Source organism: Glycine max, chromosome 4 (assembly GCF_000004515.6).
Source record: "Glycine max cultivar Williams 82 chromosome 4, Glycine_max_v4.0, whole genome shotgun sequence".
Lineage (NCBI taxonomy): Eukaryota > Viridiplantae > Streptophyta > Magnoliopsida > Fabales > Fabaceae > Glycine > Glycine max.
This window is the reverse complement of record NC_016091.4, coordinates 44,720,055-44,864,233: the sequence shown is the minus strand read 5'-3', so window position 1 is coordinate 44,864,233 and position 144,179 is coordinate 44,720,055. Positions and strand designations below refer to the sequence as shown.

Below are 144,179 nucleotides of genomic sequence, written 5' to 3'. Positions count from 1 at the left end.
ACTGCTACCACCACCACCACCAATTCTATCATCACACTTCCGTCCATGAACACATCTAGATACAATGTTGTTCGAAGCCGCAATCAGCATCTCAGTCAGATTCACACATGGTCTTTCTCTTTCACTACCACATGCTTCACGTACACCTTCAACCAGCTCCGCAACAACCTCTTCTTGGATGGAGCGAAAAGACCGCACCTTTTTCTGGCTCAGAGGCTCAACCACACATGTGTTCTTCTTTTGTCTCCACTCTTCGTCGTAGTTTGAAAAATCCACATCATTGGAATTTTTAGTTCCTTTATTCCCCGATTGTTTTTCTGTTCCAGTTTCTATGGAAAGTGGGTTTCTGCACGTGGTTCATTTTCTTTTCCCACATTCAATCCTTATCTTCTATAAACAGCAACCCACATTATGATCCATAGAGGTTGAACTTTGTGATGAACAAAGTTTTTTAAATAAAATGGAGTGCTCTCAATCTTGATTACTAAGTCTATTCCTCCCTTTACATAAAACACACCAATCAAATTTGAGCTAGTGGAAATAATAAGAGAAAGATACCTGTGAAAATTATTTTTTTTCTCTTCCCTGTTTGATCTGAGTGTATTACTTATGGTTTTCAACATGTTCAATATTTTTGTTTTTTATATCATTGCATCATCCACAAAGTAATATTTTAGCAGCTGTAGATTGTGGGCGGTTGGAAAAGGCAATATCATGTTTTTTGATTATTTCTCTTGCCACTTCAGCTGATGAGACCACTAGGGTTGGAATTTGGCCCAATTGCAGCAACATGAGAGGGCCATATTTGCGTGAGAGTGCATGGAAGGAGCGATGTGGTAGTGTTCCTAGCTGATGAAGATTGCCAATTATGGGTAGCTTTGGTGGTGATGGAGGCAAATTGAACTTGTTTCTTTTTGCAAGCTTTAGCAGAAACAGGAGGCTTAGGAAGCAGAAGAAAACTGATAGGAATTAATTGGTTGAACTTAGCTCGTGCGACAATAGCTTTAGAACTGATGGTGGAGGGGCCATTTTTCCTTTCAACGGTTAGCATTCACGTGAAGTGTATTGGTCACAAGATAGATATTACAGAACAGAAGACGCAAAAGAGAGCTACAATATAATAATGGAAAGTTTACACGTGTTGTAGTGTCATGAAACCACAACTACACTGTCCAGTGCTTTCTGTATTTGCCACCAAATATGCTTTAACGGATAAACATGTACAACGATTAGTTTCATTTCTAAATTCACGAAAAATATCAAATATGATCCCAGAGCTTGTGAGGAGAATGGGAGCTCCAATTGTTAGGACACCTTACGTTAGGATTCTTGAGGTCATACAGGAGCAGAAAATAAAGCAATTTTGGAAGAAAGTGTGTGTTTGGTTTCACGTATAATGTTTTGCTTAACAAAATTGATGAAAAGCTGACTACATTAACTTTGGTGTTAATGACCTTGATTGATATGTTAATTACACATTAAGGTTAATAGTAAATTTAGAAAGAGAAATATTAAGTTAAGGATGGATATTTTTCTTGCTCCACGAAAGCTTCTTGGTTGCACATATATATTCGACATTGGATTAAAATATCACTATTTTAATTTAATCAATGGTGTGAGAATATATTCAAATTTTCATAGAAACATAATTACAATTAATAATGACTAAATATAATGAATTGTTTGACTATTTGCCAAAAAACGAGGAAAGTTCTAAGTGTCGTTTAAATATTAAGGCTTCAAAATTGAACTAGATTGGCTTAAAAATATTTTGAAACCTAAAAATATAATTAAGGTTTTCAAAAAAAGTTAAAATTTCTTTTAGATAATCTTTATTCGTCAAATTCCTCTATGGAACACTTTTATCAAGCCAATAATTGAATATGAGAGTAAGCCTTATGTGATTATATCAATTCAAACTTGTCTTTGAAACAATAATTGATTATTACAAGCTTATAATCGATTATATTACAATAATTGATTATTACAAGCCTATAATCGATTGTATTGATCCAAACAATAATTGATTATTACAAGCTTATAATCGATTATATTACAATAATTGATTATTAAAAGCCTATAATCGATTATATTGATCCAAACTTGCTTCTAGGTTTCAATGAACCAAAAATCAATTATGAACGTATCATTGTCAAAGTAACCAATTATTTACAAAGTTATAATTAATTAAAAGTGAAAGAATGATTTTTCGAATAAGTATAATTGATTATCACAAGATAATAGATTCTCATGAAGGTTTTAGGCTGATTTCAAGATTCTTTTTCAATTGCTCACTCACCTTATTTAAATTCTAACTTACAATTTTTTTTAACAACCGGCATGAGAAGCAGTTGCAAATTTTGACATTAATACTTGAACTTGTATCTCAATTTCACTAATAATAAGTTTGATTCTTAATTTTCTTTTATTTATCATTTTTTATGGAAAAAAAGGTGTGGTATATATCCCTTTAGATTTCCAGGGTGAGGTAACCCTAGTGCTAAGGGTGATTTAGGGTGAGGCAACCCTGCTTATAAGGAATTGTTCTACTATAACAACTCTGATTTAGTTGAAGAAACTCTTAAGCTAAGCTTTTGGGTTTGGGAATTGGACGAATATCAATAATGATTAGTGACTGAACTAGTATATATAAAATTTTTTTGCGCACACATACCCTAAATACTTAGTCATATCATTACAAATCAAACAATGAAAAAAAAAAGTAAGCCATCAAATTTAAATACAATTTGAAACCACATTAATCCTAAAAAAGAATTACTCTCAAACACAACTACACCAATTAATTTATATAAAAAAAACTACATCACAATTTTATATTTTTTATTTTGGTTATCATCCAGTTACTTTTTTTTTAAGAATAATTAATTTCTCAAAATACTTTCGCATAATTTCATGTTTGAAAGGAGATTGTATTTTAAAATCTCAAAATAGACAAATGTTTTTACCGACATATAATAATCTATTGGTAATGATTCATGAAAAAATTCATGGGAAGTTACCCATGGAATAATTCGTCAATAATTTCTCATGAAATAGTTTGTTTGTAATTATTGGTAAAGTTATACCTAGATACAGACATATTATCGAAGGATTTTCTTTCGTGAGAAATCCATCAATAAAATTGAATTACCTATGAATTTTTTTGGTTACCCAATAATTTTGTCTATTGGTAATAACAAAATTTCTTCTAATTTCAATGCTTTATTTGCAAATTTTTATACTTGTCAAAACTAACAGTAAGGATTGGTATATGATTTGGTTACAGAAATCGAATCTAACACCTCTTGTACTCTTATTAAAGTATTGATTATAGTCAAATTGAGGTCTTAACATGTATCGTACCTTCAAGTTGAAAACACGTTAATTTGAATGAAAAAAAAATCACAAGTGACATTTAATTTTGTCTCACAAATATAAAATATATTTGTTGGTTAGAGTCATGGTGAAGAGTCATTTATCATTCAAGAATCAAGATACTTTAATTTTTTAAATAAATTTTCACCATCAACACCAACCAATGGAAGTTGATTAGAACATTCTACTCACCCCATCTAAAGGTGGGTTGACAAGTTAACCTTCCGAAAAAATAAAATCATGTTGGTAGGTTATGAAATGATGAGTTGACCCGTCAAAATTCAAACAAAATAATATAGAAAATAAAATGTTAAAAAAAAATACTATACTCGTTTATTTTTAACATGTCATTCTTCAATTTCAATAACACCATGTATTTTTCTAGGATTTAAGAAGATATCATAAAATTTTATTAATATCTTCCACAACAACACAATAATTCATATGAAAATGAATGATGAACAAATTGCAAGAAAATGAAAATAACAATGTTCAAGAGGCGAATAATGAGCTTGTTTGTAACCTCACTCATTACTCCATAAACCCTCATCCTAGCTTGTTAACACTCCTTATTGTATAGCTTTTACATCCAATACTTAATTGAAGTACTTCTATATATACTCCATAAGGGTGTTTCCAAACATGCATATAATGTGATGTGGTAATGTTTTATATGGTTATGGTACAAGATGAAGTTGTATTTTCTTGTTGACAGTGAGTCCATTCGTCTCACTCATGTCAGCGTCGTGCATCAATAATATACCAAACTTGGGCATTTTTCAATTGAACCAATACAAAAGATTAGAAAGAACATACTGAGCGGAAGCAAGCCCAAATGACATTGTAGGACATCCCTTTCTCCCAATACTGAACGAGATTAATTGAAAATCTTGTCCATTAAAATCAACTTGGTTAGTTTCAAATCTTTTAGGAATGAACTCTCCAGGATCGTCCCATAATTTAGTATCCCTTTGGATTGTTGATGCATTAATAAATACCATTATTTTGGTAGTAGTATGGTACCCTCTTAGTTTGACACTAGATGATGTTTCTCAAGCAACCAAAAGAGGAACAGGTGGATGTAATCTCAAAGTTTCTCTAACAACACATTTCAAGTAATTCATTTGATTCACACAATTTTCATCTAGTACTACTCTAGAATTGGTTCCCACCACTCTTCTTGAGCTTTCTTCATAGTATTTGGATTTCTAAGGAGCTACGCAAAAGTCCATTCTAGAGTTGTTGAAGTTGTGTCACTCCCACCTATTATCATTCCTGAAATTAATATACAAGTTGAAGTTGGGTATTCATGCATCTTTTTCTTATGAATCGTGATTGATTATGCAATGAATATATTATCCATATCGTATAATAGATTAATTAATTAATATATTTTACTATCACATAATACACTGTGTATAATATATACAGATAGATAAGATAAATAAATACATAGATAGATGGATAGAGAAAGAGGAAAACCATAAGGATTGTTTTGAGGTTATCTCGGACGTGCTGAAAGTCAAGCCTTCCACACTCTTGAAGTTGAAGGAGTATCCCCAAGAAGTCATCATTCTTCTTATTATTGCTCTCGTGTTCTACAATTATCTCGTCAAGGAAAGCATCTACTGCAAGGAACGTGGTTTTCATTTCTAGAATTAAGTCAGTCAGATAGTCAACCCAATCCAATGAAGGGAAGAAATCACCAAACGTGGTTTTATCTCTCTTTTTTTTGACATATTTGGTTTAATAGTTTCCATTTCTTTACTTCTATTTTTTCTTTGTTTTATGTTGTTTGAATTTTTCCTTCTTGCAACAGAAAAAGAATAACTCCTTCATTCATTAAATATGCTTTTCATCTTTTTAAAATTTGTAAAGTTTGAATTTCATCCCTATAAAAAAATTATTAATTTTTCATCCTCGTAAAATTACGTATTATTATTATTTTTTCTTGGAACAAGATTCAAATATTCAAATCTAGATATAATTTTTTTATATCGGTTATATACATAATTGATGTATAAAATATTATTATGCTTATATATAACTGATATAAATATCATATTGAATACAACCGAACCTTGCTTTACTTTGAGCCAAAAAAAGATATTATAATTTATGAAGAAAAAAACAAACAAACAAAATATTCAGCAAGAACAAAATCTGAACTTTATCAATTTTACAATGAAAAAAAGAACATATTTTAACATTTATTTTATATGTATTATTTTGTGTTGTTTTTCAATGAAAGCATGTACACGGTTATATTCTCATTGAAAAATATTAGCAAAAGTATCTATAAAAATATAAAATAAAATTACATTGTTAATTAATTAAAAATCACTTTTAGGTATAAGTTTTACAATAATTATTATAAAAAATAAGTTTTAATAAAAAGGATGTTGGCAACCAAATTTTTAAACTGAATCGAGTTTATCAAAATTAAATGGAGCTAAAATTTAATCCATGTTTCTTACAAGCTAAATAAGTTGGCCCCTTCAAATTAACTCAATTTAACAACCTCCTTTCTAAATCACTTGATTGGACAAAAGAAGAATTAAAAAAAAAGAACTTATTATATCCACTCTCCTTTTTTATTTATTCATTATTCTTTTCAATTTGTTTTTCAAAAAATACACCTTCCTATTTACTTATTCCTATTTACTTAGAAAAAGGAAGTGGATAAATAAAGGAGAATGGATATAACAGCTACCAAGAAATACGTAAATAAGTCCAAGTTGCAAGCTAAAGTCAAATTTTCAACCTTCAGTGTTGTTGTTTTTTTAATTTTATTTCTTTTTTCTATTATAAAACAAATTTCAACTAGGACATTTTTACTAGTCATTCATTGACTCCTCATTGTGGAAAGACTAATCGTCTTCTCTCCACCACCAAATCTCTTCGTCTCCACTGCATTGTTGTCAGCGTATAGAATATCAAACCACTTTCCAATTCTATTATTCATTTTCATGCAATTCTCTTTCTCCATTGGAACTCGTTGAGCACGAGCAATGTACTCAGAACCAACACTACTTGAGAAAGAATGTGGAGAAGTGCCTATATGTATATTGAATAGAGTCTTGCCAATGTTTTAAACACATTAGTTAAGAAATTAAAATAAGAAAACTTTTAATGTATAAATTATAAGATAACACACACAAAAATAATTATGGAGAACACAATTTTGTCTTTTAATAAAAAAATTATACTCTTAACTTTTTTAACTATTCCTAGGACACTTGTTGGCATTTACAAGTTGAATACATCACAATTTTAATATCTTATGACGTTACGTTAGTATTTGAAATTGAGAAAATTTCAAATAAGTCTGTTTTTTTTTAATTATTTCATTTTTTTTATTCATAAGAATAAAATTCGAGTAGCATAAAATTTACAACTCATGCAACGATCCTCTTCGTATTATTTTATGAATTTAATTGAAATATATGCAAATATTTTATATTATTATTTAATTACATAGATGATTGATTTTTATAATAATTATCATGAAATTTGTATTTAAAATGATTTTTAATTATTTTATCTAAGTTTCTAAACTCATCCATTTACTAAGTCTCTATCATCAAAAAAATTATTTAAGTCTCTAAATATTCTTAATATTATCACTTAACTTTTTATTTTAATTTTAGATTAATACGATTGACAAATTGCCTTTTAGAGATTTATTTAGATTTCTTTAGTTCCATAACTAATGTGACAACATTATCAAGTTATTTAAATGATAGTTTACTCATATTTTTGTTACTAGTTCACATATTAAATTTCAAAAACTGTCAAAAATATGTTATTGTTTTTATTGAAAGGAGAAGAGACGTGATTGCAATTCTTCGCAATTATGCAGGCCTATAACATTCTATTATTATTCAGTAATAATCAAATTATATATTGCTGTCAAAATTGGAAGGGGAAACCATCTATAGGTTTACCTTCAAGTTATAAACCAAAAGTTGTTCCCGTATGTGCCAGGCACCGATGATAATTCAGGAGTCTAAGTGTTCCTGAATTATCACCCTGTGGTCTTTCAAAAGATGTTTTTTCGGGATTCGGGAACGAGAGGAGGAATCCTTGGGTAAACAGGTTATATCAAGTCAAGAAAGCAGTATTTTGTCCTTCCAAACTAATCTTCATGAAAATGATGTTTTCTCTTTTTGCAACGATTAACATACCATGTGGCATGCTTCTGTAGTCCCATGCCAATGAGAACCTTGAGGCTTGTGAGCATGACATAGGTCATTGCTGAAAAAAGCAGAATCCAGAAAAGCCTCCATGGAAGGGGATTGGGAGGAAGGTTTGCAGTATATACTGGAGTGAGAACTCGAATAACCTAAGAACGAGTTATAAAAGGAAAAGGTGCACATCTGTTCAATCGGCAACCAAAAAACCAGAAAAACCCAATGGACATTTAAAATTTATAATCTTATATGCTTACCACGCATGCTGGAGCAAGGGGGACAAAAGTCAGGTTTTTCTTTGCACTCTCAGTTTGCATATTTAGAGTCTACAGAATGGAACAGTCAAATGTCAGGCGTATATTTTTGGAATGTTCCATCAAAGAAAAGGAACAAAATGTTAATGCAATTGATTGTCATAATATTAAGATTCAGAATTATAAATTATTATTATCAAAGTAATAATAAGCTTTCTCAAGTATCAGTCAAATACCATATGCTTTCGGACACAAATTACACTTTCATGCTCAAATGGAGAAGAAACTGATTCATACTTAAATGAATTCACTATGGAATCAAACAAATAACATTAAAAAATGAAATCAATTAATGACTTGAAGAGAAAAATGACCAAACTTGTTTAAGAAAAATTGAACTATATTGCTGTAACAAAATAGCATATAAACCTTTTCCCATTAAAGCATATTCCAGGAAAGGATTTCCAAAGGTATTTGTGGTTGAATCATGAAGACTTTCAATATAAGGGATCCCTATGTCCACGGATCCACCATCGTCATTTTACTTGTTTGAGCTAGCACCACATTGATCCATCGGTTTTGATACCAATTATTGGGAAATCCGAGGGGAAAAACACTAGAGAGATTTTCACTAATGGACCACAAACAAATCACATAAGTGAACTTAACACCACACTTTAACCTAAAACTTTAAGGTTTAAGTTTATGGATCTTATCTTCTTTTATATGGTGCTCAATTATCTCATTCCTACCTAATGTGGGATTTCACCTCATACTTGTTCTCCAACAAGTGTGTAGCTCAAAAATTCACTCGGGTTTTCAAATTTTAAGTTGAGATTTGAATGAAAATACAACAAATTCTTGTTAAAATGGTTCCAGTTGTCTACACCTTTTTAACCATCATACTGTATAAATAAAATCCACAAACATGAAATCAGATGAAAATACCTGTTTACATAGATCTTCAAGAAACTCGGAGTATGCAATAGGCTTAATGTCATTGAATTTAGCAATGAATGAATGCTTGATAATATCAATAATCATTTCACATACATAAACCAAGAGGATATTCTGCACCATCCAAAATATGTGTCAAGAACAGGATAAACAATTTTTTCTTTCAGTAATATTAGGAGCTAAAATATTTCCAAATCTTACTATGAGAAAACTTTCAAACCAGGGACCCTCTGCCTCCAGAATATTTTGAGCCAAAACGAATAAGATAAAAGATGAAATGTGGAATCTCTCTACAGAATCTGCTTGTCACCAAAAGTAAAAGGGGGGGGGGGGGGGGGGGGAATAAAATAAATTATAAGGTTAGAAGAACCAATGAGAAAAAAGATAGGTATACATGCATTGTATAGAAGTTTACACCAAAAACAATTTACAAAATTATTTTACTAATGAGCAATTTGGTTCATATGTGGAAGGAGAGAGGGATTTTCCCTTTCATTTTCATTTCCCTTCCCGCCAAACTTCGGAACCAAAGTACCAAACACAGGCTTTTATCAAAATCCCTCTCCTCTCCTCTCCAAGTCCAACAATAAAACAAATTGCAAAACCTACATACAAATAATATGAATATGGGATCAAGAAAATGATTTTACTTTTACAATAGACTTAGCATATCCCCAGAAAATAACAAAAAAAAAAAATCCCTAGAAGAAAAACGTGACCAGAAATAACAATTAAGGAGGTTGATGTGTGGCAATTACAGGGACACGATTTTTTGTAACTATTGCCTAGAATTTTAAGTAACTACTAAGATGCCTTGTAGCTATAACTATAACTTAGAATTAAGTAACCACAAGGCATATAACCCTTGTTGGAAAGCTTCTTTAATTGGTTCACTCCTAGCCTGCCTTAATTGCCACCTCTTGGGTGGCTACCTTAATTGCAGCATCAAGGGTGGCGGTTTAGTCCCACATCAACTAGAGATATAACTTAAATAGAGCTTATAAAGCTCGGACAGTCTCACATTACAACCAGGTTTTGTGGGATTGAGTTAAGCTCTAAGCCCAAATGCTAAGATGGTACCAAAACCTATCTTAGATCCATTGTTTGGCCACCTACATTTGTCATGCTCCAGATTGGTAACCCTAGACATGAGGGGGAGTGTGGAAAGACACCTTTAATGCAATCACCCCTAGCCCGCCTTAGTTGTAGCCTCTTTGGGGGTTGTCTTAATTGCAGCCTCAAGGATGGTGGTTTAGTCCTACATTGACTAGAGATGTGGCTTAAATAAAGATTATAAAGCTTAAGCAATCCTTACCTTATAAGTTGGTTTGATGGGCTTGAGTTAGGCCCTAACCTAAATGCTAAGTTTTTTTTTTGTTGAATCCACCATTGTCCTTCTGCTTGTTCTTTCCATTGGGATTGAACATGAAGGGCCAACAAAAGTGACAAGCAAAATTTTGTGAGATAAAATTGTATGATTACCGTGAAAGTGATAAGTTTTTTTACCTTCTCCAACATTCTCCTTACTAATAATATTGCTAAAAGTTGTGCTGTGAATTGGATCAGTTAACATAATAGCAATGGTGGATTCAGCCAACAATCAATCTTAACATTTGGACTTAGGGAACCGGCTAATAAGGTGAGGACTGCCCAAGTGCAATAAGGCAGTATTGTGGAGTTGAGATAGGCCTTAAGCCTAAATGCTAGGGTAGATGCAAGGGATGCTGAAACTGTGTGTTTGAATGACAGTTTGATTTATATATGCTTATTACAATAAATACACATAATTAGAGGAGATTTTGTTCCTCTAAATCAAATATGACTTGCCTATAAATCAAATATATAATAAATACAAAATATTTGAATCTGATTTTCAACAACCCTAAACAAATTAACTATTGACAGAACTAGCTCAAATAATATTCTTAAAATGTGGACATAAAATATTATAGAGTAAATTACACGGACCCCCTCCACCCCTAAGGTTTGCCCTTATTACATCCGATACCCCTCTGTTTTTTAATCCTACAGAAAACCTTTAATTTTTGGGCTTTCGTTACACCGACACTCCCCCTCTTGGGCGTAAAAAGCATTACAGAAACCCCCCCTTAGGGGGGCTCAAAGTAATGTGAAAAAATGGAGGGGTATCTGGTGTAATGGAGGGTCTGCCTAATTTACTCAAAATTATATTAGATCCATGTAATGTTTGAAGGGAGAAGTACAGAACATTGTACCAAATAAGCCGAATTCAAGGAAAGAAACCATTGTAGGCAAGATAACTTACCAAAGTAAACTAAACTGTGAACATTATCCTTGCTGTATCGCTTAAACACATTGCTTTTGATCTCAGCAAAATTATTTGACACCAGTAAAGCAAACAATGCGTTGTTGTGAGCAACTATACAGGTTGATAAAGTGATTGCCTGAGCTAATAAGATAAAAGAATGAACAAGTAAAACTAGTCAAGGAACCAAACCAATGATTGTTGTTTCTTAAGTTGCCCTCACAAAAGAAAATAGTTAACCAAAGAACCGGAAGAAAAACAAAGATGAAGGATATTTGAAGCAGCCACCGCTAAAGCTTGGTCTGAAATAAATCTCCAAATCCAGAATCTCATGCTTTCTGGGGGACAATTTGCAAGTCCTTCAGCAGAAAGAAATAATGTTTGCAACACATCCCCATTAAAACTTTGACATAATTTATCAAATATCTGCAAGAAGTTGAAAGATCAGTTACAAACTTACAGGGTAAGTTACATTTTGGAGCATTATGATTCACACACCTATGCAATCAAGAGGCAACTAAAGAGTAAAAGATATAGCCACTTGGATTACAATTCTCAGTACTTATGAACTGAACCATTTAAATACCAGAAGGCCACTGAATACCCCATATGATGTTTCAAACAACTATTACAAAATCATTTACACACCAACATCCATCTTGCTCCTTCTTTCATATTTTCATTTTGGGCTCTCCCAAATCTCACCCAGGCCAATACCACTCTGCTATTTAAGGAGATAGCATATTGATTATTTCCAAATACAGCAATATTTTATCTCATCTGATGTCAGAGTTTCATGGTTTACAAATTAATTACAAAGCAAAACTTTATTATTCCATATTCTGTGAAATTCCCTTACTTTGTCACCACAAGATCTTGCTTGCATAAACCCAATATAATATATATTATAAATAGAATTTAATTAGAATGCACTGAGATTTTTACACTTTCCTCCAATGAAGGATTGCCATACTTGGTAAGATTCTTGATTTTAGTAATAATTACTTTAAAAGTCATATCGAGGATGATTTTTAATTAGTTGATAGTGTAAAAATCTTTATCCTAACAATGTATCTAAGTTGAACTCATAAATATTCACTTTGATTGATATTTGGCAGTGTGGAGAGCTAATTATTCGCCATAATTCAGACTAATAAATTTATGCTCACCTCTAAAACATTGTAGACCACATATAGTTTTATTGTTCCTTGACCGCGGATCATATGATATATTAAGCTGATATCTGTCGCAGCACATTTGAGAGGATAAATAAAACAAAATTAGCAAAATATTAAACTTGAACAATACAAGAAAGAAATTATATAACATATACTCATGGAAGCAGAGAACTACTTTACCTGTTTGTTGCAAAAGAACAACACCACTACTCAAAATAAGAAAACAGCCAAAATCAGAAACTTCCATTGTAGACAACCTCTTGAACTGCCTGTCATGAGAATAATTAGGCCATATTATAATACTGGAAACCATGACAGACTAGCACAAATTTAAAGCAGAACATGAGTTGAACAAAAAAAGAGGATACAAAGTCAAAGCACCAAAACATGCATATTCTGTATTAGGGAGAGATTGGTCTAAGTTATTTAGCTAACCAAGAATCAAGGACTAATAGAATCCAGATAGAAAAACTAAGACCTATATCATATGATAGAATGTCTAATTGAACATACTGCTAATTTGGAATGATGTGGTTCATGAAAAAACACTTTCTTCTGTCATTCTCATTCAAATATTTATGACAATATCCAACGAACTTTAAGATTGTAGTACTAGATGGACACCGCTTATGTCACAAATTGAAATTAAGGAAACAGGTGTTGTAGGCTTAATCTGTCACCTTATTCCTCACATGCATGCCCAACTAACACTTTTTTACAAGGGGGAGGGGGATTAAGGAAAAGTGGAAAACCTTGTCTTTAGAAGCCTCCAAATGGTCATCATGATCCTCGCTGGCATAACAGTTAACAACGAAAGAAATGAATCGAAGCAGACAAAGAAGCCAACATCTATAAGCTGCAATTGCATTTCACGTTTAAGATATAACATAAAATGTAGAATGCCTTAACATCACAAAACTATAACTAGAGTTCTTTTCTATTTCTTTTTCCTTTTAAATCAAGAAAAGGAAGTATACCAATTCACATCTCCATGGCAGGCGGAAGATAGTGTCATAAACTCTCTCTCGTTCTTTTTCATTCCCAAGAGTTGTTGTGCTGCGTAAAGAATTTCCATTGTGCATTTCCTCCAAAAAGTATGATACAGGAGACTTCTCCACTGAAAACACAACTGACATCAAAACACACTGCCACAAGGTTAATTCGGCAGAAAAGAAGAATACATACCCCAGGTAAAATAAATATAACAGGGTAAGAAAATCAGGCAACCAATCACTTCAGGCAAAGAGGACCACACACACGGACCATTTGACTAGTTTTTATTCATAAATGAGCAACTGAAACTTTTATTCCTGTCTACACTGCCCATATTTTTCACTATCATGCAAGGTTTTAAGAAACAGTCCATAACTGCAATTTCAGCTGTTACGTTAATGATTTTAGGATCTCCGCAACTGTATTGCAGCCGGCATTTATCCACAATATCAAGTATTACAATTAAACCGTAATTCAAAACCTTGATGCCATGTATTATTCAGTCAATGTTTGTAGCAGCCCATTAACCATGCCACCAATCACATTACACGAGGGGACACAGAACCAACCCAAGGTCCATTTTTCCAGCCATTTCCCCTTAGAAGCCAATGCGTAATTTTGTTGTAAAATATTTAGTTGCAGTTTGATCATCTATTTAATTATAAATTTTTTTGGCATACAATAGCAGTAATGGGAATTGAACCTAGAACAGCATGCAAGTCATTCAAACCCTGCCACTATACAGAGTGGTATCCATTGAACTATAATCGTTTCTGAATAATTATCATTATGATTACAAAAGATAACTATGAGATGCAATATGATGGATGCATGCAAAGCAAGGAAAGGATCATTGTAGCACTCACAATTCGGATCTTCCGCCATGATACGCTTCCAGTCCAACGATTCCACCGTCTCCAATTTCTTAACCACATTCCTATCAGGCTCGTTCGTTGCTTTCTCCACCGGACTTGCATTCACACCGCCATCCTCCTTCTCATCTCGCACCACCACCGAAGCCGCTAAATCCTCCGAACTCCCACAATTCACGTTCCTCTGCCTCAATTCCCCGAAATTAAACCCCTCGATGCCACCGCGCACGGCGGTTGCTTCCTCACTCTCCGCCCCACGCGCCTCCGCAACCGCGCACACACTCTCCGCCTCGCGAACCTCCTCGCACACGACAACGCTTCCTCCTCCTCCGCCGCCGCCGCCGCAGTACCTGCTAGCGTCGAGCTCGAATCCGTTACAGGCTCCTCCATTCTCCAACGGCGCCGAACGCGGATCCGCGGAATCGGAATCGGCCCGATCGAGAAGCTTCTTCTTCTTTTTCGAAGCGCGGTGCCTGCGCTTCTTGCGGTTGCGTTCCGTTGGATCCGATTCGTCCTCGACGCTAAGGACCTCGAAGGAGATTTTTCTGCCGCCGTTTCGCAGGGCCATGGCCGGACGCCACGGAACTCTGAAATCGAATACGGCGAACGACGAAAGTGGTGTTGTCGTTTTGTTACATGTCGTGAATAATTGGATAGGTGAAATTGTGGCTTTGGCGTGGCGTAATTGATTCGCTTTTGCGGAAAGTGAGAACCACTGTCTCTGTTATTGTTGTTCGTTTATTGCACAAGTCCAGCTTTCATTCGCGCTCTCTCGTATCCCACTGCGTCACTGCTTCTTCTTTTATTTATTCATCGCCTTATAACATTTTTTTTCATTTAATTATTTTTTACCGTGTTAAATTTTGTATTCCATTCTTATAAGAGAGATATGATGTATTTATCTTTTTAATACATAACATCGTAAAGTAACTAAAAGTATTTTGGTCAAAAAATAATTAAAATAAAAAACAATTTAAAAAGTGTCTTATGAAAAAAGGGATAAATAAATTTTTTTTTAAAAAAAGTCTTAAATTTGAAACTGAGAGATAGTATTTTATATAGTAAGCCAAAATTGTATTTCACTCATTTGTCTTAAACAGCCACTTAAAATTAAGCTGGTCTTAAGTATTAATGATAAACAGTTGGTTGGCAAAACAAATGATAGAGGTCTTATAAAATGTTTTAACTTTTTAAGTGATAAGTATAAAGGATACAGTTTCAATCATTGATGAAAAAAATTAGAATATATATATATATATATATATATATATATATATATATATATATATATATATATATATATATATATATATATATATATATATGAATGAATGAGTTAGAATAGTTAATTATAATTTTTTTTTATCAATAATTAAGAATATTAACTTTTATACTCATGTATAGAGGAGATAATTTCGAACGGAGCCTTTTTCTCAATTCTGATTTTCAAGTAATATTTTTAGGTCAAGCATATTCACATTATTAACACCCACCCACCCCGAAAAAAAAGTTATGTTCCACATTTTATTATAACTATAAAAGTTAAAAGACTTTAACCATATGTTTGGAATGAGGGAAAGCCAAAGGAAAGAAAAAAAATTGAAATTGAAATTGAAAGGAAAGTGAAAAGAAAGAAAATAAAATTTGTTTTTATAAATTATTTTTTTTCTTTTTCTCCTCATCCAAACAAAAAAATATACTTTTATCCGTTTCTTTTTCTTTTTTTTTCTTTTCTTCCTATAAAACATACCATAAAACAATAACGTACGGTTAAGGGTAGCGTTCCAGAAGCTACAAGTTATGAATTTATTTGATTTTACATTCGTGGTGTAGCAATTACTTTTAGTAAATGTATGGGTGAATGAAGAATTTATTTGATTTTACATTCGTAAGTGTAGCAATTACTTTTAATAAATGTATGGGTGAATGACGAATTCAAAGATTTAAAGTATGAGAGAAATTAATATATATATATATATATATATATATATATATATATATATATATGTTAGTATTTTATTTTTTTATATAATTAAAATTTGAGTAATAAATAAATATTTTTAATATATAAATTATATAATAATTAAAATTATAATAAATAAATATATTTAAACATATACTTTAAGTATAATTTTGGTTCCCTATTTTGGGAATATCATAATTTTTGTCCCTTCAATTTTCCTATTTTATTTCTTGCATTTTAATTAATTAAATCATTTATTGGTAGTATGTTAACGGGATATGTTAGATCTATGATTCAATTAGATCAAAATAAAACATAAGAAAATTGAAGATTCAACAAAAATTATGAATTTGTTTAAAATATAGACCATTTGTCTCTATTTTAAAATGGAGAGACAAAAATTATGAATTGAATAAAATAAATGAACCAAAATAGTATTTAAGTCTTAAATATATAAATTAGGTTTTAGATATATAATAAAAAGTTTAAATAATGATATAAGATTATATTTACTATTGATATTTTAAAAATAATTAAACTCAATTTAACCATTCAAATCAAAATAGTAGTAGATAAAAAGGAATAGACATTTAAGAAGAGCCTATCTAAAAAAAGGACATTTAAGAAGTGCAAATGCACGTATAAAGAGAAAAAAAATGTAATTTAAGATGGTTGGAAGAATTTTTTTTGACTAATTATGAAAATATCATGTAGAATGCATGTCCAAATCTCCCATTTCATTATATTTGTAGTACTAGATTGTTTTATACAAACAAAAAAAATCAATAAATAGATAAAATAATTATTATTATTTTACAAAATTAACATTATTATTATTATAAAAAAAAATGTCCAATGCTAGTAGAATGCATGTCCAAATTAACATTATTTTAAACAAATTTAAACATTTTTTTTTCTCTTTCACTTTTATTTTTATTATAAAAAAAACCGTGCTTTGCCGGGTTCCAATGCTAGTAAGTATAAAAAATCTAGTGGAAGCATGTAAACATGTAAATGACGACAACTACGCCTTAACTTAACGGCTCAATTTCATAGGCTAACACACTTTCATTTTACCGCTTCTCTGTTTTCAACAAACGACAATAACATATATAGCCGTTTCAAATTACTACTTAATACCGGTACGATTGCTTCTTTCTTTGTTCGCAAAATTCATCTTTTCTCTTTCGGCATAGCAAGGTCACTCATTGGGTCTCTGATTTCAAATTACTTCTTATATAATATACCTTTGAGATGTTTTCAAGTTTCAGCAAGAATGCCACATTAATCCGAATTTTCATAATATAATTCAAGGTTCTATCCAATTTGAGCCTTTTGGAAATCTGAATTTGCAATGTGATGCCCAATAAACTGAGATTCTAATTAAGATCGATATTGTCCTTTGGCAACATTCATAAAACTTACCCACCTTGAATTTCTAATAATCTGTCTCGGGTGGAGCATAACCCAGACATTCCGTTTTCAAGAGTTCAAGTTGTCGCATAAACATACTGCTAATGAGCTTGAATGGAAAGCACAAAAATGTAAATTGTGCTTAACATATACTACTAATTTAAATTGCTTTCAAGAGTTACGAAGCTGCAAAGAATGCAAAATTTTGATTGTGACTGGTGATGCTAGATTCTATATGGTGTTTTAATACATTGCTATTACATGTTTAGAATGGTGTGGTTATGATCTTTAGATGTAGAGAATTTAGAAATTTTAGTAAGAGGATAAAAATAATACGTACTACTATTATTCAAATTAACCGAGTTACTCTAATTCATTAACATGTCTAAATTTCAGGTAGTTATTATCTATAACTATTAATATTTATAATCACTATTGAAATTCTAAACTCATGAAACTATATTATCGTATTTAGACATCAATGATTCTTAGAACAAAATGGTGATGAAACAGAAGAGGCAGAATCCAAGTTAATGTCTTTCTACTGCACTTTCTCATGAATTATGTGATGATGAAGCCTAATTTTTTGAATTGAAAAGCATATCTATGTTTTCTTCATAGTATTCTTTAGCCATTAACCTTCTTTCATCTTCCCTAAACGCAGAGTAAATTCTGAAACTCCTATTAACCTCAACTTTGCATCCATGCAAACAATGCAATTTTCCAAATTGAAAAGAAAATAGAGGTTGCTCATCTCAAATACCTGCTGCTTTGGCCTTCATTCATCAGAGTCTTTTCTTTAAATATCTCTAAGCTCCAGTATGCAATGGGGAGGGGGGTGATACTATTTTTTTTATAAGATATTGTTTATGCTTTGAATCAGATAATTTGAAACAGGCCAAGTTAGCAACCCAACAATATGCTTGTTTTTTGTTTGTGCTGTGTATTTTCCCCCTTCTAATTCTCTGAATAATTGCTGAGCTTGAGAATGAGATAGCTGGTTCCTGTATGTGTTATTTCAGACAAGATTGTTCTTGGAATGTACTACTTGGATATCTTTATAGATGTTAAATGTATTATAGGGTCACGCAGAGAGAGACATCATGGTTTCTTCTAATGGACTAGCTACTATACAGCCTCTTTTTTTCTTTTGGATTGATTTCTGATGTCCAATATGCCGACATTCCTGATGGCCGCTCATTCCTTGGTGTTCCATGGTATTATAGGCATAGTATTTTTGTGTTGCGGAGAGCGGTTAAAGAATGGAACACTCATCAGAAGCATAAGTTTGCTATTAATTTTGGAGATATTGTTGATGGATTTTGCCCCAAAGATCAGTCTCTTGGTACTATTAAGAAAGTAGTGGACGAATTTGAGATGTTCAGGGGAGGACTTGTGTATCATATGATTGGCAATCATTGCCTATACAATCTTCCTCTGCTGTGAGTTACTTCCATTATTGAAGATCAAAAACACTTGATGGCCGTGCTTACTATGATTTCTCACCAGTGCCTGAATATAGATTTGTAGTTCTGGATGGCTATGACATCAGTGCCATTGGTTGGCCAAAAGATCATCCTAAAAGATTGGAGGCCTTGAAAATCTTAAGGGAGAAGAATCCAAATGAAGATAAGAACAATCCAGTAAATATGGAGGGGCTTGAAAGAAGGTTTCTCATGTTTAATGGAGCAATTGGAAAGGAACATATGGAATGGTTGGATGGTGTTCTCCTTCAGGCAACAAAATTTAAACAGAAAGTGGTTATCTGTTGCCATCTATCTGCCTCTTGATCCTGGCGCGGCAAGTGAGAAGGGACTTGTGTGGAATTATGATGAAATAATGAATTTGATACACAAATACAATTGTGTTAAGGTATGTCTTGCTGGACATCATCATAGAGGTGGATGCTCCATTGATTCTCGTGGGATACACCATAGAGTTCTTGAAGCTGCTTTGGAATGTCCTCCAGGTACGGATGCATTTGGACACATTGATGTCTATGATAACTGACTGAATGGAAAGTACAGACATGCATTTTAATCCCCCAAGTTAATTTGTATGACTGGATGATGTTTGGGAGAAGAATAATTCTAAATGCTTATCCAATATCCTTGTACTCATCTTCCTAATTTTTTATATGGTAAGTATTGAATGCATATTATATTTCCAAGACATCAAATTCATTTATTTTTTCATTTAATACTTTTTTTTTTATAAAGTAGTAGTAAGATTTGTAGGAAAATAAACATTACTATTATAAGAATACCTACTAGTACTATTTTTTAGTTAATCATTGATCGAGTACCTATGATATTGTTCTAGTCTACCAACTGGGAAGCTTCTATCTAAAGTTGGAATAACTTGAGCTGGTACTGATAATTTGCAGGAACCAACCAGTATGTGCTCAACATGCTCCTTCCTTTTGAGAGAGGGAAGGATGCAACACGCAGCATTGCTTAAACATGCTTTGCATGTGGATAGTGATTGATCTTGTAAAACTGTTACGTAGTGTTGCTTTCGTTATTTGACAAATATTCATTTGAAATTTTTTTCATGCTCTTTCATCAAGGTTATCAAATTCGAAAGTTTATATAAACTCGACAGAATTTTATTTTGGTAAAGAAACTGCATGTTTGACTGCTTCTACTTCAACTTTCAACTTAATTCATCTCAGGTGGCTCAGCTCTTTACAAGAAATTGGAGGTTTTTATGTTCTTGAATTCATCCCATAGATATAATTGGCCTTGAAATAGTTTAAACAAAAAGTATAAAAAGAAATGGTATAAAACATGCATATCTATAAGTTGGACTATCAAGCACAACGGAATGCAAATTAAATATTATAATTAATAATTATCAATAGTCAAATTACAGATCTGTGGTTAAATAAATTTCCCACACATTATTTAATATTCTTGGATGGGAAATATTTCTTGAACACGCTAATCTCTAACAGGAGAGATAAGGAAATAATAGGAAGTGATAGATGTAAAATAGGTATTTGATGTATGAAGAGGATGATAAAGCCAAATAATATTTAGATTAAACGAAATGGATTTTAACCTGTATAAATTATTTGATGTATATAAAAAAATCTTGGTTGAAGTAAAAAAAAAAAAAACTAGATGTAATTTTGGTTGATTAGACAAACTAGGATAAACACTCTGTAATTTTCTTTGATCCTTCTATCTCTTTTTCATTGTGTTTATACTAACCTTCAAAGAAATAAGAGTTGATATTGTAATAAAAAAGTTTTATGTTTTGCTCAACGAGACTCCATGAAACTAAGTTTTCTCAAAAGCTTTTGGTGCCAAATGTTCAGCATTAAAATAGAGGGACTACAAGACATTAAAACAGTATGTGTGGAAATTAAAATTGATGTTATTTTAATTATAGGGATTAAGAGATAAAATTTATACGATCACGAGTAATTAAATTTTTATTGATTTTTTAAATCTTTAAATGAGTGTAGGGTCATCGATCTCTGATGCTGAATTTTTTTGGGATTCTTGCCCTTTTCAAATTACTTGATTTACTTTCCTTGTTTTTGTTGATGGAATGGGAAGAATAGCTTTGTCAACGGATTCTTGCCCTTTTCAAATTACTTGATTTTCTTTTTTTTCCTTTCTTACTGATAAAAAGACTGCGGATCATCAAATTTTTATTTATTTTTAATTATGTTGTTGATAAAAAAAACCTGTTTAATTACTTTTTAATAAGATTTTTTTTTCAATTATATTTTTGTTTTTTTTTAAATATTAAAACCTCAAGGAATATAAATAAAAAATAGGTCAATGGGTATGAGGTGGAGGGAGTACTTTCTTCCCAAGTCCAAATCCATTCCATTCATTTTGCTGTCTCTCTGTTTTCAACAAACGTCCACAACAACACATTTCGCCGTTTCAAATTACTACTTGACACCGGTACGTCCTTCTAATCTCTCTCCCCCTTTATTCAAGATGATTCTCTTTATGCTATTCTGAACTGAAACCAATTGTTTCTTCACGTATCTATTCTCTTTCCTTTTCGCCATTGCAAGGTCACTGGGTTTCTGATTTTCCCATAGTATTTTAATACCTATGCATACCTTTGAGATGATTTCACGTTTCAGCAAGAAAGCCACAATTTTTTTAAAAATATATATATAATTCAGGGTTCTATCCTATGGGTTTTTTTTTTTTTTTGGAAAACTGAATTTGTGATGTGATGCATGACCCATTTCCACTGAAGTCTGAAGTCCTAATTCACTAGGACGTTAGACCAGAGATAGAAGAAGGGAGAGTGGAAAATTTCGGAGGCAAGAGGGACGGCGCGGACGCTTTCTAGCGATAGTTTTAAGTGTCGCTTCGCAAATCGCCACAAAAAAACACGCGTGACGGGAGAGGTGCTCATATTTAGTGTCCATCGTGTCTTGAAAAGGATTGCTTCCAAAGGAAGAGAGTCTTGCGGTGTAGCGGCGCTATTGACTACATAGCTTATAGTAAGATGTCTATTTTAGCGCATGAAACCATTTCATTTAGCACTCACCTCTCTTAACTAACTCTAGTTTATGTTTTTATTTGGGGATTGACAAATTATCCTAATAGCTCTTTCATCTCTTTGATAAAAATCAGATATGCAAAGTTAACCCTCCAAATTACGTCCACAATTGGACACAATAAATAGACTGATTCTTCCTTTGATTTATGTTGATTTTCAGCAAATTTGATTTATTTTTGTTTTACTCAATGCTTTCAAGTAAACTAATATAATTTATTTGATGGTTGTTTTAGCAAGTGTACAAAATTGCTCATGTTTGTAAATTGTGAGTTGGCCAAGCAAATGACAGAGCTTTTTCTGTGCATTCTGGTGATTGTTTGGGGAAACTTGAAAATCTTTTCCACCTTTTTATTGCAAGAAATTTTCCTATCATTTGCCATTACCTTTTTGATTGACTTGGTTTTGACACATCTGTTTACTCATTTTGTGAGTCCAAATGGCACCAAGATGGAAAGGAAAAGATGCAAAAGCTAAAAAGGATGCACAAGCTGAAGCACTCAAGGAACCCATGTCAAAGATTGTATCTCAAATTCAGTCTTCTCTAGTTCAATCAGATACTCGTGGATTTCTCTCTGGTAGTAGTGTACACTTAGTAGTGGAAGCAGAACAACTTCATTTGCTCGATAAAGCATGTTTTGGCTCACCTGTGAGAACAGTTGAAAAGGACAAACCCCGGTTTCAATTAAGCTTTGAGGAGGCATTCTACCTATGCTATTCCTTGAAATGCCTTAAGATTAATAATGACAGTGATGATACTAGTTCCCAAACCGATGAAGAGCTGTGGCATTACATGAAGTCAAAGAAAGAAACATTCCCCTGTTTCTACAAGGCTTATTCCCACCTGAGAATGAAAAACTGGGTAGTGAGGTCAGGAGCTCAGTATGGTGCAGATTTCGTTGTCTATCGTCACCATCCAGCTCGGGTCCATTCGGAGTATGGTGTGCTTGTTTTATCAGATGAGGAAGATAAAGATCTAAATGGAAGGTTGAGAGTATGGTCTGATGTTCATTGCACAACTCGACTTCTTGGAGGCGTTGCAAAAATCTTATTGGTTTTGTATGTCAATAGAAATGGTGGCAGCAATGAGTCTCCATTATGTTTGGCAAACTACACCGTTGAAGAGCGCACAATCACCAGATGGAATCCAGAACAATGCCGCGAAAAGATGGTAGTTCATGCTAATTCTGATAACGGAACTGGGTAATACTTCATCATATGGACACAACAAAATATATCAAACATGAAAAGAAAGGTATTTTTTTATTGTCTTTGTCCAAAGATATTAGTTATTCAAGCATAACAATATTCTTAAAGATTTATGCATTTATAATATTCTTAAGATTTCATTCCTTTTTTATTTAAAGTTATTGTCGTTTTACTTTTTATTTTTGAAGGTTCTATATGCTACTCAGTGGAAACTACACAACTAGTTTTTTTTTTTTTTCCTGTACCAAGAAAAAAGAAACTAAACGACTAGTCTTCTTTTGTTCTTGTTGTTTTTTGTGTTTTGGTTTGAACCTAATGTTTAGTCACTGGTGAAACCACTTCGGTTTATAATTTAGGTTTAATTGTATTTTTAGTTCTTATGTTATGTGTGATTTTGTTTCTTGGTTTTAATTGCTCATGTTCACATTTGAGTAAAATCCTTCTTTTAGTTTTATACTTTTCCCTTCTTTCCCCTCCTCTGAAGTCTGAACCATGATTCTAACATGGAATCGAAGCGATACCACCCACCTTGATTTTTTCTTCCCGCTGTTTTGTTCATTTGGTTTTTTTTTTTTCTCTTCTCTGTTTTCTTTCTATTTTCATTTTCCTGAGAAAATTCCTAACAGATTGACCATCATTGTTTCCTCTTATTCGTTTCTCTGTTTTTCGATTTGTTTTCTCCCTGTTCTTTTTCTCAAGAAAACCTTTGCTCTGTTATTCACTTTTTCTTTGAATTGGATTTGGTGAATAAATTCTTGCCAGTCTTGAACATGTCCTAAAAGCGTTTCTTTGTTTTCTTGAGAGCGGTGTTTTCAATTTTCGATTCTGAGAGCGGGGTTTTCAGTGGGGGGTGATTGCAGGCTGCTGTTTCTGGCAGCGAGATAGTGTTTAAAGACGAGTAGTGTTCTCTGATTATTGTTTGACTAGATTAGGGAGCACAGGTTAATTGTGATGATGATTTTGTTTCAAGAACGACGATAATTGTGATTTTTGAGTAGTAAGTATGATAAGTCTTACATTTAGAATTTATAAATTTTACATCTTTTAAGACCAATTTTAATGATCATAAGTAATCTTGACAATAAAAAAATTCAAATAGTCGTCATTATTTGGGCAATCAAATTTTTTGGGCAACCAACTAGGTTTTAAGAATATGTTTTTGAGTAAGTAAAGAACAATATATATTTTAGACAAATGTAATACTTTATTTTTAATGAACATACATTTGCATGTTGATTTTTGTAAATAACTTGAATCCATTCTTTATTAATAGGACTAATATAAACTTTAGCACAAGAAAGTGGTTTTTTTTTTCCGCTGTACACTCTCTCATCAAAATTCTCAAAGTATACTACTTTGAGAATTATTTCTCTAAGTGTACTACTTTTGCTTCTTTTACGGGAGTCGGGTTTGGTTACCTCGCCTTTCCAATTAAATTAATTTTTTTATTAACAAAAATATACATATAAAAGAAATATAAAAATTGGATAAAATTAGAGTATGATTTTTTATTTATGTTATATGTAATTGTGTAGTTAAATTTATGTTTTTTAATTTTTTTATGTTCTTATAATTAAAAAATAATAAAATTAATTAGTAGTATTAAAATAAAGTACAAAAATACCGCGAAAAAATATATGACACATCAGTCTTATAAAGTAGATAAAATATTCAAATTATAGTAAAATGATACTTGATAATAATAAAACATATTAAAAATTACAATTATAACGCAAACATAACAAAATTAATGATGATTTGAAATATGTTGTGCTATTCTTCTATTTGGATTATTGGTTTGTTAAAAATAGTCCAAATTTCTATTGTTGGATTGTGTCAACACCTTTAGTACGTTTTCAATTCTGTTATTTCGTATTCAATCAAATTTTTTGAATACTTAGAATGATGTTGTCGTAAGAACAATCGTCTAACTAATTGTGATTCATGAATTCCATTGGGGAGAACCTATACCTCTATAGGTGCAACTTGTTTAATTAAATCTGAGTTTCTCCATGTCACATTCCAAAGGAATGCCAACCTGTTATGTTTCATTTCTAGTTGTAATACATAATTGCATAATGAGGATGAGTGATGATTGATTGAAGCAGGTTGAGGTATAACCTCCGAGGTCAATGGTACATAATAATTCTATGTTAACAATGTATAAACATCATTATTATTTTTCAATTGTAGAGATTGAAAAAAATATTGTTGACTTGTATCTATGAATGATTGTCGGTAGTAGATTCTACTTAATAATTGAGAACAATAGGTAGAAACTCACATTAGTGTTGGAGTGAGACTTTGAAAATACCAAAATGAAATATGAACAAGGCCATTTATACTTTTTTTAATATCTCATTGGTGCTAGCTATAATAAGCCTAGAAGTGTTTTTAGAAGAAAACCTTACACCCGTGCTTTTATTAAATCATATACTTCCTCTATATTTACATATAAATAAAAAAGTGATTATAGGATTTGGTGTTGACGTGTGGTGTGGTCCCATTCAACCCACCCATTTTCATTAACCCTTCCAAATTATTGAAATGAGCCCCATGGTTTTTTCACTCTTCTTTTTATATATATCTTTTTCTATTATTATTTAAAAGAGTAAATAGATTTCTAATTTGTATAGAAATAAATTTAATTATACTTATAAAAATTAAAATACATGTTAATTTATTGAAATACTTACATATTTTTAATTTTTTAATATTTGATCCTTTATCAAGATAATAGTTAATGTTGAAGAATTATTTGATATAATTTAAAATTTTATAGTTGAAGACACCTTTTTCTATTTTAAAATATGAGAGAAAATTATGGTAAAAAAAATCATTAGCAGATTTTAGACTTTACAATAAACATAAACATTCACACAAAATGACAAAATCCTTGGATTTTATTTTATTTTATTTATTTATTGTCTTATTGATTTCTACTTACTGATTTTCCATCTCTTGAGAACCTGGCTTTCTACTTCTTTGTTCATATAATACGTTCTACTTCTTTGTTCATATAATACGATTACGCTATACCTACCAATCCCATAAAACATTATATACCTACCATTCTTATGACAAATCATATTATACGGGTGTAATTTGTAACAACTGTTTCTTTATTCAATAATTTTATTTTAAAACTTATTATTAAGTTGAAATTTTATTTCACATAAATTATATACACAAAATTTCATATTAATTTAAAATTATTTAATATTTCATTTATATATCTTAAAATTAAATTAATATACATGCTTTTAAAATATATATAAATATAATATTTTGAACATATTTATATTATTGTTCATTTTCTTGCAAAATATATATATATATATATATATATATATATATATATAATTATATTCAACATCGACTCAATAAAAATCATATTGTATATTAATATCAAAGAATTGATGTAAGTTATATAAGTAGATACACAAATTTTATAAAATTTAAAATCATTATACATGTCATTTAAGATACACAATTATTAATTAATTTATTTTTATTATGGAGAGAATATCAACTTCTTTAAAAACATAATTAGATTGTATTATTGATCTAAAGATTTTTCTTACAACTTTATCCACTCGAAGATTATCGTATATAGGAAATTTGTTATCTTCTATAATAATATTTTTGTTTTAATAATATATAATATATAAAATTTTACAAAGACCCATGCGATAAGCATTAGTGAAATTAATAATTAAAGGAAAAAATAAAGTGAAGGAATATCAAATTAAAAAATTGGAAAATGGATTGGGGAAAAAACAAGAAAGAGAGTTTGAGCGGAATTTTTTTTTTTTTTGTAAAATTTTAATTTATCCACAATTATTTTTCTTTGCTAAAATTTGACACTGTTCTAGTTTGAAAAGTAAAATTCCATTAGTTATATAAGGGATGGAACCATGAGAAATGATTAGGGGAACGAAAATTTGACACATTCTAAAAAAATAACAATGACTAATTTTTACTTTTAATAATTATTTATAATTTAGTTTCACAAAAATAAATAAATATCATATATTTTATGAAAATAAATATAACAATAAATAAAAAATAATTGACTTCTTTATTCCTTAAAAAAGAATAAAGAATTCTTTAAATTGTCATGTTTCAACTAATTTATTATAGTTCATGTTAATTTGTCTACCAAATTTTAAATGTTCAGATCTGGTTTAGATCTAGAATGGGTCTTGTGTGTTAGCATCTACAACCTTTTGATTTGGACAAAAAAAACCCCACTATTCTCCTACCTAAGTCAACATCAATTAAAGGGCAATTACATAAATTTCTTTTCATTTTATTTTTTAAAAATGGATATAATTGAAAATCTTCTTTTTCCTCTTACCCACTAACACATCCTGGTTCTTCTTGTTGCGCTGTACGTACATGGATAACTTGATTTCAGCAAGGTGGCTGGTGGCAACAATGGTGTATCGCGGTAGTCCCTTCAGCGGATCTTGGTAGCTTTTGTTTGTTGTGAATTTTCAAGACCTCCATGGATGAGATCTTTGAGTGGAGAAATACCCAAGTCTCACAACAGCTTATATATCTAACATGGTATCAGAGCATGTTCTGACCTAGGACCTCATCATCGCTTCCGCTACAACGAGCACCCACCATTTGATTTTAAGATGAAAGACAACATGAGAGAAAGAGAAAAAAAAAGTTAATAAAATTAAATAAGATAATTAAAATAAAATAAATTTACATGAATACCCTTATTCAGGTAAAAAGATGCTGCTATATAATCTTATTTAAAACATATATCAATAATGTATATTTCAACATAAATAAACAAACTAGCAAAATTTTAATCTTTATGAAAGACTAAAAAATGCCAATATTATTTGGATAAACTAAAACTCAATTTGAAATTTGACGGGAACTAAACACTTATTTTGTCCTAAAATTTATAAAATAAAAATAACTAAATTATAATATAATAAAAATAATATAATACAATATTTGAAAAAATAAGAAGACTTATTGTAAACACCAACTGGAAATAGAAAAAGAAAATACATTGCTTAACGTGTTTTGCGTTAGCCTTGTATTCTTCTAATGCCTTTAAAAACAGAAAAATGAAATGACTCAAAACTAAAGTTGATGAATAATAATGAAGGAATGCATACTTGATATGTAAAAATCATGAAACTGTAAAAGTCTAGCTAGGGGGATGGGATGTTAGTATGTAAGTTTAGAATTGGGGAAGGGAGTAACAGGGACGGATTTAGAAGTATATTAAAGAGGGTGTTAATTTTTTTTTTACATAATTATTTAATAATTTTTTTGAAAAAATATTATTAATTTTATGTGTAAAAATAGAGATATAATTTACTACTAAAAAAAATTAACTATAAACTCAAATACTTATTTTTCTCATACATTTTCTTTTATTAGTATCCTCGTGCATTTGCTGTCCTGGGGAGGGGTCATGATAGTAGAACACAAGATACAGAGCTAAGTATAAAGAAGAATGTAGGGGTGTAGATAGAAAGAAGGGACAAGAGGACAATCACAAAATCAACTTACCGGAGGGACTACATATGAGATTGTGGATGAGCTGAGCTGGCAAAGTATGGAATATTGTTGAGTATTATTGGTCGGTTGCTAGGGGACAAACATAACTGAATTATGTTATTTTTGTAATATTCCCTAGCACAATTGCAATTTTGTCAGCAAGTATTGCAGTATAAATAACTATGTAATAATCAGCAATAGCATGAATGAAAATATACTTACCTTCCTTCTTTAATTTCTGTTGGAGGTTCTGGCCCTCGAAGTCCAGCTTGTAGTTGTCCCTAACATTTGGTGCTCTCGTTGTCATGACTAACTCTTCCAAGGCCAAGGCCCCTCCGATAAACTGGAGGATGCTATCCTCAAGCTCACAAATCATCAGTTGTCTCTCGGTGAGTCCATGCATTTGATGACCCTCCAATTTGAGGAGCTTCTTCAGCACATGTCTCCCCTCCCCTCTGCTTCCCCTTCATTGCCCCCTTTAGCACTAGCTCTGTCGCCTACACCTGCCACCAATCACAGAATGAAATTAGATGTACCAAGGTTCAATGGTATTGACCCTCTTGGTTGGATCTTTAAGATCAACCAATTTTTTGAGTATCATGGTACCCTAGAGCATGATCACCTCACAATTGCTTCATTTTATATAGAGGGCAGAGCTCTTGCCTGGTTTCAGTGGATGACCAGTAATGGTCAATTCACCTCATGGCCAGTTTTTCTCCAAGCTCTCTATACAAGATTTGCGCCCTCTCAATATGAAGACCCCACTAGGGCTCTTTTCAAACTCACATAGAAGGGTTCAGTTGCACAATACTTGTCCAATTTTGAAGATTTGGTGAACAAAATTATCGGGCTTCCTCCGCCGTTCCTCCTGAGTTGTTTTATTTCTGGGCTCACCTTGGAAATCCGGTGTGAGGTCCAGGCGTTGCAGCCCCTGACCTTGGTTCAAGCGGCTAGCCTTACACGCCTTCAAGAGGAGAAGCTTCTTGATGGATGGGTGCTACCTCAAGGGAGGCCCCCACCCACCGCTCCTGTGGTTCCCTCATGTTCAGTTTCGACCCCCACACCACTTCTCCCTTCGCCACCACATTTGCTGCCACCAGTTCTCAAATGTTTGTCCTTGCAGGAGATTGCTTCACGCTATGAACACGGTCTATGCTTCAATTGCAACGAGAAATACCATAGAGGCCATTGTTGTGCCTCTAGGGTTTTCCTCTTAGTCGCAAATGAAGAGGACTTTTCTTTAATTAATATAGAAAGTCTTGACCCGCCCCAGACCCGCTCGACAATCCTGACCCGTTCCAGGCCCAAATTAGCTTCAACTCTTTGGCGGATCATTTGTCCCCAGAAACACTCCGTTTATTGGGCACCATCTCCAACCACCAAGTTGTGGTCCTCATGGATGGTGGAAACACCCATAATTTCATTCAGGAGGAGCTAGTGACCAAGCTCAGGTTTTCTTCGCGTGAAACAAGCCCATTGTGGGTCATGGTTGGTAATAGGCAACATTTGGAGTGCACACGCCGGTGTGAAGCAGTCACCATTGAAATTCAGACAACTAAGTTCATCATTGACCTCTACGTGTTACCCATTTCGAGAGCAAATATTGTGTTGGGGGTTCAATGACTAAAATCTCTTGGGCCTGTTCTTACTGACTATAACACCCTGTGTATGAAATTCTTCCATGATGGTCGTTTGGTGGAGCTTAAGGGTGATCGCAAATCTACCCTGAGCTCGTTGTCGCCACCGCAATTTTGCAAAATGCTCAGAAAGTAGAGCACGAGGTTCTATTATCGCATTGCGGTGCTCGCCAATGATTCATTTGGAGAAGACATTTCATTATTGTCTTCTTCGACGACATACTTATTTACAACGATTCCTTCAATGATCACTTGATTCATTTGGAGAAGACATTTCAGGTACTTTTTGACAATCAATTCGTCCTTAAATTATCTAAATGCTCTTTTGCTCAATCACAGGTCGAATATCTTAGGCACATTGTTTCTCAAGGGGGGGTGGAACTAATGGCTGCCAAGGTGGGTACCATTCGTCAATGGCCCACTCCTCGGTCCACCAAAGCTCTCTGCAGCTTCCTGGGCCTTGCAGGTTTCTATAGACAATTTATTCGGGGGTACGCTATAATCGTGGCTCCTCTAGTCAAGGCAACTACAACAGAGCCTTTCCAGTGGACGGACCTAGCGCAGTTTGCTTTTGAGCAACTTAAGCGAGCTCTCTTAGATGCTCTCGTGTTGGCCCTACTGGACTTCCAATTATCCTTCACTGTGGAAACATATACTTCTGGTGTGGGAATGGGTGCGATCCTGTCTTAGCACGACCACCTTATTGCCTTCTTTAGTAAGCCTTTTAGCCCACAGCTTTTGTGTGCGTCGACGTATGTCAAAGAGCTATTTGCGATTATGGCGGCTGTTAAGAAGTGACGACAATATTTACTCAGCCACCGCTTTACCATCCTCACTAATCACAGAAGCCTCAAAGAATTACTGATGCAGGTTATCCAAACTCCAAAGCAACACATGTATCTCGCGCACTTAATGGGATATGATTATCAAATCCAGTATCGGTCTGGTGCAAACAATCAAGTGACTGATGCTTTATCCAGACTTCCTGAGCAGAATGCTTCCACACTATTGATTCTTTCAATACCTTGTCTAACTTTCATGGGGGACCTTCACCAGCAATTAGCAAATCTCCCTAAGTATCTCAGATAGCTTCAAGAAATTCTGAATTGTCCTAACACGTACCCTGAATTTAAAATTTCCCATAACCTCGTTCTGAAGAAAAGACGTATTTGGCTTCCTCGTGGATTACCAATAATTCCTACACTGCTTACGGAATACCACTCCACGCCGACAGGGGGTCATATGGGAGTCACGAAGACACTAGCTCATCTGTCAGAAAATTTTTGTTGGCCTGCAATGCGAACAAATGTAACTCAGTTTGTGGCAAGTTGTCTTGATTGCCAGCACACGAAGTATGAGACTAAAAGACTTGCTGGCCTATTATGCCCACTTCCAGTACCTCACCGCCCTTGGGAGGACCTCTCGCTGGACTTCATTATTGGTCTTCCACCATACCACAGGCACACTGTTATCTTGGTTGTTGTGGACTGTTTTTCTAAAGGAACCCATCTGGGAATGCTTTCTTCTTCGCATATGACTCATGCAGTTGCTTGTTTATTCATAGATATCATGGCAAAGCTCCATGGTCTTCCTCGAAGCTTAGTTTCCGATCGTGACCCATTTTTCGTCAGTCATTTCTGGCAAGAGCTATTTCGTTTAAGTGGTACCCAGTTGTGCATGAGTTCAGCTTACCATCCGCAAAGTGATGGCCAAACCGAAGTCTTGAATCACGTTGTGGAACAGTATCTCCGAGCTTTTGTTCATCAACGACCAAGGACATGGGGGAAGTTGCTTCCTTGGGTCGAGTGGTCTCATAATACTTCGTGGAATGTCGGAACTAGTACTACGCCATGTGAGATAACTTTTGGCCGCAAGTCATTTAATTTTCCAGAATATATAATAGGGACTTCAAACATTGATGTCGTTGATGACTTATTGGTCAACAGGGAAGAAACCTTCCACTTCATTCGAAAGAAGCTGCTCAAGGCTCAGGCTTTAATGAAGCAACATGCTGATACTAGACGCAAAGAAGTTAATTATCAACCAGGGGATTGGGTCACGCTCAAACTCTGACCCCATAGGCAAATTTCAGCCATAGATCCTCAGGACAAATTCGGCAAGCTCGCTAAACGTTTCTATGGACCCTTCCAAGTTATAGAGCGCATTGGCCAGGTTGCATATTGATTACAGCTTCCAGAGGGAGCGTATATACATTCAATATTTCATTGTTCCTTGTTGAAGCCATTTAAGGGCACTCTGACGATAGCAGATACTATGGAATTGCCGAAGAAGTTCATCAACGCGCAACCCATCATCACCCCTCTCACAATTTTGGACCATCGACATAGTTCTTCTACAGGAAAGCCACGCTGGGAAGTATTAGTGTAGTGGTAGGGACTTTCCCCAGATGAAACTTCGTGGGAAGATTGGTCTCAGTTATGCCAGGATTATCACCTTGAGGACAAGGTGATCTTGCAAGGGCCGAGGGATGATAGTAGAACACAAGGTACAAAGATAAGTACAAAGAAGAATGCAGGGGTGCAGATAGAAGGAAGGGGTAAGAGGGCAATCACAAAACCAGCTTACCTAAGGGACTACGTATGAGATTGTGGATGAGCTAAGCTAACAGAGTATGTAATATTGTTGAGTAGTGTTGGTCTCCTGCTAAGGGATAAGCAGAATTGAATTCTATTATTTTTGTAATATTCCCTAGCACAATTGCAATTCTATTAGCAAGTATTGCAATATAAATAACTATGTAATAATCAGCAATAACATGAATGAAAATATACTTACCTTCATTCTCTAATTTCTATTGGAGGTTCTGGCCCTCGAAGTGCAGCTTGTAGTTGTCCCTAATAGGTAAGATGAAAGAAAACATATATTATATTAATATATTAATATGTATATATAGTTCATAACTTATTATAAATAGGGGAGTAAGGCGATTATCCCCCTTTTAAAAGTCATGGTTACGTCCCTTGTTATATCAAATTTGTCATATTCTATTTTTGTTTTAGCTTTTTTTACATAATTATCTTTTCTTTAACTAGCCAATGTGCCTATATTACATATTTACATATTAAATGTACAAGCATAGGTAGGAGATAGGAACTGGTGGATCTAGTGGAAGGCTAAACCCTTGACGCCATTATTGCACCTAATTGTTAAAGACTTGGGTCAATTTCAATTCAATTACAAGTTCATTAAGTGTTCACAAATTTCAATTTACCTATAAAGTTCTAGACAATTCATGGTAATACATTTAAATGCCTATATCAAGTTTGTTAAATACCTAGGAGATGATATAATAAGTACGAAATTAAGGTTGTAACGTTCCAAAGTATATTTTCATAAGCATATAATCTTGCAAAACATTTTTTTGGGGGGAAAGGGGGGGGGGGGTCAATGAGTAAATGAGATATGACAACGAGATAAGAATAGATATATGATTTCTTGTTCCTGTTCTCACTCTCCAAAACCTATTCTTGTTCTCGATCGATATGAAGTTTTTTTTTTCCATCCTATTCCTTGATCTCTTATTTTTATATATATATATATATATATATATATATATATATATATATATATATATATATTGTAAAAAATTGAACAAAGCCAAATATGTACTACTTATTCAAGGAAGTACAATAGATGTAAACGCCTTCACTATTCAAAAAGAATAGACATAAAGCATGTGTAAAAGCTTAAGAGTAATCAAGTAACATAAATAATATAAAATAAAGGTAATTTAGTCATTATATGTGTCAGGTACGAGTATAGGACGGGTGTACATACTCATCCCCATCCCCATTTAAAAAAATTGAGTATTACCCATTCCCATCCCCAATCAAAGTGAGGTGGGTCTAAGGCGGTACCCACACCATAGATATAAGTTTGTTTGTCATGTCTAGAGTAAACTCAATAAGTGATCATAGATTTAGTGAATTGTTTAAGGATTGCCATTATGATGTGTGGGCTTAAGTTGACTCTTCCCGAATTTGAAAAAAAAAAGCCCCCTATGACTTTGGGCTTTTTGGGTTGGGTTGGTATTTTGGCCCAATTTGAAAATAAGAAAAGGCCATATGCGCTCTAGGGTTCCAAAAGCGAAACAGAACTATTAAAGACCTCTTTCTGTTGCGCCGAACGAAATCCTCTTGCTCTGTTGTACTTGATGTTGACACCGACAAGTGCGTCTTTTCTTTTGTTGCTCGCTTCAAACCAAAATCTCTCTTCCTCTTTGTAGGTTAGTGTTGTTTGGTGATTTTTATCCCTTTTTTCGATCCTTGAGTTTGAAATTGTTGTATGAAATGGTCATGTAGGTCTATCATAGTGATCAAGTGCATCTTTTCTTTTGTTGCCCGCTTCAAACAAAAATCTCTCTTCCTCTTTGTAGGTTGGTGTTGTTTGGTGATTTTTATCCCTTTTTTCGATCCTTGAGTTTGAAATTGTAGTATGAAATGGTCATGTAGGTCTATCATAGTGGTCAAGCATTTGATTATTCTCTTATTTTTGTGCAAAATTAATAAATTGACTCTATAATCTTGACTCGTTTATTTTAAACCTAATTAGGTATTAGTGCCCTATCTTTAATACTAGATTCACCCAAATGAAAGTTGGCTAAATCATTTTGTTTTCACATATGTTGTTATCTTATAAAAAAAAGTATTTTTGTTTTATCAGTTGTTTTACACGTGTGATTGAGGTTAATGTTGAGATATTGTGTTTGTGTTGTTGTATAGGTTTTTTTACTTGAAGTTTAAGTTATAATATATGCAGCTATGGATGGTAAACGAGAAAATTTGTTACCATCATCCTTGCCTAGCCAGTTGTTATCAATTGATGAGGAACTATGGCAAATGGCTGAAGACAGGGTGCAAGAAATACTATGGACAATTCAACCAAATGTATTATCTGAGGTGAACAGAAAGGATGTTATTGACTATGTTCAGAGGCTGATTAGAGATTACTATGGAGCAGAGGTTAGAATATTTTGATCCAATCATCATATTTGTAAATTTTTATTGCTGGAATTGGTTTTCTACATTTGGTCTTTTCTTTGTTAAATGAATTTGCTTTCTTGCCCTCATAATTAGTTGGATGTTCTTGTACCATTTTTTTATTTATACATAATTATATCAATTTTGATGTATGCCAAGAATGTGTTTTTTTAGAAATAATTGGTGGAAATATCTTTTCCTTTTTCCTTATCATACTTTCTTTTTAAGAGGAGTTAGATTCAAATGTAATTTTATTATATATTCAATTCTCTTAACATGATTTTATAACCATGTTGTTGGCTCTTGTATACTTCTACCTTAGATGTGCATATTGGCACCTTCCCCCTATCGATTCTATCTTTTTCCCTTTTATATTTAGATATCTAAAAAACCCATAAAAAATTAAGCTATGAAAAATATTGGGATTTTGACAAGAGTACCAAATCGCTCAAGTAACACAATGATAAGTAATTATTGTCTCCATAAGGACTTGTTTAATAATTGGGTAATTAATAGTAAATTAAATGGACTATGAAGATTAAGTAACCAAACTTAAAGACAATTGCATTAAAATAAAAGAGAAAATTAGTTGTGGAATTTCATCAAACACTTGATATGCATAGAAAATTGGGATGAAATCAATGAGAGAAATCATTGACGATTGACTTCATTAGATTTCCTAACTTGTAATCACTATGTATCCCTATTCAATTAAGCTTATGTTATCATCAACCCACACTTTTATGCCAACCTCAATTTCTTAAGCAACACAACCTAAATCCCTTGATTATATTAGTAATCCCTTGAATTAGCTTAACAAATAATTTGCATTAAGAAAAAGGATTTATTAATGACTAATCGTCTTTACTTTATTCCTAGGCACAAAGAAAATTAGTTGTCTTTTTCAGTTTGCAAACCAAAGGAATTTTCCAATTACAATTGGAATCATAACATCATGTAAATAGGTAGATCAAGCCAAAAACAAGCAATAAGAATGAAAGAACAATAACAATGTTTTATTAAATAGAAACAATGTAGCAATTACATAAAAGTAGGATCAATTACTTTAAATCCCGACCAAAGCAAAGTTAGTTGCTCAAAGCCATGGGGGAAGAAGCTCTTGATGGAGAAACAATGGAAGATGAGTTCCTATGCATTCAAAGGTGTCACAAGAGAGTTCAGTTTAGAATACCTTTCCTTTCCTCAAGAGGTCTATTTATTAAAAACCTAAAACAAAGTAAAAGGTTCAAGCCCAATTGAAAATAAAATTAAAAATTTGCAAACAGGATTCTGACGCTCTCCACGTTGGTGTGGTTATGCCCACATAGGTGTGGGGGGCATGCTGAAAGATAAAATGCATGTCAAGTTCGCCTATAGCGATGTGGCTACACCCATAGAGGTGTGAGAGGCATGCTTAATGAGAAATTGATAGTCAGGAACACCCAAACTGTTGTGGGTGTTTGTCACACCCATGTGACATCTACTTCCTTCACTTTTTTCTAGAATCTCATGGTTTCCATACTAAGATAACTTTCCAAGCCCTTCATTCTTCTCCCAATGTCAGTGAAAGTGCTCCAAGCTCCTCTCCAAATTGGTCCTTCAACAAATTCCTTCAAAACTAACAAAAATAAACAAGATCAAGTGTGGAAGGAAATAAAATTGAAATTTAAACTATGAAAAACTTTTCTTCAAAACTTAACTAAATAAACACAACAAAGTTCAAAGAAAACATTATTAGAAAACTAGGTTATCATTTATAAGTTTTATGATCAATATAATCCTACTTCTGTAGGTTGGCTTAGATTTTCCATGAAGTGTTTTGTTTTCTTTCCACGTAGTCAACTCTGTAGGATAAAATTTTGTTGTTGTTGTGTTGTATCCTTTACATTGTGAACTTCCTCTCACTTTGACAACTAGAAAATAAAACATTTTTTCCAAATCATATGAACTGATCTTCATAGAATCAAAAGTATGAGTATACAAATTTTTCCCCACCCATTTGATAAATTTCATCTCTCCATACCATGAGAAGATGTATAGTTTTAAAAACATTGAAATTCCTGATTTGAATGATATTGAGAAAATTTTGCAAGTATTGATTGCTCTAGTGAACATTGTTGACGTAAAAAATTACAGACTGTTTCTAGAAGGAACAGGCTTCAATTTTAAATTTAAGGATTTTTTAAACCTTGATTTTCAGTTTAAATTTTTTATATTGCCAATAAATAGTTTAATGGTAAAAGTGTGATTCTTTCCATGGACCCCTAAATAGTTAAGAGAACCCCATTTGATTCATATCCCGATCAAAAACTTTATTTCTTACTTATAAAATAATAATAATAACTAATAAAAAAATAAAATAATAATTAATAAAAGAAAAAATTGTAAATAAAATAGAAATTTTTCAAAAATTAAATACAATATTAAAAAGACAAAAATGTAAAAAAAAATTCATTATTTTTTACCCCATTTTTAAAGAACTAAAAAAACTAAACAATTTTAATTTTTCACTTTTTGGGGCTCTTTGACGGTAGAAAAAGAAAAAAAGGAAACTAAAAAAAAATAAAAGAATATAGAATATAATAATGAATAGAAATCAAATAGAAAAAAGAGATAAGATAAAAAAATAAGATATTACTATTATATTTATATTTTAAATTTTCTATTTTATCATTTTTATTTTATTCGTTTGTTTTCTCGATTGTAGTTTTTTTTTTCATTGTATTTATTCCATTACAGTGGTGATCATAAATGAATGTTTTACCTCTTTGTGATTCACCTACAGGTCTTGCCATTCGGTTCTGTTCCACTAAAAACCTATCTTCCTGATGGAGATGTTGACTTGACAACTCTCATTCATGAAGATGCAGAGGATGATTTGGCACAAGCAATCTGCAATGTACTTAAAAGTGGAGATGACTCTGAATACCAAGTAAAAGACATACAATATATACGTGCACAGGTTTAGAAGCAAATTTTCTATTTAAACTACTATAATTACTTCCTGATTTTTTATATTCAACATCAATCATTTCTGTGTTTGACCTTATTAGAAAATAGTGTTTTATGTTCTTTTTATCAAAAGATGTCTTAGCTTTATTCGAGTCACTTTTTATGTTTGGATGATGAGCTGTAGGTCCGGCTTGTGAAATGCACAGTGAAAAATATAGCAGTTGATATCTCTTTCAATCAGATGGCCGGAATCTATACTCTACGCTTTTTGGAGCAGGTATTTATATTAATTAATATTTACACCTAATTGATGTTATTTGATTTCTACATGCCATGTGCTTAATATCTATAAGCTTAAATCTCACTCTTCTACAAGTTATGTATGCTTAAACTTGGTAGTTATGTAGACCTTACCTATAGTTTTAATCGTGATTGTGAATATATGAAGTGTTAGAACCGTCATATGTATATATATCAAAATTATATATTTATATATACATATTGTTCTATTTTTGTGTTTCATATGCCATGCTGACATTTTGGACTCATTTTCCTGTTATGTTTTTACATGTCTATTTTGCTTTCCCTTCTTTTTCTACATTTCGTTGTATACATTCTTTAGCTATCTTTCCTGCAGAGCAAAAAATAGTGTGACTAATTATGTAAAGAACAGCACAAAGAAATTTTGTTTCTCCATTCAGTCAACTTACTCTTTAGTGGCCTCTATATGGAGTTAATTTTTTACTTAACCCCTTTCCATTCTCAGGCTACATGCATTTTCTTGATAAATGATTGTTATCAACTCTCTCTCTGCCCCCATAATGTATCTATATTATGTTGATTTTTTTCTTTTCAAAAACTTGTTGATCTTTGTCCTTCTTACCCAATCCAAATTCATAATTCCATTTTCAAATGAAATTATATAATTACTTCATTTTTATCACAAATAGAAACTTTTTTCGTATTTCTGATTAAATTCAATTTTTCTTTTTCAATTTATATTCAAGCTTTGCTAATTTTGTAAATTGGAATTTGGAAATAAATTTTTAGGTTGATCAACTTGTTGGAAAGAATCATATTTTCAAACGCAGTATTATCTTAATCAAAGGTTGGTGCTACTATGATAGTCGACTTCTTGGTGGACACCATGGTCTGTTATCAACATATGCAGTAGAAATATTAGTCTTGTATATCATCAATCGTTTTCATTCATCAGTGCGTGGTCCTCTAGAGGTGAGTCACATATTCCATCAATAATATTTTTAGCAACTTTTTTGCATATGTATTTTGAATCTACTTGAAGAATAAAATCACTGGACCGCTACTACTAACAGGTGCTATACATATTTTTGGACTACTATGGCTCATTTGATTGGGACCATAATTATATTAGTATATGGGGTCCAAAATCCTTATCCTCTCTTCCAGAAATTGCTGGTAAGTCTTGCAATATGTAAGCAATTGGAGTATTTTTAATCCCCAGTCTTTGACATATTCCAACTCCCTTGCTTGTTGCAGAGGCACCAGAATGTGATCAGGGAGAATTCTTGCTCCAAAAAGAGTTTCTCGGAAATTACAAGAATATGTGCTCTTATCCAGCAGGGGCATCTGAAACTTTGACCCATGAATTTCCTGTTAAGTTCATGAACATCTTGGATCCTTTAAGAAATGACAACAACTTGGGTCGTAGTGTAAGCATAGGTAAATTTTCTCACTAAAGTAGATTGATATTTCGTACTTGATAACAAAGAAAAAAGCACCAATTGATTGTGTTGAATATATATGGTACTTTAATTGCTTGAGCTCTCACTCTTCATAATGATTATAGGATTTGTGAAATTTATGCCGATCATACTCTGACCCTATGAAAAGTTTTTATAGTGTATATATTTATGTGTTGTTTAAGAACATCTACAAGTTAACTACAACTCAACATGTTGGTGAAAAATGCATCAAGGCTTACTCAAATATTGTTATAGATATTGATATTTCATATACTCCCATGATGACTTCTAAGTTTTATATATGATGCTTACATAATTAGAGATTGTGTTGTTTCATGACATTATTTCAAATTTGTAATGGTTACTTTTTAAAATGCATAGTTCTATTACACTTATCTGCCTATATTTTTACTTACCTACAGCTAGTCTACATCGATTAAGATTTGCTTTTTCCTACGGCGTTCAAAAGCTTAAGCAAATCTTCACACTTCCCGGAGAAAACATGGGTGCAGCACTTGAGAAGTTTTTCTCCAGCACTTTGAACAGGAATGGGAAAGGAGAAAGGGCTGATGTTAGCGTTCCGGTTGCTCCATTTGGCACTGGAAGATTCGAAGAGCCTGTCCTCTATGGAGATTGTGAAAATTACTGTGGTGGCTTACAATATGTTCAGTTGTATCATAATTATGCCATGCCTGTAATTGTAGATTCAAATTCTCCAGCATCACCTGATGATATCCTTGCACCAACGCAGCAAAACTGGAGTCTGTTTTATCAAGGTGCTACCGATGTATATATCCCGGCCCAGAAACTCTATCATCCAACTTACAGCCTTGAAGGAGGAGGCAAATCACGTGGAACAGGCACATACATTCCTGACTTGGTATATTTTCTTTCTTCTCAAACTTTATCTATTTAGGCCATGTTTGGGTAAATTTCTCATAAACACTTATAGGAAAAGAAAATAGGAAGGTAAAACGGATGGAATCTCTCACATAAACTCAAATTAACTTATGTACTCTATAGAATTTTTCTTCATTTAACTTCTCTAAAAACTAGGGTGCATAAGTTGATTATAACTTATGGAGAAGCTCAATGCATTTTACTCTATCTCCTTCTCCTATAAGTGTTTGTGGAGAAGTTTATTCAAATAGGATCTTGCATTGTGATAACACACTATATATCATCCCCAAAATGGTTGAATCTTTCAGAACTATAATTCCTACTGGGATATGCGCACCAAGGCATCTAGGCCAAGGAGATTTGCTTCATCAAAGTACAATGCATTTCCCAGATCACCTCTGAAAAAGCAACAAGTGGAAGAGGTTCACTCTGAGATAGACATAATTAATGCTAATTCAGATTCAAGGTTGTTTGAGTTCTCAAGTGAAGATTTCCCCGTTCGTCCATGCAATTCCAATGCTATACCGCCAACACAAGCCCAAGAGTCTACACCATTAGAAAAGTTTCATTTTGAGACAGACATGGATGGTACTTCCCGATCTTTGGAGTTCTCAAATGAAGATTTCCCCCTTCTTCCAAAGGTTTGTTCTGAGACACACATGGAGGGTAATTCAAGGTCATTTGGGCTCTCAAAGAAAGAGTTCCCTCTTCTTCAAAGCGCTTGCAAGACCGTCTTGTCTGGGTCTGCTAAGTTAACTAAGCAAGCAAAGAGTTTCCCATCCTTTAAAGAGTCTAAACTGAAAAATATTGAGTTTGGAACTTTCAAGAAATCACAATCACTGACAGAACCAGGTTTGTCAACAAAGGATGAGAGAGAAGATTCCGATATTTCACTAACTCAAAAAACTGTGTTGGTATTTCCTAAGGTGGCGATAGAGAGGAAAGATGAATCTCCTGAAAGCAATGAGAAGATGGATCAACAGTGTTAACGTAAATATTTTGAAGGATATTAAGTGTGTAAATTTAAGTGATAGTCTCAAACTTCATAGGAACAAATAAATAATTGGTGGTGGATCTTAACTTGTTTTGTGCTTCCTTAGTGGGAATAGTTTATCATATATAACTCTAGGAACATAATGATATCTCCCTTCTGACATCCGAATGGACTTGTATTTGTTTAAGTTAAGTCTTTTAATCATATATGGATCAGTTCTTATGGATATATTTGGATTGGCAATAGAAAATAGAACAAAATGGATCAAATATAATGAGATAGAGAATGTGTTTTGTTAGAATGAAATAAAAATGTCTTCAATAGTTTGATTTTTTTTAAAGTCATTTAGAAAAAGAAAATAACAGAATGCGTCATATAATATTTTGTTTTTATATAATTGTTACTTAAAAAATATTCTATTTTATTTATTATTCATCCTTACTTTTAAAAAAGAACTTTTGAAGGAAATAAAATTTTGTAAGAAAATTATTTTTAATAAAAATGTTTTACAACTGAAAAAATGTTTACAACACAACTAGAGAAATGTTAGTAAAACATTCTAAAATACTTCTAAGATACATTTTATTGTTGGATAAAATTTATTAAAAATTATAAAATTGAAAGGGTTATTAGATGAGAAGTGTGATCCACTAAGATTTGTAAATTTTAATAAATTAATTTGATGGTGTGTTTAAAAGAGTGTGTTATTAACATTTTAAAAAAATTAACAATGTTGTAAGAAAATAACTCTTTTATTAACTTTCTTTGAAATGTTTTGTATGATAATACTTTACTTTCATTTTATTTGTAATTAAAATAGTTTAAAAAAATATATAACAAAGGCATTTAAATCAAATTATTTTTTAAAGTACGTCGAAGAGTTAGAATTTAAGTTCAAATTTGAAATTGAATATTAACACTGACAAGTATTTGACAACATATCTTATTGAGTTTTAAAATCAAATTATAAAATAATACTCACTCTGACTACTTTCTTTTGATATTTCTAATGATTTTAAGGTAATATATGGGACAATAATAATCATCAATACACACAAGTAGATTTATACATTCAACATATGTCCTTCAAAAGTCTAATTCGGTTGGTTAAAAAAATATGAGTTATTATATATTCTCTAATATATTTTTTTAATTTCTATGAAAAAAATAAAAATAAAATTGTGTTGGCAATACTTATATTATAAAGTGACTTTCATAATTTTAAATTATGTAAGCAATATGTATGTATTATGCGGCGTGTTAAGGAGGAGTGTTTAAGACCACATTTCTAAATGAGAAAGAAAGTATGGGATGTTGATTTTAATATTCTATAAAATATGGAATAGTTCACTGTTTATTTAACTGTTTGAGTAGCTTTCTGATATCAACTATCAAACGCCAATAGAAAACCATTTTTTTAAATAATAATAATAATAATAATAAGCATGCAGTTTCAAAGGTAAAAATAGGAATTTTGGGTGATGTTCACTATGTCAAAATATTAAATTGTATACATCTCACCTTAAATGAATAAAGACTAAATTACTCCTAAAAAGAATAAAGACTGAAATGCTATGAAATTAATGAATTCAATAACTAAGTTAATATTGGAGGACTAATTTAACATGAAATTAAAAAATTAAATTATATATGCATGTAACCTTTTAAGAATAAAATTAACAATGACTTTCGAAAACTATATATTTAATCTTGTTAATTTTCACATTTAGTTATTAAACATAAACAAAATTTATATTAAATTTCTTATATTTCTATATAAATTTTCTTTCTAATTTTGTGATTTGTTTTTGAAAACATTTATTACTACAATACATTTAATGTAATTATTAATTTCAAAATATTATACTACATGCATCCCTAATTATAAGACTCCTTTAATTAATTCATGTTATTTAAAAAAATTGGTTAATATATTTATAATAAAGAAGAGAAATTTGGATATATTAAATATTATGGAGGTGCAGGAAGCAAACAATTGGGTGCAGAAAGCAATTACCCTTTTAAAAAATTGGAGCAAAACTGCCGGACCTTTGGGTCTAGTATTACTATTTAGCTTATTCTATTTGCATTTCCCTATTTATTAAATACACTCTACATTTTTCTACTTTTATGTAAAATGACCTAAATAATCTTTTTTCTCTTTTAATGAATATCCGTCCTCAAACTTCCTCGCCCTCTGGTATCACCGAACCAACGTACTTGCCCACCTAGTTGTGGTTTCATCACACTGTTTTTGTATCCATTTTTTGGGCTATTCTTTGGCGAGGTATGGCTTGAGCTTTATCTCCTTTTTTTCCCTTTTATGCACACGTTGTTTTGTAAGTTTTACTAATCTAAAATAATGAACAAAAAGAACAACCAACAGATGCTTAATTCAACATATAAAAACCTTGAAAATGAAAGTTTCAGTGTACATGCACCGAATGCCATACAGAGCCATTGCCATTTTGCTTCTCTTTGAATTCAAAGACCTAAAGTTCACACATGATTAATTAATTTTAATCTTTATATATTAATTAATTAGATATTCTAGAAAGTGCTATGGCATAGGTTTTCTCTAGGATTTGATGCGATCTATCAAAGCATTCAAGGGTATTATCTGCCGTTTTCTCTAGGTCAAGCATATGCTTTAATTTATACTGATTTTCTGAGGTGATATACGATTTGATCATATTTCCTTGATTCTCAAATAAGATGTCATATAATCATATATCATGATCTTTTAGAGATAATTAATATGGTAGTTAGAATACCTAGATATGTTTCCAATAAGGGATAGATTTGCATGAGCTTGTTCAATCGATTCTAACAACATGGGTCGGGGCAGTTGCTCGACCTAACGACGAACAGAGGGTACGTAAAAAAGAAATCATTTTAATGCTTTGATCTCTTTTAAATAATATAGTGTCATATGGATGACTTGACAAGTATTAAACTATTAATGTTATTAAAATATTGATGAGTTTATGATCTTCATTAAAAAAAAGTCGGTTATAATTACCAACAATTGTTAGTGCATCCAATGTCCCATTCCCAATCCGGCACTTCCTTCGTGAGCATAATTAATCATCTTTGATAGAGTATGCCTTAACTATGTAGCTAGTTTATGGCTCTCTTGCTCTTTCACGTATTCTCTTATTTTTCTCCACAAATATCTTCATTTGAAGGTAATTATATGATAGGCACTACTAGTATTATTGTACATTAAGTATAAGAATTTTTTTCAACAATAATTTAAATCTTGGTTTGCGTTGTGGGTAATTAGTCCTTTTCATCTATTGCTCCACTCTTATTGCTCCACTCTTTTATGTATTGTATTCTGATACACTACGTCTTTTTTCATCTCTATTTGTCTTCTTCTTTTTTCATATTATTTTAAATTATTTCAATCTGAATTTCAGTTTTTTTGTCTCTATCTCCCTTATTCAACTCTTTTTTCTAATTATCAGTAGCATTTTCATCTTTATTTTCCATTTTTATTTTTATTTCAATTTTATGTCCTTATTTATCTTATCGTTCTTTATTTCTTTTATTAATTATTGTCTCAATTATTATGTTTAAATTTTGTGTAACTTAATTTTGTTTCAGTCTCTTCCTTCTATCCTGTTTTAATCAACTGTCCTTTTGTCATTACGTTAATATAATTGTTTTTTTATTTTATATTGTGTAATACAAGTTGCAGTGTAAAACATGATTTTTTTTATTAAAAAAATTACAATTAAATTTTTTCCCTGTTGTTGTTTGGACAATTGAATTTATATTTTATTTTTACTCATTTTGAAAAATAATTTGTTTCCCATTTAGGTTTTTTCATAGTTATTATTTGAACGTGTATTTTATGTTTACTTATAAGAATAATCAAATATCAAGAGAAACGAATCATCTTCAAACGTTTAAAGAGTAGGCGACTCCGTGACTCGGTGTTAGGATTAATCCTAAGAGGAAACATTGCGTCTAGCCCGTAAGAATGACATCAAATGTTGTATTTATAATATTTATGATAAAGTCACATAATGGTATGATTTTTCGTAATCATCAAATAATAGTATTATAAATAATACTGTACCAATGGTACCGAAAAGTACAATCCATAAAGGAATACAAAAGCAAATCCCCACGGTTAGGATATATTTATACCCTGTACTAGTGTATAAATACTAACTAAGCTGGCCCCAAAACCTCCAAAGTTGACTAAAAAGTAACCCAATATAAGCGTCTAATACCCCATCATGTAACCATACACGAGACAATATTAACTGTACATCGAGGCATATAAGACAGCCCATAAATAATTTCCAAACCTGAAACAAAGCAATCAACGCCCAAAGAATAACAATGTAGACCTGATCCTTAAGACTACCACTAAGAAACTTCATGCTGGAGAATACATTGTCCCTGTGCCATAGACCATTGCCAGAACGAATAAGGAAAGTTAGGCGCATATTTTGATTTGATCCATAAATGAAATTTTGTGCATTAGTGTATCCAAATCAAAAGTGCCTCCTCTAAAGATACAATCATTCCTTGCATTCCATGTGCACCACACAGCAGCGGTCCAATCAACCCACCAACACTCTTTCTCTTTCTTTGATCTTAAAAAATAAAAAGTAAACTAAAATATATTTTTATCTCTTATAAATAATTAATTTTTGTATTTATTTTTTAATAAATTTTTTTTTACGTTGAGTCTCTAATAAAATAATAATTTTATTTTTAGTCCCTAATAAATTTTACTCATTTGTGATTAGCCTATTAAATTTTGTTATTAGATTCCTACTACTATAGGAACTAATAACAAATGAACAAAATTTATTAGGGATCAAAAATAAAATTTATTAATTTTCGGTGATTAAAAAAACATCAAAGATTGAAAATAAAATTATTATTTTATTAGGGACTCGATGTAAAAAAAAATATTTATTAATGAACAAATGCAAAATTTGCTAAACTATTAGATACCACAAACATATTTTAGCCTAAAATGTAAGAGTGCTGCCAAAGTGGGCATTGGTTCTTGTGGTAAAATTTTTGTCACATTTAACCACATGTAACACTTTTCCAAATGCCCATCACATTGCCACACGAAAGAAAAAAATAATGAAAAATAGACTTTTGTTTTTCACCAAAGTAGCAAATACCATGATGAGGATCAAGAATAATGTTCCCAAGGATAAGATTGTCATTTATTGGTAGTTTATTGAGTAAAATTTATCATATTAAGAATTATGCTTTTGGTTGGGCTTTGAGACTCTACACTTGTTGCATAATATTCATCTGTTGAAATCCTATCATGTCCGTATGCAAACATGAATACACTGCCTTGACAGAAAACTCACCATTTGCCCCCTCCCCTTAACACCAAACATCTCTACTCCCTCTACGCAACTCAACACCCATTAAAGATTGTTGAAGCTCCCTCAATTGTCCTACTTTCCACTCAAATAAAAATTTTCTCCAACCAAGACGCCATTCTCACCTATCCTCCCTCCATAAACCCATATTCTTAACAATATTATATTGTTGCAAAGAAATGAGAAAAAATCTTGGATACTTTTCAACAAAACTTCCTCCACCTTCCTAGTTGTCAATCCAAAACCTCACTTGATCTCCCTCACCAACTCTCCCTCTTAACCTCTTGACAAACCATTTTGGCTCAATACCACCATCACACACTAACAACAAATCTCTCCACCATAAAGACTCATTTTGATCACTCATCTTTCTCACATAACCCTTCCAACCATCATATTTTGATTCTAGCACCTCTACACCAAAAACACCCCTTTAATTAAATGAATGTCACCTTCATTTTGACAACAAGGTGTCATTAAACAAAATAATTTGTTTAATTCCAAGCCCATCATGGTTCTTTGGATAACAAAAATTTTCCATCTCACCTTTTTCCCCCATCCTCACTCCCCCACAAGAAGTTTCTTTGAATAGAAATAATCTCCTTAGCCAACTCTTTAGTCACATTAGAAAAGGATAAAAGAAAGATAGGTAGACAAGATAAAACAAATTTGATCAAGCACACGCTACCGGCCATAGATAAAGATTTATGTTTTCACGAAGCAAGCTTCTTTTTTAATTTGCCAATGATAGGCTTCCATGTTTTCGTCCTTCTTGGTTTAGCACCAATTGGGATGCCCAACTATGTGAAAGGAAAGGATAAAAGATTGCAATTATGCGACTTTTCAAACCTCACTACTATATTATTCTCCACATCCATAACCCCAAAGCAACTTATGAAAAAGTTTTCCTTTAGACCAAATGCCAACTCAAAACACATTATAATGTTCTTGACTATCGCAACATTTGGAAGATAAGTTTCTCCCAAAATTATAGTATCATCCACATATTGTAACAAATTAACCTCAACCTCTCTTTTCCTAACTCGAAAACTAGAAAAAAAATCTTCTTAAAGCTGCTTCCCTCATCAACCCACTTAAGCCCTCTATCACAATGATAAAGACAAATGGTATCAAAGGATTCCCTTGCCTAAGCCTCTTATTTAATTTGAATTCATAAAATAGGCTTCCATTTATAAGGACCAAAACCATGTTAGTAGACAATTAACTCTTGATCCATATAATCCACCACTCCTTGAACCCTAATCTTTAAAGCGTGTAAAACACAAAATCCCAACATCCAGAATCACACGCCTTTTCAAAATCAACCTTAAAGATAAGGCAATTCTCCTTTTTTTTTTCCTTTTAGCTTCATCTATCACCTCATATGAAACCACAACACCATTAAAAAAATTTCTCCCACCTAAGAAAACACTTTGTTTTTTATCAATAACCCATTGAGCACCTTTTCTTAATCTATTTGCCAAGATCTTATACATATACCCCACAAGATAAGTAGGCATAAACTCCTAAAAGTTTTGGGGATCCTCCACCTTTGGTATAAAAGTAACAAAAAAGGCATTACAACCTCTCAAGAGACTACCATTTTGGTGAAAGTCATCAATGAACCTTCTCACATCATCCTTCATCAAGTGCCAAAATTTTATAATAAATTTGAAATTAATATCATCCAATCTCGAGCACTTCAAGCTTTCACACTCCCACATTGCCTCTTTAATCTCGAACTCAACAAACATCCTTGAAAGCATATAATTGTCTTGTTCATGAACTTGATTAAAAAGACACCATCAAGCTTTGTTCTCCTCCCGCCATCATCAAAGAACCTTCTTGCCTCTCTTTTTATTCGCCTTGGATCATCTACCTAACAACCATCTATAGATAGTCCTCTAATCAAGCTTTTCTTTCTCCTCCAACTTACATCATTATGGAAATTTTTTGAATAACAATAACCTTCCATATTCCATTTCAATCTTTCCTTTTGTCGAATAATTGACTCACTATAATTCCTTACTTTCCAAAATTGTTCTTGCAACTCCATGTTCCTTTTTGTGTCCTCATCACTCAACATAACATTTTCCCTTTTTGCTTCAATAACATTCAACTCACTTTGAATCTACTTGTACCTTAGCTCCAAATTTCCAAACACATCTTTCTTCCATACTTTTAATTCTTTCTTTATCCCTTTAAATTTCTCTTTGAGAACATATGCACCCCACCCTTGCACATCCAACCTCTTCCAAGCATCATTTACAAATTGCACAAATCTTTTGTCTTGGAACCAATATTCCATCACACTAAAAAGATTTTGACCAATCCACTATGGTATTCTTCAACATCAAAGGACAATGATATGAAATATTTCTCTCTAGGATATGTTGTGTGGACCCCGACCATTTGCTAAGTCATTCCCTATTCACCAAGAATTTATTGATTCTACTCATAGCTTTTCCGTTCGATCTAAACAAAGTAAACTTTCTCCCCTCCAATGGAATATTTCTAATCTCATATCTATAATGAATTGATCAAACTCTTTTCTCTCCCTCCATTCCAAGATTATCCACCACTTTGTCGTTCCTCTCACTTGCATTTCTTATACAATTGAAATCTCCCACCAAACACCAAATTTCAGAACTACTACTTTCTTTTTTTTATCTCCTCCCACACGCTCCTCTTACTAGGCAAATCATACAGCGAGTAGGCATTAACAATGGTAATGCCACATGAACCTTCCTTACATACCCCTTCTACTAATAGGAAACAAAAACCCATATATAGATTTGTGATTTCCAAGCTTTCTTTTTGCCACACACACAATATCCCTCCTACTAAATTAACAGCAAATCTATGAAACCATTCAATCCCCCTATCACCCTTACAATGCCCCAAAAATGTCAAGATTTATTTCTCTTCTTTTGGTTTCTTGAACACATAACAATTGAGCTTATTCTTTGACCACTAGCTTCCTAATAAACTTTCCTTTTATTTTCCCTAAAACCCCACACATTATATGATATTATCTTCATTGATGAGCTTGCTTACCCCTTTGTTTTGTCCATCTACCTTCATCTCTATTTTCCTTCTTATCCCTTTCTTCCATGGACACAAATTTTGAAACAATATCCTCTTCATAGCCTTCAAATGTTACTCCCAAAGCTCTCCCTGATTCCCATAGTTTTGTGCTTCAATTGGATCACTCCTTAACAAAAATATTTTGTTGTAGTTCCAAATATTTACATATGATACAATGTTACTCAATGAGATATTTTCAAACTTGCAAGGTGACCTTGTACCCACAATTGAATCACTGGTTGGACTCAGTGTTTTTTTATACACTATCAGGGGGACTTTAGTGAATCTTTGTCTCATATTTTGCTTTTTATACTTCTTCATAACCCACAAAGTGACTCTCTAATGTAGCGTCACCCTTTTCTTTCTCCAATTCATCACATGATTTAGATGGAGTCACACTTAAACTTTGTTATTGCTCCACTTTTCTAATTGTTTGTTGTTTTTTTTATCAATCCAATTATCTTAGTTTCATTTTGTGCTGGCCCAGTAACAAAATAACTTTAAACTCACCCAAGCTTATGGCTACATGACCAGATGAGGAGGACATTTGTGTTGACCCACCACTTCATTGTAGCTATCTGTGTTATGTTGTTATAGGCCCACTTATTATTTTTATCTCCATGGTTTAACTCTATTTTCAAATGGGCCTTGTGCTCTTCATCATTTCATTCAAGCCCAATCTTATTTTTTCTTTTACTTATGTGACTAATCTGCCCAACTTCCTCTTCAACATTCAAAATTCTCTGAACCTTACCTACTTTTGAGTTCCCACCAAGGTACGATGTGGTGTTATCATCGAGCCTAGATCTACTTCCTTCTCTACTGGAAAAACACTTTGCTAAATCTTCACTTGTAGTTCCATTTGGATGAAAGTCTTTTTGTGCAGCTGATTCACACATATTCCTACCTAATCCCTTTTTTCCTTAGAAATCTTTTTTCGTCTAACACAACTCTATATCCTTTGTCTTGTCCATCCAGATCTACTTTTTCTTGGATATTATCCATCAGGTACTCAATAGTCGATTCATGTGTGTATTGTCTTCGACTTGCATCTTCAACCCCACCTTTGGTGGCGTCTCCCTCAACAAGATCTTTGAAATGTACAAAACATTCAGAAGCAAAGGATTCGTGATCATTGCCACATCACTCTCTAGGGATGATCTTGCCCCACTCGAGTTTCCTATTTCCAAAGTCTACAACCAAATCTATTCTCCTTGTCATGGTTTCTTCTATTATTCTGACTTGGTGTATCCTTCTAGTAAATATGATTCTTTTAGACAAAAATGGGATGTGGAGATGCAACTTTTATAAGTATCCTAATTGTATAGATCCTTTGTTTGGTTTTGTTTTCTAGATCATTTTAATGTACTCTTCAAAAGGTATGACTACTTGTCTAAAACATTCATTTCCCCACAAGTACAATGGTATCCTCCAATATCTAAGTCATGTAAGTTTGTTTCTAGGTGTAATAATTGGCTCTCATCTTTTCACATAGTGAAATAATGTTAGGAATCCCTCATCCTTCACATTCATCCTCTACCACTAAAGTGAGAAAATAAGTTGTACTAGTAAAAAAGAAAGACAATGTTGTAACTTGTCTTAAGGCTAACTCTAACGGAGAGTGGTATTTGAAAAACAACAATAAGGCTTATTATTTCCTTGGTGGCATAGGACAAGAAGAACTAGACATGACAGTTACTCAAGTCACATGGCAACTTTTTATGTTGTTTATTGTTTGATGAAACATATACAACACAAATATAATAATGTCAAATTTATAGGAATACCCTTTTAAATATATCATAATTTGTTCAATAGAATGATTTGTAACATTGTGCTTCTGCGCCATTTGTATTCGAGTGCGATTTGTGACTGAGACCAAAATGTGAAAGCAGGATGTTGATCACGACATCGTAGAGTAGATTTCACACATTTTGGGTGTGAACACAAAAGAACAAGCTTTCTCCCTCTGATTGGTTCCTTCTCATCATCTATGCAAACACCAATTCCAACAATTGTATCTTTCATTATGCATTTTAGGTTCATATCTTCTTATTCTTCTTTTAGGTTAGGATTTTCTTCTTTTCTTCCATATTTTCCTTCAATTAAAATTTTGCCACCACTCTTCCATATTCCCCCTATCAAAATAATATATTAACACTTTTTTTTGTTTTATTTTATCAATCAATGTTTTTTCTTTTCTCAAAAACATAGGTTTCTCATGTGGGCACTTTTTTTGGAGAGGATGAGAGAGCTATAAAAATTAAATTTGTATCTAAAATTTCTATGGTAGATTATGTTGCATTTGTTAAATGTGTATTTCGCTTTTGAAATTTGATGTCAAACATGGCTTTGGATTTTGGGCAGTGAAATTGACTTGTTGAGTCTTTGCAATGAAAAGGTCATAATGCTAAATGCAAGAACATATTTCATTGTTTATTATTATCTACCTTGATAACATTGACCAAGAGCTAATCATTGAGCTATAACATATTGATATCAATCATGATTTCCAAGCTAATAATATGCCAGCATCGATGCAACATGACTTAAGAATCCTTTCTAAATTCTGGGGTGATATGGAAGACAATCCTGAGGAAGTCCTAACTTCGGATCAAAATTGTCTTCAAAATGCATATGATCCAAAGGTAGCTTTCTCCTTAGTGATGTCTAAGTCTCAAAAGAGAAAGTCAAAGATGGGTAAAAGTTAGATTTCCAAGTCTAAAAAGATTAAAACCTGTCCTAGGGAGGTTCATCGATTCAAGCTAAATATTGCATGTAATTTCTTGCTACATGGAGGTTCATTTCTAGTGTAAAATATATATTTTTTGGATCTTTTGAGATGTAAATATTCATGCATTTATACTTATTTTGTGTTGATTGGTTAATTTTGGTGATCTTTCACTTTTGGAAATCACTTCAATGTTGCCTGCAAGTGATTGCAAAGAACAATGGAGGCAAACAGGAAGAAAAAAAAAATACATATTGATGATCCAATGAAGAATTTTCTACACTAAGCTTCAAAACGATAAAAAGGCATATACATTTTTTTCATTGCAAAGAACAAAATCTTGAAGAGGAGGATTTCTACATTCAGTTCTTCATCTATAGGAGATTTCTTATGAGAACTTCTTTATTTTAAATATGTAATTTAAATCCCAAGTTGTATAGCACATATTGTACCTTGTTAAGTCATAATTGGTTCTTTCTACCATATTGCACCTTGTTTAGTCAAAAGTTTATGACAAATATAAAGCAGCCAAAGCCTTTGTAAGATGATTTTTTTTAAACTTGTTAATAAATAAATTGATAGGTGTTATACATTATTGAATGCTTTGTACTTAAAGTCCCATGTTATTCTTATTTCGAAGACTCATTGGAACTCGAGGACAAAGAAGAATATAATATATACATATATAAGAGTATATAAGAAACAATAGAAAGTCATATGTCTAGACACCAACAAGAAATATAAAAAGAAAAGAGAAATAAATGTTAATGATGTGAAGCAACAAGAGAGACAGTAAGTGTTGCAAGATGTGTCAATCACCTAATCCAAAAACAATAGCATGTTTGTTGTGTCAAAGCCCCTCAAAATACTAATGAAAAAATATCTCCTTGCATAAATGTCATTGGCCAAAGTTGATACATATAACAAAATCAAAAGATCAAACAACTTTCCAACTAAGGTGAAATATTCAGCATAGATATATATCATATTCTTCTTTGTCCTTGAGCATACTACATGACACATACAACAAAACCAAAAGAAGGAAACAACTTTCAAACTAAAAAAAAAAATTAAAGAACTAATTTATTTGCACAAGTTCACTATAGAATGTGAAATACTCTATATACTGCAAGACAACTAACACTAAGGTGAAGCAAAATTAAGAACTCAAACTAATATGCAATGTTAGAAATAAATTTATTATTCAATAATTAACTAAAAATGAAGTCACCCATTAATATAGGTATTGTGAATACACATACAATTTATTCATACCTGACATACTTTATTCAAGAAAATCTAGTACTAATAATATTAAAACTAGAGAGACAGTTGAAATAAATATTTTATTTTTCTTGCCATATAAGTCATTCTTCGTTGGCCTTGGAACTCCCAAAAAACGTGACATATTCTAGATTTTCAGAAAACTTTAAAGCCAAGTCAATTTCCTATTCTTCAGGTAATCCTAATTTGTTAACCTTTTCAACCAAATCTCTTTTTGAAGGATCCACCTGTGAATAGTCTAGCATTTTGTCTGCAATCTTTTCAAAATCAATCATCACTGCATCTATTTTTTCATTAAAACTTTTAATAAATATGGTAGTTAATTGAGCAATGTGTTGGTGTTTAGGAGGTGGCCCAGTAGAAACATGTTCACCCCTTGATAAAGTATTTCCACTAGATGGAGGTGAATTATAATGTTGTAGTCAATCCTCATCATCAACTTGATTCTCATCAATTTCATTTTTCATTGCATCTACTACACTTTCAGTCCCACAACCATTTGCATGATCTTTGTCAAATATACCTTGCAATCTTTCAAACTCTATTGACACGATTGCCAACTTGGGGATGCTTCTGCAAGTCATAAAAAAACATAAAACAAATACCATATAAATAAATAAAAAATATTGATAACAAAACAATGAACTTGAACTAGAAAGTTAAATACCTCCAAATACTCAATAAGACTTGATTGTTGTCACAAGTGACACTTTCTTGCATCATCCCCCATCCAAACCCTCTAGTATTCATCATGTCAACAACATCATTAAGTTATGTTGACTACCTTTACATCTTGTTAATGACTTGTTTGGAATTTATAATAATTTCAGGAATCTTATCTTTCATCTTTTTACAAACTACTTCATGAGTGTCAAACTTGAATGTCTCATTCTCTCCTTTTTCTGCCAGCCACCACCATCTCCTCTAGTATAGTGAGCAAGATTTCCTTTTCAAGTTCAGTCCAATTACGTCTAACTCTTGTGTTACCTATTGGTTGTTGACTAGTATTTCCGCCTTCATTTTCCATCACTAAAGACAACAACATTGAAAGATTTTAATAATGAACATTTTATAGAAGTATAATAAGATTAAATAGCACATGTCACCAAAATAATAGACATAAACGGGCATACTTCATTATACTATAAATAAAATAAAATCCAAACAACTACAACTAAACCTTTTATTTCATATAGAAATTATAACTAAAACTACTTGCTTATTAATTTCTATCTATTTCTCCACTCCACTAGCATTTCTTTTGCAAGTGTATTTCTCATTTGAGTCCTTTCATTGTTGGGCTCAAGAGTTCCAACTACATTGATTGGCTCCTTATTGACAAGTACCTCATCTTATGCAAATGGAGTAAATTCTTCTCCATCCAATTCCATGTTCATATGGATAAAGCTATGCAATAAACAACAAGCAAGGATCATTTGGCATTGAGTTTTAATGGGATAAAATGAAGGGCTTCTTAATATAGCTCATTGTTTCTTCAAGAGGCTAAAAGATCTTTATCTCTTCGCAATTTTGAGGTGAACGTCGACCACTACCATGTTCGTGCAAATAATATTGTTTTACCTCTATATGGGGCAAGAAAACCTTCTACATTAGTATAACCACTATCAACAAGATAGTATGAACCTAAATTTCTGATAAAATTATTGTAAAATATGGAATTTTACAATTTCCAGAAAGACATTAACATTAATAAAAAAATTAAACTTTTATACCAACTGGAACAACCAATCCATTTTGTCTATTTATCGCATCACGCAATATTCTAGAGTCTGAAGTCGATCATTCTCATCCATCTAGTACATATATAAATTTCATATCTCTAGTACAAACACCCAAGACATTTGTTGCAAGTCCGCCTTTCCTTGTTCAATATCTAGGCTTTTCAGAAGCACTTGGTGTAACTACTATGTAAGTCCCATCTAAAGCCCCTAAGCATCCCTAAAAGTTCAACATAAGATTGAATCATAATTAAATAAGTTGTATAAAGTATATTGGTTATCCTAATTATATGTTTTATTGAAAAATGTATTACCTTAAACCATTTCAATCTCTCATCAGTACAATCTTAAGGAATTAGTTCTGGTTTAGCAAGCAAGTAATTTTGCAACCTCGAAATTGTTGTCAACACTCTATAACAATACCTACTAATTTTTGTCCTGTTCTAGATAATATAACTTGGATACTCTTATTTTTGGTGTGATGTGTAAGTATATTTTAAAAAGTTGTAACTTGCTCATTGGCCGTCACTTGTTTAAGTTACACTAATCCTCATCGTACTCTTAAAATCTCATAAGATGTGCAAATGAGTTTTTGCACATTCTTAGTTCTCATATACAATATGAGTCACCTCTATTAGTGATAGAGTGCAAAACATCCCTTTATGACTCATACCTAGATAAAGCTCTTTCATTCAACGCTCTTCTTTCATAATTGTCCCTTCAGATGAAATTTAAGAAAAAAAATCTAGTGACATACATAGCTAAGATGTGCACATACATCCTCCACACAATAAGGTAATAAAATATGGGTATATCATCCATTACAACTATATAAAAAAAAAAACAATTTAAAAATAAGGTTAAGTAAAATGTGTTCAATATATATCGCAGCTAGCAAAGTACAAAGCATATTAACGAGTTGACTTTTATGTCAATTAACCAATAACCAGATTCAGAAACTCTTCAATGAAATACAAAGTAATATTTTTAATTGTATAAGAACATAAAGCATTTAGAACAAGCTCCTAAACCAGGCAAGGAAAACCAATCCCATGTTTAAAAAGCATACATCTCGTGATATTTTTTTCTTCTTATCATAACAATAGCTAATCAATGTTGTAATTGATTTAGACTTGGGAATGGATAAGCCTTATTATTTGTATCTTGGATCGATAATATATAAGGTCCCACGTATCGGGACATAGGAAAAAGACACTGCGAAAATTTAAAAAAATAAAATAAAATTATACTCTTTGTTAGAGTCTTTGTTAGAGAAAGTCAATAAAAAAAATAGATTTTCTTCAAGAATTGAAGGTTTCAATAATAAATATAAAAAAAAATAGATTTTCTTCAAGAACTACAGTTTTTGTGTATGGATATTGTCCCCCTTATCTTGTGTTATATCTATATAGCTAGTTGACTCAACACAAACACAACGTTCAATTCCAATATTAATAACACTCTGCCCTTCAAAATACATGTCTGACTCATAACACTACCATCACCATGAGAGACCAAAACCGCTAGCAAATTAAAGAAATTCATGATAAATACTATGTCACAATTTACACACACAATCACCATCAGTCTAGGAACAATAAGGTCAAAGTAATCAAGTCATAAAATGAAGGATGATGGTAAAATTAATAGAAAAAAGAAGCACACAAATTAGTTGAAAAAATTTACCAAAATATGAACGGGGGGAAGAAGAAAGAATAGAACACAACAGTGTTATCAATTGTGGATCATGGAAAAAACGACATAAAATGAATCTGATATATCGTATAGCAGATAGTAAAGTTGCATAGCAATTGATATATATATATGATGGAACCCTAACAAACACAAAATAAAACCCAGAGAGTTAAAGATGGTTTTCCAGTATTCAACAACTGAAAATTTTACATACCTCTAGAATACTCTGAGAACGCGTCTTTCCAACTTTTCCACTAATTGAACCCTCGACAAAAGACGTAGTTCTTGAAGAACAAAAGATCAACCCACGATTCTGGAGAGGAAACCACGTTTATGGATTGAAGAACCACCGTCACATAAATAGGAGAAAAGGACATCCAACATTAAGGAAAGGTTGGAGTGTGAAAACAATAAAAAGCGGGAGACGTGCAAAAATTAAAAGGGAGAATTTTTTCATTTGAAAATTTGGACCTTTTGTCCTGTCCTATGAATCTATTCTATCTTATGTCGTAATGATTTTACGATCAAACAGAGAACAAATTAATTTGTTATGTTTGTCTTCTAAAATTAAGCGAATCAAATGGAACTAAATAAGTTCTAAAATCAAGTTAAAATGATTGGAGAGCAATATCCGAGCATCAGAAAAAGAGCACGATGAGCATTAATTAGTTGCGAAAAGGAGCTTTGGCGTACTTCAAATTTTTGTAGTTCCTATAACAATTGTTAAATAAAAAAGTAATTGTATCTAGCTTTTTAGTAATAAAATATAAAAATGGAATAGATGCTGAAATTGTCTAAAAAAAAACTTTTCAAAGTTCAGCTAAAAATAAAAACCAATTGAATTGCTTTAAAGGTAAAGGTGACGAAATATTTGGAAAAAATGTGAAAAAAAATTATAAAACACTTACGAAAAATATTTGCATAATATTTCTCAAAAGGATAGTAAAACATCAAAAGCCGTGTCATGATTTTATCGATGCATAAAAATATGTAAACTTTTTACAATCTTTTTAGTTAGATAAAATTTATGTGCAATTTCTTGAAAAAATGTGAAAAAAAATTATAAAACACTTATGAAAAATATTTGCATAATATTTCTCAAAAGGATAGTAAAATATCAAAAGACTTGTCATAATTTTATCGATGCAAAAAAATATGTAAACTTTTTACAATTGCAATTTCTTGAATGTTTTTATTTAAATTTAAAGTTTTATTTCAACGATTAATACAATAAAACTTAACATTTTCTACCCAAAAAAAGAGTAAAACACAACATTTGAAATCAATGTCAACTATTAAATTAAAATCTAATTTTAATTGAAACAGACCTTTTCCTTGCTTATCAACCTTTTACTAGTTACTATCGTACCCTATGGGATTTTGCCTTCTTGCGTTTTTAAATTTCTATATCACCACCACCAAACACCCGTTCTTCACGGGAATTGAGTCACATGCAAGAGCCTTTCATGTGCAAATTCAGACATTCGGTTCAATAATCTAATGTCTATATATTTATGTTATATATGCTTTAAATAACATACACCTTTGGTTGATAAATTTTAAAAGAAAGAAACATATATTACATATCATAGTTCGATTCTCAAGATCAGATCGAGAGAGAGAAAGAGATAAAGAATTTCCAAAGCAGTAGATGACAGATGTAGATTGACGTGGACGCATGGAGAATTATTGGGCATGTGTGTACGATTCAATCCGTTTTGTCCATTTATGCGCGCAATTGTTCAACTCCAGCTGTAACTAACTCCCTGGGCTCCACCACCCTTCTCAATCCAAATCTCTCTTCTTCTCTTTCTTTCTTTCATGCCCCAAAACCAATCTCAACAACAACATCATCATCACCATTTTGCATTCTTTTCCATAACTTGAAGAGCCCCCAAGTCATTTTCCAACGTTATTTTCCCCGTTGATGATACAATAATAAGAATACCGTTACCCTGACACCGTGACATGATTGGAATACAAACCTGATGAATGTGAAAAAGACTCACATTTGAGTAAAAAAAAAAATCTCAATTTTCACTATTCAACCTTCCAAGCATATAGAAACAAGCAAAACGCTGAAGCCTCGCTGACACTACACCCCTCCAGCGACCCAGAACGACCCGTTTGAGTGGATAAAGGTGTCGATGATGATGATAATGATAACGATAATGGTGATGATGATGATGAAATTGAATGTGACGATGACATAGAAATATTGGATGATGATAAAACGGGCTTAAAAATAAACAAAGCATGTTTCAAACCAGGGCTGAAGAGCCAATCGTGAACGTCCCAATACACCTCCACTCTCATCTTGTTGAGATGAATCGACTCGTTCCCTCTAAACTTCCATTGCAAGCGCTTCACGTGGATCACCACGTGCCCATCGAGTCTTATCTCCATCTCTGGCTGAATCTTATCTCCATCTCCTCCAATATTGTTGCTCTTGCACTCAATTGAGATCTCATGGCACCTACCCTTCTCGTGAAACTTGGCTCTTGTAGAGAACTTTCTCTTCCCAAAAATGTGTTCTTTTTTCGAAACCAGAATTGGGTCAATGAGTGCTGGTCTGCACCCAGTTCTTCTATAAGCTTCTTTTTTTAAATCACCGATCAGAAGCACGACCTCTTGGTCGCACACCACGGCAACGTAGTACTCCGAGGTTGGTTCTGTCTCGCCGTTGAATTTTGCACCTTTAAGGTCCCAGAAAACGTCAACGGGTTTGTTACCGTGTACGATGAAGCGCTTGGAACCTTGTTTTCTCCAAAAATACCATGGCTTCAGCTCCACCTTGCAGCAGTATTGGGCCTTTCCTTCTGGGCCTTCCACTGACACCGAAAGCCCATGGAGTATCATGTTTTTGCACCATGTGATGGTGATCAAGCGGCACTGGTCAGCAATCTTTGTTCTGTACACGGACATGTGCACGCTCTGGCCTGAACGGGTCACGGTTGTGTGATCATCACTCGATTTCAATGCAGAAGAGAAGCATGCTGGAATCCCAATTGCGTCTTGCATTGTTATTAGCTCACAGAGAAGAAAATTGTGTTCGAATTAGATAGAGTTGTTGATGACGACGATGAGTCAATTAATTATCATGAGGAGAGGGATGAGAGTGGATTGGGAGGAGTGGGAGATGAGTGAATGAGAGAGATCTCACTTCAGAGTGACAAGCTGTGTGAAAGCAAGGTGGTGCCCGAAGTGTTTTAATGGGGTTTGGAAAAGAAAAATTATATATTTCCAAACTGGCTGGCATATGGACTGGCACTGAGTGAGAGTTAATGAGGAAACAACCCTTTTAATATTATGCACAACTGTCAATAATCTCTTACCCGTCGCTTCTTTAAATTTTATTTTACATCCAACCTCCATAATCGCTAGTTTCAGAAAGAAAGAAAAAAATTAATGGCTGACATACTAGTTTTCAATTAATTAAAAAAATTTATTTTGATCATGAACACTCAAAGGTAGATTAGGTTTTTAAAGAAATTAATGTGTATAGTACCTAAGTATTAATATAGCTGATATTTGTAGTTTTAAGATTGCAGTAAAAATTATACATTAAAAAAATTGTTAATAGGTTCAATTATTCATTTATATTTTGTAGTTGTAATAATTTTCTTTTTTAGTTTCTATAGTTTGTGACATTTAATTTTTTTGACCCCTGTACTTATCATTTTTCTCTTTTGAGCCTTGTCATTAAGTGTCAACAAACATTTTTTGAAATAAATATGAATTTCAATTAATGAGCCCTGCTACGTACGTTTGTTTCAAACGGTGATTAGTGGACAACGATAACTAAAAGAAGGGTAAAAAAAATAGTAATTATTTGAATCAATATGATGTTTTAGACTATTGTGATTGAAAAGAAAAGTTGTTGTAATTATAGGGATCACATTGTTAATTAAACCTTATTGATATTAATATATCCACCGTCAAATTTATCTTTTTATTTTCCTTTTACAAATCACATGTATCATTAATGATAAACAATTTTATTTGAATCATAAAATTATCATGTGAGACAAAACTATCCCTTTTAGTGTGTGTTTAGATCCATGTTAAGAAAAATTATTTGAGTAAACTTGTTTTTATAAAATTGAGTTTGAAATGATATAATTTATATTTAAATTTTTTATTATAAAATCAAGTTTACAATAAAATTTTAGTATAATTTGTTATATAAAACAAAAACTACTTAACATCAGTTTAACTCATAACTAATTCTAACATAAAATCAATTTTTTAACATAGAATGAAACATATGAAAATTCAATTAAATGAAATTTCAACGTGACTCTAAGAATATAATATGAAACCAAATTTTCGCATGTTAATTGATCCATGTGTCTAATTATATTTTGTTATTTATTTCATTTTGATTGAATTTACCTTTTAAAAATATTAAAGCCTTTTTATTTTTATATTTTTCTGAAACCTAGGTGATTTTTTTTTGAAGGAGAAACCTAGGTGACTTTGATTGGGTATATTTAAAAGTGCGTACTTCTAGACAGAGTTAGAGGTAGGGATGCCATTTTTCACTAGATTTGGTGTATGGATGTTTACAAACTCGGGACAGGAATCATTTATCGTTTATTCATGACAGCACATGAAACAGACCAGTTATAACAAGGTCAAAACTAGAAGGGGAAGAGAAAATTTTGATACTGTGACCCTGTGTTTGCTTCCGTAAAACTGTAGTGGAGAATGGGAAGCTGAATGAAGAAAAGTGGGCTAAAAAGTAAGACTATAAAGTGCCCACTTTCACCAATTATAACTAATTGTAAATTTTGTTATAAATATATACTTAATTTTATCACAAATTTTAATTGTTAATTTTCTAATTAAAAATTGTAGATACATTTTGTTTTTTAAAAGTGCAGTTCATTATTTTAGATAAGACAAATTTGTGTTTTTATATTTAAATATAATTTTTATATTAAAAAATTACATGGATAGAAATTTTAAATTTTTTATCTTAATTTAGCAATTACAAATTAGGTCAACACAATTTCATTTTAGCAAGTTGGGTTGAATCATCATGTTGAGTTGGATTTTAAATTAGTTTATCCAATTATAAAGAGTTTTCAAGTTAATGAATCCAACTCAAATGGACCTACATTAATAATATTATAATTTCATTACAGTATCACACATTTACACTATTAGATTTAGTGTTGGATTGTAATTTATACTGGTTCATATACTTTAAACTAGTTTTATATAAATATTTTTGTCAGTAATTATTCCTTATATTAATTATTTATTATCAAAATATTCTTAATTATTTTTGTCCATAAATTGCTAAACGCTATGAAATGTCTCTTTCTCTCTCATTCGAGAATTAATTAAAGAATTTAATTTTAAAAATTAAAACTACATTATTATTCTCTCTTTCTACATTAAGTATCTAGGGGAGAAGTAGTTAAGTGAAAAAGTAAAAGAAAAATAGTCCTAATAATTTTAAAAATTAAAATTATAAAAGTATTTAATTAGGAGTATAAATGATTCGAATTAATTGAATTTGAAATAATTTAAGATGCAATCCAATCAGACATAGTTCGATTTTTTTTGTTAAGTAACCGAATCTGACTGACCTTAATTGGGTTGGCTTTAGTTGTATAGTTTACTTAACTAATAAAAATAAAAATATAAAAATAAATAAGAAAATGAGAAAATTTTCAATCTCTATTAATGATCCAAAAGACCTCAAAGCTAACATCATCAATCTCTAGGGTGACAAGTTTCAGTGTTATACGCAGTAGAATGGTTTAACTTTGTTAGTGACCTACAATATATAGATTAATGGTTTAAAGCCTGTTTTATGAAATTATTAAACAAACAAGCACTTAATATATGAGACATTAAGCTTTTCTATTTATTTTATTGAATACGAGACATTAAGCTCTAGTTTACTATAAAAAAATCTCTTCCCACCTCCTTAAATTCATTTGAAAATTAAAGATATGATAACTTTATTATGTACAATTTCACATCCCATCTAATAATATTCACCACGGTTGAAGTTTTTGTTAGAATTTTTTTTTTAAGTGTTGATCTAATAACATCAGATAAATAGTGTCTTAACTTATTTTAGAATATTTATTTTGTGATCGATAATGAAAATCAATGATGATAAACATACTCAAATAATGTAATTAGTTGAATAAGTTCAAGATGGTTTCAATCATGCAACCCTTCACGAGGACAACCAATGATAAATAGGTTTTTTCTCTATACTTTGTAATGAATGTCTTGAAATATATGGCTAATAATTCTTTTACAATTCTCTATTATCCTATCTAATTTTTTTTTTTAAAAAAAAAGGAAGAGAAAAAGGTTCTGTTGTTACTTAAAGTTCAAAACCTTCTAAAAAGAAGAGAGAAAGGTTTCATTGTTACTTGAAGTTCAAACAATATAAAAAGAAGGGAATACGTTGTGTCTTCGAGAGATATTATTTTTGTTGTTCGTCCTATTAGTTAATTCGGTGTCTTGATTATGAATATATATTGTATGATCAAATGTTGAAATTTCATTCATAATTAAAATATTATAGAATAGAAGAAAAAAACTAGGTTCAATTCTCATATAATATACTATTGAAAAGGAAATAACAATGAACTTTAAGCGTGATTAAATCATAAATCGAGAATAATTTTCATAGTTGGTTTAAATATCTCTGAAGCTTGTGGCCTGCGAAGAACTAGAAAATACTTGGAGTTTCACGTGGAAATCAAATGCTATAATTAGGGTGGTAAAAAAAATATAGAATAGAATGAATGCACTAAATATTCTGTCATCTTTGTGCTGCCCTAATGCTTGTAAGTTGTAACCAAACAAATTTTTTAAAAAGTTTTATCCCGAACATTAAAACCTTTACTTCAATGAAGAGTGGTAAGATTAAGGAATCAAAGAAAACCTATTGATATCGTTGCAATTGCTGATCTGATCTCAAATTGAGTAGTGGTCTAATTCAGCTTTTTACGTCAAGACAAAAGAGTCTTTGTTTCAGGTCATCAATTAGCCCTCAAATTAAAATAGGGGGAAGAGGGTTATCTTTATGTATTCTAGTGACTAGTGATTGAATTTGACCTTAGCCTTAGTTTATGATCACTGTCCACATGCAATTGGATAACATTCCAACTTTTTCAAACATTATAGCCGCAACCAGTTTCGCCCACAAAAGAAGTTTGAAAAACAAAAGAAGATTTCACATAATAAGTATGGAGGCATGTGTAAGTGTAACATCAGAATAATATTTTTAGCATGAATTTTATTTAAGAAACCCTGGTTAAATGTGTTTATTCTTATAATGTATTTTTTTTCTTATAAAATTATTTTTTTAAATATTTATTTTAAAATTTATTTTTTCATTTTTTATTCTTATTATTTGATTTTATTTTTATAATATTTTTTATATTTTAGTCCCTATAATATTTTTTTATTTTGATTTACTCCCTTTGAAAAAAGGGACTAACAGCAAATTATTCAAATATTATAATGAAAATTAAGTTTACTATAGGGGCTAAAATAAAATAATTAAGACTAAAATTAAAAGGAAATTTTTACGAGGAATATTATATTTTAAAAAATAATAATTTTATAAAAACAGAAAAAAATAGTATATTAGATAGAACTAAAATATTAAGCTTTCAATATATTATAGTATTGCCATCATGTAAGCTTTACTAGTTTACAATATATGTAGGGTTTTTACGGTACATATGTAAGCTTGCAATGTATGTAAATTTCTGCCAAACACATATGTACAATTGGGTCACATCCGTAATTATTATGTTAGCATGATATCATATCGGTATAGTAACTAATTTGGTATGCTTACTTATCCTTAGTTGACATGTGTGATTTTTTTTTTGGAAGCCTAACATGTACAATTTTAAGCTCTTAAATTTCATAATTTTAATTTGCAATTTAAGTTTTTCAAATATTAAATTTATAATTTTTTTTCTTTCATTTATGTTTACAACATAAGATGACATATAATGAAATAAAGTCACGTCAAGAAAGTATGATTGATAAAGAAACTAAAATTATACATTTGTGATATCTAAAAGACTTATTTAACACAATTGAAATTCAAAAAAATTAAAAACGTATAATTACAATATTTAAGAAATTAAAAGTGTAATTAAACCTTAAATAAATATATAAGACGGAATAATAAGAAAAAAATGAAATGTAAACTAAAATATGAAAATTATAATATATTCTTTATATATAATTTAGAATAATTATATTGAATGAAAGTGTTTTTAGAAACTATTTTTTATAAAATTTCTTCACCGAGAAAGTTTATAATTTTTTTAATATTTTATCTCTTTCAATCTATTATTTTTAAATTGGATTTCAATATTTATTTATAAATTTATCAACAATGAAAATAACTGTATTATCATCACAATATAATTTTTTTCATCATATATAAATCTAAAATATATTTTATATGGTTAAAATTATTTATTTATTATAAATTTATGACTTATATATTAAAAACATTTATTTATTATAAGTTTTAATTATATAAATAAAACATTTTTTTTGTTCATTACACAAACTAAAATACTAGTGCTGATAAGGAAAGGAAAAAAAGAACTAAAATGCTAGTGTAACTCCCTTAAACAAGATAAGACATGACTATGCCTTGGAATGGATCTTAGAACGGCACATATATGTGCAGATAAATTAGCATTGAAAGACATCAGGTCTATGTCAACCAAAACTTTTCAATGATTTCCCATGGCCTATTCTTTCTCGTCGTTACACCAATGCTTACCTAATATCGTCCAAGTATGATTTACGCACTAGTATGTTTACCAATATGGCCTTTACAGTTTTCATTCTTCTTTTTAATTACAACTTAATATAATATCAGCAAATGAAAATATGACATCTGAATTTTCATACTAGCAAAACTTATTAATAATTTTACATAACTTAAGTTTAATATTATAAATTTAGATACTCACGGCCAAATGATTTTTTAAAAAAATTATTATTTTTTATTTAATCACACAATTTCAGTTGTATTAAGCATAGTTTAAAAACTCGGTTCGACCCTGCTGGTTAGACCAGTCCAACTGAGATTCAGTGACATAATCGGATCGGTTTGGTTATTAGACCGATCATATATCTAGTTCGGGATGATCTGGTCAGACCCAACCTATTTGGGGTAAACTCGGCAACCCGGTCCGATCTTTAAAATTTGTTTCGCATATAAAAAATAAAACAAAAAAACACTCTAAAATACTAAAAAAAATTTGAGACTTGTGTAATTGTATTATTGAATTATTATTTGTGAACTTGTGTTATCAACTTTAATACTTCAATTGTTATTTTAAATTTTAGAGTATGAATGAATTTTTTTTAATCAAATAATGATAGTTATATACTTGTATATAATACATATATAATTGTAAATTTTTTTTAATATATATCGGATTGGATTTCATAAATTTGGTATGAAGTATACCTATTCAAGGATTCAGGATACTTTTTCCCGTTATTGCCGCGATATCTTCTCTTCCTTATTTGTTGTATTTGACCTTCTTCCTTCTCAAGATAGGTAACAAAATTTCTATAAAAACACTTTGATAGTCAAGTAAGTAGAATGTTATAATGAATAAAAAAGAATAATATGAATGAAGTGTCTCGGTAGAATTAATTCTTTTTATACATAAATTTTTTTAATCTTAAAGTTGATGGACCTTACCCTTAATTAAAGAATAATTACCTAAGATTATCTGATGATAAATATAATTGATAGTGAGATTAAATAAGATAAACAACCTTCTTTACATTCAACTAGAGTGGGTGACCCGAATCATGCACAGATAAATATTGTTTTATGAATTTTTTATAAAATATTTTAAATATATTAATATTTTAAAAAATTTATATTAAGAATTATTTACAATTAAAGTATTTTTTTTAAATTATTATTGTACATTGTAGATATATAGTTGTTTAAATATATATTAGACTGTGATCTTTTAAAATACAATAAACGAGAGAAATAAAACATTTATATATTTTTTTCAATTTAATTTCCCTTGTCAATGTTTGGGTCGAGATATATTTGGCATAGGGAGGTCGTAAGCCGAAGACTTTTTCGACATAGGAGGTTGACCAAGGAGTCTTTGGCTATTTCAGTACATTAAGTATTTTATTTTATTTAATTAAACTAAAAAATATTCATACAGTGCCCACATAACTTGTTACTTATGTTAAACAAATGTAACTCTTCTAAAATATTTTAGGGAGTTAAATAAGAAATTATAATTATTGAATGAAAAATTAACATGTGAGATTATAGTTAAATGTATGCAAATATATAATAAAAGTCTAATGATTACGTAAGACACACTGTAAAATAATTTTAGATTGTTAGTATATGACCTATGTTTTATATAATAAATTATGTGGTTATTTGAATTTAACAATTAATTTTTATTTTTATTCAATTGTTATAACATCTTTAGTTTAGAGAATTCAAGTCTTAATACATATGTACATTTCCTAAATGAATTTGTCTCTGAATAATCATTGAAAACACAAAGATTTGTTATTATTTATTGTTTGAAGGCTCTGATTTTTTAAGTATATTATGGGTGTGAAGTATAATATCTATCAATTTGTATTGATGATAAACTTTTGTTATGAAATTTGACAGACAATTTTTAAGTTTCTTCTTTCAATTTTTTTTTTCTATTTATAAGATTCAAATTTAAAATTTTATTTAAGAGATTTAAATTCAATTTTAATCAAGTTAACATAATGATGATATTCTCCTAAAAAATACATAATGATGATATTTGAAAGGGTCTTTAACTATTATCATAAATTTGTTAAAAAAACAATTATCAGAAATAGAAAAATACAATTCCAGTTGATGTTTATTTGATTTGTTTTTTTCTTTTTTGGTCCGTGGATGTCTATTTTAATTCAATTCAATTCGCAAAGAAAAGCTCATGCAGGTAGATATGAAATATGTCAGTAGCAACAGCCCACTAATTCAGAAATAGAATATGGCTTCCAGCCATACTTGGTATCTGACCAAAAATAAAAGGCCACCATTCATTGGGACCACTGATGTTATGGGCCACATCATAATTTTGCACTTTTAGCCAGGTCTGCTCAGGGCACATGCCTCTCCACGACACATGCATTATAGGTCACACAATGTCTCAGTGATTCGTTTGGCCTTCATCAAGTGTTGAACTTAGGTTACTTGACTAATGCATGTCTTTTCACTAAGGGACAAGTGCTGGACAATCAAGGTTTCATAATATATATAGTACCTAAACAAACTTCTCCTTTGGGGTAATTTTGGTTACATTTTTACTGAGGGAACAATAAAAAAGCTAGGCAATAAAGGGAGTCCATGTTTATGTGTTATAGTATGTTGTCTTTTTACCCCTAAAGATTGATTAGTCACTGATTTTCCATTCCCATTATATGATCAAGATCCAACTTATAGTTGACTTGGAATTTTTTATTTATTTATTTGTTAACAGGAGCGCCTAAAGCCCCAAATTAAAGAAATAACTAATGTCAACCAAGAATAAGAAAGAAAGGCACGCACTTCAGGGCTTAGAGTTCATGTTTGAGCTGAATATGAGTATTATGAATTACCAATTGGGCTTACAGTTCAACCCATATAACTAGCCAGATCTGTCTAAAATACCTAAGCAATCTAAAGTATTCATCTTAATATTACAAAACATTACCACCTTACATATTTTATCAGTTTCCAATAAATGATGTAGATTGTCTATGTAAAAAGTTTGTTTTGCATTAATGTTATAAAATATTAATTACAGTTTTGTGGTTTAATGACTTAGCAGGTTCTTATATTTTTACAAAATTTTCAATTAGGTTCTTGAATCTTTGTTTTCTTTTAATTGGGTCCTTCAACATTTATTTATTTTTCAATTGGATCCTTAAACTTTTATTTATTTTTCAATTGGGTTCTTCCATCTTATCGTCGTTATGAAAATTAACCACAAATACTTAATTAGAAGTGCAAATAGTGAATTAATGTTTTTTGAATGTGTTACACGTACAACTGAGTTAATTGTTAGAATTTTTTTTTTTGTAAAATTTTAACTTTTTACCGTGCAAAATAACTATAAAAGAATACCTAGGTTGAATTGATCAGAAAAGAAAAAAACTTTATATAAAACTCTCATTGAATTAGTCGTGCATACAACACACTCAAAAAATATTGGTTTCCTATCTACAACTCTAATTAGGTCTCTGATTAATTTTTCATAGCATTAGTTAAACAAGCCACCCAATTGAAATATAAATAAAATTTCACACTCAATTAAAAGAAAAAAAAAAGTTTAGGGACCTAACTGAAAATTTAGTACAAATATTGGGATTCACAAATTAATTTAACCTAATTTTGTCAAAAAATAATTAGAATATGTGTCGTAGTTTTGTGTGATAATTTTAAATAAATATCATAAATTATTATATGAGAAAGTCAATATAATATTATAATATAGTGAATAATTTTAAAAAATCCAAGTATTATTTTATAATTGAATGAATATGTAATGATGTAAAATAGTTTTATGTGATTTTTTTACTTTTATAATAATTATTTTAAAAGTTTCACCAATAGTGATCTTTAAGTGAATGTTAATGTAAAATAATTTTACAATATTATTAAATCTACAAAAATAACCTTTAAAAGTTAAACCAACCATAATTTGTTATTAAAATATATTGTAAAATTGTTTTATATCACTTATACAGATTTTTCTTCTTATTATTTTAAAATTTTATTTACAATTAATTAATGACTTAAAAATTTGAGACAAATAACATTGTTATAAAAATTACTCATTCTCTATTTTAACATATTAAATATTAAAATTATTTTCAGAAAATAGGAAGAAATAATAAAATTATTTTATTTAATTATATTATGTGTATCATTTATTTTTTAAATTAATCCCGTACGCGCACAATTCGAATTAGAATAACATCCTACGGAAGCTAATCCAGTAGCATATTCCAGCTCCCAATCAGTATCATTCCCATTTTCCACACTCTTCAATGTCTTGAGAGTTCATACAATTGCTTTGCATAGCCCATCTGTTACAACGGTTAGCACTTTGATGAAAAGTGTTCAAATAAATAAATGTACCCACTTTTGTATAATAACGAAACGTGTAAGGTAAACTGAGACTGAATGATCAGAGAATCCATGAAAGATATACTACTTGGGTGGATTTTAAGGCCAAGTACTGATTTTTCTCCCACACTGCTGAAGCATTAAAATTTATCCTAGGATATAATATCCGATTCATTATCTGAAACCGGTTAGTAATTTAAGATGATAAAATAATAGGAGTGTAAAAAACAATAATAGGAATATAGAAGTTTTGTGCGTATTCTTTTTGTTCATGTGAAAATTGAACTTTGTATTTTAATTTAATCAATTATTATTTACATTTTTTTATTATTAATATATTTCACTTGAATTATTAACTTTAATATTTTAATTATTATTTTAAATTTTAAAATATAAAATTATGGATGAACTTTTTTTAATCAACTAATATTAATTATACTTATATAATATATATATATATAATTTTAAATTTTTTAATATAGATGAGAGATCAAATCAGACCTATTATTGACCCACTAATTTATTATCTTTAATTGACTATCTTTACCACGGATCGGATTTCACAGTAACACATTTGATTTTTTTGTTTTGATATTTATTTATTTTTATTTCATTTTTTCTTGTATGTTTTTTCAAATCTGAACCTATTATGACACCTACCGCCGCCGCAACACTCACAACCTCCCCTCCTTCACCATCAACCATGCCTTTCGTGTTGTGGCCTTACTTTTCGGTTTCCTCTCTCTGACACCATCGCCGCCTGTAGCCCTTCTTTCCCCTTTCTTCACCACCAACAAAAACACAAACATTCATGGTTCCTTTAATCTCAGATCTAGAAACTCATGCACATGAAACCAAAGTGATGACCCAGGGAGCATTGCTGTCGGGAATAAATGGTGGTGAGACATTGGAGGGTTTCAGATTACAATAAGAAGAACAAGATAAAAGAAAGAACTTAAAAAAATTGTCTTTTTAATTTGAGAGGATAAAAATGGTTGAATCATGGATGCGAATGCAAATTCTGAAATATAGTCATGAATCTACACAGTGACGAAAAGGAACATTTTCTAAAAAAAATTAAAAAAGGGAAACACAACCAACCTATAGCATGTATGGCCGTATGGGGTAGTAGTGAGATGAAATCAATTATGTGATTGCTATGGAAAAATCATGATAATATCATGGTTTTTGAGATAATTATCATAATTTTAAAGGTATCCAAACATGTTACTGCATAGTGATAAAACATTATTTTTTTTGTTCTGCTTTTAAATTTATTTTTTTATTTCATTTTTAAATATTCTTTTATTCATTTTTTTCCTGGTAACAAACCTATTGTTGCTGGTAAATTTGCTCCTTCACCACTGACCAGTGAAGGAGTGAGTATTCTCTCTTAACACTTTCTTAAATCCTCTTTTTATAATTGTTCAAAATTTATTAAAAATCATCATTGAGTAGATTTTCTTTCTTGATTTTTTAAAATTAATTTATATTAAATGAGAAGACAGAATTTATTTAAATTAATAATTTTCAATAAATTTTAACCAATCATAAAAATTTTAACCAACTACTAATGTACACCAAAAAAAATTAGGACAAAAATATCATTTTTTTATTTTTATTTATTTATTTTAGGATATTATAATAATTTTAGATATATAGTTAAAAAACAAAAAAAAAAAATCCCAGTTTTCTCTCTCGTCTCTCCTTTGTATCACAGGTATCAATGCATCTCCTCCGGCCACCACCATGAATATTCCAGCGACTGTAAGAAATCAAACGCAGAACCTTAGGGTTGTCCATAAGGATCATCAAAGGAAATTGGACCATCGTGCCATGTCTCGACGTGTGGCCTCCGATTACTACTAGCGGCGCCACCTAACCTTTCATGCGTCGTTCACAACCATTGAACACCGCCACAAGGCATAGTGTGGCGCCAATCAACACGTTTCCAGCGTGGCCATGAACGACAACGGAGAACGAATATTCGACAACCATGCAGTGGAGCAGGGATGGAAGCATGTGTTTGTCCCCTAACTTTTTCTTAGTTTTATTTTTTAATATACATAATATTTTAAATTTTACATAATTATTTTTTATAGTTTAATTCTAGAAATAATTATATTTAAATGTTACTTTTTAAAAAAAAACTATAAAATAATTATCTTATAGTCTTTTTTAATGATAATGACATTATTTCTTTTTTAAAACAAATCTTCTACTTCCTTTTGAATAGATTTTATTATAATGATATTACTTTTTTCTCTTTTTAATAAAAATTATTTGAGCCTCATTTATTTTTTATTTTTAATAATTTTTACTTTTATATTTTTTATATTATTTTAAAGTTTATAAATATTGTAATTGGGATCAAAAGACATTATTAGTCTTCCTTTGTATTGAGTTGATTATAATTTATTTGAGAATTTAAAATTATTTATTATCTTTCGTCAATGGGACAAGCTTAATTATGAACATTATATACAATGTTCACAGCTTGAATTTTGAGACAGGTTAACAAATATATTTTCTTCTATTATTATTTTCTCTTCTCATCTTGATCTTTTTTATTGTCATTGTGATGCTCTAACATGCCTCTAACACTATTGATTAAGTTTTGGAAAAGCAAAGAAGGCATTTGTAATAGATTTTTTAAATATTTAATGTGCTTTCTATTTGAATATATTTCTATTTCTATTATGTCATTGAATTGTTTTGGAAAACACATATTATTAGTATTTTATTTAAAATTAATATTTATATATATTTATTAATTGAATAAATTTTAATTTTTAAAATTAGTCCCTGATATTTATTTCTGCCTCCGTCCGTCTCTGCAGTGGAGTTTGGGTTGTGGGGGCACGAAGCCCATGGCAACGTTTTTTGTCCATGCGGTTGATGATGCTGCAGGATTTTTTGTTTTTTTAATTAAATATCTAAAATTACCATAATGTCCTAAAATAAATAAATTAAAATAAAAAAAAATGGTTTTTTGTCCTAAATTTTCTGTGTACATTACTAATGCCTCCAACTTAAAAAAGATGTGTGCGCATTAATAATTCCCTTTATATTAAATTTAAAAAATTTAAAATATTTTTTCTCTTAGAAATATTAGTTTAAACTAGTTTTGTTTTGGTCGATTTGACCGGTACATACGGATTCTAAAATAATCCAGGTTTTTTAGAGTAGATGAATCGGTGACAAGTCCGGTAATCCGATTTTCAAAATAATATGTTAAATCTATAAATTATATTTTAAATTTATAACAAAACAATTTATATTGGGATAAAGATTACTTTAACTATTGATAATGTTTTAAAAATATTAAATTTAATTTAGAAATAAAGATGAAAATCATAAATGGAATGAGATGATATATTAAGAAAAAAAATCCTAAAAACTTCTTATTGAATTAAAATTCTAAAAAATACTCTAGTTAAAAAATAGCTCATAAAATTAATCTCATTTAATTTATTCTAATTTATATATATATATATATATATATATATATATAAAATTTTTTATTTTAAATTCTTTTAAATTTTATATCATCAAAATAGTGAAATATGTATTTGTGGCTTTCTCTATATAAATTTAAAAAGTTATTTTAGACGAAGGTGTTTTTGGCTGTCATTTTTTCAACAAGAATAATATTAACAACTTTTCTTTGACAAGATTGGATTTTTAATATCTTTAATTCTAATGTGAATTTTAAAATTAATATCTTTAATATCTCTTTTTCATTTTTTAATATCTTTATTTCTAATTAATTTTTTTTTAAACTACCAATAATTAAAAGTAACATTGTTTTACTTTTACAATATAAATTATTTATCATAAATCTAAAATATAATTTAAATGTTAAAAACAATTATTTATTATAATTATAATTTATAGTTATATAAATGAATTTTTATTATAATTGTAATTGTTAAAAAAAAACTCAACGGGCTGAGTCATTAGTGAAGAAGCTCAAAACCAAAACCAAACCCTAACCTAGTCCAAACCCATAAAATGATCCGATCCTAAATCCTAATATCTTAAAACTGACAAATGAATAAATGAGAGTAGTAGTAGCCGACCAACTTGTCTTGGATGCTATAAAAGATTAGTATTTGACTTACCTGCCTAAGCTAATAACAATAACATGTTTATTATGTTAGTTGCTTCTCGTGTCACCTACACTCACACATCCTCGTCGTCTTCATCTTCGTTGCAACAAAGAAATCAAAACCACAACGAAAAGGGAGCGTCGTTTTAATGAATGCCATTTGATTTTCAGCTTTGACCCTCCCAACAACTACTACAATCACCACCTTAACTGTTCCCGCACCTAATACCATCGTGTTCTTCGTAATTCCATTAAATATCAACTGCAATAATTTTTGTTCGTTTTCTATTCCCAACAACAATCGACGACGTTGTTCGTTCCACATAGCTAGGGTTTCCGCCAATGCCGCCGGATTCCTCCGAGCTAGACCTCGACGATCCTGACATCGAGTTTGTTGAGGTTGATCCCACGGGTCGCTATGGTCGGGTCAGTTTGAAAATTCCACCACGCTCAATGCTGATCCTTCATGCATTCTATTTTTCCCTTTCATTATTTAGTTTTATTAATTAACTAATGCTTATTGATTAGTTTTGCATTGTATTGTAAAATGATTGGTTCGATTGATCTGATTTTCTTTGCTGTATTATTCTGCAGTACAAGGAAGTTTTAGGGAAAGGGGCTTTCAAGAAAGTGTATCCTTTTATTGTTTCTGATTTTTTCTACGCTTAATCAATAATAATCAATAAATATTAATGTATGTAAGTAGCATGGATTCGTTTTGGGATTCTTGTTTGCCATTAACTGTGAAATGGGAATGTAGATATCGAGCGTTTGATGAGTTGGAAGGGATTGAAGTGGCGTGGAATCAGGTTAAGGTGGCGGATCTGTTGCGTAACTCTGAAGATTTGGAGCGACTTTATTCAGAAGTTCATTTGCTCAAGACTTTGAAGCATAAGAATATAATTAAGTTTTACAATTCATGGGTTGACACCAAGAATGAGAACATCAACTTCATTACTGAAATTTTCACCTCTGGAACGTTGCGCCAGTGAGTCTCTTCTCTTTTGGCTTCTTGTTTGGTTTTTATTTATGACTTTGGTAAGCTTTGGTGTTTAAGTTTTTAACTTTCGTAATTTAGATACCGGAAGAAACATAAGCACGTTGATTTGAGAGCTGTGAAGAAATGGTCTAGGCAGATTTTGGAAGGCCTTTTATATCTTCACAGTCACAATCCACCGGTTATTCACCGAGACCTTAAGTGCGATAACATTTTTGTCAATGGGAATCAAGGGGAGGTGAAAATTGGTGATTTAGGATTGGCGGCTATCCTTCAACAGGCCAATTCAGCTCACAGTGTCATAGGTAACGTTTCCTGTGAAATTATTACATTTATTATTACCCTTTTCTTATGTGGAGTACTGTGGGTATCTTATTGCTGAAAGCATTTGTAATTCTTACTATGAGTCTAGGTACCCCTGAGTTCATGGCCCCAGAACTTTATGAAGAGGAATACAATGAGCTTGTTGACATCTATGCTTTTGGCATGTGCTTGCTAGAGTTGGTAACTGTTGAGTACCCATATATTGAATGTACCAATGCTGCTCAAATATACAAGAAAGTGACATCTGTAAGTGAAGTGCTCTGTTTTCAAAATGTTGGGACTATTTTACTTAACATGCTTTTTTTTTTCTTACAAGACTCATGTTTTTACTTAACATGTGATGCACACTGGTATTAGAATTATTAATTCCATCTCAATGTAGATGTATATAATATTCAATGAACTGCTAAAGCTCTTTAGTTTTTTAGAGTCTGTGATGTTTGTCAAACCCTTTGGATAATAGTACAACAATTTACACTTCAGCTTGATAAGAATATGAGATCATAAGACCACTTCTGCTGGTCCTTCTGTAAATAAGATGTAAAACCATGACATTTTCATGATCTGAATGTTTTTGAACTACTAAATTATACAGTCCAAATTATAGCTCTTTTTTGCCCCCATTGCTTGTTTTTATCAGTCAGCTAGTCAAAAGTATTGGATGGCATACAGACAAAAAAACAAATCCTAGAATACCTGAATTGGTGTTTTTTCTTCTTCTCCAGTTTCTGAATCCAAATTTTAATTTGCTTCTAGGGAATGAGAAATTCTAGGAATACATTCATTTGAACACACTCTCCAGAATTGGTTGGAATTGATTGGAAATCACAAAATTTTATGGTCTCACTTCCTACTTATTGAGCCCTGCTCATGATATTGTAGTCTCCAATAAAGAGAGTGTTAGAAGGAGTGGCAATAGTGCTCCTCTTCAGAGAATAATGGTTAACATATCTTCAGTAAAAATCATGTTATGTTATAGCTTTTCTTATGTATGAAATTGCTGAGATATGATCTAGAGGTTTTAAGTGGACTTCAGAAGTGGTTAGATTACAGCCTTTAAGGGTTGTAAAACTTGTAGAATTAAAATATTATTCTGGAAATTTTTTATTCAATCATAAAAATATATTTGTCTGTCTATATAGTCTTGTTGATATGTTGTGCAAAGAATCAAATAACTGTTCAGAAGTCTTTGGTTGAATGGTACTCCTGGTATTTATGGACTTGTTTGGTTCAAGGAATATTGTTTTCACCTTCTCGTCTTAATCTTTAAAAATAGGAAGCAAAGTTAAAGCAGAAAAAAGGTGTTTTTTCAATTATTAGTTAAAAAACCATTTTCTCAAACCAAACGGACCCTTGTTGTCTTTTATTATCTTTATGTTCATTATTGGTGTTTCCTTTTCTCATAGGGAATAAAGCCAGCGTCATTGGCAAAGGTGGCGGATCTTGAAGTTAAAGCATTTATTGAAAAGTGTATTGCTGATGTATCGGAACGGTTGTCTGCAAAAGACCTCCTGATGGATCCCTTCCTTCAGTCAGATAATGATAATGATAGTGTAGGTCAATCTTCAAGATCTCAAACCCATCATTCAGGTAAATATAATCTGCATCTAAATTTTATAGTTAACTATCTTATTTTGTTTACCATCTGATGTATCGAATGCAGGAAATAGTTCTCATATAGCTGTTGAGCCAAGTAGGGAATTCACGGTGGAAGGTCAGAGGAGAGATAATCATACAATATTTTTAAAATTGCGAATTGCAGATTCCTCAGGTCTTCTCTCAATTTTATCTTGTTTTTTTTTAATCCAAAGAGGGTTTATCTATTTGCTTTTTCGTTGGTTCTGATGTTCATTTCCGTGTAGGTAATATTCGCAATATCCACTTTCCTTTTGATATTGAAGCAGACACATCAATCTCTGTTGCTGGTGAAATGGTTGAGGAGTTGGAACTCACTGATCAAGATGTTACAACTATTGCTAGGATGATTGATTCTGAAATTCGATATCACATTCCTAGTTGGAATTTCAGTGAAACTCCTCTTGACATTAACCATCAAGATTCAAGCTGTACCTCTGAAACTAGGCCAGAGACCTCTCCTATGAAAAATGATTCCATTGCTTCTCCTGGCAGTCTTGCATTAGAAATATTACCTTCAGGTCGTAGGTACTGGTCAGATTCACCAAGGGGAGTTGGAGGAAACTCTCCATCTCAACATTTTACTTCAATCTTGTCTAATGAAACAGGTGTGAATGCTGAGGAAGGCAACCTGATTACAAATGGTGATATTTCAGCTAATGATTGTGTTGATGGTACTGCTGAGCGGGAATGTGATGAGATTGCTGATTCCCCTTCCAGTGAGATAAGTATTACATCGGGAGCAACTAGTGAAAAATCTTCTCAGAAAGAAATATCTCGAAGTCTAAAAGATTCTGAAACGGAATACATCAATCAAATAACAACTAAATTGGAGAATTTGTTGGTTAAACAAAGAGAGGAGTTAGATGAACTAAAGAGGAAGCACAAATTAGCTGTCTCAGATCTTTTGATGGAAATTCCTCCAGAAATGTGCCAGAAGGTCCTAAACGTATGCAACCTGCAGATGCCTGACGGTGAAATGGCGATGCTTGTCCTTCATTAATCTAAATGACCCTTTGTGTGGTTTATGGTAGTAGTTCACTTAGAAAGCTCATCTTAGGAGTGAAATTTAGAAGTTGTGATCTTGCTTGTTGCTCGGAACTTGTGCACTGTTGATATTTTGGGTTTCATAATTCATGCATGAGAGGGTAATTTTTTAATGGCACGAGGTTCTTGGTATATATGTTGTCAAGAGGAATTGCAGGTGGGTTAACTGAGAACTGGGGAGTCATAGTCATCTTTGTAGGAGAAATCTCATTGAGGGACGACTTAATGTCCTAAGAACTTGGAGGACTTATGCTATTTCTGCATTTACCCAAAAAACATGGGGTTGAAATGAGAAATTAGCTTTGAGAGGTCGCAAGACTGGATTATATGGATTTCATTTCACATCTGTAAATAGTACAATTCATTAAACTATAGAAAAGTATACATTGTACATATGTAACTACTTGCTGTTGTTTCAGTTTACAGGAAGGTCTTCCCATCTAGTATTACAGGAAGGTCTTCTTCCCATTTGGTATTTCTGGGCTTGGAGGTCAACTACTGGAAATTTAAAATTTATTCCCCTGGATTATAATTTTAGTATTACTGACTTGTGTTTGGGCAGTATTTGTAAACTTGATTTTAAATGGATCTTTATTCTATAAAATTGATTTTTATTACAATTAGATTTGAAGGAAAATGACTTATATTTTTATATTTTTGTTTTAAAAATAATTTTATAGAAAAAATATTATAAAATTTCAACTTAATATAAAAACTACACTTCTTTTCAACTTCTAATTAAATGTGATTCTAAGATTAAATTTCATTTTAGTTTTCTAAAACCAAACATCTGCATTTTTAATCTTGATAAACATGTCAATAATAGTTTTAAGCTGAATTGTTTTCTCCGTCACAATAAAATCTATATATATATATATATATATATATATATATATATATATAAGATTTTAAAATGAGACATGCCGAAACAAGGTAATTTTTCTAAGGTTTGAATGTCACAAATTAGTGCGTAATGAATAATTAATATAACTGGGACAAATTAATTATATAATTAATTGATAAATTGATTTTAAAATTCAAATATTTATTGGTCATAAAAAATTGTTTCATTTAACTATTTTTTTATAATTTGAACTGTATTTAAAAAATATCTTTATTAATTAATTTGTTTTTATATAAAATATTTATTGGTCATTAAAAATATTTTTAGTATATTGTTAAAGAATAGCTTTTTATAATTAAATTTACAAACAGAAATTTTTTAATAAATCTTTCATGTATAAATTAAAAATAATTACTTTTCTAATAAAAATGTTTGTGTTCTATTAATATGAAAATTTTAAATTCATAAAAAAATATGAAAATTAATTCAATTTGAAAAATTATATAAATAAATGCAAAATTTTATAGTTAAGCAGTAAAAAGACTTTGTTATAATATGTAGTTCTGTCATAATCTACTAAAATTGAAATTTATTAATTTGAAAATTTTATTATAATTAATTAATGTAAAAATAAGTAATTAACTAGTATTTGCATTATGTTATATGTCAATTATATGTAATCTAACTAATAAATATTTAATTTTAATTATTTTCAATCAATTCTAATTTTGTTCAAGATAATCGGATGAATATTTAAATCACACATTTAAGATCTTTTAAAAATATGTATGTTTAAACTGAATTTAAAACTACGTTTATAAAATTAATTAATTCTAAACAGTAAAAAATAAAATATTTTTTAGATATTAATTTGGTTATAATTAAATTTAAAATAAGAAAAAAATTAATATATTTTTAAATATTTTTATTATTATCAATATATTTTTTATTATGAAAATTCATTAATTTAAACAAATACTAATCTCAATCAATTATAAATATTCAAATCAATTAAAGATTTTACGCAATTGAACAGTATTGCGGAATTAAATTAGGACGTTAAAAAAATATCACAATCAATTTACAAATTTGTAAATATATTGTTTCTGAATACTCATTTCCATAAAATGTATTAATTATTTCAATTAAATTACCATCCTAATTATTAATATATAATGACATTTTCATTTATACATTTCTAATTAACCTACATCAAATAGTCATATAAAAAACAGGAAATTGGTTTACATCTATCTTAAAATGGTTTATTCTTGATTTTTGTCTCTTGTGAGAGAGGTCTATATGTGATGGTAGATAGTTCTATAAGTTTATCTAAATCCCTTTAAGTTATGGAGGATGTATGTGATAAAATGTTATATAATATCTATTTCTTGATATGTATGGGTTGATGTTTATTATAAAAAATAATCAATTTCATTTTATCTAATAATCAATTTTTTTCAGGTTTACTAATTGATTTTCTAGGTTAGTATAAATATTATCGAATGATGATTATTTTATCTATTTTAATACGTTCATTATTGTAAATTGATAATTTCCAAAAAAATGGTTCATATAAGATTTTCATTGTAATTTCTTCTTCATATTTTTATAAGATACTTATTAAATTATTCATATACTAATTATTTTAGTTTTATAAAATCACTTTTAAACATGACAAATTTTATTTGTATAAATAACAATTATTTTGTTAAATAGCATTGAAATGATAATTAATTGAGATGAAAGAAATGGTTCAAGACTTTCAATAAAACATTATATAATTTTAAATTATTATCTTTATAAGGCTTATAATCAAAATTGTTATTATTATTATTATTATTATTATTATTATTATTATTATTATTGTTTATAGAAAAAAATATAAAAAGTGAAATAGAAATATTTATTATATTAAAAATAACCCTATTTTTTAATAATTAAAATGATTTAATATGTTATTAAAACTTTTTATTAATTAATTCAAGTAGTTGTTAGTAATAATTTCTTTTAAAAAATATTTTTGGATTCTTAATGCTCACTATAATATTTAAGTGAATATTTTCTCTTAATATCATTACAATATTGGTCTGATAATTTTTAATTTAATTTTGCTTTTATTTTTATTTTAAAGTTTTATTTTAAGAAATATTCATGAATATCGTTCATATACTTGCAAATATTTATACATATACATTGATACCAGCATAAGAAAACATTGGTCCAAGTATGAGATAAACAAGGGGTGTACTTTCATATGATTTGATGATGATGAGGAATTACTATTAGATCACCTCATACCATTGTTATTCTTACTAACAATTTAGTCTATCAGACTATCAAATCATATCGGTAAACATTATTGGTATTTTTTATACAATATTTGTATTTAAAAATTATCATTTGAGTGATCGATTTATACATACGCATATATTAAAAATACAAATTTCACTACAATATTAACATGAAAATAAGCAACATTGTACTTAATTTTACTAATGTTTTTAAAATTTATATTCCTTTTTTATGACAATAAATATTAAAACAAATAATTGATAAATTTACATACTAATAAATAATACTTCGTATTTATCTTAAATAATATAAAATTGTATATATTAAAATAAAAACAAAATGTTAATTTCTGAGGGACTACACACTAGCATAATAAAATAAGAAAAAAAATAAATTATGGATAGAAAGATTTTTTTCTACTCAAAGGATGGAGAGAAATTTAAGAAAACTATGTGATTCTTAACATTTTCAGACTATAAATAACCAAATGACTAGAGAAATTATTTTAAAAAATTTAAAATTTATGAGGAATAAAGATATCTTAAAAAATTTAAATTAAATTAAATTATATTTATAGAGACAAAAAATATAGTAGGAAGAAATTTGAGCTTGTTGCTTTGATATTTCAACCTTAATGAATTAGAACGTCACCGTTATAGTATTATTGTTTTCATATTTCAAGGTCCCAGGAATACTGGATATTATTTTCATTCTATTAATTTTCTTTTTTCACTTAATAATAATAAAACTAAAAAAATCATCATAACCAAACAGCTTTATATATATATATATAAAACAGATAAAATAGGAGAGGACAACAATAAGTACATGCGTACTGATGAATTCCATGGGAATACTTTTTTTAAGTGTAAAAGGTTTCTCTTAAATAAATATTCTAATTTATTTGGAAAAAAATTATCAAAGTGATAAAATTAAATTATGAGAAAAACCCTTTTATTGCAAGTAAAACTTAGAAACTTATGATGGTAAGTTATTAAGTTATTTTTATTTTCTCATCTTATTTCCAAAAAAAATTATTTTAAATTTAATAACTAACTTATATAAATATTTTCATACTTTATAATTTGATATAAAATGTCCTTTGTATAGAACAGTCCAATTAAAGTATTTATTTTTAAAATCACTTAAATCACTTTTCACTCAACATGTCTAAATATAAAATTTTAGGGAAGAATGATATGGAAATGGGAGACTAACAAAATGGTCAAATAGCTCATTGCTACTTCTTGTACCAACAAAAAAAATAGTCTATGGTTAGTTGAAAATTATTAAAAAAATCATAAAATTTTGTAAGTCTTTATATTTAAAAGAGTTACCAAAGATGATTAAACTCTTTCAATAACATAATCATAAAAAAAAATCATTGAATAAATTTGTCTTTGGACAAACAAGGTAAAAATAAAGAGTGTATTAGAAAGATTGTGCTTAATAACAAAACCAAACAACTAAATAGGAACACACATTTTTATTTTTTTTCATTTCCTTCCTAGTTGTTAACACACAAGCAATACAAGAGAATAGACACAAACAAAGCAACCAATCATCCAATCTATTTCAAGTTAAGCTTGTTGTCTGATCATATCCTTCCACTATTCTTTTTCCCTTGTTACTCGCATATGTATTGAACCAAATATTAAAATTTGTAAATATTAAATCAGTTAGTAGTGTTTAACTTAGAGATGGAGTACACATATATATACACATGTTAGTCTTGGTTTTTTTAGCCTGATATCATTTTTGTTGATATATAATTTTATTATATCATTATATATATATATATATATATATATATATATATATATATATATATATATATATATATATTAATAACATATCAACAAATCATCTTTATCCATGGGTTAGCATGTTTGTTTTTTTCATCCAAGTCGTGGGTTTGATCTGATTAGGACAAATTAGTTTGACATTTCATTAAAAGATACAACATAATTTCTTACACTCTAGGGAGTTGAGGGATGATTCCTCAAATTTTTTTTAAATACATTGTTGTTACTTGTTGCAATGAGATTTTTGGAGGTGGAATGCTAAACTCACTCACACTGGGTAAAACAGTGAACCACACAAAAACCCGTGAAACCAAACTAAGATACACCTTGTACTTAGTTTTGGTCCATAATAATAATACATTAGATTGTTTATAAAAAATTAATTAAAAATTATTTATTCTTTTAGGTAGCGCTAATTATTTGAGTTGTATTTTTTAGTCATTGGATGAGAATAAAAAATGAATTTGATAATTTTATGTAAAATGTTGTACTCTAAGTTTTTGTTTTTTCCTTGTAACATCAAGTCTTATGATTGATTGAATAACACTTTTTATGCATTACTTACTTTATTAATTAATAAGATGAATTCTATATATAACACATAGATGTCTTTTGTTAATATAAATCTTTGTTTCATATTTTTTTTTAAAAACATTTTTCTATTACTTGTATATCATCCTAGTATATATGGGATGACACTAGAACAAATGATTTATTTTCTTGTAATTTTTTTTAATATTGGCATTTTTTCTACAAAATTGTTATGCAAATATTGTTGATTTTTTGTTGTTGTTGCAAATTTTTAAAAAAATTAAGAACAATATTTTCAATATTTTATGTTTAGTATTAGACCAAAGGTATAAAATTACAAAAAACCAATAAAGTAATATATATATATATATATATATATATATTTATATCCTAAAAGACAATTAATTAATATAATAATTAATATTCATATAATATAATTAAATGCTTAAGAAATTATATTATAATTTTTATACCTTTAATTTACATATTGCAATCTTAATAATCTTGCTCCTCCCAACCAAAATTTTAAGATCTTGATTGGGGGTTGCTTGATGATGTTGCATATGGAAGAAGGTGTCGGATGACAACAGTCTTGTACATAGTGCATTACTACAAAAATAGATTTTTACGACACGAGATCTACGACGGTTCTATAGGACTGCCTTAAAATGTCACGTGGTGGTATTTTTGTAATTATGGAAGTTAAGTTTGTTTTACTTCTGTATATGTCATTGTTAAGTTTGTTTTGCTTATTAAAATATTTTCTACCTTTATATATTGTTTGTTCTTCATGCTTCATTTTAGAGTTATACTGAAGCATACTCAAACAAGCTTAAGTGAAACTTGAATTTTAAAGCACTTGAGACAGTGCATGCATGTAAGTCATAGTTCACCATTTTATGATAGAAATCAAAGTGAATAATTTAACATGAAAAATAAATTGGAAGAAGAAACATAGTAGAGTAAGGTGCAGGCTTCATACCAAACACCATAAGCAGAGCTTTTTCAATAGAGTCAGGAAGCTTGGGACAAACAAAAGGACCATCTATAAAAGGAGCAATAAATCTTGTAACCCATTATGTTTTCCAAATTGAAGCACAACCTTCTTAGTTGATTTGCATTTAGATTTGAATTCATAGGTTCCACTACTATGACACAACCTAATAATCCTGAAATATCAATTTTAATTGAAACTCATGTAACCATGTTGTGTTTGTAGTAGTGTGGGTATTTAGTCTTGCCCAAAGTCTGTATTTATTTAGTTGGGGCCAATCTTACCTAAGATTTTGACATTGGGAGATTAAGTTGTGTTTTGGGTTGTAGAGAGCACATGGCTTGAGTTCCAATTGTTACATTAAATTGCAAACACATGCTGGTGGCTTAAGGTTATTTGATGGTCTTTGAAAATTTAATTTTGGTAATATGTATGCCTGCAGTTGCTACTTGTTGAAATTTCTATGTTCTATGTCATGTAATGATTAAGCAAGATTTTTTTTTTTTTGCAGGCCAATATCTGACGTCTCTAGTGATCTTACCATCGAAGTAGGAGCATCAACCTTCGCACTTGACAAGGTAAAGGAAACTAGCTGCCCTTCTGATAAGAGGTTAAACATTCAACATTGTTTTCTTAGGGTTCATAACTTTTATTTTGTCATCAAACATGTATAACCAATAATGTTATACTTTTAGTAGTTTGACTAATTAGTGTATGCATCATTAGCACCTTTGAAGAGAATTTCATGCCAAACCTTAGACCATTAGCATTAATGGTTGATAAGTGGTAACAAAATCATGAATATTTCCATGCTATGTTTTTTTAATGGCTTCTACTTATGGCTACGTTAAACAAAAACTAGGAAAAAGAAGGAATATAAATATATAATTTTGTGGTACCATGAGAAACAAAAAACTATCAAGATTTTCACCGTGTACTAAATAAGCATATATATCTCTCATTTTATATTGAAACAGAATCTAAGATGGTTATAAAATAATCGTCTTAGATTTGGTAAAAAACTAAGGCGGTTCTGCAAATACCTGTCGTAAATGTTGCAACTTGGGGACCAATTTTTACGACGGTTGCCTCCCACCCGTCATAGAATACCGACATTTCAAAGGCAGGTTTTCCTGAGAGCCGTCGTAGATGTGGCTGCCTGCAGACGAAACTTTACGACGGGTGTCCCCGAACCATCGTAGTCATGCATCAACACTACGTCGGGTTTGCCACAAAAACTGACTTTGACCAGGGGATATTCTAAGGCGATTTAATAACCGTCGTAGTTATACTAGTACCATACTACGACTCTGCCTTCTAAGATGGTCGTAAACCTTCTTAGAATGTCTTGTAGGACCGACTTAAAATACCTTATTTCTAGCAGTGGTGATTTAATTAACATGGTTGAGTCGTAATTTGATTTTTACTGCACATAACATAACATAGGTGAGGAATGTCTAAGTGAAAAAATAAAAAATAAAAATAAAGATATGCTCATGGCAATGGAACAATATTAATGCAAGGGATGACACAACAACATTATTTTCAGAATGGATTAATATGAATGCCAGAGCATGTGTTGATATTAAATGAAGAATGGGGTATCAGGTGTGAATTAAGTACGGGAAAAAAAAGGAAATGTACAGTGTTTGGGGAGAGTGGTAGATATTTTGAAGGAAGGTTACATAGTGCGGGGTTGGGTACGTGTGCAGCATGGAGTAGGGCGGGGAATGTAGAATTTTTAAATAGGTACAGAAGGGGTTGATATATATATATATATATATATATATATATATAGTTACTAGTTATACTCAGGTGTGGTATCATTGACATGGGACCCTGAATAGAAGTCGGCGAAATTCATGAAAGTTGCAGTGGTAAATACAATTGGAAATGCAAATAAGGACATGGTTCGCAAAGGAAGATAATCATGTGAATATCATTGCACCACGGAATGGATCTTGTGTGCTTTGAAGTAAGGGCCTCACGAATCAAAGCAACCAACATTGGGTGTTAGGAGTAGGTGGCCTCACTGGAAAAGGTGTTACAAGAAGAAAACATGAAATGGAAATATGGCGAAAGGCGTTGTTGATGTGTAGCATTGCAAAGTCCATTGTGAGATCTAACATGAGATAGAAATACGGGGATTGCTGCATGTTAAAGTAAATGGGTGTATTAAGGGGTCGGGGCAGGTAGCATTATTTTGCTATATGTGGTTTAAATGAGACATCATGTCTATAACTTGTAATAGGGGGAGTATGTACTAGTTTTTATTGATTTTTGGTACATTGGCAATCAGTAATATTCTTTGACTCATGAATGGATAGTTTTGAGTTTAACGTTTTAAAAATTAGACTCGTCATTCAACTAGTCATCCAACTAATCAAGGTCCTGAAGTTTTGTATCAATAGCCAAATTAATGAGTCACCAATTAAATAACATAAACCAGTCATAAGTAATATAAAATCAAAATATAAATATATATTAGGTTTAAACATTTTTTTAGTCCTTATAATTTAACATTTATATAACAAATGATTCTTACGGTGTGTAATGGTACATAAGTGTGTTGATTAACACCTTGAGCCACGTGTGGTCCATTTGGAATCAAATTTTTCTTGGTTACACCTAGTTTTAGACTAGCTTGGTGATATCATCATAAGTAGAATAACATATTTAAACCAAGGGTGTTATTATTGGCTTTTTCACAAATTGCTTTTCACACCTCTACCTCCCTTGAAATTATCCTTCTACCCCCAACTTCAAAATTCCTAACCCCTCCCTCTTTTTCCCTTTCCCTTCTTGTTCTTGCTTCTTTCTTCTTCCTCATTCTCGCCCCTTCTCCTTCTCTTTCTTTCTATTCATTCTCCAACCCAAACCTTCCCTTCCCAACCCAACCCAAACAAAATCTTCCTTTCCCCTCCCAACCCTTCCATTCTCCCTTTTTGCATGCCCCTTTGATCTGGTATTTTTTTTTGGGTTTTGTAATCAACGAAATCATGATTTTGTTATTTTTTTTTGGTTTTGAACAACACAAATGAAATCTCGATTCTATTGTAGAGAAATCTACAATGAAATTGTGTGTGTTCTGGCAAAATCCATAACGGAATCACGATTTTATTGTGGTTCATGCCAGAACACGCAACAAAATCGTTATTCCATTGTAGATTTTGCCAAATCACACAATAGAATCACGATTCCGTTGTGATTCGTGCTAGAACCACAATGGAGTCGTGATTCCATTGTGGTTATTAAAGTTTTTTTTTAATTTTGTTGTTATTTATAATAATTATTTTTTGTTATTTTTTTTATTAACAGTTTAATTGTTTTTCCTTTAATTTCAGATGGTTTGGACCAAACATGTTTCATACGTGGCCGGACGCAGGCCCCTCACATCAAGGAGGATGTTGGAGAAAGGCATCGGAGGCTAACTATGTCAGCACGTGACCAACGACATCCGTCGTCAGAGCCAAAGCTAGAGCCACAAGCAGTGACACATGCATTTGATAGGATCATTGGACCTCCATTTGGAGGAGGTCTAGTTGCTTTGTCATTGATCCGATCTTACAGGGACCAGTGTATTGATCATGTATGGATCTGACAGCCATGGCTATAGATGATACTGTGTTTTAACATATTTTTATTGTTTTGACATATATGTATTTTTGGTCGATGATGTGTTTCATTTACTTTTTTTTGTGTTTGTCGACTGTTTAAACAACATGCATGTCTAGTAGTAACAACAACTCTTCAATTGATTCATAAAAGAAACATTTGGATAAACAACAACTTAACAAAGACTGATAATACAACTTTTTTTGAAAATAAAATAAACAAACAACATACAATTTTGATAAAGTAAAAACATGACTATACAGATCTAACATGCATTGAATCAATGATCTTATCAACAAATCTTGGTTTCATTGGTTTGTACATCAGAGCAAGGATTTTATCTTGAAATCAATCAAAATTTGCATTCAACTCAATTTGACATTTGCTACTAAATTCTGAAAAGATGAAAAATATTTTCCACATCATCGTCACATTTAAGCTTCATACACTTATATTCAATACAACCATCACCAACGTAAATTGGTTGATGGTGAAAATGATCAAGTAAAATTGTGTAACCTTCGATGTCGTCAATAATTGCCTTAAGGCATCAAGTGACATGTGGTCACTTATTTTGATGACTTAACGACCATAAGAACATTCAAATAATATCCCTTCAGATGATGGAATCATGTCACCATCATGATACATAAGAGCTTATATATTCTCCATGTTTTAAGCAACATGGTGAATATCAAGCAAAAATATTGAGTTGCATCAAACCTCTACTGTTATTTATATTAGATGATTTACTCTTCTCTCGTGACTCATATCATATCAATAGCTCAGATGACACAAAAAACATAAACCATCTAGATTACATCTATATTTAATACAGTTGGTATGTGTATCAAGAAAAGTGATTGCTCAATAAATACGTTTTGGAAGAAGTGGTGTTCGGTCAATATGTTTAAGAAAAAAAAAATAGTCTCAGACAATAAATGAACAATAAAAACATCACAATGGATTTAAGATTTCATTGTGAATATTTTTTGTTAACAAATATTCCATTTTAATAGAGGGATACTATAAAATATAAGAACCTAGAGCAATTACCAAGAGATGAATAATAACTCCCCTAAACCAATTTTTAACTTTGACCCACTTATCAGTTTGGTTCCCAGTTAGTCCGGATTTTTTTTTTTATCCGAGCTTTAAAATTATGTTTGTGCCTATGTAAGGGTTGTTAATAAATGTTTTAAATTTGCTTATATAAATAATGGTATCTATCAAGGGATCATGTTTTTTTAAAGTTAATCTAAACACACGATACCAACTTATTCAATAAAGAAAATTTTAAATTAAAAAAGAACGAAAGATAATCAGATAAAATGACAATAATAATGTGTTGCTTCTAATTATGGAAGACACTTAATTAACTTAGGATTTGATTTTAGAATTTGTTCGGGCAGGAAAAAAAAAATCAATAACAAGGATTCTTAATTCTTACTCTTGGGCCTTTGGCACCTCTATGTATCTTCGGAAATTCACTTATCTATTACTAAATAAAAAGGTAGGATTAAATATGAAATTAGTTCGTGTAAGATTACGTTTTTTTTAAAAAAATTTAGTTCCTATAAATATGTATTTTAATCTCTAAAGCTTAAATTTACATGAATTAAAAAATGAATAAATTAAAATTTTAAAACGATTAAATTGAAAAAAAATATAAACTTATAGAATTGAAAATAAAAAAAAAACCTTACAAATAACAAAATTGAAAAACAATGTAAATTTACAAAGACTAAAGTCATCTTTAAACCAAATAGGTATTGTGAAAGGAACACGGAGAGAAATAGCAATAAATTTTTTTATATAGTAATTTCATTTTACTACCTTCCAAATATCCAAACATTGTGTTAATGTTCGTGCACAGTCACAAAATTTAAAATTTGATTTGAATTCTAAATTTAATATTTCATTTCAAACATTATAAAGTATGAATCTTATTTTTTTTTTCATTTTTTTAATATATGATATGAAATTTTAAGTTATAGATATTGACTTTAAGAGTTAAGTAAATGAGAGAAAGCATAAAATTAAGGAGAATGAAAATTAATTTAATGGGATCTACTCCAAAAATAATTTTTCTGACTGTGAAATAAAAAAAGAGAAGAAAAATAATGTGATTGAATACAAATAATTAATAGGTTAAAGTTGTTTGGATAATATTTTGAATTTGATCATTGACAAAAATAATTTTTGATATAATTTTATTTTCTCATGAAACACATGATTAGCCAGAGTATCTTTCTCTTAGTAAATTAAGAGGTTAAAACAAAAAAAAGAGAATAAATGTGTCATTTTTGTACTATTTAAAAAAAATATTTTTTATACATAAAATAATTCATACTAAAAAAGTAATCCTATACAAATTTCATATTTGCAAGTAATATTTCATTTTTAATTAATATAAAACATTTTTGTAAAATTTCTTTCTTTTTACCCATCTAAATAAATTAAAAAAAGCTCTATTTCTTTTCTTCTAATTTTTATCTATTTAAATAATAAATTTTACTTTTTTTTCGATTTGTTATACTTTTAATCCAAACAAAAAAGGATGTAGACAGAAGCAAAAGTTCTCTTACGGTGGATCTAGCTTCCAGCAAGTCCACTTAACGTGGAGACATGAATCAAATAACCATCGCAATCAAGGATTAAGGAACAACGCTGGAAAAAGGCCACGTGGAGGTGGAGGTGGAGCCTCTCAAAAGAGCTAAACTCTTTGGTTAGGCTTCTTTATGTACGTGTGGAAATTGGGTTTCATACATTGAAGTTGTTGACAAGGATTTCTTATTTTTTCTTCAACTCCTTTTTCCTCTTTCAGTCATTGTTATTTCACTTGTTAAAGTTTTTTGCTATTAATTTTGTATAACTCGCGGGATTGACTTAGTAGTTTTTTTATTTATTCAAAGATTGACTTAATAAATAGAGTAAAATACACTTTATCTTAATTAATTTTTTTAATAGGACAATTCATCCTAAACTTATATTAAAGTTAATTTCATTCCAATCCATCCTTTAACTATTAACCTAGTTTTAGACGATAATGATGTCTCTTTACATAGGCTTCTGTATAAATACATATTATGATATTTTGATGATTCAACTCGTTAGTATATTATGATAAATATAGTATTAAACTCTTTTTAATATTTATTAACCAAATACTGTAATATATGGTAGAAAATAAACTTAAAATAAAACTTATAATTAAGTATCAATTATTTGAAGTGAGATTGTAGCTATAAAAAAAGTATTTGAATTGAGATATCAAGTATTTTATTGATAATAAGTTTTATTTAATAAAATTTAAATATTTATTATAAGGTTATAAAAGATTATGTTTTAAGGAGTTTCAACATATCAAAATATGATTGGGCTAATTAATTACTCCCCCTAAGACACTTTGGACATAAATATGCACATGGAACAATGAAAAAAGTTAGTAATGTAGCTGATTTTATTGATTTTTTTAAAATTTTATTGATATACTAATTTTATCGTTATTAATAATCATTAGTTATTGGTAATTAAAAATATTTAAGTTAAAAAATATTATGTACTTTTATCAATAAGAAACATAGATACTTACAATATTTAATAAGGATAACCCGTAGAAACAAATAAATGTTACATAGGAATTATAAAATGTCTTATAAAAAGGACACTCATTTTTGTCAAAATTGTGTCTTATAATAAGGACCATGCAGTACTATCTAGTTTTATTATTATAATTTTATTATATAACTTGTAATTGTTTGAGTGATAGTTCTTTAATAAAAATATGTTTTTGTCCTTCTAAAATATGTGAAATCTTGAATTGACCATTTTAAAAAAAAATTGTTCCATTTCAATCTTTCTAAAATTTTAACATGTTATTGTTGATCCGGTATGATTATGTTTAACAAATTATTTCAGGCTTTTAGTTAATTTCTGTTTTTTTTACTAGTAAAAAAATTTATTTAATTGTTTGGTAAATAAACTTTTTAAAGTAATTTTTGTCATTTTTTGAAATATTATTTGAAATATCATTTTTAAAAATGCTAGTTTTTATCTTCTAGCTTCCAGCTTTTTATCTTTTATTTCCTTTTTATCCTTAATATATTTAATCAATTTCCTTATTATCCTTTTTAAATATGTCATTTTATATTTTTCAACTACTTCAACAACTAATTTTATTGGATATGATTTAATAAGTTATCTTAAAAGTTTCTAACTATCAACTAATTTTTTAACTTTCAACTTCCTTTTCAATTAGTTTTGTGCGACATAGTCTATGTTGACTTTGTGAGTGAATATGCTCATGTTGTGTAGATGATATTGAACACATATGTGAGACATTTGTATAAATTTTTTAAAGAATAGTGGCAATACATGTTAAAATAATGGATAAACATATTAAATTAATAACATAGTTAATAAACTGGAAGAATATATTAGACTTACTGATATAGTTAAAATCCAACATGTACCTAGTAAAAATTTTCAAGTGTATGGAGTTATAAGGTTAGCTATACTTGACTTGATGATTAAAGGGAAAAAGAGGGAGGGTGAGAAGTTTTGGAATTAGATTCCTCCTACTAAAACTTTACATGGCTAGAATTGGTAAGATTTGTTTAGGTTAAAACACACTTTTAGTCTTTTAGGTCTTGTTTGGGGTGATTTTTAGTTTTGAGTTTTAAAATTTTTTAAAATAACAACTAGTTTTTAGTTTTAGTTTCAAAAACATTTTAAACTAGTTTTTAAAATATAATTAACTTCAAATAAACTCATTTTGAAAGTTTCATATTGTATTAAAATTAGTTTAAAAATATTTTTGTGTGGTGATGACGACAATGGTGATGTCAGCAGTAGTGGTGACAGTGGCGGTAGAAGTGGAAATATCGATGGTAGTGGCAGTGACAACATGGTGGTGGTGATAAAATTGGTGGTAGTAACGGTGACAGAGGTGGTATTAGTGGTGGTGATGACAACAAGTGATGGCGGTGTGGTGGTTGCGATGACGTTGGTGGTGATTGTGGTAGTAGTGACACTAACAATGGTGGTATTGTTGGTAGTGGTGGTGGTCATGACAATGACAGTAACATTGATGGTGGTGACGGTAACAATGTTGGTGATGATGGTGATGAAAATGTTAGTGATAGTAATGCTAGTGGTGTTGGTGGAGGTTGTAATAAAGTTGGTGGTGGCGACCATGATGATAACATTGATGGTGGTGGTGGTAGCTATGCTAGTATTGAAGGTGATGTCGGTGACAATGGTGGTAGCAATGGTGGTAGCGGTGTTGGTGTTTGTGGTAATGATAGCGATGGTGACAAGAAAAAGTCTCATTGTCAAAAGTGGAAAATGTAATTTTTCTAAACCAAAAACCAAATTCACAAAATCTTTTTTCTTGATTGAAAGAGCGTAAAAGTATTTCGAAAATAATTTAAAAATCATTTCAACTCCATTTTTGTTAAACATGTTTTGTTTTGAAAATTGTATTAAAAAATCTAAAACTAAAAACTCAACCACCCTAAACGGGCCTTTATGTTGCTGATTATGTTTTTTTAAAAAATCATTTTTCATCTTTTTTAATTGAGTGAAAATAGTTCTTCTAAAACAACAATACTTTTTTTTTATATTTTAGGGCATGATTCTGAACTTTTTTTTTTTACTATTTCAAAATATAAAACCTATCTTAATAAATTTTCTTACATGAAAATTATAAAATCTAACTAATATTTAAACGAAGAAGAGTAATAAAAATAATAAAAATTATGTAAAAAATTAGTCTCACAGGCAACAAAAAAGAATCTATTATATATGTATATATTTTAATTTCAATGCATATACTGTCTAGTATTTACTTTTAATGCAAATTCTAATCATTTCATTTATTTAATTTAATATAATTTTCGATGAGAAAAATTTATGTGGATTAGGTTCTAGTAACTCACTAGGTTAGAACAAGTCATTTCAAGACTTAAAAAGAACACTTACAATAATAATTATAAATTATCTACTAATAAAATTTCATCAACAATAAAATTCAACCTCACGTTTCAAAAGAATATCAACTCAATCCCTGCGAAGTAACTAACCTTTTATTGACAATGATTTAATTTAATATCTAAGCTTTGGTCATTGTAATTTTTTTTATATAACTTCGTCTAATTTTATTTCTTGAAAATTTTAATTCTCCATATACTAATAAGTTAAATCATAAAAGAGAATTTCCCCTTCCTTTTGATGAATAAATATGGTAAACACAAAAACTTGAATAATTAACAAATATATAGCAACAAAAAGTAAAAGGTAAACAAATGAAAATATTAAAAGCAAAATTCAAAAGAAGCATAAAAAAGCAAAACCTAAATTAACAAAATGAATAAATTCTATAATTTACAATAAAAAAAAACATTTTAACTAGTTTGGCTCCTATATAAGTTTGTAGTATCAGAGAAAAACAGACACTTTGTGTTTGTGATACCCCAGGAGAGAAAAATTTTCCCATTTTATCCCTTCAGCTTGCTTCATTTGCATTCGACTTGGGTTAACAGTGACCTAGAGAGAGAAAAAAAAGAAAAGAAAAAGATGTGATCCGGTGCGTCCCTCCAAAATTGAGGCAGAAAGAGGATAGAAGTGATATGAGGTCCTCTTTTATCCATCCATCCACACACTACCACTAGATAACACAACACTAAACAATTTACATTACTCATTACACTAACTCAATCCTCAGTCTATCCAAATTCTCCAGCCATGGCAGTTTCTTCTGCATCTGCTTCCTCCAAACTTATACTATTCCCCCATGCTTCATCTTCTTCCCTTATCTCCACACCCTTCCGTTCCTCCACCAACACCCACAAACTATCCCCTCTCTCCTCCTCCTTCCTCCACCCCACCACCGTCCTCCGCCGCACCCCCTCCTCCACCACTACCACCACCTCCCCGCGCCGCCCCCTCACCGTCCGCGCCGCCCGCGGCAAGTTCGAGCGCAAGAAGCCCCACGTGAACATCGGCACCATCGGCCACGTGGACCACGGCAAGACCACCCTGACCGCCGCCCTCACCATGGCCCTTGCCGCCCTCGGCAACAGCGCCCCGAAGAAGTACGACGAGATCGACGCCGCCCCGGAGGAACGCGCCCGCGGCATCACCATCAACACCGCCACCGTCGAGTACGAGACCGAGAACCGCCACTACGCCCACGTGGACTGCCCCGGCCACGCCGACTACGTCAAGAACATGATCACCGGCGCCGCCCAGATGGACGGCGCCATCCTTGTCGTCTCCGGCGCCGACGGCCCCATGCCCCAAACCAAAGAACACATCCTCTTAGCCAAGCAAGTCGGTGTCCCCAACATGGTCGTCTTCCTCAACAAGCAAGACCAAGTCGACGACGAAGAGCTTCTCCAACTAGTCGAACTCGAAGTTCGCGACCTTCTTACCTCCTACGAATTCCCCGGTGACGATACCCCCATCGTCTCCGGCTCCGCACTCTTAGCCCTAGAAGCCCTTATGGCGAACCCTGCCATCAAACGCGGCGACAACGAGTGGGTCGACAAAATCTACAAACTCATGGACGAAGTCGACGACTACATTCCCATCCCCCAGCGCCAGACCGACCTCCCATTCCTCCTCGCCGTCGAAGACGTTTTCTCCATCACCGGCCGTGGGACCGTCGCCACCGGCCGCGTAGAGCGTGGCACCGTCAAAGTAGGGGAAACTGTTGACCTTGTAGGTAGGATGTGTCAAAAGAATTATTTTCAAAAATGGATTTTGAATACTATTTTAATGAATTAATCGATTATAATATCTACCTATAATCTAATTATTTATTAATTATGATTATGATTATTTAAACCATGAGTACCTTACTTGTAGGATTGAGAGAGACAAGAAACACAACGGTCACAGGTGTGGAAATGTTCCAGAAGATTCTAGACGAAGCCCTCGCCGGGGACAACGTGGGGCTGTTGCTGAGAGGGGTTCAAAAGACGGACATCCAGAGAGGGATGGTGTTGGCGAAGCCTGGCACGATTACGCCGCACACCAAGTTCTCAGCGATTGTGTATGTTTTGAAGAAGGAAGAAGGTGGGAGACATTCACCTTTCTTTGCAGGGTATAGGCCTCAGTTTTACATGAGGACCACCGATGTGACTGGGAAGGTTACGGCTATCACCAACGATAGGGATGAAGAGTCGCAGATGGTGATGCCCGGTGACCGTGTGAAGATGGTGGTGGAGCTCATTGTGCCTGTGGCTTGCGAACAGGGAATGAGGTTTGCTATTAGGGAAGGTGGCAAGACCGTTGGTGCAGGTGTTATCCAATCCATCATTGAGTGAAAATTGCCTCACTTCATTTTTAATTAATTAATTTTTGCCGTTTTATACAGCTTCTCTACTTTGCTTGCCCTTTTTCTTATACTTTAATTGTATTTGTAGGATGCCTATTATTGGATAATAATATTTTTCTATCCCAAATGAAAATGTCTTTGTTTGTTATTAGTGTTTCACTTGCTTCTCTTTTGCTGTTGAGTTCCTTCAATTGCAATCAATGATGAAGTTTATATTGAAGGATGAATGATTTTCTTCGTTTGTTATGCCTCTTCCTTGTTGTATGTTGAAGTTAAGGTTTTTTTTTTTGGTTGAAATTAAATATGCAAGAGATGTGGTAGTTAATTTTTTTTTTTTTTTGGGTGAATCCGATATCCCTCGACTGAAATTGAAGAATTAATCCGTCAAGGTATTGAGATTAACCTCTCCCAAATATATTATTTTTTGATACACATGAATGAAGATGGAACTTTTGATATGCTTAAAGGATAATATTATGTACCAATTATATAATATGTTGGTGATGTGTTAGTTAATTAAGTAAGTTATCACGATAGGCTAATTGGATTTGCTTCTGCTTTGTATTCTATTTCATATGCACGAAATCCAGAGCCACCATATTTGAGAAGCGAAAATTTCTTGCATTTTAGTTCATCGTGTGTTATTGGTTTCGTACAGCAAAAATACATGCTAAGCTTTGAAAATGTTCTCCATATACACACTACGGGGCTTTCTCGGGCAGTAATGCTTCCTACTGAATACGTTTCAATAGGAAGAAGATAAAGCCTTTATTAGATTATCATATATATACGGGAATCCCGTATCTTCTTTGATCATTCAAATAAATGCTTAAACACTTGTATTTTGATTAACCCGGATTGTGAGTAAAACAATATTACTTAAATAACTACCTATCAAAAAAATATTAACAAGAAAAAACTATCTATAAGGAATGAATTTGGACATGTTTGAGCCTGTTTGTTTTAGCCAAATCCTGCGTTTCAATGTGCCTTCAATATCAATCCTCCCTCCACACTGGATTGGTGTTGAAAGTAACAAAACGGCAAATTAGACACACCCTTAATAACTGATGTGTCTTAAAACCCTCTAATCCATGTATTTACTGGTAATTTCTTAATTAAAAAAATTATAAAATTAGCAAGTATCGTCATGTATCAGCTTCTCATGACTGGTGTGCTATCGTCATGAAGGATAAACAACTTAAATACTAAATGAATTCTTAGATAAGGATTCTTCTTTGGTTATTTCCGGTTTCCATTATCCTTTCTTACAAGGTTAATCAATACTAAAAACTGCAATTGCGGATTTTACTTTGTTTTTTTCATAAACTCATACTAACATGATAGAGAGAATAACCAATAACCTAATACTGCATGAGCAGGAATGAGTACTCTCTCAAAGAACATTAGTTGCTCACCATTTCCACAAACAAGATTCGCCAGTACACTTGGTTAAACTCTAAATTGGTTCGCACAACACCCTGGTTGAAACACCAAATAATATTGATCAGTTCACCATCAGATTAACCTACTGAATAAAGCAAGCCTATATCTAGAGGTCTTGACGATTTAACCTTCAATTGGATTATTAAAAACATTGCAAGCAAAATATGTGAATCCTAGTTCATTCTTGACATGATAATTGTAACACCCAAGACAAATCACACATAAATGAAAGGAATCAAGAGGCTATGCAAGTGTGTGATTATATAATTGATGATGTCTTAAGGGAATTAATTAGTACTACTTATTCTAATAAGATGCACATACTTTTCGGTGACCTATCATTTAAGAACTCCACAATTAAGCGTCCTTGACTTTAAACAATTGTGAGATGAGTGACTTTCTAGGAAGTTTTTTGCAAAACATGTGAGTGGGAATAAAACACGTTAAAAAGTCTAGTGTTGGTTTGTGAGGACAATCATTGATCCTAAAAACATCTGAAGCAAATTGTCGAGGTCTCAAAAAGGGCTAGTAACAGAGGATTCTGACTAATGGAAAATTAAGTGAAGTGTCACCATTTGAAATGTCGTAGAGTGTAAATCATTGAGACGCCGACAATCAGGGGCATTACAAATGGTATTAGAGCATACCTCTCTCCCAATACGGTGTGGTTTGAAGACGAATCAAATGGAAGCTGGTGAACATGTAACACCATGAGCGAATCACACTAAAATGAAAAGGATCCAGAGATTATGCATGTGTAGAACTATACAATTAAAGATGACTTAAAATAACTAATTGATATTACATATACCAACAAGATGCATCTAATTTTTAGTAGACTATCACTTAAGAATTTTATAGTTTAACATGTTTGACTTGGAACTATTATAGGATGAGTGACCTTCTGGAGGAAATGAGATAGTGAGGACAAAGCACACTGAAATTTTCGTGTTGGTTTGTGGGGACAATCATTGATCCTAAAAGCAACCAAAACAGATTGTCGAGGTCTCGAAAAAGATTACCTATGAAGGATTCTGACCAAGGAAAAGTTGAGTGAAATGTCATAGGATATGAACAATCGAAACGTCGACAATTAGGAGCATTACAATAATAAAGTAATGCAAAACATAAATTATATATAATAATAGATGTAAAATATACTATAAATAGGTTCAAAAGTTCAATGATGCAAGCCTGCAAAACGAGGCAACCATCCAATTTTATGATTATCCAATGCTTAGTTTAGCTATTCTAAACTCATGAGCAAAAATAAAACGCTGTTTTTTTTAACGAGCACCAAGGCTATCCGAATGCATGACTGTGTCTATAAATTCTAAGTTGCATATTTCCTAGATTAAAGCTGACGATAACAACTCCTGAACAAAAGATGCCCTCAGCCTTCTCTCTTCAATATCCTGCTCATCACCTGAATCCTGGGGTGCATCTGTCCCAGAGCTGCAAACAAAACCACCAGCAACGTTTCAGCATTGGGTTTGAGTAGAGAATTTTGCATACACCTTATTTCTATCCTACTTTGAAGACAGTATACAGCCATTGCTACTAAGTTTATGCAGTATCAAATGCAGGACCTACATTGTAAAACTCCTCACAATCAATGGAACAAATATTTTTAATTAATAAATTTTGGGAATGTATTAGAGGAAAAATGATATTTAATATTTCAAATATTGTGACTCGTCACAAATATTAACTAACCAAATTCAATAAGATGAGTAAGATAGATTCGGTTCTTAGGAGAACATGCTTGTCAAACAAATGACAGGAGATATTAATGAGGGCGTCACATCACATTGACAGTAAGGTAATTCAGGCTAAAAGGGTATCATCATACAACTCCAAATACAAGATTCGGAACGAAAGCTTTCATATTCAGTAAGATAGGAAGAAATGCTAAAATTACTGAGTAAACCTCTTTATGTTGTCCTATAAATTGCCAATTTAATAATCACCATTATAGTAGGTTAATGCAAAGCTAGATTTGGAGCAAGAGCTTCAAAAAACAATCTGAATTGTATCTCAGCAAATGCATTACACTAAAAACAATTGTAAATCATTTCCAAATACTTGAAAACTAGAACTAAAACTTGAGGTACAAAAGATCATTATCTTTTCAGAAAAGTGAAATCAACGTCCTTTTGGTACAATTACTAATTAGGACTAGCTAAACTTGTTTCAGAGCAAAACAAGCTATCTACTGTCTGCAGTATTCAACTTCAAGTGAAACCAGAAAAAGTATCAGAAAGGACATTTAATATTAACAGTGAGATGGAACTAGCAGGCGAATGCCTAAGTCATTTTGGTAGCTTCATGAATATACTCTACAGAATCATTTATAGGAATTCGAGCAGATGAATCTGAATAAAAAAAAAAATCTCCCCTCCCCTCTCTCCTGTCATTTTCAAGTCTTTTTTTTATCTGAGCCATTTCTAAGTCTGACAACACTAAAAAATCCTGCACATTATCTTGTTTCACACACCTCCCTATTCTTTCAGTAACCTTCACATAGAAAGAATAAAGTAAAAATTCCAAAGCAGAATATAGTTTGTCTTGTTTCATATATGTAATGTCACATCATGAATAGAATGCAGATTATTGTTAACTAACTAATGAATAAACTCCGAGTGATATATCTTGTAAATCCACAGCACACAGATAATTTAGAAATGTACTATAAAATACAATACTTTGGAACTATATAATGTATCACCATCAGCTATACAATTACCCATATCATAAGAAGCATTATTATTACTACATTTTATGTATAGAACAATGAATGAGTTACAATAATATTAAATTTAGATATACTCCTGCACTTTTGAATTTAGTTGATACTAGTGAAATATATTTCTACATTTATAGCATTTCCTAGAACAGGAGATTAGCAATGACTACATAGGGAAAAACCGTTGATTTTGAACTACATTCTTTTAACGCTTTACACTTTGAACTATCAGTTTCTCATGTTTGCTCTTTTTCACTTTATACAAACGTACCACCAATACCAAAAAGTGAGATACAGATGGAAAGAAGGATCATACCCTTTTGCATTGGAAATGTACGTGGCATTCCTGGAGGAACCTTCACCAGGATGGATGCCACTGGAGTTTGGAACAGACACATTGCCGACAAACGGTGACAAAACTGGATCAGGCACTGGTTCATGTTTGCTTCCCCTGGCAGGAAGTTTCTTTTCAAGCACTACTACTGAATCACCTGACGAGATGCTAATGCTAGATTTGTCAGACTTCCAAGCTCTCTATAGAAAGTATAGATCATTATATTAACATATTGAATTGAGTAGGGCAAGAAATAATCTCTCTTAAAACCAAAAGTGAGCTAGGCTACATTTAAAAACAAAGTTTTCAAGATAAGCAACATACGTACCTTTTGTGCACTTGAATTCTGTGCAACCCAGATTGCTTCCTCCCCTAATGTTTCATCACACACAGGACATAGCTGATACAGGAACATTGAAGCATTCAGTCTGATTCCAAATTTCAATTATAACTTAATTACCTGAGTGAAATGGTCAGAAACATTATTTCATTCTTTCTTAGCAATTAATTAAAATGATTGCCAGATAATTTTGTCCGAATCTTTTTTCTATTTTTTTTCCCTCTCAGATCAGAACAGTTCACCATATCAAGCAGATACATAAAATTTCTGTTGAGTGTCTACAACTGCACTTAAGCTAGGAACTAGAGTTTATAAACCATAATAAAGTCACTGGACAGTCTACCAAATTAATCAAGGAAAGTAGGAAAAGGAAACAAAGTATAACAAAAGTGTAAAACATGTTAGGTCGTTATCAATAACATCTGCCAAACATAAAATTTTAAAATTCAGAGCCATCATACCAGATTTTTTGGGTCATAGCAGTGCATCTCTTCCAAATGGGTATGGGCTGACGAAAAATCAATCTCAAAATCACAGGAAGGACATTGAAGAAGAGATCGAGCATCATCATCATCATCTGTATAATTGAGCACTGAATAATTCTCAGTGTGGTTTAAATTGAATCAACATCAGTAAGCTATTTCTGGCACAAGAGTTCCATTTTGAATGCCATAAAAGGTACAGCTCAAAAGAAAAAGAGCAATAGAAAAAATTGGAAGTTAAGAAATAAGCTTTTATTCTCCTCCATTTTTTTTATGTTTAAAATCATCTAAGTTTCTCTTAAATTGGGTAACTTTTTGTTTGAAAAAAGAAAAAAAAGGAGGGTTACATGATAATCCAATCCACCCCCCATCCCTACCTCCTTTTCCCTTCTCCATCTAAACACACTAGAAACTTCCAGGGCACATCCAAAACTCAGGCAAAAAAGGTGAAGCCATAGGATCACATATTACTTTTGATATACCCCAACTAAGAAAAAAATTTCACATAAACACAATTTAAAATTATTTTTTTTCAATTTCACCTCCATTAGACTCAGTATCGTCTTCCTCCCCAATAACATATCTTGGAGCTCCCCAAGTTCCATTCACTCTCTGCCTCAGTATATAGGACTGAATTCCTCGGTTGATGTTGTGCAATTCTAGCTTCAGCTTCTCCAGGTTCTTCCTTATGGCAAGAACTTGAGGCTGCTGTTCCTTTGGCGAATTGCACTCCTTCGTCATCACTCTCCAATTTCACTCAACTTTCTAACCTTTTTTCCCTATTGCTTTGAAGGCTTAAGAAGTCTTGTTATATATACAAAATGATATCACAGATTGAAGGAGCTTGTATGGTCAGAGAAGCCTATTATGGAAGCTTAGTAGAACCCTCCAGGGTAGTTTGTTTTATTATCCTAATTAAGTCCAACTTGCCATAAACAGAGAACCTTGAAATCATTACATTTACTGATTAAATTAAGAAGAAAAAAAATTGATCACCATTAAAGCCAGACTATATCTTGGCTGTCCCTTGCATCAACCGTGAATTGCACAGACCCTGATCAAAACGGTTACATGCAAATGATGTCCACTTGAAACAAATTCAATGGCGAATTCAAAACAATAAATATTTTCAAAACTTAACCGTTTCTGACATTAAGAGAAACACTCCATGCTTTCAAGTAGCGGCACTCATGACCAAATTTTTTAAAAAAAAAAAACAGAACTCTGACATTAAACTTTGTCACTAAGCCAACCCAAGAAGTCAATCATATAGCAAAAGGGGATATGGGCTTTTATTCAGTTCACCAAAAAGTCCAATGCAATTGCAATGCAACCCAAATGCTTTCTTTCTCTTTTTTCCCGCACATGTACCCACCAGGGAAAAGGCAAGCCTATAGGAATTCGTTTTCACATCGAAAGGAAAGATCAACAAAAAAACCATAGCTCAAGGGAAATAAATAAAATGGGGGAAACAAAACACACACACAGAGAAATGCAAAAGTGAAAATGAGTACAGATAGAGTACCAGAGTGAAGGCGAGAAGGTTGGAGAGAAGAGAAGTGATGATTGGTGGAATGAATGGTTGAAGCCCTCCTGAAGTCCAAGTCCATGATGTTGGGAAGCAAGAAACAGATGGGTGTGAGTGAGTGATCAACAAGGAATTCTCAACTCAAAGGGAAAGAAACATAAGATAGGACATGTTTTCCCGTCAATATCATCATCACTCATAACTTCATCTGCTCCGATTGGTGTGGTTGTGTTTTTTTGCTTACTCATTTCTTTTCCTTCTGACACTCTCAAGTCACATTCTGACACACTAGAAGATTGACTATTTCATCACTCACACGTGCCACTTTCACCCCTTATTCTCCGCGAAAAAAATATATTACCAGATTAAACCACGTTTACATTAAGCTTTTCCGTGCAATGAATTTCGATAATATAGAGAGCCCAATACAATAATCAAGCAATGCTAATGGTTAATTTTTTGTGTGGTTCAAACTCATGATTTTTTTTCTTTTTTCTTGAATTACTAAATCAATCATATAATCTTATAACTCTTAGCAGGCTTTGATAGAAGTTAGTTTTTTTTTTGAATCATAGGTCGAGAAATATATAAGTTATGTTTAACAAAATTAACGGAAAAACTAGTTAAAAATGAAAAAAAATAATTAAAAAATTAACTTATTAAATTATAAATATTTGATAAAATTAGTGGTCAAATTAATTGAAAAATATAAAATAATATAAAAATAATAAAATTGTAATTTATTCAAAAAAAGATAACTAAAAAAATTGATAAATATATTAATCATAATAATGAAATAAAATATAAAAAATTAAAAGTTAAAAGTTAGCGTTTAAAAAGTAATACTTCAAATAATGTTTTAAAAATACTAAAAGTTACTTAAAAAAATTATTTAACGAAAAATTAAAAGTTTTTTTTAGCTTGTAAAAAAAATTAAAAACTAACTGAAAACATTTGTTAAACATATTATTAGTTTCACATGTTTTGATATGCATTGAAAAAATAACATTAATGAGGAAAGATATTTTTACGAAAAAAATTCATAGAAAAAATAAAAATTTTATTTGTATTTTTCTTTTACTATAGTAAGATATGATGTTATTTTTTTTATTAAATATATTTTATTCATTTTCAAGAAACATCATTCATTAGATTCATGATTCCCATAAAAATATTTCCCTCCTCCTATTGGACGCCTCCTTAATTCCCTGACCATGATGTTAAGTATTTTTTTTATATTTTGATTAAGTTTATTTAATTAACCCCCTCTCCTCTAATTGTTTATCAACCCCGAGTACGTTTACTTAGATCATAATAGTATTGAATTTATAAATCTTCTTTTTAAAAAAGGAATTTATAAAGCTTAAAGCATATGTAAACTTAACTTTTGGTTTTAATTGGGATTAAGTTTAAAATTAAACAATTGGCGTTTGATTTTTTTTATCTCAAGTAATTTGGTAGTAGCATTTATTATAATTTTTTACTCTCATGCAAAAATTACAGTATTTTTTTTTACCAAAAAAGACTTGTGTCATTTCATTCATAATAATAAAATTAATACAAGATAGTAAATACTTTAAAATTTGTTGACAACGTGAAATCTCACGTTCTTGCAAAAGCAACTTGATTAGCTTGTCTCATGATAAAATAAACCATGATGTTTTGCTAGATACTAAGTTCTGCAAATTGTCACAATAAAACTAAACTCAATGTAATTAAGACTGGAATGAGATAAAACATCAACTAATTATTTGCAATCTAATTCAATAATCACATTTTGTGATTTCATAAGATCAATCCATTTTAGAGTAAGAAGTGTAGTATCCTTTGCCTTATCAATTAGATCACTAACAAGTAACTGCTCCAAACTTTAAACAAAGTTTGAAATTAAAAGATGGTTTTTATCTCTCAACCAATGATTATTTCAGACAATTATTTTATTAGCAACTCCCAACTGCCATCTCGAGCCTTCTTCATTGACGACAACTCGAAAAGCATGAGTGTTACGACAAATTAAGCTTGGGATATGATCCAACTGAGCCCTCAAAAAGTTTCCTTGTGAAAAATATTTGGATTTCAAAACTCTAGTAACTATAACATCATGGTCGGTCAAAAGATTTTGACCTTGCTTTCCTAGCATAGCCAACTTAAAGTTGTAAAAATGGCATAATTTCATACCTCCAACCTTCTTATGCATGCAAAATTTGTCTCGACTAAGCTAATTTATACCTCTTCCAATATTGCTATTTAAACTGTTCCCACCAAAAGGAATTCAGCATTCATCGGATGTCATATGAGTTATTTGGTGTAATACAGTTCAATACTCTATCCCTATTACCCTAAAGCCTCTGATGACATATCACATCTTGACAGATCCATATAAAGATGAATATTTTTTATGAACAATGTTAGAATGATTTTCTTCTTCAGCTTGGTGGCATATGAAGCTGAAACAAATTTTAGACATTGAAAGACAGATGAATCTCAAAAGATCACATAAGAAATTTGATTTCTATTGTGATTATTCACTGTTCTTATTTTATGGAACAAGGACAACTTTGGTTTAGAAACGAAGCTCAAATATGGGGAAATTTTGAAGCATATCCCTTAGAAGAAAGCTATTGGAACTAGTTGGCGAGTCATCTTTGTGAGATTAACAATTATTCATGCACATCCCTTAGAAGAAAGCTATCGGAACCTACTGATAGAATAATACTTCATAATGCTAAGGACGATCAAATTCACACAGAGATTTATGTTCCAGATCGTGAGTTTCAAAAAGTAAAAGATTTAGTTGATGACAATTCTGCTTTAGAACAAGACTTGGAAGACTACAATGCTCAATTGATGAAGGAATTGTTACACAAAAAGTGATATCCTTATCGTCACCCAATGTATGAAAGTCTCACCCGATCAAAAGTGCAACATTACAACTTGTCATCATCATCAGATCAGATTAGTGGATTGCTAAATGAATCTTGTATAAAGGTGTGCAATAAAAAGAGTAACTTTCAGGATAAGGATGGTAGTAATTCTATCATTCTCATCGTGTGCCATGTGTCTGCTTTACATATCAACTTTATCTTAAGTCTACGTAGCATTATCTTGCTTTTAGATTCTATGTTATCTTCTTTTGTAATAATCTTATCCTTCCCGGAATAAGACTTTGTATGTTAGTGTCCGTTCTCTTCATGAGGATACTCATGGTTCTTGATAAGCCTGCTTGTTAGGACCCGCCTTTAAAAAAGATTCACCAATGGAGATCTACTCTTTCACTTTCATTGGAGTAGAAGAGGCATCGGTTCCTTCATTCAAATTTGCATTAATTTCTTGCAAATTAGCATAAACAGTTTTATGTTTTTTGTCACTCACAATTATGTCGGTTTCCATGCAATCAGCTTTTGAATGATTGGTGGGATTAATTGCCGGCTCTGTATTGGTGGAGAGGAGGATCCTTCAATTGCGGAAAGAGAATTTGATGGTTTTTAAAAACAGAAGTCATCAATTCCATCCGTTTTTGTACGTCCACAATGATGGAGCCATCATTAATTGGATTAATGATGGAATTAATTCCTGCTCTGAAACCGTCATTGTGTTCCTTGGTCGACGTCCGACATGGCTTCATGCTTGCTCCGTCTTCACGTAGCCAACTTGAACTACCACCTTGCATTGACATTCTTGTTACAGCACGAGGATCACCATAGTAAGCAGCTTTTCTACCATAGTAAGCATTGACATTCTTTCATGTGCCCGGTTGTACCACATAAGTAGCAACATAGGCCAAGCTTCTCATATTTAAAAAAGAGGAGTACTATTAACCCCTACCAAATTGCTATTGGCCCCTATCAGTCAAATATAGTTACCAAACTATCCTTCCCCACCCACCCAAAATACTCCATCCTTCCTTTTCCTTTTTTCATTTGTTTATTCTCCTTTCCCTTTTTCTTTTCCCTCTCTTCACAATAAAATTGTGATTTTTTTTGTGTATAATTTGTCTAACATAACATAATCATGATTTTATATAACACAACAAAATTGATTTTTTTTGTTGAATTTGCTTTTTAGAAAAACAAATATTTTTTATTTTATTTTAGGTGGTTTGATGGGCCAACCTATTTAATCCACAATCCATGATGGATTAAATCAGATTATTTTTTTTATGAAATTAACTTTAAGTGAGTCAGGTTGAGTTGATCCGTTTAAGAGATAAGAGGTGAGTTGGATCCAATGGACCAGCCCATTGTCATTTCTAACAGTAATTAGTAAAACTGGGATATGACATATTTAACACTTGGAGATGATTTTTTTTTTTTAATGTAGATGCAGTTCCAATTTGGATGGATGTGGGTAGATTTTCAGTCGGGCCAAATTTTTAGATAGTTTTTAATTGTTCGTCTTTTTCTGAACTAGAGTTGACGTTAACAAGATGGTAGGAAAAATGTTGGGCCAATAATAGACAATGCAAAAGATTGATATATGACTATACTATGCACCAAGGCATGGTGTAATCGAAGGGTGAAAATAAGAAGGTAAATAAAATGTAAGCTTAAATATATTTCTAATCACTTAAATTTAAGATATTTTTTGTTTTAGTTGTCCAATTAAAATTTATAAAAAATCATTTTTAGTCCCTAGAGTGGAATTGAGTGACTAATTAGAGTAAGTTTTTAATTATGTGGAGGGACTAAAAATAGCATTTTAAAAATTTGAGAGACTAAAATTTAAAGGACTGAAAACATTATTAAGCATAAAATGTATAAGTGGGTGAAGGATTTTGAGTTTGATTGTGGATGTTGGCATTTGTGACGTCACTTGTTTATGTAAGATAATGAGGAAAGAAGCAAAATCTTCATTATAAAAATTAATGAACTTAGTAAAATATATATTTTGTATTTATGTTTTTGTAAATTTTTAAATGAAGGTAAGTATAATTGTAAGTTAGTTTTTAGTAGAGGAAAAAATAAATAATTAAGTAATGAATGTCTTTCTTGAGAGGTGGCATTAGGAGACATCCTTCTTTCACTTGTCAGTTAAAAAGATGACCATCACCTTTGATTATGCATCTGGTCTATTATATTTTCATATAACATGCACCCTAATCGCCCACCTCGATCGCGACCATCGGCAAACAGGTGAATAGAGTTTTCTTGATGATTGAGGTTAGCATTACGACAAAGCAAGAGGCAGATGTTATGATCGTTAGTAGGACTCAAGGTACGTTTAACCTGGCTGGAGGAGTTGTATCACAAATACATTGCTTCTAGGTAATTTGTATGGGTTGTCATGGCTTATATATCTTCATTAAAGCTAGTTATCACCTTTGTTTCACTCATCAAAGACAGGGATCTCTTCTGTGGAACTTGATTCACGTGTTAGGATAAAGATTTTTTCTGGAGATCAATCAAATATTACATATAACTCAATCCGTCCTTTCTAACAAAATTCCCATAAGATGAAAAATATATTTCTCATATCATTGTCTTCTTTAAACTTAGGCAAACTACTAATAAGTGGGTTTGTTATGAATTTTACATATACCATCTAACATTTCTCCGGCCAATTATAGCTAAAGAACAATTCTTTATCGGCATCAACTTGTATCAATTGCATAAATAATCAATAATTAGCAAAACCTAAAGTAACACATTTAAAGCTAAAATAATAGATTAGACAGTTCATTTGATTATGGCATGTATATGTTCCGATACACAGAAAAAATCTAAGCTGAAAACTTTTAATCAAAGTGGCAACAGATCATATGTAATTTAGTATAGATCGACCAAGCACAGTGAAGGAAATGCAAAACTCTATTCTATTTTCATTAATGCCCAGGACATGTCATAATACGAAAATAAGAATTTTAACAAGTGCCTTGCATGTCTGCATCAATTATAGAATCAAAATACTATTTGAAAAAAAAGCAATTATATATCAATGAAGAATTTATGTAAAATGAAATGAGTAAGTTTTACATAAAAAATCATTTTTATGTAATTTTTTTCTTTTACCAATTAACATTCGATACATACATTAGTATATAAATAAAGCATGAAAATGGTGCCCCAAATATAGGAACAGATTTCCCATTTATTTTGAACGCCGTGCCCAAATTGACACTTTATAGTTTCTAGTTATGATTAAGGTAATAGAAAAGCATAAAAAAACAAAAACCAAAGACACAAATGATTACGCTGTTAAAAATGAGCTTTATCATGGTTTGAGTATAGGGTATGCATCTCGTATGTGGAGCCTGCCCAGGATTCAGTAGGCACATTCGGCACACATAACCATAGTCGACCAAAACACTTCATGATTAAAGAAAAGCAAAAGGAAAGTGAATGTTCCTTTAACTCATTATATACTATTTGATTGTCCACCGATCAACACTAAAAGCTAGTTTTAGTTGAAATTTATTCAAATCAAGTGTATGGTAGGTTGATTAGAACGCAAGAGTCAACACAGGTCGATCATGATGTCTATTGGGATTCATACCTAGCTAGAAGGCTAGAAAAAAAGGCAAATTAATGAATCAGCTAGGAATCTGGCATTGTCCCTAACTTCTATGTCAAATCTCAAAGTACTGCTTTCACAATTCACACATTACTGCAACTTATTGTGGTATCTTTGCTCAAGCTTAGCTCGTACATAGTACCCTTAACTTAATTTGTTTCGTTGAGTTTAGATTTTCTTTTTTTCTCACAAGATGGAGTGAAAACTGTAAACATATTTCTGCTGTATCTTACCCTAGACACAACGAAAGAGGAAGTTCTGACTGACTCACTTCCCATGCATAATAGGTAAGGTTAGCTCTCTTAGTTGAAGCCATATTCTCCTAATAATCTGAAGTCTGTAAACACTATATCTCAAATGTAAATTGAAGTTTTCATTTAATTTCTTAATTGCACTGCATACCCTGAAGATTTTATTAATTTGTATTCACAAAATGTGCGATCTACATAGCTTGTAAAGGAGCTATACTCATTTTTATTATCAGTCATGGATATAAAACAACTAGCCATATATAGCCATACAAGAAAAGTATAATTAATCATAACCACGTCACTTCATTTGGTGGTATGAGCAAACGGTGTCAAGTATTAATTAATGGCTGTAGTCATAAAACTCATCAAAATATTTATCACATTATGGAATAATTGAAACGCACAAAAAGATCAATAGCAAGAAAAAGAAGAAGCTACAACAAATATAGAAATGTTATTAAACAAAAATCAGTAGCAAGCGACGCTTTTACACTATTCTCATACCTTAACCTTAATCAAGGTATGGTAACACTTCAACTCAACACAAACCATTATTCAGAACTAGTAATCTAGCTATTCACTCATCTGCAAGTTAAGCTATAGCCTAACAGTAAAGGTACACAAAAAATCTGAATGAACTTCACAACATGCATGTCACCAAGCTATAGCGCACTAGCTGCATATAGTTGTATGCATGGTTGCACATTCTTCAAAACACCATGAAAAAAAAAGTGGGAAGAAAAAAGGAAACCAATATACTAAGAAGTAAAAACCATTCGGACCAGGAGTGCATAATTCCCCATGGATGGAGTTTAGGCCTTCCATTTCATGGTTGCTGTTAGCTAAAAGAGATCTCTAGATTAAGGAAACCTCTGCTGCAGACTCTTCCCATGTTGAACAAGGCATGCAGTGCCACTTTATGCTATCTTGCTCAAGAGAAAGATGAGTGCGTGAATTGTCACGGAGGTGAAGGTGAAGAAGACATGGAAGATGTTGAGAGAGTATATAGAAGACATCATTGAACTTTAGCAAAACAAAATGGTTAACAAAAAGGAGGAAGAGAGAGACGACAAGGGAAAGACCCATGTGGTAGAAACAAATAGAACATGGAGACATTTTGATTTGTGTGAACATATAAATAAGGAGAAAAATATGATTTTAATTTCTCTATTTTTCTCAAATTTTAATTTAGTTTTGTATTTTCAAATTGATTAATTTGTTTTTTATACTTTAAAAAATAAGTAAATTTAGTTCCGGTGAAATGTCACTTAAAGGATCAAATAAAGATTAAATTCACCTATTTTTTTAAAGTATAAGGTTCAACTTGAAATTATGAAGCCTAAAACCAAATTTGATCAAAGTAGAAGGAACAAAAATATATTTTGTCCTGTACGTAAATAAATAAGAAGACACTACAGATCATGTTAGTATATATATGTAGTTTCAGAAAAGCAACTCTATGAGGCAGGTGTACTGAAACATTGTGATGCACGCATAGTGTTGTAGAGAGAGCCTATGTTATATATTCCCGCATGCAAACGTTTTTCTCTTTAATGTACAGTGCGGGCACGTTTCCACAAGAGGGAGAAAAAGGGAAAGCAGAGAAAGGGGTTATAGACAGTGAAGGGTGTTGAAGATTGAAGCATTCTTTTTGTTGGCAAAGTTAACAAGTTGTGTCAAAGCCTGCACCCCTCCCCGAACGGGTCTTTGTCTATGGTGGTTCAAGTTTTGGCTTTTCTTTCCTTTTTCTTTTGGTCGGTAGTGTCTAGAAAAGTATTATAAATTTTTAATTTTTTTCAAACCCTTTGCTTATAAGTGCTTCCTGCAGCATGTGGGGCTTGTCTGAAAACTTTTTAAAGAGATTTTTGCACATAGTGATCTTCACCAACCTGCTGTGTGTATATGGAATTGGTGAATAGTGAATACTTTGTGGGGGAGAATGATGTCTCTGCACATGTCAGTGATAGCATTCTTGTGGAGTTGTAAAAAAACATAAACGATTGAGAAAAAGGAAGTACTGCACATGGATGAAGTCAATAATTAATAACGAGAACATTTTTTTAAGTACAATCTTGCAGTTAGATAAATTGTATTTTAAGAATATTGAAGAATGATTTGCGCCAACCATATGTGCTTTAGTGAAGTCTTTACAACGTAAGTGGCCCAATTTATTTATACAGGTATCCGCGGGCAAATTAATTTAACTTGATGCATCAAACTAAAGAATGTTCTTTTTGAATTAAGAATGAAAACGAAAATAGTGTGAAGGAGAAGTGAAAGCATGCATATAAACTCGATCAATAACATATGGATCTCTTCATGTGCCATAATGAATACTTCGCATCTGATCCGATCATTAGAATTTATCTACTCAGACTCGGGATCCATATGATGACATATTTATTATTCAAGATTCAAAAGGAAGGGTGTGCTACTTCCTTGTGGCCGGTATGAACTTTATCTGATTCTTTACGAGGCTAGGTATTGGTAGCTATATATTAGCAAGTGAAAAATTGCACTGTACTATATGTATCCAATATGGTAAGTTGAGCTACTAAGGATCGATCTATAAACTTCTCTTGTAAAGATTAGATTTTAAATCCCCTTGCCAATTATTTCTCTTTGTAGGGGATATGTAAAACTTTCATTACCAAATTGTCAAATACTTGTTGAGGTGGTTGTCTTTGAATTGAAATTTTTTTTTAAAAAACAGTTTGGATCTATTCATACTCATTGATCTATTCAGTGGTCAATATCAAGGATCTATATTCTTCTCTAGTAATCAAAGCTTAGATTTTAAATCCCCTTACTCTCTCTTATATAGTTAGAAAAAAGAAGGTTTTCATTGTATTTAATATTTAGCTTACATTAATTAATTTTTGTAAAACTAGGGTTACTATCTAGCTTGCCACGTCCGTGTCCTTTTCACGGGAAATGGCTATCATATCAAAACTTAGCGTGAAAGGCAATTTTCATTCCGGAAGACTACAAATTAACATTAACCCAATAGTAGCCATGGCGTCCCCAACCATACAAGGTGTGCTTCCACTTGCTATTTTGGGTAGCACACGAGAAGCCAAGTCAGCCTAACGTTCATACACTATTTGGTTTGACGGTTTGTTCAACACGAATCCTATACAGGTAGTCCTTGGTTCATAAGCAGGGGATCAGGAACACAAGTAGACCAGAGAAGTTTGAGTACTCAATCATTTATTGGATATTTGTATTAAAAAAAAATCTATTTATACGATATTTTTTTGGTATAATTTTTCTTACAACTAAGAAAGAAATAAAAAGAGAAGATAGATGAATGAGATGAAATAAGTGTTTCAGTAGGGGAGAGATAAAGAAAAAAATGAATTATAGGAAAGTATAATGGGAAATTTAGGAACTTGCATTTTTAAGTAGTCTCTATTGTTGCTCCAAGTGAGACGCGAAAGGAGAGTGTGCCGATTTCAACTTTAGGCCTAAGCATTAGGAAATGACAATAAAAGTCCTACTTAATGCTTAAAAATACTGCGTATAATTGAGTTTAACTGAAAACTGAAAATTTTACCCAAACTAAAAAGATACTAAGCTAAACTATATTGGCATTTTTTTGGTCAACTGAAAAAAGTAACTACGTATCACAGATTAGCTGGGAAATGGTCCCGAATCACAATTTTAATACTCTTAAAAATTCTATTATTGACTAAATTTATTAAAAACCACAATTTTACGGGTCTCACTCATTATTTAATTAATTTCACTCTTGATTTTATAATCAATAAAAGAGTGAACTGCAATTGTATTAGTGTCATTAACATTCCTGTTTGTAATTTATGATAACACGTTCTTTGTACTATTGTACCCCACAAAGCTCCCTAATTTACTTTTTTTTTTCTTGGTAAATAAGTGATAATGAAAATTGAGCATATAATTAACCTCAAACAATCTAAATCACACAACTAATTCAATCCTAACTCATCTCTGCTACTAGGTAACTAAGCTCTGATAAATGCTTATAATTAATAAACATTGCTGCTGCATCATTATCAACACTTATCGCACTAAAATGCAGTAGACGCAATCGTTACACTTTTGATTTACACATTTTCAATTGAAATTTTAGTTACTTTAGTCAGGAAGCTCAGAACGCTCCCTCTTTGCTGTTTCTACCATTGTACATAAGAACTTAATAGGGTTGCATTCAAAAGGATTTGCAAGCGCAGCATGTGCCAAAAATGGAAGCTTTCTCAACGACCTTCCACTCATTCCCTGTAAACAGATCAAACACAACAGTTAAGATTAAAGGTCAACCAAAAGATTGAGGTTCAAGATCCACAAGAAATATTTTTTCCTACCTCACATGCCTCTGCAGTTTCAAGTAGTTGTTTGCACAGTTGCATGAATGTAGCGTCCTCATGAAAATCTAGAGTGTTCAACCTATCTTTCGCACTAGCGTAATGAGGAAGCATGGCGTTCTTACAATCCTAACCAAGTATGATTAGCCATAAGACTATCAAGCCAAAATATCTGAATCTGAATAAAGATTCTTTTTTAATGTCTTAATCAAAATCAAGATTAGAATATTCATGCATCATTTGTAAAGATTGAGAACTCTCTGCACCTGTAAACTAGTCAATATCCCTGTACGCATCATTTCCTGTAAGCAGGACCTTAATATTTCATACCGAGCTTGAAGAGTTGGGGGACCAACATATGCTTTGATATCAGCTCGATCAACAAAAGCAATATCTGCAATAAAATTGAAAAATCTATATGATCTGCACATTTTAAATCATATGTTTCAAATGAAATTTATAGAGGAAATGGATACTGAATAAACTATTTAGCAAGAAATTTGAGGGGAGTGATGTTCCCACCTAGTGGAAAAACGCTTTTGTTGTGATCTGTTTTATATTGGGGTGATGCCAATTTCAGATCAGGACATAGTATCATTTGTGATTATGCTGGTAACAAAAAGTCCGTGCTTTATTTAATTGCAACTAGACTTTGATGCCCAAAAAAGGTGCTTAGTGAAGAAAAAAATTAAACATGGTACTGGCTACCAATTTCCACCATGAAACACAAATCATGATAAATAAAGAAATTCACTACCTCCTCATATTGTAAAGCTACATCTACAGATCTTCGCTTATAAAGTAGACTGACATATTATAAGCTAAACAGATCTGACTTGAAATTTATGGGAGAGGGCAGGCCGCAACTTAAAAAGGAAGCCACAAAACTGAATAAATGAGAAATTAAGGCTTACCAATAGCCGCAGTTATGTTGGAGGTGGTTAGAATTATCACATTTGGCGATGATTTTAACTTGTCCATCTGAGTTAGTAATGCATTGACAACCTAAAGTCCCATATTCAGATTGAACTTGTATTAAAACACAAACACCCAAAAATAAAGGCCAAATGGCCAATACCTCTGAAATACATTTGTGGTGTTGCAACAATCTAAAACACTTTCAGAAAATAGTGAGGGAGTTTATTCCTGCAGATAGGATGGGAAGGATTTTACCCGAATAGAATCAGAAGGTTCAGAACCAGATAAAGCAGCTTTTCTAGCAGCGGCAAGGCTTTCGACTTCATCTGCAGGATCATAAGCACATACTCAAGCAACCTATGAGAATAATACATCAGCAATAAGTTGAATTTTATCATGTTATGCCTTACCAATCAATACAAATACTAGATTGCTTTCTTCCTCTACCATTTCTTGAATCTTTTGGAAAAGTTTCGCTACCTAGTAGAAAACAAAGAAACACAATTATGCATTCATTAACCATACAAAAACAGTTTATTTATAGTAAGTATAAAGCATCATTTTAGTTGGCTTATTAATCTCCATGATTCAAAATTCCATAAATTCCTATATTGGTATTTAATATAGTTAAATGATACTCAATAATAATTATGGGACTCTTCAATTATAGCCAAGGGAAAGAACTTATTCAGTTAATAACTCTAACATAGGATTAGTTTCAAACTAAAAGGAAATTATACAATCTAAGTGGCTTAAAATTGCAACATAGTCGCCCAGGTTCTCTACAAACAACAACAAAGCCTTATCTCACTAAGCGAGGTCAACTACAAGGATTACACAACATCATTCAGCTCAGTTAAAGACCAACTAATTGCCTAGCTTCTCCATGTTTTAAAAATGGAGACTTTTCCACCACAACATGGCTATTCCTAAATGGTTGTGGCACCACTACTTATCCAGTATGGATAGGCAATAGGCATTGGGTATACTTGTTTTTGTTTTGCAAATTCATTGTTGTATACATTTGGTTACTCTACGTTATGCATCACAATGAACAGATATTAAGTACAAGCCACCAACCGCTACTTCACCTATGTCAATCCTAACATATTTGATTCACTTAGTATTCTATAATTATAAAAACTAGCGTTAAAATTATGGACATTGTATAATTTATCTTATATTCTGCTCCAATTATTTATTGGTTTATATTTTTATTTTTAATCATATCTGTACCCCAATTTGTTAAATTTTTGTATCCATATCTACTACCCAGATTCCTGCACCAAAAGAAACCATCCACATCCAGCATCATCTTCTAACAAAGCAAGCAGTCTTCTGCTTGCTTTCATTTTGCAAACCCTATGTCTAAGAAGTCCACAGTCAATACTCCACAGTCCAGACTGGCTTTCAAAACCTGACTAATAATATACTACAATTCCAATTTTCCAAAGCAACAAAACAGCAAAGATGATGGTCACAAGTCTTTTTGTTTTTGCTACAAATACTAGCACTAGTTTGCAACTCTGCTTTTTCTTTTCTTTTCCTTGTGCACTGTAAGAACTCTACTTTGCCCTGAGAAGGTGATCCTAAAATGAACCTATTTTCACTAAATACCCTCCCAAGGTAAGTCAGAAATATTACTCATCATCACACAAACAATACTACTAAGTCCAGGTGAAAGATGAGAAAAGATGTTTATAATTAAGTTTACTTCCTAGATATGATTACTCTGCTCTAGCAAATGTATCAAGCAGAAAATCCTTATCCATCATGTGAAGGTATAATAGCATACGAATATTTTTTTTCCAGTGATATAGGAAAAGATCTTGAAAACTTCCCCAACTCGAAAAGACTTGGTTCTTTCCCCCTATCCTTAGGAATAAAGAAAGAATTTCACATCTCCAGAGTGCAATTCTATGCTAGTATGCTACCAAATAGTGGGTGTTCCTAGCTAGAGTCAACCAATCTTTTGATCTAACTTGATATCAACTTCATGGAAGCAACGAAAAATAAAGGGAATTCTAGGCCTCAAGATATTACATGGCAGGAACTAGCAACAAAACTTGATTACCAAAGTCACCAATGAAAGCATTATTGAAGTCAATATGCAATTAAGTTTATAAAATATGAATTATAGAGAAGTCAGTAAGCAAATCCATGACAGACAGAAAGAGTCAAAAACATAAAAGCATATATACATACCAGCTTGCCACTTTCAGAGAACCATTTACTGAACAAAGAATGTGCATTCACTTCAACAAGCTGGGCCTGTGGGTATCTGAATAGGGCAAAAGCAGGCAAGTTAATTATTCTTCCCTTTACTTGGTTTCATTGGGAAATATTGGTAGACTATTTAAAAAGTATTGATAATATATTAATGCACCTCGAATTGAATCGAATTGATAATTTCTGAGCTAATGCTTTACATAACGACGTCTTTCCAGTCCCAGGTGGTCCATGTAACAAAATTATGCTGCAAATATTTAAAAGTTTCAAAAATATCAATGTATGTTCATAGTTCAATGACTTCAACCATCTCACTTAAGTTTATAGTTCAACTACCCATTATTGCTTCTCCAAGCAATTTTAATTAAACAGCATTAAAACTGATAAAAAAAGAAGATAAGAAACATGCTTTTGTTTAACTTTTCCTTATAGAAAATAGCCTAAATGATATCATTAAGTTCTAAATTATTCACTTTCAGCAGAGTCAGAGTCTAAAAAGAGCAAGAACTATAGGTCCACCATCAGAATGTTCTTGTTCACCTTCATTCCTTTCGTTCTTTTGTTAGTTTCTAAGGTTTGCAAAGAATTCAATAAAGATTTTGACAACAAACTTTTGTTTATTATAGTTCCATGCACTGTAAACTATTTCTCTTCTAGGAATTTAAAGCAAGTCTCTAAACAAATGTCAAGCTCAATCATCAGTTATAATAAGTTGCTTTTCAGATGTCCAGAAATCAAAGTTTGCTTAGTATATCATGAAGAACCATTATGCTTATTGTCTTCCAGGCAAGATCATGAACATGAATATGAGATCATGCATGCAATTGTAAAACAGTTTCAGAACTGAAGACCATAACTAAATAAATATTTCCAGTTCCTACCGGTTCCATGAAACAAGGAATGGATCAACCCCTTTTTCAGTAAAGAGCAAAGCACTTGCTGCATATCGTAATAACCGTTGCTTTAGACCAGATTCGTATATTAAGCTGCAAACACAGTGGTTGATAGTGCAGGGTAAATGATTTAGAAATTTATAGTTAATCATTAGAAAAATAATAACAGTATAGAATAAGACAAGGAAAAGCATAAACTACTGAAAAGTAAAAACCTTTCCCACATGCCGTCAAATTCTTTTGCAGGAAGAATCCATTCATTGAAGCTGGAAGATTGGCCATCAGAGCTTATATCCTCACATGGCCCTTCCTCGCTAAGCTGACAAATTCAGACAAAGAAATATTAACATCAGAGCTACACATTCCAAAGAATAGTTAAAACTGTATTTTAGTTTCTAAAGTGCACCCTCCTCAATTTAGAAGAGCTAAATCTATCTTTTTCATACTCATAAGATCATAAATTCAATGAATATATCAGTCAAAAAAGAATATGGCAACAAAGGAAAACAGAGACTGAGACTTATACAAAGGCAATAAAATCAAGTCAGCAGTATCACCTGAAAGACATGTACAACAGGCTTGACTTGCCAGAACAAAAGAACATTATCATTGTGCATCCCCTCATCTACAAAAGAAATACATTTCATTAGAATCAGAGAAGCAAAGTAGATATCGAGGAAATTTATTGCTTCGAAAGATCAAGAGGCAAATTTTGTTTATTCTAGTGCTTTCAACACCAATCTGCTATCTTTTCAGGCAAATTGCTAAAACAATCAATTCAACTCGCTAAGAAACCAAAGTCATTATGTAATTTTAGATTTAAACAAAAAGAGTAAAAGAAATCAAATCAGTAGTTTCATTTCTAGCCATTCCTAAACCCTAAACCAACAAATCACATACCAGTATCACATCCACAAACACAAATTCTTTGCACGTTATCTGCTAGAAACGCGTCATCAAGAGGCACCGGAATGGGTCCATCGTTATAGCTCAAACTCCTCTTTTCTAACATCCTGAAAAATCGAGAATAGCGAAAATCACAATTTGTAAAAAAAAAAAACACACACACACACACATTTAATATGCAATTTAGCTAAGAGAAAGGGGTTACCCCTCAACGGCGGAACGAACGTCGTCGATTTTAGCTGTGCTGGAAAGTTTTAGGGTTACCTCGACTAGAAGCAACATTAGAGTGATTTAAGAAAGATTAAGGTGAGAAATGAGAATTTATAGGGTAGAGAGAGTGAGAGGGAGCGTACCAGGGACAAGAACTTTGTCCTCGGGAACGGAAAGTGAGTGTTGGGAAGAAGCGCCGTTTTGGTCGGTTGAGAGCTCCGTCTCCATTGGAACACTCATTTTGTTGCTCGCAAGTCGCAACTAATTTTTTGTTTTGTGGGAGTGAGGGAAGAAGATGAGAAATGGAATCAGCCAGGGTTTTCTTTCAAAATGAGCGGGAAAAACCCTATATCCACGTTACTATTGCATTCGAAACAACTTCACAAATGGCTTTCCACTTTCCACTTTCCACTTTCACAGTCACTGATGCAGGTTATTTGTGAATTATTGGACCTAAAATGATTCATGATTTGGGTTAGATTTTGTGACTGTTTGGAACAAATTCAATCCAACTAGAACATACAAGATTAGGTTATAAATTTTAGTTTTTAAACTTGTTCACTCGTAAATTCGACTCATTGATATTAAAATTATTATTATATATATAGATGTATGAATATTTTTTAAAATTAAAAAATATATTCTTTTTAGTTATTAGTTTTTTTTATGAGCCAATCTTTTTAGTTATTAGTGACAGAAACTCTATGGAATTCTTTAAATATGTATGTAAGTTAAAAAAGATTTTGAGAATAGGAAGAAAATTCATGTTGCATATTGATTGAATGATATAGTAAGTATAAGTGCTAGATTGTCTAGAGCTGGGGAATGGGTCCACTCAATTTATTAAAAAAGAAAATCGCAAAATTTCAATTTAAACAAATAATAACTATAGATTAAAATTAATGATTAAGATAAATTTTAACAAAACTTACTATTTACTTTAGAGTTTTTACTATTATGGTGGTCTTGCGCTTCCTTTCTTTCCCTCTTTGTAGCGCCGCTAGTTTATTGACTGGATGCTCTTCTTCCTTCACTGATTTCTCTTTTGCAGGGGCAAGAGGCTAGTTTGGTGTTTCTTTCATTTCACTTTATATGAATACAGTGATTTGCATCATGTTAGGTTCATTACCTATATTGCCAGTCCCTCTGATGGAGATCTAGGTTCTCTCCTTGAGTCTCAAGTGATTGATAATGAGGAGCAGAACAAATCAAATTCTGTTCCTGTTCCGACGCCACCCACACCAAAATGATTGGAATTATACATCCGCCTCCTAACATTAGGACCATTGTTGATAAAACCTCCCAGTTCGTCGCCAAGAATGGTCCAGAATTTGAAAAGAGGATTATTGCATATAACACAGGAAATGCCAAGTTCAATTTCTTGAACTCATCGGATCCCTATCACGCCTATTATCAACCCATGCCGGTGGCGCGGCGTCACCTGCTACCCTCTCACCGCCACGGTTACCGCCGTGAGCCTCCCCTTCGCCTCCCTCTCCGGCCCCTTTCCCGCCGTTCTCTGCCGCATCGTCTCCCTAACCGCCCTCAACCTCACCACCAACCTCATCAACTCCACCCTCTCCGCCGTCGTTGCTGCGGCGTGACGCAACCTCGTCATCCTCGACCTCTCCCAGAACAACCTCGTGGGCCCCATTTGGGACTCCCTCGCCGGAATGGTCACGCTCCAGCACCTCGACCTCTCCGGCTAGGACCTCTCCGACGACATTCCGGCGAGCCTCGCTGCCCTCTCCCGCCTCAAAACCCTCAAGCTTGTCAGCAACCTCCTCACCGGAACAATACCCTCTTCCCTCGGCAACCTCACTTTGTTAAAACACCTTCAATTTATAAAAATTATGTGAAGTAAAACCGCAAGAGTAATTTTTATTAAAATTCATCTTAATTATTAATTTTAATCTAAGATTATTATTTACTTAAATTTTTATTATAAATTAAGGGAATCCATTCCCCTAGACCTGGTTGAATGTCCAGGCGTTGAAATATAATAAAATGTGGACTTGAACAAGTGCGATGAGTCATTTTTTTTTCTTTTTATTTCACTTTATTTTAAGAAAAAATATTTTGAAATTTAAAATATATTTAAATTTTTAGACCAAGTGATGTAATCCAAATCAAACCGTTTTCTAATTAGATTGGATTGGGTTGATTAAAAAAAAAGACATAAATCAAACTCAATTCGTATAATTTTGATAAGTTTGAAGTATGAGTTTCACCAAATTTGATCCGACACAATTGATACACACAACTATTTTCAGGTAACATTGAGATTTTATTTTTAGATAAGATATCAAATATAAATGGTTCAATAATTGAGTCTTTGAACTAAAAATAAGGGTTTGACCCTCAATTTTTGTATGAAATTGCAATTGAGATACTATTTTACCTCAAAATGGGTGAGAGAAAAATTAGTTAGAGGTAAGTAAGAAGTTTCATATATCTCTTAGTTACACCAAAGACAAAATGATATGGATCACCAATAAATCAATAGTTTGAGTGAAACTTGACTTTGATACCTTGACCAAAATTTCAAATTGGAGCTTGTAAATGAAAAAAAATGTAATTCGTAAAAGAGACTTCACTACAAATGGTTAATTAGGCAAAGATCAATCATTGGAAAATTCAATAAATAATATGCATGTCTAATTAACATAATTATCCCAAAACTAGATATGGACATGCACAATAAATAAGTAAATTATTTAAATTAGTGGTGATTAAAAAGTATGTTGAAATCAGTGTATTCAAATCCGACTCAAGACAAACGATTGAATCAGTCTCAACAAAAATTAAAATCATATGTAAGAGTGTTCATAGATAAGATTAGTTTTAAAGAAAAGAAATCATCCAATCAAATTTAAATCAATTTTGATTGACTAATTTGATAGTCAATCATATGACAAATTTGTTACGTAACACGAGAATTTTAGATTTGGTATAATTTTTATTTTTTTTATTATGGTACATGACAAATTTGTAAATTAACTCACTTTAAATTAATAATAGATAGATTTTGGGGAAAAAATGATTAATAATAGAGTATATTGTTTAACAAAATTGATTAAAATGATGTGAAAAATTATATATATTTTTTTTAAAAAAAGTTATTAGTACATCTCCTCCAAACACATCGAATCATAATTTTGAAGGATTCCATTTTTGTTTTTGTTTCCATTGTCATTCTTTAATAATTATTACATATTTGTTCTTACGTCTTTTTTTTTTATTTTTTTTTTGTTTGTTTCTTAGAACGTTACTTTCATGAATTCACATGGTATATATACAATGTAATTTATTTGTCATGTAGAAAATGACAATAATACCATTTATAAGGAGAAACTAAAAATAAGTTTTTCCAAAAATACAGGAACTGCATTAGAAAATATGAAAATATGAAACTACAGGACCTAAAAATAAAATTTCACAATATGGACTAAAAATATATTTTTCCCATAAATTTTTATCTTTTGATTTTACATGTCTCTTTAATATATTAGAGGAGCTAAATGCAAATTCAATAATAATGTTTGCAGGAAGTTGCTACTTCACTCAGATTAGATAACAAGATTATGGATGGTCAAAATATTAAAATACACCAGTAAAGTAATTTCATAAATAATTGCTTATACAAATCAATAAACTCAAAATATTAAAATAATAAGATTTAATTAGATGATGATAGTAAAAGGATGACAAAACTTATTTGGAATAATAATTTAGAATGACCTATTTATATAAATATGAGTGTTATAATAATTTAACAAAGTTAAACGTTCCTATAAAATTATGTATTATATTAAATTAGACCGATTTTCAAAATCCCATCCAAAATGTGGTTTAATTCAATAAAAATGTTTTTGTGATTCGATCCAAAATGTGTTGTTTATAAGTTTTGAGAAATCAATAAAAGCTATATGTTTAGGTTACACTTGGGTCGCGATTGATTCTGCTATATTTGAAGGATCCGTGAAGGTCTTGATTCTTGGTGGTAAAATTTGAAAAAACAATTAATCATCGCATGCTATATATATAGCACACGCATTATGTACACTATAGAGAGATATATAGCAACAAATTGAAATGATATATGATTATAACAGCAGGAATTTATTTAATACAAGCACACAGATGATTTTTTCATATACTAGCTAGGTAGCCTGCTTCGCAAAGTAGCCACATCATAGTAAGTTCAACCCTAGCTAGTAAGCCATTCATGGCCACATCATAGTAAGTTCAACCCTAGCTAGTAAGCCATTCATGGCCACACTGTCCTGCTGTTCTCTTCGTAGACAACTTCACCGACACGCCTCTGAGGCACTTGTTCATACTCGACCACCTTAACACTCTCACGAGTCTCAGGGTGGTGATGCCTATGGAAGAGGTGGTGGTGATGGGATCCCTCATGCTCACTTTCCTCGTAAACAACCTTTTTGTTGAGGGAAACATAAGCATTAGGGAATTCAGTAGTACTAGACTCCCTCTCAACTTCTGAAACGTGGGTGCGGTAGTCTCCGGATCTGAACATATTGCTCTTTGTGTTTTGGATACACTCACAAGATTGAAATTGGTTGGTGAGAATTGAGGAGAATTGATATATATATATATATATATATATATTGCTATTCTTTATTTTCAATATTTCAAATATTCGTCCTAAAATTTAGATTCTTAGTGCTTTAAAATAATTGACATGCGAATTTTTTTAAAAAAAAGGTACAGTAAAAAAGTAGTAATTCTTAAGGAGCGGCTATTAGAAATGCTCAAAATAATAATTGATATATAAAATTTTTAGAGACAAATATATCTTTAAGTTTTCGACATAATTAATTAAAACATAAGAATATTTATAGTATGATTCCCCTATTTAAGATTTTTTTTCTTGCATGCATGGAGAGATTCAATTATTTGAGCGCATACATAACGAAAAAGAATGATAAAAAAATATATAACGAAAAAGAACGATAAAAATATATAACGAAAAATTAAAGTTACTTTATTCTCTACGTCCCAAAAATTTCCCAAATTCTCCTCGCATATTGCTAGGAATAAATATCATGAGGATCTAGAATATAAAATTCTAGCCACGTGCATGCTATTACACAACTAAAAATATGATTAATTCTAAACAGGTTTGATGCCATTTTTAAGGATTTTTATAAAGTTGAGTTCCCATCAGTAATTCCCAGTCATATTTTTAAGACGTTACTTAACATTTACGGTTCAATTTTATATTTTTGTATTATATATACGTGAGGCATAGAGAGCTCTGCGAATTCATACTCCTATGTTATAAGTTATAACATGAAGAGTAACATATATCCTCTCCTTCATTTTATGATGCAATTTTTATTTTATTTTTTATTAAAAAAGATTGGCAATTTCAATGAATATAGTTCCGGAACAGTGTCTTCTAACAATTATCATATTTGATAGATACATTAAAATTAAAATTCTAAGTTTAATTTATAGAATACAAAATAACTAAATTATATTATATTTAATTACTTAAACTCTATGAATTATATTTAATAACTAAACTTTACAATATTAAGTACTAAAAATAAATTTAAAATCAGTAATTCGTGTTTTTATTATTTATTATATGTGTTGCTTCGTATAGCCTTGTTTCACACACCCATAAAGGAAAAATATATTATTATTGTCAAATAATTAAGCATAATTATTGTTGTAAAAAAAAGAGATAAGATTTTCTGAAATTGAATAATTATCAAAATAAAGTATTTGAATCAGGAATTAATTTGATATGTTAAAAAGACAAAGAGGAGAGGGTTTGAATTATATGTTTTGTTATTCTTAAAATTAATTTGATAGATTAAATTATTTTATTTTTAAAAAAGTTTTAAACAACTGTGCAAATAAATTATAGTTTTAGAAGGAAAGAGTAAGAGTATAATCTTAGGATTAAGTACAATTTAGTAAGAAAAAACTTTGAAGAAAACTTGTTTTTTATTTTTTTAAAAATTCTTTACAATTTAATCTCTTTGAAGTTAGAAAACAAATAAAAAATGTAAGAGAGAGAGAGAGGAAAATCAACACATATATGTTTCATCTTATAACATATATACGTACATTCATAATTGCACTTTAATTAAAAGGTGATCATTAATGATGATCTCAAATATACAAATGGAGTGATAAAATGCATCGCCCATATGTTAATAGAAAATGTGGTGCCAACTGCCAACTGCCAACATACATATATATGAGGTTTTTTGTCGACTGAACTGCAGACCTTATTGACTTGCTTTTTTGATGTATTTAAAAATCTCATTTGATCATGTTATTCCATTATAGCCTCCGCACTTGTCGCGGCCAAGCCACATTGTTACAACTATTTTCAAAATACTAAAATTTAGTGAAGGAGATGCTTGATCCAGGCCTTATCAGACCAAGCATAAACCGATTCTCCTCTCTAGTTCTCATAGTAAAAATATTACACGTGGGGCTTTTGCATGGATTATAGGACCTTGAATTTCATTATGGTTCTGGAGTAAGCATATGAGTAATCATCAAATTCAAGTTCGTCTAGAAGACACTCATAAAGCTGCTTTTGAAACACATGGCGACCATTTCGAGTACTTATTTAGTTATTTATACCATTTGCATGTACCATGAATTCGATTCCCTCGACATGTTTATGGAGAACACACTTTGTTAAGAGAAGTAAAATTTACTTGGATGATATTTATGTCTCGTGGTCTACAATTGTTTTTGACTCTTTGGTTGATGCTTTTGTAATTGGGTGGGGTGTTTACTGTTTCTATCATGTAAGCAATATCGCTCTTGTGTGTGAGTATCTCTTATGCTATCATATCAACAAACGCATTGGTTTATTTAGGAAAAAATGTTCATTTTTATCTATGTGAAATTTTATCTTAATATTACATTTTACTTCAAAATTAATTTTACTCAAAATCAATTTTATCTATATTCATCCAAATACACACTTAGTATTGACTAGCTAGTTTGTCTAGCATAAAACTTGCATGAAAAGAGGTTTTAATTAACAGCTCATAAATTTATCAGAACAAAATAAGTAAGGAAATCCACTTTTACATCAGTTATTTTTTTAACCATGCATGAATTATCGCAAAGTAATCTGTCTTTATTTTGGATTGCCTTTGCATATGTAGAAAGAGATAATTACTTTCATTTAACTTGATCTCAAATTTTACTGTGACTGTGATAATGATAACAACAAATCCAAAATCATACTCCTGCACTTGAGATGATTATTCAGAATGTAAATGACAAGTTCGTGGAAATCTTTGCGAGTTTTTCATTGTTTACATGATTTGAACTCTAGGGTTACATAACATTTGCAAGTGTCCAAACTTAAAGTTTAGAGGAATCAGTCGTAGTTTTATGTATATATATATCGTTTAGGAGACACTAGAATCTTGATTAATTAGTTTTAAGGATCCAAGACGACGTTGATCCTTAATTGATTATTTCCTCACAGCGGGTAGAGTTTAAATCAATCAACAATAAACCACCACATAAGCATGAAAATTTATACACATACACAAAACAGCTATATAGTAATTAACATAGCTTTATTTACAAATGATACATGATGATAACTTAATGGCTATACTATAAGCAGGAATTTATTTAATACAAGCACAGTGGTGCTTTTGATATACTAGGCAATTAACCAGCTTAATTAATAAAAACCACATGTTACCACCTACGTTGTAGGTCTTGTTCCATTGTTTGTGCAATTTCAATACTTTGGAGAGTAGTAACGATCGTTGTCATAGCCACTTTCTCTTCATAGACAACGCGCCTCTCAGGAACTTGCTCATACTCCACCACCTTGACTCTCTCACGAGTCTCAGGGTGGTGGTGATGCATGTGGTGGTGGCGGGATCCCCCAATCACATCTTCCTCATAAACAACCTTCTCGTTGAGGACACAGTGGGCATTGGGGTGGTAGTTTGCTCATCATTGGTCGTGGTGGTGTTGAGTTCTGAAACGCGGTTGTAGTACTCCATGTTGCTCTTAGTTTGTGCTGGGTATACACTCACAAGTACTTAATTTGCTCTTATTCTGAAATTGGTAATTGGGATGGATATATATAGGCATGCATGTTGGGCCGTACTTTATTCTCAACATTAAAGTTGATAAAAAAAAAGTTGAATCTAATTTCCTAACTTCAAATCAAAATAGTATATTCGTCCTAAAGTTTAGATCGATCCATAGTTCTTTAAGGTTATGAGGCCAATAATTGACATGTGAATAATTGTAGAAAGAGAGTAGTAGAGAAGTAATACTTAAGGAACGGCAATTAAAAATGCTCAAAATTAATAATAATTGATGAATAAAGATTTTTGGTTTAGCTACTTTAAAACATCCCATTTTGGTTAGTATAATTACAATTTTATAATTATTTTAGTCCTCGCCGTTTAAAGTCGACTAATATCCTTTACATTTAGATTCTTTTAAATTGCTATATAATGGATACTGACGGGTAAAACTCTTAAAATTAAAATTGGCATTTTTAACTATCATAAATTAAAAAACTAAGCTTCTTTTTCTTGATTTTCTTTTTCCTTTCTTCCCCTTCGCCAGTAAGGATTTTCTTTTCCTTCTAATAACTTCCAAATTCTTGGCCACACATTCCTACTGTTCTACGAACACTCCATCATCCTCTTTGAGCAGTGACTTCTCAACGCTCTCATACAATGTGCTGGTGAATATTGCAACCTCCTTTGATGACCCAAACCTTCATGCAGCATCACTGGTATTTCATTCGTGGTGGGAGGCATTATGGCCACTGCAAGAGATAATGATGTTGCTACGATGGGGAAGCGTTTCAAGCACAGTTGTCGCCGCGCATGACCCTATAAGAATTTTGAGGACCAAAAGAGTTAAAACATTGCACCTATAAGAATTAAAAGGGTAATTAAACCAAATTCTTTAAAGAGATATATACATTTTTAAGTTTTAATGTGATCAAAATAAGTTTTTTAAGTTTTTTTACGTAACAAAAAAATATGGGAAATTTTATAGTTGGCTTTCTCTATTTAAGATTTTTTCTTGAATGGAGAGGTGCAATTATTTGGCGTATAACTATAAGATTGAAGCTACTTTTATTCTCTAATGCCAGTATGCAAACTCATTCCAAATTCCTCGCGCATATTGCTTGCAATAACATCATGGAGCCATCTAGAGTATAGAATTCTAGGCACGTGCTAGTCACGAGAAAAAACTTAATTAAGAAAATGTGGTAAGTGGCACACAACCAAAAATATAATTCACACGAGATTGATACCATTGTTAAGGATTTTATCAACTTGAATTCACATCTATAATTCCCGGCAAAGTTTAAGACGATACTTAATTATATAGCTAGCATCTAACCTGGTGCAGTATTACGTACTATATAGCTATTTATTACATATACATGTACATAGACTTCTATTTAATTCATACGTCAAAACATGAACAGTAACAAATATATATCCTCCCTCTAATATGGTTTGGCACATGAAATTGGATTTAATTAAAATCAGTTATAATAGGAATGAAGATTCTTTTGGCAAATAAAAAATAAAAAATAGGAATGATGATTCTAATTACAATTATCATGTTTGATTTAATTTGTATATTAATGTTAAAATGATAGGTTATATTTTATGATTAAAAATAAGTAAATTATATTTCATTTAACTATTAGCTTTAAACTCCATGAATTGCAATTTATTTACTCAATATAAAATTTAAAATTAATATTTTACATTTTATTGTTTATTATATTTGTTGCTTTGTTTGGTCTGCTAGTGCCCTTTGTCTTCTACATTGCTGCCTTTGGCCTATCCTTGTATCAACGTACGTTATCATTGGCATCATCATCCAACCACTAATGATCTTCGATCACCACTATTGTTGTCTTCCAGTTTCGGTCACAATCATCTTGTTGTCCTCTAGTCACTGTTGCCATTAGCATCTTCAATCACTGTCGCCTTTATTTATTTTAATCCCATTTTTTATTAGCTTAAATATCAACTTTTGAAAATAGAAACAAATTAAACATGTTTTCTCAAACTACATGATGACTGATGTCAAATTTTCTTGCCATTTTCTTAACGTCTTAGTCCCTTTATTTCTTGTTATTAGTTAATACTTACTCGATAAAAGACTCATTTGTTGTCCATTCATTTTGTCAAACCCTTTTCACCAATTTCTCTCCTGACACTTGCATAAAAATGCCGTATAACATACGAATTCACAATTCTTTGGTGGTGACAATCGACTCCCTTAAGATATCACGCAAACAAAAGTGGCAAGCTCATCAATAAAGAGAGTCAATTGAGGAAAGATCACTCAGAACAAACTTACAAGAACATTGTTCCTTCAATGCTTAATATTGGTAAACCCAAGCATCTTGTATTGAACAAGAACATAGTCGCGTTCCCATTTGGCTTCGTTTATCATCATATATGTGAGAAAATAGAAATCATAAAACACATGAACCAATGCCTATAAAAATACTCAAGTTTTGATCATTTACTCCTGCCATTGCTTACCTTGGCTTCATACTTGAGACATTAGTTGCAACATGAATGTAACACAAAGGCTTCTAATTTCATGTGTCCACTATATATCCCTTGAACCGAATTCAAGATATAATCCAATGATTAAGAAACTCAAGGTGCAAATTTTAACAATGCTGAATGATTAGTCAGCTTCAGCAGACTGATACCTATGCATACATGTATGTCAGATGAAAAAACATGCTAGGTGGGATTGAAGAAAAAAGAAACAAAATTTTACTGGAATTGCAAAGGTATTAATCTGAACATTTACCTAGTTGTCAAAAGGATCACTTTGCACTAGATTCTATCTAACATTTTTTTTATGCCATTTTTAACTCAGACTTGATTTTGGGAGTTAATAACACTGACTAAAGCAGCAAAGAAAGCCGTTAGGCTTGATTTCGTCCTTTGCTCTTGGTGTATCACCTGTGCCATCACGTTTTGCCATTAAGGAGCTAGTACCAGGGGACTCCGGTGGCAAGACTGTGTTCTCAGAATTGAATATTCTTGAAGGAGTCATGGGTTCAGGCGGTGCGACAGTGTAAAGATAATTTAGGAGCATTTGGATTATCTGGGTGAAGTTGGGTCGAGCATTTGAGTCCTCTTGCCAGCATGAAGTAAGAATTACAGCCAATTCCTCGGGAAGATTTTCTGCACTTGGCCTTACATTCTGAAACCACCAGAAGCACTTTAAGTTATCAGCTATATGAAATAGTGTACAAGACAGATTGACTTAAGAAACAATATTAGATAACAAGGTTTAATAAGCATATGATCTTTTTACCTTAAAGGCTGCAGCATATGCTGCCTGAAGGTTTGACATGCCTTCAAAAGGAACTTTGTTGTGTAAGAGCTCCCACAACACAATTGCAAAACTATAAGCATCAACTTTATGGTTGTAATGCTTCTTCTCCCCTTGCCTTAGTGTGACAGTACTATACAACTGAAATTTTTGTCATTGTAATCAGTCCATAGATGCTCATAAATATGGAGAGAAGACACAGAAAATGCATGTATTTGTCAATATACCTCTGGAGCCATCCAACGGTAAGTTCCTGTTTCAGCAGTCATCATCTCAGTTAATGACTCTTCTCTTGCTAAACCAAAATCTGCTAGCTTGACTGTTTTCTGGTCTTCAGTCAATAGCAAGTTATCTGTATAGAGGAAAATAAAAGGATCTTCATATTCATTATGTAGATGTTTGACACTTTGGCAAGTTATACAAAGGAGAAAAAGAAGCTTAAGTTAACAACTAGTAGCAGAACGTGAATAAAAATACTTATTTCGTATTGCCATGGAAATTAAGAAGTGTTTTCACAAAACTATATGAACAGCGATGCCATATTTTCTCCAGGTCAATAAAACAATCCATTAGTCCAACTCCTTTCAAGGACATTTAAGGTTATATATTATAATCAAACATCGTGCTAGTCATGTAGCAATGTCATAGAGGAGCACTTGGATCAGGTTTTTAATTATTAATCAACAACCCACGAAAAATAAACCCTGAGAAAGAGTGTTCAGAAGCAAAGATCCATCAAAAGCTTGTTCATTAGAGTATAAATTTTATGATAATACAAACAAACTCAAACATAGCACATATGGCAGAGTTCGAGGAGGGGGGAGAACTGAAAATAAGGACAACGTTTGTAGATAGACATGCAGTTATATGATGAGAACAAAATTAAATAATTCCTAACAGTCATTGTCATATACTGTACTGTTGAAACACTTTTAACTTAATTCCCAGTGAAGATGCCAAATCTAATTGCGTATGCAGACAACAACTGATCAATTAGGAGCCAATAAAACACAAACATACACGAAGTATGAGTCTTCAAAGTTGTTTCGTGTTTACTTTTGAGTGTTCCTTAAGATGAAACTATAACATAAGAATATTCATTTCAGTATTACTCTTTTAAAGTTCTAAATTCTATCTCTCATAATGAACATACTTAGCAACCTATTGTGGAAATACTCCAAACCAGTTATCTGACTGAGTTGATTTTTCTTCCAATAAAAAATTGCTCATGGACCAGTATAAAGAAATGAACAACTATTTGATAGTGGTATCTAGCTCCACAAAATGGTAGGCATGTAAGCATATGTGACAAGTGACAACCATGTTTGGGAAGATAGTAATTTCAAACCACACTGTGATATTCTTTTGCACTTAACTTCTGCTAATAAGAGCTTACGTGATCCCTAAATATACACTTAAAAGAAAAGAAAATAAAGATGGATTAAAAAAAATAACACATTTGAGTATGGAATTTATATTGAAGAGAAGTCATAAAGCTGATTAAAAAGACAAAAATGGTGTCATAAAGAATACTATTGCTATACCACTCAGGCATTTTCAGGGGGATGTAAATCAATGTAAACTACATACAAAGCATACAAGCCAACATCTACTGGATCTGCCTTTAGATTCTTTATTGGAAAGAAAGCAAACCAAATTATTACCAGGTTTAAGATCTCGGTGGATGATCCCATGAGAATGCAGGCACTCCATAGCCCGAGCAATATCAAGTGCATAACCAATCGCAACATGTCTATCCAAGCATTTGGGGCGCATGCTAAGCAAATACTTGCGCAATGTTCCTCCTAATAACAGCTCAGTGACTATCACCATTACTGGCTCCTTACAAGCACCAATAAACTATTGAGAAACAGAGTGGCAATATTTACTATCACTTGTTCAAAACTTGGCATATAACAAGTATTCCCTGTATATTATACATATCTTTCCTTCAACAACATACTACAGACACAATTATAAGAATCAGGAAAAGCCTTAACCAAATTCCCACCTTCACCAAGTTCTTATGTTGCACTCTAGACAACATCGCCACCTCCCTCGCAAAGCGCCCTTCTCTCTTGGCAATGTCTTCTGTCGTTTCTCCTTTATGTACAATTTTAAAAGCAACAGTTTGGTTTTTATATCTGAAACAAACCCAGCAAAAGAATCAGAAGCTGATTGACAAAACTGCAATCCTCATAAAAAGAAATTCAAAAACAATTACTCGGATCAGATAAAGCATAAGTCAGGCCCATCAGTGATTGTTGAAGGAAATGAAGCTGAAGTTCAACCAAACTTCAATTAAGATGTAACATTATCCCAGTCAACACATTAAGCTATAAAGCATGATGCTTAACAAATCAGTAAATCACGCACACAATCAATAATCAAATGGCACCCAAAATAGACACAACCACATATGCAATTGCCCAATAAGTAAAGATAGAAAATTTAAGCTTGTGGAGAGGAAATAAGGAAAGGGGTTTGAAGAAATGAACTTACTTTCCCTCATAGACTTTGGCATGAGCTCCCTCTCCAATCTGTGGCCCAACAAAGAGATGGTTAGGATCAATCAGCCATTTGGGGTCCAATCTGAACTCGTCAACTGAGTAGAACCTACCTCCAGATTCCATCTCTTTTTTTTTTTGTTTTTTTTTTTACTGTAATGAGAAAAGAAAAGAAAAATGGGTCTCAAGTCAAAATCCTACATGAGCCAGTGAAGTGCCTCCACCTTGGCAGAGAGTGAAATGAATCAAGTGGAAGAGAACCCTAGAAGAAGGGAGGAACCATTGGAAGAAACAAGAAATAATAATAAGAATGGATATTCTGACATGAAACAGAGAACTAAACTAGACATGCTCTGCAGTGTGATCTGAGGCTCAGAAACCACATCTCAAAAAGTCAGGCTCAGGCTTTATCTCAGCAGTGTGGTGATGTTTTACATTTCCTCCAGAGGGAAAAGCATAAAACCCACATGCTTCAGAGAGAGAGAGAGAGACCACAAGAGAAAGCAAAGCCCAAAGCCCAAAGCCCAAAAAGATATTTTGAAAATTCATGGAAAAGAGAAGAATCCCCGGAAAGGGGAACATGGAAAAGAACCAATCACCAAGCCCTCAAGTAAGAACTACTAAAACCCAATAACCTCTCTCTCTATAGCTATGAAAATTCTACTACTAGTTGTATTCTAATTCCAATGAAAGTGCTAGCAATTAAATGCTACTGAATTGTTTTTGTTTGTTTTTAAAGTGGTGGATGATGATAAAGGTTTAATGGGTTTTGGTTTATTTAGTTAATTATAATTATAATCAGTGTGGGCACAGAACCTTACCCTTGATCTGCAGACAGAATCATGATCCACGAAAAGGATTGTGAGACTATGCATTATGCATTAATTAAAGAGTAAAGAATGGGACGATATTCAGAAGAAGCTATTTTATTAGTAGTATTTTTTTCTTTCTTTTGATTTGTGGAGAAAAAGAAAGAAGGAATGGGACGAGGAAGAAGCGAGTGATGTAATGAAGAGTGTGGGAGCCATAAACCTAATCAAGAGCACATGGAAACTGACCATGTCAACATGCGACGACCCGCGACATAAGCTTAACCCACACGGACAAAGGTTAAATGGAATTTGATTTTCGTTAGTTTTTTTTTTCCCAATCGTGGTCAATAGTAAAGAGAAAAGTGGCTTAAAAAAATTAGTTATTGTTCCAGTTAATTTATGAGGAATTTCAATTGAGTTGGTTCTTCGCCTTTGTCTTCTCGTCTCGACGGAATCTTTAATTTTCTATGTTGATGCAGAGGAAGGTACTTGCAAAAAGAGTTCCAAACTGTCGGAGGTGTTTAAGTATTTGTATATGGAGTTATCGATAGGACGTACTTGATAGTCTTGCCTTTATATATATATATATACACACACACGTTTGACTCTAGGGAGTTACGCTTTTCAATGGACCATGTTGGGTCATGCCGACTAACTGCTCGAGGGGCCACGTCGAGTCACCCCGACTAACTGCTCCAGGTGTTGTGGGGAGTTGAGGGCCACCACGATTCGAGTATTGGTCGAGCTTCTCGAGCCATACGATACTTAAACCTCCCAAGCTTTGAATTCATGTATGGATGATAGAGCTAAATATGGTGTAGACTGCTCAAATCGAGGACATCAGTGTTCAAACACTGTGCCGAGTGCGGGAGTGCTCGAGTATACATAAGCCGAAGTTGGCATGGCGAGTATAGCCGAGTTACATAAATAGAAATAGAACTGTCACGTGGATGTAGGATGTTTTCGAAATATTAAACATTGGATAACACGTGTTTTGATCTGTATGATTGATCGTGATGACCCTTAGGTGTCTTGTCGTTTCGGGAAACGTAATAGGGCGCGTGTAACAATGTGACCTCCATGGAGTTTTATCATTTAGTTTCCCGTGTTGTTTCAGTGGACATGACTATTGAGGTGGCTGCTGGGGAATGAAGCGTTCAGACCGCAGGTCATTAGGGTTGGGCGCGAAGAGTTACACTAGTTGTGGAGTGAGGGGTTGTAAGGCCCATTAAAAGGGGTTGTTGTGCAAGGACCAACCACACATTTTTCTTCCTTGCTCCTTTCTCTTGTTCCTGGTTTGTTCTTGCACCATCCTTTCTCCTTCCTTTGTTCTTGCTTTCGTCGGTTGGCCTATGTTATGTTGCTCTCTGTCTAGCGTAGGTACACTCCTTGGTCATTTACTTCTATTTTCTGTGTCCTCTTTTTCTGCAATGGAATTATTGAGATTACGCCAACATAAAAAAAATGACAAGAAAAAGAAGGGAATTGCTCTCAAAGCCTCATCTTCAATCCAAGAAGAAAGTGATAAGGAAAATGATCTAGATGAAGATGATGATCTAAGCCTTTTTGTAAAAAGATTCAACAAGTTTCTTAAAGTAAGAGGAAATCAAAGGCGACCCAATTTTAAATTTAAAAGAAGGACAGAAACTTCATCCTCTACTCCAAAGTGCTTTAAGTGCAATCAACCTGGACATCTGAGGGTTGATTGTCCCATCCTCAAGAAAAAGATGGAGAAGTCTGAAAAGAAAAATTTTAGTGAAAAGAAATTGAAGAAAGCATACATCACACGGGATGAAAATGATATGGAATCTTCTGAAGATTCAGAAAATGAAGAGATAAACCTCTGCCTTATGGCTAAAAGTTATGAAAGTGATGAAGAGGTAACATCTTCAAATAACTTATCCATTTCTTTTGATAAATTACAAGATGCATTTGCTGATTTGCATAAAGAGTCAATTAAACTTACAAAGTTAGTTTCATCTTCTAAGAAAACAATTTCAAATTTAGAAAATGAAATTTCAAAATTAAACAAAGAATTAGATCATCTTAGAAATGAAGTCTCAATTTCTAAATCAAATGAAAAAGTTTATATCTCTACTATTTCTGACAAGAAAATATCAGATTCTTGTAGTTGTTGTGAAAAATATGAAAAAGAAATTAAAGAGTTGAAAAACTCACTTGCAAAATTTTCTTATAGTAAAAATAATTTAGATGTTATATTAGGAAAACAAAGATATGTCTCTAATAAGGCTGGACTAGGATATAAATCTGAAAAACAACAAAAATTTCATAAAAACTTCTCTACTTCAACACAAAAATATAATTCTAGTTCTATCACTTGTTTTTACTATGGAAGAAAAGGACATGGCATATCTACTTGCTACTTTAAGAAAAACTACAACAACATTAAAATGATATGGGTTCCAAAAGGATCCTCAGTTTACACTAACACACAAGGACCCAATAAAGTTTGGGTACCTAAGTCAAAAACTTGATTATGTAGGTGTTTTTGAGGAAGGAGTGGTACATAGATAGTGGATGCTCAAAACATATGACTGGAGATGCATCAAAGTTTACACATATCTCTCCAAAGAAAAGCGGGCATGTAACATATGGTGACAACAACAAAGGTAGAATCCTTGGAGTTGGTAAAATAGGTACAAATTCTTTAAACTCCATTTGAAAATGTTTTACTTGTTGAAGGTCTTAAGCATAGCCTGCTTAGTGTTAGTCAATTATGTGACAAAGGTTATCTAGTATCATTTAATTCTCAAAAATGTCTTATAGAACATAAGCATGACATTAATATAAAGCATGTAGGACATAGAGTCAACAATGTATACATGATAGACTTAAGCCTAAAACTAGATAACAATAATTGTTTTCTTAGCAAAGATGATGATCCATGGTTATGGCATAAAAGAATTGCTCACATAAACATGGATCACTTAAACAAATTAATTTCAAAAGATTTAGTAGTTGGTTTACCTAAATTGAAATTTGAAAAGATAAACTATGTGATGCATGTCAAAAGGGCAAACAAACTAGAGTCTCATTCAAACCTAAAAATATTGTTTCAACCACTCAACCCTTACAATTATTACATATGGATTTATTTGATCCATCTAGAACCATGAGTTTTGGAGGAAATTAATATGCCCTTATTATAGTTGATGATTTCTCTAGATATACTTGGACATTATTTATTACTCATAAAAGTGATGCATTCCAAGCATTTAGAAAACTTGCTAAAGTTATACAAAACAAGAAAAATCTTAAGATTGCATCATTAGAAGTGATCATGGGGGTGAGTTTGAAAACAAAGATTTTGAATCATTTTGTGAAGAACATGGTATTGAACACAATTTTTCTACACCTAGAACCCCTCAACAAAATGGAGTTGTTGAGAGGAAAAATAGGTCATTGGAAGAAATTGCTAGAACTTTATTAAATGATACTTTTCTTCCAAAATATTTTTGGGCTGAAGCTGTAAATACTGCATGTTACATCATGAATAGGGCCTTAATAAGACCCATTTTAAAGAAAAACCCATATGAGTTATATAATGGTAGAAAACCCAACATTTCACATCTACATGTTTTTGGTTGCAAATGTTTTGTGTTTAATAATGGTAAAGATAATCTAGGAAAATTTGATGCAAAATCTGATGAAGGCATCTTTCTTGGATATTCATTACAAAGCAAAGCATATAGGATATATAATAAAAGAACTATGAATATTGAGGGATCCATTCATGTTACTTTTGATGAATCTAATGTTATCTTGTTAAGAAAGAATATGCTAGATGATATTGCAGAATCTTTAGAACAAATGCATATTCATGGACAAGATTCTAAAGGAAAAGGTAAAGGAAGAAATGAAGATCCTCCAGAAGAAGTCAAATCCAATGATGAACTTCCAAAAGAATGGAAAACTTCAAAAGATCATCCCCTTGACAACATTATTGGTGATATCTCAAAAGGGGTAACAACTAGACATTCTCTTAAAGATTTATGCAATAATATGGATTTTGTATCTATGATTGAACCTAAAAATATAAAAGAAGCCATAGTAGATGATAACTGGATTATTGCCATGCAAGAAGAACTGAATCAATTTGAAAGAAACAATGTATGGGAACTTGTAGAGAAACCTAAAAATTATCCCATCATAGGAACAAAATGGGTATTTAGAAAAAAGTTAGATGAACATGGAATAATCATTAGAAATAAGGCTAGATTAGTTGCAAAAGGATATAATCAAGAAGAAGGTATAGATTATGAGGAAACATATGCTCCAGTTGCTAGATTAGAAGCCATTAGAATGCTCTTAGCATATGCATCCATAATGAATTTTAAGCTTTATCAAATGGATGTTAAAAGTGTTTTTCTAAATGGCTTAATTCAAGAAGAAGTATATGTTGAACAACCACCAGGTTTTGAAATATTGGATAAGCCAAATCATGTTTATAAATTGAAAAAGGCTTTATATGGCTTGAAACAAGCCCTAGGGCTTGGTACAAGCGTCTAAGTAAGTTCCTTTTAGAAAATGACTTTTCTAGAGGAAAAATGGATACTACTCTATTTATAAAGAGAAAATCACATGATATTTTATTAGTTCAAATTTATGTTGATGACATTATTTTTGGATCCACTAATGAATTGTTGTGTAAGGAATTCTCTCATGACATGTAAAGTGAGTTTGAAATGTCAATGATGGGAGAACTTAACTTCTTTCTTGGATTACAAATTAAACAAACTAAGGATGGTATCTTTGTCAATCAATCCAAGTATTGCAAAGAGTTAATCCACAAATTCGACATGGAAAATGCTAAGCACATGGCTACACCAATGAGCACTGCTTGCTATCTAGATAAAGATGAAATTGGTCAGTCAATAGATAAAGATGAAACTGGTCAGTCAATAGATATTAAGCAATATCGAGGTATGATCTAGCAGGCCTGATATAATGTTTAGTGTGTATGTGTGCTAGATTTCAATCAAATCCTAAACAATCACATCTTAGTGCTGTTAAAAGAATCATTAGATATTTGGTAGGCACTACAAACATAGGTTTATGGTACCCTAGAAATTCCACATGCACCTTAATTGGATATTCTGATTCAGACTTTGCCGGTTCTAAAACAGATAGAAAGAGCACTAGTGGAACTTGTCAATTCATTGGACCTGCTCTAGTTTCTTGGCACAGTAAGAAACAAAATAGTGTTGCTTTATCCACTGCAGAAGCGGAATATATTTCTGCCGGCAGTTGTTGTGCTCAAATCTTATGGATGAAGCAACAACTTTCTGATTATGGAATCCTTCTTGACCATATACCTATTAGATGTGATAATACAAGTGCAATTAATCTCTCCAAGAATCCAGTTCAACACTCTAGAACTAAACATATAGAAATTAGGCATCATTTTCTTAAAGATCATGTCCTAAAGGGAGATTGTGTATTAGAGTTTGTTGATACTAAGAATCAACTTGCTGATATCTTCACAAAACCTCTCCCCAAAGAAGCATTCTTCTCTATTAGAAGGGAATTAGGCCTCCTAGATGTTAGTGATTTAGAAAAATAAGGATTGATTGATTTACTCTTATGTTTGATTGTTTATATGTTACTTTGATTGATTTTGTTTAAATTTTTGTTATTATGATAGAATTTATGAATTCCTGTGTGTTTTATAGTTGAATGATTGAATTAAGTGCATTAGTAGTGATAATTAATCATATTAGATGAATTTAGCATAGACATAGGTATTTGATTTTAAACTAGCCTAGTTTATGCTCTGGTAATCGATTACCATCTAGTGTAATCGATTACACAAGAACAGGCAGCCTGTAATCGATTACAACATCCTGTAATCGATTACCAGAAGGCTTATTACTCCTGTAATCGATTACCAAGCCTTGTAATCGATTACAACTCGTCCTCGTCTATAAATACTCACGAAATCAGAGTTGTTGTGCAGCCAAGGCTTTCCCTCGTGCCTCCTCCATCCCTAAAACTTCAAACCTTCGTATCTTACTCAAATCTTCACCAAAACACGTCCCGTAAAGCCCAATCTTCCGCTTTTTCACTCCTCTTTCACTTCCACCGATTGAAATCCACTGAAACTTCATCAAATGGCAGAACCATCGAAGAAGAGAAAGGGATCATCCTCCACCGCCGCTGCTGCTGCCCATCGCCGCCACGGACCATCCGAAGCACCCACAGCACCTATTCATCCCTCTTTATCATCTCCAAGATCATCCACATTGTTTTCATCCGATGATCAACGTCTACGGTACCTTTCTCAATTTTCTTCTAGGATCATCTTAGACCCTAAGTACCTAGACGTAGATTTCTTTAATGATGAAACGTTTGATTGCTATCAAGTGTTTCAAAATTCTGGCCTGGTTGATTTCATGTCATTAAAATTGTCACATTATCCTGAACTTGTAAAGGTCTTCTATTGCAATTTAAAAATTCAGGATGACATTATTTCCTCTGAGGTGCATGGTATTCCTATGATCATTGATCAGTCATTGTTCTTTTCTTTAACTCATTTACCCAGTCAAAGTGCACCTTTTGAGGGCACCATTTTTGATGACTGGATATTTGATTATTCTAGTCATGATGCTCGCCGTATGGTCTGCAATGACCAGGCTGAAATGACCGGTAGATTACTGGCCGGGTCATTAACATTTGATAATCGCATCATGCACTATATAATTGTTAGAATTTTGCTTCCCCTGTCTTCAAATTTAGCACAAGCCTTTGAGGAAGATTTGATTCTAATGTGGAATTTCCTACCGGTCGTCAGATCGATTGGGCCCACTTGGTTCGGTACCGAATGCATAAGGCATTATGGGCCAATGCACCTCTCCCTTACCCACAATTGATAACTTTGTTTCTGCGTCATTTTCAAATTCCGCTTGATGATGAACCATTTGTTCAAGTCAAGCATTCCTTTGCAATTGGTGCTGGTGCAGTGACTTCCTTTGGATACCGTAAGGATCGAAATGGTCAATGGTTGAAGGAAGACACACTCCCTCCTCAAGATGAGCGTACTCTTTCATCTCCTCCTCGGCGAGATGATTTAGCACTCATGAATGAAGTCCTTTCCGAATTACGAGGTCTTTGTTCTTATGTTGATGAACGTTTCGACTCATTAGATACACGTTTTGCCGGCATGGATATTCGTCTCACACAGCTTGAAGAGGATGTGGGTTACATTCGTCAGAGTTTCGATCTTCCACCACCACCTCCACCTTCTTAGCATTTAGTTTCTAATTCTATGTCTCTTATAAGCCGTGTATTTTGGCTATGCTACTTAGATTATTATGTTCAGTACTTTATTTATCTTGCAGTATTTGGATTTCAGACTTTTATGCTTTGATACTATGTGGTTTTTCAATTTTGAACTGTTTGGATTCTGGTTTGGTTATGTCTTATTTATGAGTTTGGTTGGTTATGCCTTATACTTTGATATTGATTTGTTTCCACTTCATTATTATATCTGGTTTGATTCCCAAGTACTTTGGCTTTTTGATGTTGCCAAAGGGGGAGAAAAATGGGGTGTAGAAAGGCTTAGTAGAAATCAAGTGATCATCAATTCCAAAACATAGGGGGAGTGAACGCAAATTTTATATATATACATTGCTTGCTTGAATCTTGATTTCAGGACTTATATTGTCATCATCAAAAAGGGAGAGATTGTAGAAGCAAACGCCTTTGGTGTTTTGATGATGATCATGATGATTTGATGCAAATGGGCTTTTCAAGTTTATATTCAAGACAATGATTCAAGAATACAAGCCACAACATCAAGATGATCACTAGTATTTTAGGAAGGGAATTCCTAATTGATATAACAAAAGGTTTGGCCAAGTAATTTAAGTTAAAAAGTGTTTTTCAAGAGATTTACTCTCTGGTAATCGATTACCAGAGGATGTAATCGATTACCATTGGCCAAAAATGATTTACAACAGCTACTAAATATTTGAATTCAAATTTTACACTGTGTAATCGATTACACAATATTGGTAATCGATTACCAGCAGTTAATAAACGTTTAAATTCAAATTTTAAAAGCTGTAATCGATTACACAAATCCTGTAATCGATTACCAGACAAGATTTTCAGAAAAATATTTCTAAGAGTCACAACTTCTCAAATGGTTTTTTACATGACCATCAATGGTCTATATATATGTGACTTAGAACACGAATTTGCTCAGAGTTTTTCAGAACAACAAGTGTTTATTCTCTCAAAGAGCAAAATCATTTTATCCTCTTAAGAATTCCTTGGCCAATTCAATTGCAATTCATTAAGGAATCATTTGAGTGCTCACATTGTAAAATCTATCTCTTTCAAGAGAGATTCATTCTTCTTCTCTTTCTAATTCTCTAAGGGATTAAGAGACCGAGGGTCTCTTGTTGTAAAAGAATTCTGAACACAAAGGAAGGATTGTCCTTGTGTGTTCAGAACTTGTAAAAGGATTTTACAAGATAGTGGAACTCTCAAGCAGGTTGCTTGGGGACTGGACGTAGGCACAAGGGTGTGGCCGAACCAGTATAAATCTGAGTTTGCACTTTCTCTTCACTTAAACTTCTTTTATTAATTGCTATTTATCTTTGACTTAAAAGAAGTTTATTTTGAATTGTCTTTTGAGTGATTCATGTTAAGGGTGCATTGTTAATCTAAAAAGAGAGAGTGAAATTTTAATTGGGGAATAGTTCTTGTTATCTTAATTTAACCCCCCCTTCTT

The 144,179-nt window shown here is 31.7% G+C and overlaps 13 protein-coding genes, 1 long non-coding RNA gene and 3 pseudogenes across 28 annotated transcripts in view; 7 read left to right on the top strand and 10 right to left on the bottom strand.

Moving 5' to 3' along the window:
* LOC106798599 (cytochrome P450 71A8-like) overlaps positions 1-1,051 on the bottom strand; it is a 1,126-nt gene extending 75 nt beyond the window's left edge. The window contains exons 1-2 of the mRNA XM_014775210.1: positions 757-1,051; positions 1-329 (exon numbers count right to left, since the gene is read on the bottom strand). The exon at positions 1-329 is cut by the window's left edge and continues 75 nt beyond it. Coding sequence (XP_014630696.1) covers positions 1-329; positions 757-1,051 — 624 coding nt within the window. The remainder of the gene's footprint in view (positions 330-756) is intronic.
* Positions 1,052-3,986: 2,935 nt separating this feature from the next.
* On the bottom strand, positions 3,987-6,364 carry LOC106798598 (cytochrome P450 71A1-like; annotated as a pseudogene).
* An 868-nt stretch (positions 6,365-7,232) lies between these two features.
* On the bottom strand, positions 7,233-14,914 carry LOC100807550 (protein POLLEN DEFECTIVE IN GUIDANCE 1). 3 transcript variants are annotated; one of them, XM_014774806.3, is made up of 11 exons: positions 14,101-14,914; positions 13,219-13,358; positions 12,994-13,097; positions 12,422-12,510; positions 12,233-12,306; positions 11,339-11,489; positions 11,064-11,231; positions 8,981-9,078; positions 8,771-8,893; positions 7,826-7,894; positions 7,233-7,720 (listed from the first exon to the last, which is right to left on the bottom strand). In XM_014774806.3, exons 1-11 carry the CDS (start codon positions 14,672-14,674, stop codon positions 7,514-7,516), a joined length of 1,797 nt encoding a protein of 598 aa, XP_014630292.1. In that variant the 5' UTR covers positions 14,675-14,914; the 3' UTR covers positions 7,233-7,513. The 3 variants fall into 3 exon arrangements, with proteins under 3 accessions (XP_014630292.1, XP_003523108.1, XP_006578666.2); XM_003523060.5 differs by having other exon boundaries at positions 13,219-13,370; positions 14,101-14,910; XM_006578603.4 differs by lacking the exons at positions 7,233-7,720; positions 7,826-7,894; positions 8,771-8,893; positions 8,981-9,078 and adding an exon at positions 9,153-9,384 and having other exon boundaries at positions 13,219-13,370; positions 14,101-14,911.
* A 3,671-nt stretch (positions 14,915-18,585) lies between these two features.
* LOC100814853 (manganese-dependent ADP-ribose/CDP-alcohol diphosphatase-like) lies at positions 18,586-19,492 on the top strand (annotated as a pseudogene).
* Positions 19,493-21,259: 1,767 nt separating this feature from the next.
* On the top strand, positions 21,260-23,612 carry LOC100807021 (tRNA-splicing endonuclease subunit Sen2-1). Of its 3 annotated transcripts, XM_041014926.1 has the most exons (4): positions 21,260-21,405; positions 21,713-21,962; positions 22,453-23,273; positions 23,416-23,612. In XM_041014926.1, exon 3 carries the CDS (start codon positions 22,458-22,460, stop codon positions 23,223-23,225), a length of 768 nt encoding a protein of 255 aa, XP_040870860.1. In that variant the 5' UTR covers positions 21,260-21,405; positions 21,713-21,962; positions 22,453-22,457; the 3' UTR covers positions 23,226-23,273; positions 23,416-23,612. The 3 variants fall into 3 exon arrangements, with proteins under 3 accessions (XP_040870860.1, XP_006578664.1, XP_006578665.1); XM_006578601.4 differs by lacking the exon at positions 23,416-23,612 and having other exon boundaries at positions 21,261-21,405; positions 22,453-23,360; XM_006578602.4 differs by lacking the exon at positions 23,416-23,612 and having other exon boundaries at positions 21,271-21,405; positions 21,734-21,962; positions 22,453-23,360.
* A 10,907-nt stretch (positions 23,613-34,519) lies between these two features.
* LOC100813790 (uncharacterized) lies at positions 34,520-42,197 on the top strand. The gene is made up of 9 exons (XM_006578599.4): positions 34,520-34,645; positions 35,179-35,381; positions 38,185-38,361; positions 38,536-38,628; positions 39,402-39,584; positions 39,686-39,788; positions 39,870-40,052; positions 40,498-40,955; positions 41,284-42,197. The coding sequence occupies exons 2-9, from the start codon at positions 35,181-35,183 to the stop codon at positions 41,962-41,964; spliced, it is 2,079 nt and encodes a 692-aa protein (XP_006578662.1). The 5' UTR covers positions 34,520-34,645; positions 35,179-35,180; the 3' UTR covers positions 41,965-42,197.
* An 11,956-nt stretch (positions 42,198-54,153) lies between these two features.
* Positions 54,154-58,577, bottom strand: LOC106798436 (uncharacterized). The gene is made up of 3 exons (XR_001388031.3): positions 58,092-58,577; positions 55,111-55,472; positions 54,154-55,016 (listed from the first exon to the last, which is right to left on the bottom strand). It is a non-coding gene; the product is annotated as an uncharacterized lncRNA (long non-coding RNA).
* Positions 58,578-59,365: 788 nt separating this feature from the next.
* Positions 59,366-61,186, bottom strand: LOC100813254 (uncharacterized). The gene has a single exon (XM_003522357.5). It carries the CDS (start codon positions 60,896-60,898, stop codon positions 59,918-59,920), a length of 981 nt encoding a protein of 326 aa, XP_003522405.1. The 5' UTR covers positions 60,899-61,186; the 3' UTR covers positions 59,366-59,917.
* A 13,964-nt stretch (positions 61,187-75,150) lies between these two features.
* WNK3 (with no lysine kinase) lies at positions 75,151-79,688 on the top strand. 2 transcript variants are annotated; one of them, XM_006577690.4, is made up of 8 exons: positions 75,151-75,582; positions 75,751-75,788; positions 75,917-76,144; positions 76,235-76,458; positions 76,566-76,723; positions 77,884-78,067; positions 78,141-78,248; positions 78,340-79,688. In XM_006577690.4, exons 1-8 carry the CDS (start codon positions 75,499-75,501, stop codon positions 79,113-79,115), a joined length of 1,800 nt encoding a protein of 599 aa, XP_006577753.1. In that variant the 5' UTR covers positions 75,151-75,498; the 3' UTR covers positions 79,116-79,688. The 2 variants fall into 2 exon arrangements, with proteins under 2 accessions (XP_006577753.1, NP_001236039.1); NM_001249110.1 differs by having other exon boundaries at positions 75,499-75,582; positions 77,884-78,034; positions 78,141-78,191; positions 78,340-79,115.
* Positions 79,689-94,081: 14,393 nt separating this feature from the next.
* Positions 94,082-94,598, top strand: LOC102666587 (glycine-rich cell wall structural protein 1-like). Its single transcript, XM_006579253.1, has 2 exons — positions 94,082-94,155; positions 94,304-94,598. Exons 1-2 carry the CDS (start codon positions 94,082-94,084, stop codon positions 94,596-94,598), a joined length of 369 nt encoding a protein of 122 aa, XP_006579316.1.
* A 1,014-nt stretch (positions 94,599-95,612) lies between these two features.
* Positions 95,613-97,714, top strand: LOC100805960 (elongation factor Tu, chloroplastic-like). Its single transcript, XM_003523057.5, has 2 exons — positions 95,613-96,972; positions 97,116-97,714. Exons 1-2 carry the CDS (start codon positions 95,991-95,993, stop codon positions 97,574-97,576), a joined length of 1,443 nt encoding a protein of 480 aa, XP_003523105.1. The 5' UTR covers positions 95,613-95,990; the 3' UTR covers positions 97,577-97,714.
* A 2,503-nt stretch (positions 97,715-100,217) lies between these two features.
* On the bottom strand, positions 100,218-104,781 carry LOC100812715 (protein DEHYDRATION-INDUCED 19 homolog 5). 2 transcript variants are annotated; one of them, XM_006578595.4, is made up of 5 exons: positions 104,461-104,781; positions 102,915-103,045; positions 102,442-102,513; positions 102,096-102,313; positions 100,218-100,488 (listed from the first exon to the last, which is right to left on the bottom strand). In XM_006578595.4, the coding sequence occupies exons 1-5, from the start codon at positions 104,543-104,545 to the stop codon at positions 100,383-100,385; spliced, it is 612 nt and encodes a 203-aa protein (XP_006578658.1). In that variant the 5' UTR covers positions 104,546-104,781; the 3' UTR covers positions 100,218-100,382. The 2 variants fall into 2 exon arrangements, with proteins under 2 accessions (XP_006578658.1, XP_006578659.1); XM_006578596.4 differs by having other exon boundaries at positions 102,915-103,030; positions 104,461-104,779.
* Positions 104,782-115,200: 10,419 nt separating this feature from the next.
* LOC100812167 (pachytene checkpoint protein 2 homolog) lies at positions 115,201-121,812 on the bottom strand. Of its 3 annotated transcripts, none has more exons than XM_014774803.3 (15): positions 121,677-121,812; positions 120,867-121,176; positions 120,719-120,782; positions 120,508-120,620; positions 120,165-120,232; positions 119,823-119,926; positions 119,596-119,700; positions 118,872-118,961; positions 118,691-118,766; positions 116,896-116,965; positions 116,741-116,811; positions 116,482-116,572; positions 115,834-115,961; positions 115,568-115,696; positions 115,201-115,481 (listed from the first exon to the last, which is right to left on the bottom strand). In XM_014774803.3, the coding sequence occupies exons 2-15, from the start codon at positions 120,961-120,963 to the stop codon at positions 115,341-115,343; spliced, it is 1,347 nt and encodes a 448-aa protein (XP_014630289.1). In that variant the 5' UTR covers positions 120,964-121,176; positions 121,677-121,812; the 3' UTR covers positions 115,201-115,340. The 3 variants fall into 3 exon arrangements, with proteins under 3 accessions (XP_014630289.1, XP_003522403.1, XP_040870859.1); XM_003522355.5 differs by having other exon boundaries at positions 121,656-121,792; XM_041014925.1 differs by having other exon boundaries at positions 121,663-121,787.
* Positions 121,813-121,969: 157 nt separating this feature from the next.
* On the top strand, positions 121,970-122,587 carry LOC102666446 (pre-mRNA-splicing factor sap114-like). The gene has a single exon (XM_006579252.1). It carries the CDS (start codon positions 121,970-121,972, stop codon positions 122,585-122,587), a length of 618 nt encoding a protein of 205 aa, XP_006579315.1.
* A 2,350-nt stretch (positions 122,588-124,937) lies between these two features.
* On the bottom strand, positions 124,938-125,276 carry LOC113001493 (LIM domain-containing protein A). The gene has a single exon (XM_026128354.2). It carries the CDS (start codon positions 125,261-125,263, stop codon positions 124,994-124,996), a length of 270 nt encoding a protein of 89 aa, XP_025984139.1. The 5' UTR covers positions 125,264-125,276; the 3' UTR covers positions 124,938-124,993.
* A 3,209-nt stretch (positions 125,277-128,485) lies between these two features.
* LOC113001492 (uncharacterized) lies at positions 128,486-128,756 on the bottom strand (annotated as a pseudogene).
* Positions 128,757-131,402: 2,646 nt separating this feature from the next.
* On the bottom strand, positions 131,403-135,758 carry LOC100804884 (serine/threonine-protein kinase HT1-like). Of its 7 annotated transcripts, XM_006577778.4 has the most exons (8): positions 135,431-135,758; positions 134,723-134,762; positions 134,605-134,642; positions 134,114-134,246; positions 133,767-133,962; positions 132,330-132,454; positions 132,085-132,243; positions 131,403-131,970 (listed from the first exon to the last, which is right to left on the bottom strand). In XM_006577778.4, the coding sequence occupies exons 1-8, from the start codon at positions 135,451-135,453 to the stop codon at positions 131,656-131,658; spliced, it is 1,029 nt and encodes a 342-aa protein (XP_006577841.1). In that variant the 5' UTR covers positions 135,454-135,758; the 3' UTR covers positions 131,403-131,655. The 7 variants fall into 7 exon arrangements, with proteins under 7 accessions (XP_006577841.1, XP_006577842.1, XP_006577840.1 ...); XM_006577779.4 differs by lacking the exon at positions 134,723-134,762 and having other exon boundaries at positions 135,431-135,757; XM_006577777.4 differs by having other exon boundaries at positions 134,605-134,762; positions 135,431-135,753.
* Positions 135,759-144,179: the final 8,421 nt, after the last annotated feature.

Excerpts from the sequence above, each read along its gene's own strand:
- LOC100804884 (XM_006577777.4), bottom strand. The coding sequence starts at position 134,735 with ATGGAATCTGGAGGTAGGTTCTACTCAGTTGACGAGTTCAGATTGGAC. Across the intron at positions 133,963-134,113 it reads AACATAAGAACTTGGTGAAG|TTTATTGGTGCTTGTAAGGA; the intron begins GTGGGAATTTGG and ends GTTTCTCAATAG. Across the intron at positions 131,971-132,084 it reads CATATGCTGCAGCCTTTAAG|AATGTAAGGCCAAGTGCAGA; the intron begins GTAAAAAGATCA and ends TGGTGGTTTCAG.
- LOC100812167 (XM_014774803.3), bottom strand. The coding sequence starts at position 120,963 with ATGAGTGTTCCAATGGAGACGGAGCTCTCAACCGACCAAAACGGCGCT. Across the intron at positions 120,233-120,507 it reads TGTTTGTGGATGTGATACTG|ATGAGGGGATGCACAATGAT; the intron begins GTATGTGATTTG and ends TTTCTTTTGTAG. Across the intron at positions 115,482-115,567 it reads AAACTGCAGAGGCATGTGAG|GGAATGAGTGGAAGGTCGTT; the intron begins GTAGGAAAAAAT and ends ATCTGTTTACAG.
- WNK3 (XM_006577690.4), top strand. The coding sequence starts at position 75,499 with ATGCCGCCGGATTCCTCCGAGCTAGACCTCGACGATCCTGACATCGAG. Across the intron at positions 76,145-76,234 it reads ACCTCTGGAACGTTGCGCCA|ATACCGGAAGAAACATAAGC; the intron begins GTGAGTCTCTTC and ends TTCGTAATTTAG. Across the intron at positions 78,249-78,339 it reads GCGAATTGCAGATTCCTCAG|GTAATATTCGCAATATCCAC; the intron begins GTCTTCTCTCAA and ends ATTTCCGTGTAG.
- LOC102666446 (XM_006579252.1), top strand. The coding sequence starts at position 121,970 with ATGATTGGAATTATACATCCGCCTCCTAACATTAGGACCATTGTTGAT.
- LOC113001493 (XM_026128354.2), bottom strand. The coding sequence starts at position 125,263 with ATGTTCAGATCCGGAGACTACCGCACCCACGTTTCAGAAGTTGAGAGG.
- LOC100813254 (XM_003522357.5), bottom strand. The coding sequence starts at position 60,898 with ATGCAAGACGCAATTGGGATTCCAGCATGCTTCTCTTCTGCATTGAAA.
- LOC100812715 (XM_006578595.4), bottom strand. The coding sequence starts at position 104,545 with ATGGACTTGGACTTCAGGAGGGCTTCAACCATTCATTCCACCAATCAT. Across the intron at positions 102,514-102,914 it reads GCTATGACCCAAAAAATCTG|CTATGTCCTGTGTGTGATGA; the intron begins GTATGATGGCTC and ends TTCCTGTATCAG. Across the intron at positions 100,489-102,095 it reads TACATTTCCAATGCAAAAGG|CTCTGGGACAGATGCACCCC; the intron begins GTATGATCCTTC and ends TTTTGTTTGCAG.
- LOC100813790 (XM_006578599.4), top strand. The coding sequence starts at position 35,181 with ATGGATGGTAAACGAGAAAATTTGTTACCATCATCCTTGCCTAGCCAG. Across the intron at positions 39,585-39,685 it reads CAGTGCGTGGTCCTCTAGAG|GTGCTATACATATTTTTGGA; the intron begins GTGAGTCACATA and ends TACTACTAACAG. Across the intron at positions 39,789-39,869 it reads CTCTCTTCCAGAAATTGCTG|AGGCACCAGAATGTGATCAG; the intron begins GTAAGTCTTGCA and ends TGCTTGTTGCAG.
- LOC102666587 (XM_006579253.1), top strand. The coding sequence starts at position 94,082 with ATGGTGATGTCAGCAGTAGTGGTGACAGTGGCGGTAGAAGTGGAAATA. Across the intron at positions 94,156-94,303 it reads GTAGTGGCAGTGACAACATG|TGGTGGTGGTCATGACAATG; the intron begins GTGGTGGTGATA and ends TATTGTTGGTAG.
- LOC100807550 (XM_003523060.5), bottom strand. The coding sequence starts at position 14,674 with ATGGCCCTGCGAAACGGCGGCAGAAAAATCTCCTTCGAGGTCCTTAGC. Across the intron at positions 12,511-12,993 it reads TGGAGGCTTCTAAAGACAAG|GCAGTTCAAGAGGTTGTCTA; the intron begins GTTTTCCACTTT and ends TTCTCATGACAG. Across the intron at positions 7,721-7,825 it reads CCCTTGCTCCAGCATGCGTG|GTTATTCGAGTTCTCACTCC; the intron begins GTAAGCATATAA and ends ACTCGTTCTTAG.
- LOC100807021 (XM_041014926.1), top strand. The coding sequence starts at position 22,458 with ATGGCACCAAGATGGAAAGGAAAAGATGCAAAAGCTAAAAAGGATGCA.
- LOC100805960 (XM_003523057.5), top strand. The coding sequence starts at position 95,991 with ATGGCAGTTTCTTCTGCATCTGCTTCCTCCAAACTTATACTATTCCCC. Across the intron at positions 96,973-97,115 it reads GGAAACTGTTGACCTTGTAG|GATTGAGAGAGACAAGAAAC; the intron begins GTAGGATGTGTC and ends CCTTACTTGTAG.